Genomic DNA, 143,015 nt, shown 5'->3' with positions numbered 1-143,015 from the left:
AGCTGACAGCAGGCTTTTAGTGACTCATTTGAATAGATGCCCATCAATTTGCTGAAATCTATTTCTATTCAAATGAAAAGAAAGAGGTGTTAATTAACAGGAACTGTGGTCACATTTTCAGTAATTGTGTTCAAGGCAGTTTCTCCCAAGTGGATGCTCGCTGTGGGAACTGGATGAACTTGGGGAGCAATCGGGGTGGTAACATGATAGGAGAAGAGGCCACGCATCCAGATTCTGACCCTATAAATGTATCTGGTAAAACCGTACAAGTGCCTGGTGGGATTGCTGGTAGTCATTTGACCCCATCCACCCCTCCCATCTGAGATCGGGGGCATTTCCCTGCCTGTGTGGCTCTGGGTTACAATCAGAGGGTGAGACACGAGTGAGGTTTGGAAGGGGAAGTGCAGCAGGGTCCCCCCACTCTGGGGGGCGGGAACTGCTGTTGGGACGGGCACGGCTTACAGATCTTTCCCCGGGCGCCAACGTGGTGGGCACAGCAGCCCTGCAGGAGTTCCCGTGGGTGGAGGGGGCGGAATTCCAGTCCTTTACTGGACACTACTCCTGGTGCTTAGGCTGATGCTTTTACTGTCAGCTTCTCTGACCTTTGCTGGCAGCATCCTTGACGTGCCTCTTCCTGCAGTCAGGAAGCCCCCGATGATGGTGTTGCAATTGCCTTGAAGCCAGAACGCAGAGTGGAGACTTTTCCTCATCAAACCCAGACAGGTCAGGTCCTCTGGCTAATCTCTTCCCAAATCCACCCCTACACACACACACACACACACACACACACACACACATCTATACATCCAAATCAGAAAGGAAACAGCCTGCTGGGCGATTGATTGGGGTAATGTTGTATCTCTAGATCAATTTGGGAGAATAGACACTTGAACAATACTGACCCTTCCAATCCATGAGCACACTCTATCTCTTTTTGGAAAGTAGACTCTGTAGCAATTATTAGTTAAAAGGCAGGTGAGGGCTATGGTGTGTCCGTTCTACAGTACTACCCTGTTTCTGTTACAATGCCAGCAAGTCTCAGAACAAATGCTACAACCCGACCAATAACTGTCAAGTAGCATACAAACATCCTAATCTGGTCTCTGAGTCTCTCCTTGTAATCCGTTAAGCATACACACTGCAGCCTTCTCTGCTGGTTAATTCCTGATTTCCGGCGAAATGCCCTTGTGATGGCACATAGCTGATACTTCACTTACTGTAGGTTTCCTTTTAAGGCTCTGGGCTTCAACCCCTGGCCTCCTGTAGCTTTTCTTTGATCCTGTTTAAAAAATGTTTCCTGCAGTCCCATTGTTTCCTGCAGGGCTATGTTTGATCTGCTGTGTATGGTTGTATCTTCTTACTAACGCAGCATCAAAATGTTTCTACCAGCAGGGGCCTGCCGGGCAACTTCCCTCCGAAAATACTGCCTTATTGTTTTTGCTATAAGTGATAGATCTGTCTGCAGCCACCGGACTCAATTCATTGGGGCTGCATTTTGTCCAAGCTGAGCATTTCAAAGAAAAGGAAATGGTAAATTAATTAATACTTGTAACAGTCAAATTAATGATAATAGCACTGTTTGTAAGACAATAAGTCCAGTCACTTTGAAAAAGCTCTTACTGATTGACTACTTATGTTTTTAAAAACTTCCAACAGTCAGATATTAAAATGCAAAGAAATTTGTTTACTCTTGTACTGGAGATCTATAATTTAGTCACCAACAGGTAATTAAGCAGTGTGGTCGCATGATTATAATGTGTGTCAATTTGCTTGGCTAATCACTAAGCCTTCCTACAATCCTAATACACTTTTTAAAATAAATTTATTTATTTTATTTATTTATTTTTGGCTGCGTTGGGTCTTCGTTGCTGCGTGCTGGCTTTCTCTAGTTGCGGCGAGCGGGGGCTACTCTTCGTCGCGGTGCGCAGGCTTCTCACTGCGGTGGCTCCTCTTGTTGCGGAGCACGGGCTCTAGGCGCACAGGCTTCAGTAGTTGCGGCACACGGGCTCAGTGGTTGGGGCGCACGGGCTTAGTTGCTCCGCGGCATGTGGGATCTTCCCCAACCAGAGTTCGGGCCCGTGTCCCCTGCATTGGCAGGCGGATTCTTAACCACTGTGCCACCAGGGAAGTCCAATACTAATGCATTTTTAAGGGCAAAGCGACTCATCTTAAAACTGATTGCTAAGTGTAACTTTTCAGTGACTTCTTAATAACACCTGTGTAGGGGAACAGACTATGCCACTCCAAAATAGGCCATTTTGGCATATTGGTTATTTTTTTAATTAAAGTTACTTAAGAAACAGCTGGTATAAGAAGAACACTCTGACCCACTTTGTCCCCCTGAAAACAGAAAATAAATCTCCCGTGTGAAGATGCTCTCCCTGTGCAAGAAGGTAGAAAGACATTCTTTTTTTTTTTTTTCTGCGGTACACGGGCCCCTCACTGTTGCAGCCTCTCCCGTTGTGGAGCACAGGCTCTGGTCGCGCAGGTTCAACGGCCATGGCTCACAGGCCCAGCCGCCCCGCGGCACGTGGGATCTTCCTGAACCGGGGCACGAACCCGTGTCCCTTGCATCGGCAGGCGGACTCTCAACCACTGCACCACCAGGGAAGCCCGAAAGACATTCTTATCGCCAGAGATGAGGCTTTTAGGGCTGAGAAGGCTGTGCAGACTAGACCTTGTTACTCCTCCTTAATTACTACACCAACCCCAAATCCCTTTTGTCTGGTCAGTTCTTCACAGATGTATTGTTTCTTTGTCTGAAGGTATCAAAGCTACCCGCTTTGGTCACTTCTTTGAATCTCTTATTTTTTATGAGCTCCTGTATGTACAAAATTAAATTTGTTTTTCTCCTGTTAATCTGTCTTAAGTCAATTTAGTTATTAGACCAGCCAAAGAACCAAGAACGGAAGAGGGCAAAGTTTTCCTTCCCTCCACCTGTAATTAGGGGGCCATGTTCTTCATCTTTCAAGCCTTTGGTAGTGAAGCAGGTGTTTTCATTTGAAAGGCGTCCAGCTTTCCCTGGAAAGGGTGTCAGAGCAACTGCTTCCGGGTGCGTGTGCAGAGAGCTGCAGGGAAGGGCGAATCTTGTGGATCTGGTGGCATCTTGAGTTTCTCCTGATGTGCTGGGTCAGCTCACACGGAGCGACAGTGTTCTTGGTGACGTTTGACAACAGCCAACTCTTGGGACGTCTAGTTCTTGACCCTTCAGAGAGGTTGATAAAGGACAGTGCTTCTCTATTAGGAGACACCCAGCAACGTCTGGAGACATGGTTGCCCGGCAGACCCAGGAGGGGGTCTTCTGGCATCTGTGAGGAGACACCACAGATGCCGCTAAATATTCTCAGAGCCCAGGATGCCCCCCATCCCCATCCCCTCCACAGCATTTCTGGTCCTGATGGTGGCAGCTGAGTGTGATGCAGGGCTTTCTGCTTCCTTGGAGGCTTCATGGGCCTCTCGGGTCAAGGCTACCCAGCCTCCCAGAAGCCAGGTTCTGGCAACACAGCAGCTGGTGTGTGGAAAGGTCCGTTCCGACCCGCCTCTGCTTCGCTCCTCCACGCGGCCGCACCTGGAGACCCTTACTGAGCTGTGTTCCAGTCTCAGGAAAACCAACTGTTTATCAGGTCAGGAAGCTAAACGCTTTAGGCTTTTTTGCTTCTAATTTATTCGGAGAGGGCAAAGATTTATATATTTTAAGCTGATTAAAGTGAAGGAAGTATTTCCTTTGGGATTTCTAAAAAACTTCCTGTCCTCTTTTTCTTCTTTTTTATAAAAATTTCTCATGCATTTCAGTGTCTGCCGTTCTCCACTGTGTTGTAGATAAAAGAAAGGAGTCTGGATAGTGGGAAATCTTTTTCCCCTGTAGAGAAATCCTTCACCAGGATAATCCTCCAAAGGAAGTAACAGCCATTTAAAATGGGTTTGGGGGGACTTCCCTGGTGGTCCAGTGGCTAAGGCTCCACCTGCCAATGCAGGGAACACGGGTTCGAGCCCTGGTCCAGGAAGATCCCATATGCTGCGGAACAACGAAGCCCATGAGCCACAACTACTGAGCCCACGTGCCACGACTACTGAAGCCTGCGTGCCTAGATCCCGTGCTCCGCAACAAGAGAAACCACTGCAATGAGAAGCCTGCGCACTGCAACGAAGAGTAGCCCCCGCTCGCCGCAGCTAGAGAAAGCCCGCATGCAGCAACAAAGACCCAATGCAGCCAAAAATAAAATAAATAAATAAATTTATTAAAATAATAATAATAAAATGGGTTTGGGGACTGAACAAACTGAAGGCATAGAGAAACCCTGCCCTGTGTAATGAGTCTGAGCTCCTCATTTTGCAAAGCCTCTTCTTGCTCGAGGAAGAAGCGAAGATGGTCAGGACCACGGCTGGGAAGGAGCCCCTCGTGGCTGGGCCGTGGGACTTGAGCTGGGTTTCTCACTGACTTTGAATAGCTTGGCTTGGCTATTCACCTTTCCCTCTGGTACCTTCAAAACCCTGCCTCAGAGACATGAAAATCGATAAGAAGACATTAGCAAAGCACTTTGGACCCCTTGAAGGCAGTCTCAGAGATGGAAGCTGTACCATTATCCGCATCAAGGTCAGCACAGCCATAAATCAGAGGGACGCACTGAGCAGAGAGCTCTGTGATGGCCTCATCTTTTTCAGAGCTACTCACTATTAGCAGCTAATATGGGTCCATATGGAGAGCTTGTCACGTAGCTCATATTACCAGCCTAATGGTTTGTCTGGATTCCTCTTTTTGCAGCTCTAACAGAAAAGACGGGCAAATAAATTTTTGAAAGGCCTGGCATAAGCCCCCAGTAAACGCCAAGCACATTTTCAGTTTGATACACTTTGCTCAATGTTCAGGATTAGTTTCATTGGTAACATCTTAGCACAGATGTCACTGGTTTGTAAAAACTGGAGAGTACAAAGGTAGATAGAAACCTGGAATAGTAGAGCTTGCCTCAGAAATCTTTTAACATCTCATCTTATTTGACTCAATGTATTAGTTATTAAGAATTATAAAACACGTTCTTTTATATAGAAGGGATCAAAATGGACTACAAGATTCAAAACATATGTTAAACCTAAAAAAGACAAGGAAAGTACACAGAGATAAGAGGAGAAAACAGAGAAGTGCTGCTCCCATGGAGGAGGGTTAGAGCGAGAGATACATTCGTTTGTTTGGAATCCAGTGAGTGTGTTGCGGGGAGTCTCCTTGGATAAAAACGATTTCGTATGGAAGGAAAAGATACTTGCACATGCTCCCAAAGGACACTGGGGCTTTGGTCAAAAACAGCAGCAGCGGGCTTCCCAGGTGGCGCAGTGGTTGAGAGTCCACCTGCCAATGCAGGGGACACGGGTTCGTGCCCCAGTCCGGGAAGATCCCACATGTCGCGGAGCGGCTGGGCCCGTGAGCCCTGGCCGCTGAGCCTGCATGTCCGTAGCCTGTGCTCCGCAACGGGAGAGGCCACAACAGTGAGAGGCCCGCGTACCACAAAACAAACAAACAAACAAAAACAGCAAGAAAATTTAGCTGGAAATTATTTAAGGTCACAGAACACGGTTTGGAGGATTAAGCATCCACATGGGTTTGCAAATTTGCTGTTCCACATCCCGAGCCAGAGGTGGACCTGTTTAATATTGTCAGGCAGGAGAAAAAGGGTAATAGAAAAAACACTGAAGTTTGGTTGATTTCAGAGCCTCACTTGTCCTAAAAAAATTAAACCTTGTCTAGTGAGTTCAAGAAAGATTTAAGAATACACACTGCATCGTGTTTAAACAATCTGAGTGAAAGAAAGAGAAAAGTGTCCTGGGGGTGGGTAGAGGGAGGGGAGGAAAGTGGGGAGGTGACACCTGCAGAGGGGAGGGGCCCTCAGAATGGGTCTTGAACTCGTGTGGGTCACAGACCCTCTGACAGCCTGATGGAAGGTTTCTCAGAAAAATGATACGTGATTTTGCATATAGTCTCTGAAACACATCCTCATTCACAAGCTGCAGATGATCAACCCCTGGGTTTGGTGGGAAGTACCTACCAGCATCAGGAGACCAGTGTTTGTGGACAATCCTTTGGAATCCTTACAACTTTTAAAACTTTGTGGTGAAATGTACACAACATAAAATCCATCATTTGAAGCATTCTTAGATGTAAAGTTCAGTGGGTCTGTAAACATCTCTTCCTGTCCCCACGTTCAATTCTTTTGTAGATATACCCAGAAGTGGACTTATTAGATCATATGGTAACTGTTTAATTTTTCGAGGAATCACCACACATGTTTTCCACATCAGTTGTACTACTTTACATTTTAATATAACATGGGGTTGTAATAGGGAAGAACATTTTGTATTCTCTTACAAGTTAATCACTAAAGGGATGTTGCCTATAAGCTTAAATTGCACACAATGGCCCATCTCAGACCCCTGCCTCCCAGGTAATGAGCTTTCAGCTAAAATACCTGTGTTTAGCTCCCAGGAAACCTCCTGAGCAGGCCCACCTGTGAGTGACTGCAGGAGGGAGAAATTAACACCTCCCCTCCGGAGCCTGAGGGGAACCAGGAAGTGCTTGGCTTTAGTCCCGCCCCCTTTAGTATAAAAGGAGCCTGAATTCTGACTCAGGCAAGACGGTTCTTTGGGGGCACGAGTCCACCATCTTCTGGGTTTGGGGGCTCTCTGAAGGAAGTCGTTATTCTTTGCCCAGCAGCTCGTCTCTTGATTTTTGGCCTGTCCTGGGGCGAGCAGTATGAGCTTGAGTAACAGAGTTCCATTAAAAGTTTTGTTTGGGGGCTTCCCTGGTGGCGCAGTGGTTGAGAGTCCGCCTGCCGATGCAGGGGACAAGGGTTCGTGCCCCGGTCCAGAAAGATCCCACATGTCGCGGAGTGGCTGGGCCTGTGAGCCATGGCCGCTGAGCCTGCACATCCGGAGCCTGTGCTCCGCAACGGGAGAGGCCACAACAGTGAGAGGCCCGCGTACCGCAAAAACAAAACAAAACATAACAAAAAACAGCAGCAGCAAAGTAACTGCTAACAAGCTGGAACCTGGCCTGGTGGATCAGGCGAGGGCAGACGCAGGTCTAGCTGGCTTGTGCCGGGGCCAAGGGTCCCAGAGATGCCTCCGCAGGCTGCTTCAGGAGCAGGGCTTTGCACAAGAGAAGTCAGGAGAGCCGAGAAAGTCCGGGGAAATTACTGTCTTCCTCATGAAATTGTGGTTATTCAGACACAACTATAATTTGAAATGATACATGCACCCCTATGTTCATAGCAGCACTCTTTACAGTAGCCAGGACATGGAAGCAACATAAATGTCCATCAATAGGCGAATGGATAATGAAGATGTGGTACATATATACAATGAAATATTACTCAGCCATAAAAAAGAATGAAATAATGCCATTTGCAGCAACATGGATGGACCTAGAAATGATCATACTAAGTGAAGTAAGTCAGAAAGAGAAAGACAAATATCATATAATATCACTTATATGTGGGATCTAAAAAAATGATACAAATGAACGAAACAGAAACAGACTCACAGACACAGAGGACAGACTTGTGGTTGCCAAGGGGGATGGGATTGGGAGTTTGTGGTTAGCAAATGCAAACTATTATTATACAGATGGCTAAACAACAGAGAACTATATTCAATATCCTGTGATAAACTATAATGGAAAAGAATATGAAAAAGAATATATATACATATGTAAAAATGAATCATTTTGCTGTACAGCAGAAATTAACACAACATTATAAATCAACTATACTTCAATAAAATTAAAAAAAAGAAACTGTGGGTATTTAGCAGATGGTCAAGAAAGGGGCATGGGCCAATTACCAGTGAATCAACAGAGTGTTGTGATCCTAGGCAGAGTCAGCGTGAAGTTTCCTTCAAGACCAGAAGTTAGGGCTTCCCTAGTGATGCAGCGGTTAAGAATCCACCTGCCAATGCAGGGGACACGGGTTCAAGCCCTGGTCTAGGAAGATCCCACATGCCGCGGAGCAACTAAGCCCGTGCACCACAACTACTGGGCCTGCGCTCTAGATCTCAGCCACAACTACTGAGCCCATGTGTCGCAACTATGGAAGCCCGCGTGCTTAGAGCCTGTGCTCCGCAACAAGAGAGGCCACCACAATGAGAAGCCCGCTTGCTGCAACTAGAGAAAGCCCGCACGCGGCAATGACGATCTAACCCCGCCAAAAAAAAAAAAAGAAGACTGGGAGTTAGATACTTAGAGAAGTGTTATCATCGTTGGACTTAATTCTCCTGTTTCTTTTTTCCTTTTTTTTTTTTTTTCTGTCAGGGAAGTTATTGTATGTCAGGTCTCTGATCATTTGCCACTAAATTAAGCATTTCTTACTTTTACAGACAAAATGACTTGAAAGTTAATGTAAGTTGAACTCAGTCACCCAGCAGGGTCCTAGCTATGGCCTCCAGTGCATGAAGGCTGGTGCGTGAATTCTGAGTTTGTCACGTAAACTTTATACTTAAATGACAGCTTGGCCGGGAATAAAATGATTGGCTTACATGTGTCAGACAATAAAAAAGCATAGGAGGATTTCATGTTTTACCTTGTATCCAAAAAACACAGTATAGTTCAATCGAGTCCTAGTAGACTTTATAAGTCAAAGGATTTCCAATCTCACAGTTCTTCACATGGAAACAAGGATGGGCAGTCTCTATAATGAATTAAATGAACTGTTGAATTAGACATTTTTTATCTCTGTTCCATAACAATCTTTTTTTGGTTGATATACAGATCAACCAAGAGAATTATCACAAGGAGAGAATAGAAAAATTACGTTGTTATTCGACCCAGAAATTCCAATCCTGCTTTCCTACCCTGGAGAAATGTTCACACATATGCTAACAGAACTATATGGAAGAATGTTTATTTCAACAATGTTTACAAGAGCTTAAAATGTGGAAACGACCCAAGTTGCCATCAGCAGGAGAATAAATAACTGTGGTTCATTCATCTTGTGTGATGCTACACATCCATGAAAATAATGAGCCACAGCGAGACAGAAGAAGCGTGACTAAATCCCAATTATATGCTGAAATAAGATGAAATGTTGCAGAAGAAGGCATGAAGTATATTATTCATGCCAAAGCCTGAAAACATGCAGGGGAATACTCTACATTGTATATGGACACATAGAAAAGTACTGAGGAGTAAGGATGTGCAGTTATAAACACTGGATTCTAGAGAGCGGCCAGTGGAGCTCAGAGGGGCCGGGGAAGGAGCGCAACGCAGCTCAGAGGAGCGCAAGGCGGTGGGATCCAGAGCCCATTGTCTTTGTGCCGTTTTGTTTCATAATCTCAGGCTGGATGTCTATTCTATCGGTCCTCCAAGTCTGTATGTCTTGCGGAATCGAGATACTTACTATTAACTAGATAAAACTATATTGTTGAGTAAAACGTAACGTCTGATGATTGAAGTAGACCTCAGTATTTTCACTAAATCCCAAGGCAGCTCAGCGGTTCACAGGACCTGCTTCACACCCAGTCGTTTCCCCACCTCCTCCCCATGCTTCTCCAGTGCCTTCTACTCCCTTCCTTTCTCCTCCCCAGCCCATGGTGATCTGAAGGTTTACATGTACATCCTGTCCTGTCTGTCTGTCTATCCATCTATCATCTCTCCATCCATCAATCCATCCATCCATCCATCCATCCCCTCTACCTGTCTACATGTCTGTCTATATTGAGTGTTAAAAATTCAACTAAGTGTTAATGATCTTATTGGCTTTATTCAGCGGTTCATGAATTGGGCAGCGTCCCATCTGCAGATAGAGAGGAGCCTCGAGCAGCTGGACAGATGAAGGACTTTCATCGTCAGAAGGGAGCAGGGACAAGGAAGTGACGCTGGACAGAGCGGGTTGGTTATTACAGGGTCCCTTTCCTGTAGGGGAAGGACGGCAGGAGTCTTACCAGGCAGCTGACCAGTACTGGTCAGGCGGTTCCTGACCCACAGGGTTAAGATTCCATTTCTGGGAGGGTGGAAACTGTAATGAGGTCTCAGTTTGGTGATGTGGGTCTTAGCTAAGTGACTCCATTTATGAGGAATGCTGATTAATTCTGCTGATTTCAGGTTGTCTTAAATCCCTCTCATTGTTGGAACTGGTTCTGAAATGCTGTACACACTGAACTTGGGAAAATCTCCCCAGACCAGGGTGGGAGGGAAGCATGACCCCAGGAGACCCCTGAGGGGCTCGGCGCCAGTCGCCCCAGCTGCGCAGCAATTTCTGAGCAGGAGAAGCTGTCAGACGCTCCTGTGATCTTCTCTGGTTGCCGAGCAAGTCACTGCCTTATATTTTATGCTGATTTTCTTGGAAGAGCTCAGCCACCGTGCCCAGTTCCAGCCTCACTCATCGCTGCCACCCCCATGACTGCCTGGAACTATTCATCCATCTGACATCAGCCACCTGATGCTTGGAGTGGGATAGAGTCAGACGTGGGGAAATGGGAGGAGATGAAATCCTGCAGTGTGTGTGTTTCTAAGAGTTGCCCAGAGGGTAGCAGCTAAATGTTTAATCCTGTAGTCTCTTTAAGGCATTATTAAAGGCACTTATCTGGGGGTGTGGGTTGTTATTCTGCTGCTATTTTGAGAAGAGTGAACAAAATATTGTATTTAGCTTTTCCCTGTATTTGAACACATGACGTGATCGGGGTGATTCAGTGACTGGGCAGTTTAGGACACTTTGCAGACTTTGCAGATGGAATTAGCAGGTTAGGATGTTACTGTTGCCAGATCCAAAGCAAGAAATGGGGCTTCCCTGGTGGCACAGTGGTTAAGAATCCACCTGCCAATGCAGGGGACACGGGTGTGAGCCCTGGTCCGGGAAGATCCCACATGCCGTGGAGCAACTAAGCCCGTGCACCACAACTACTGAGCCCGTGAACCACAACTACTGAAGCCCACGCGCTTAGAGCCCGTGCTCCACGACAAGAGAAGCCACCGCAGTGAGAAGCCCGCGGACTGCAACGAAGACCCAACGCAGCCAAAACTTAATTAATTAATTAATACATTAATTTTAAAAAATTAAAATTAAAAAAAATTTTAAATCCTTAAAAGAAAAATCTACTCTGTTAGCAACTTCCAGGTATAAAATATAGTATCGTTAACCGTAGTCACTAATGAGCTCATTTTAACTTAATCACCCCTTAGAGGCCTTATAACCAACTACAGTCACATTCTGAGGTGGGGGGCTAGGGCTTCCACATCGGAGTGTGACGGGGTACACAATCCGGTCCATAGCACTGTCAGTGAGCGTGTTCTCTATGCTCCTCGTGCAAACAGAAGCGGCAGCTGCCGTGCCCAGGGCAGAGGCTCGATGGACCAGCCGTGCTGGCACAGAGCGACTGCAGCAGCTGGAGTCCCATCACGGGCGCACGGCTGGCTGGTCACGTCGCCTTCACGGCTGGTTTGACAGCTGTGTCCCTTCAGCACCGACCGTGGGGGTCCCCTTGTGAGCCAGGCAGTCCGAGGGTTACAAATTGTTGTCTGTGTGTCTGATCCACAGAGCTCAGGGGGTCTAGACATCGGGCAGAGACTCCTGCCACTTGTTGCTGTCCTGAGAAGCCCCTGGGCCTGCACCAGGGCGCCGGGCACTGGGCCCCGTAATCTTCTCCGCAGCCCCTTGTGGATCTGTCACTGAAGCTCGGGGACGTGCAGTACGCTGCCCGAGGCCAGGCTGCTCCAAAGAGCAGGTCAGGATTGGACCCCAGGCTTTCTGTGTCCAAGTCCACACTTTCCTCTTAGAGCCTGGTACCATCGGGGAGAGGGCCTCCCAGGGACAGAAAGGACCAAGGGGACCCTGCTTGTGGGGTTGGATTTGGGGCACTTAGCACTCCCCACCGAGAGGGAAGGGCCGGGAGAGCTCCCCAGCCCGTCTGCCCAGCGGCTCCGATTCCTTCTTCCTTCCTCGGCCTCTGCCCTTTGATGACCTCCTCTTCTTTACCCGGTGGGCCTGGAACTCACTCTGGGGTGGGGACCAGTGTGGGGAGCGGCCTGTCCACCGTCCTTCTGGGCCCTGGGCCGCCTGGCTGAGGTGGGGAGACCACAGAGGGGACTGGTCGGGAGTCTGCAGTGCTCCGAATTCCCGGCCCTCGGTTGATGAACACACACATGATGTCAATTACGCCACAGAAAAGCTGGAAGAAAAGGAAAGTCCTACCTGTCAACTGGGGATGTTCTCTCAGAAACTGTTGGGGGGGCTTCCCTGGTGGCGCAGTGGTTGAGAACCTGCCTGCTAATGCAGGGGACACGGGTTCGAGCCCTGGTCTGGGAGGATCCCACATGCCGCGGAGCAACTAGGCCCGTGAGCCGCAACTACTGAGCCTGCGCGTCTGGAGCCTGTGCTCTGCAACAAGAGAGGCTGCCATAGTGAGAGGCCCGCGCACCGCGATGAAGAGTGGCCCCCGCTTGCCACAACTAGAGAAAGCCCTCGCACAGAAACGAAGACCCAACACAGCAAAAATAAATAAATTAATTAATAAAACTCCTACCCCCAACATCTTCTTTAAAAAAAAAAAAAAAAGAAACTTGGGGTTTTGACATACAGACTGTCACAGTAAATACAGCATGAGGCCAGCGTGGGTTATGGCAGAACCAGTAAGCTGAGGAGCTGCAAGGGACACCTGAGCAATCAAGTAAAAATAATTATAGAGACTAACAGGAAGCCCAGAATTGCTGAGTTTTGTCCTCTTTTGTATTCTGCAAGTCCCGGGGTGGGGGGTGGGGGTCACAGTAGGCGCTTCATGAAGAATAATGCGATCCATCCCTAGGAAGGCAGAATCTCCCCTCCCCACTGTAAACTGTCGCCCCCTCACCTCAGGTCGAAATTCTTCCTGAGTTTTCTATACAAGAGAAAGATAAGAACACCCCAAATTTTGACTTCCAGAGGAATGATGAAATCAATTCTTTTCTCATACTTCAAAGATGATATATACTTCGTATCCAAAAAATTTTCCCAGCATTAGTAAGATTGGAGGTTTGCAGTAAGATCTGTTAATATCTCATCAGCAGCATCACCAGCAGGATCCTCAGATCATCAGCAAAGCATCACTACAGTTTTGAGGCTCCCATTAAAATGTTTAGAAGGGAGCCACACCTCTGAGTTGAGTTTATACAATCTTCCGAGTAATCTCGCCACGACAATGCACACAAACCTTAGACAAAACTCGGGCCAAAGGGAAGCCGAGTTAGACATAATTTAATATTTTGTCTAGACATAATTTGATTGTGTAGGATGCAGGAACCAGGCACAAAGTGCAGGAAATGGAAACTTACAAACAACCTTGTAATACACGATTCTGATTCATTCTCAAAACAAAAACAAGTCACTAATGAAACTCCTTGACTTCAGAAGACCTGAGCAGTAATGTGAGTCTGATCCAAATCTACAGAAATTGTACCAAGATGTAGCTATATTTTCTCCTGGGCTAAATCATCTTATAGGACAACTAAGGGGGAAAAGTATTTCTTTAATTTAAAATCATATAGGCCACCCCCCCCCCTCCCTAAACAGTCTGGTGGTTTTCCTGTATATTTTGGGCAGTTAGTCTTTGGAATTTCTAACAAAATGTGTCCGGTTAAAATAGATGTGGCCTCATGTCATTGTCTTCTTTCACTCTTTTTACTCCTGAGTCGGTTGATTGATCGGTTGGTTGGTAAATTCTAAGCAAATCTTCAAAAGTGAATGAAAGCTCTGTGAAGCATTCTTTCAACAGACATTTAATCACACAATACTTTTCCTTAAGCAGTTTTCAGTTAATTATGTAGTGATAGAGAAAAAAATACATATATAAGGATGAAGGTACTCTTAGAAAAAGAGAGAATTAACTGCTTAGATGTATGATGATATAAAGAGATTAATGTTAAAATTTTAAGTGTTATAATAATATTGTAGTGATTTTTAAAGATCTTTATCTTTTAAAGATGCAGTCTGAAATATTTATAAATGAAATGCTACCATGTCTAAAATATGCTCTGAAATTAAGGGTGGAAAGGGTGGGTGGGATAAAAATGAAAGCAGATCAGCCATGACTTGATAATTGCTGAAGCTGATGATGAACTTTTGCATATGTTAGAAATTTGCAATAACAAAAAGCATTTTTGAAAAACTTTCAGGACAATCCAAAAATGAAATTGAAAAAAAAAAAAACTTTCATTTACAATAGCATCAAAGAGAATAACAGAAAGAATACGTAGAAATAAATTTTTAAAAAGAAGTACAAACTTATATGCTAAAAACTATGAGACAAATTAGGTAATGTTATCTAAATAATTGAGGAAAGATCCCCTGTTCTTGGATCCAAAGACTTGTTAAGATGGCAATATTCCTCAAACTGATTTACAGATTAAATGCAAGTCCTATCAGAATCTTGGCTGACTTCTTGTAGAATTGATAAACTGATTCTAAAATTCTTATGGAATGGCAGTGGATCCAGAATAGCCAAAATAATCTTTTTTTTTTTTTTTTTTTTTTTTTTTTGCGGTATGCGGGCCTCTCACTGTTGTGGCCTCTCCCACCGCGGAGCACAGGCTCCGGATGCACAGGCTCAGTGACAATGGCTCACGGGCCCAGCCGCTCCGCGGCACGTGGGATCCCCCCAGAATGGGGCACGAACCCGCATCCCCTGCATCGGCAGGCGGACTCCCAGCCACTGTGCCACCAGGCAAGCCCCCAAAATAATCTTTTAAAAGAAGAACAAAGTAGGAGGACTTACACTGCTCAATTTCAACACTTACTACAAAGCAAAGTGTTACCAACCTGGGTCCTTGACCCTTTAATCAACAGAAATTGAGGCCAGATGAATAATGCAGGCAAGGCTTTACTGGGACTCGTTCCGCAGCACCAGGGAGAGAAAACAAGTAACGGGTGCCCTTACTTGCTCCCTGAGGGGGGTGGTGAGCTAGTTCCTTAATTGGGTTGAGGGTGGGAGGAGGATGGTGGTCATAGACACAGAGCAACTAGATATCAAAATGAGAAACCCATAGAAAACATTTACAGCTAAACTAGGGGACAAGGTATCCCTGTGTGCCCCAAAATACAAACAGGTAGGAACAAGCCATCAGCATCATGGAACATGCCCGTGCTTGCAGCATCTGTGTAGGAGAACAGAGAGGGAAGCTGACAGAGCATGCAAACAGTTCCTCCTGGGAGATGATGGATGCCTCCTGACTGGAATTGTTTCAAAGGTTTTGATTTAAAGGTCTAAAATTATTTGCAATTTTTTTAAAGCAGAGATCCTAGGGAAAGAAGAGCCAGCGTACATTCCAGCTCTGCATAGCTTTGTATCACATTCAAAAGTGCCTCCGGGGAATTCCCTGGCGATCCAGTGGTTAGGACTCCGTGCTTTCACTACCCAGGGCCCGGGTTCAATCCCTGGTTGGGGAACTGGGATCCCACAAGCCACGCGGCGCAGCGAAAAAAAAAAAGGTTTAAAGTGCCTCCTTCTTCCCCTTGTCCTTTCAGTCATACTATGTCCTGTAATTTTTTTTAAAATTCCAAGTCAAAACTCATCTCTTGAAGAATCCTTTTACGATCGGTCCTTCCAGGTTTTAATCCCTTCTCCTGGATGACTCAGGATGACCCCCTCCGGTTCTCAAATGCCTGATTTCCATGAATTCATTTCCCCTTGTTGAGGTTTTGTGCTTTTTCTAGCTCAGCCTGTCCAAGGAGCTGAGGTTTTCCTGGAGAGGAGGCTGTTTTCTCTGCATCATCCCTCGGTGAGCAGGAAAGATTAAGTAGGACTCAGCAGGAAGGTGATTCTGATGCCAGTTCCTGCACGATCGTGGGCAAGTGGGGACCATTCCTCCGCCATTTCAAACAGTCCGCCAACAGATGTGCCACCTCTGCTCATCAAAGTGCTCTATCTTGCTTTAAAACACTGAGGCAATCACTAAAGAAAATGGCAGCATTGTTTCTACCTAATCCTGAGGAAAGTATTGCCCTATGCACAGTAAATTTCCCAACAGCTTTTCTTTTTTAAAAACTGTTTTTAATGTAAAAAGCAAAATTGGGCTTCCCTGGTGGCGCAGTGGTTGAGAGTCCGCCTGCCGATGCAAGGGACATGGGTTCATGCCCCGGTCCGGGAGGATCCCACATGCCGCGGAGTGGCTGGGCCCGTGAGCCATGGCTGCTGAGCCTGCGCGTCCGGAGCCTGTGCTCCGCAACGGGAGAGGCCACGGCAGTGAGAGGCCCATGTACCGCAAAAAAAAATTAAAAAATAAAAAATAAAAAGCAAAATTGTGTCTAGGTGAGCCGGAAGTGACGTCCTGAAGCACGTTTTCAGCAGCCCACTCCAAACATAATTGGTATTTGGCTAAAGGAAAGAAGAGAGGCAGATATTATGTAAATCCACTTGGCCAAGCATAGTTTACAAGGCTGTCCCCCCCCAATAAAGGGTGATATATGATACTAATTTGCAATTTAGATACTGATTAAGCGACTAGGCAATGCACCATCTTTTCCAACATCTTTTCCAAACAGCTCCAGAAATCTTCCTTCCATTTCAAATAGGTTTAGCTTCTCCTCCTGGGAAAGGAAGAACCAAAGACGAGCTATTAACGTTTTTTTTTGTTTTTGTTTTTTTTTCCAAGGCTTTTGAGTTTTCACTCTTAAAATCATCTGGTATCACTATGTAACCGTGTAGTTAGAGTGATTAAAAATTAATTGGACTTCTAATAATGAACAGATTTATAGTAGATAAGGTGCCTATTTAAAACGCAAGGCGTCTGCCTCTCAGTTGCCTGATAATAACCATTGTCAAAAGCAGACTTTGTGAATCGTGATGTTGTACATCTGACAGCTACTTTTTTCTTTGCTGATGGGAAGTTAATTACTCAACACACCCCAGAGAAATCACCCTCTTTAAAGGCTAATGCAAACTTCACAAAATAACAAATTGAAAACGTAATTTGCCTGTATCACCCACTTCCCCGGAGTCAGTTGGTCGATAAGTATTCACTGGGCATTCACACTCCAGCTGGCACGCACGTTAACAACTGGAATTCATTACCTGCTCATCAGAAATCTGGCCCTAGCAGAGAGACGACGTTACCGGTCAGATATACGAATCACAGTTTATGCTTCCGTGAAGCAAAAGGATGCAGAGGGAGAGCCTTAAGGAGTAACGGAAGGCAGCTTCTTTCTCTCTCCTCCACTGCTCACCAACAATAGCTCAACGCACAGGTCCTTGTATTTTCTCCTTGCAGATCCTTCAAGTTCTACAGAAGCCTGGAATTAAGCACTTCAGAAATCACTAGTCCCAGCAGGGTGATCTACTTCTCAACCTGGTCTTAGCTGATTGCCAGTGAAACCCTCTGTTCAGATGATCCGGGGCACGTCAGCCAGGTGGACCAGGGAGGTGCGGACCAGAAAAGCTGTCACATTGTAACAGGGAAGAACAAATCTGACCTCATGTTGGCTCTGTTTCTTTTACTTTAACGCTTTGTATTCTATTGCTTTTGCTACAAGTTAAGAACCTTTGCCTGTAGCCTGAAATATACAGCATAGCCCATTCTCAAGGCTCTGACTTTAAAAAGCTACAACACTTTTCCATTCATAGAGAGATAAAAAGTTGCAGAACAGAGAATGACATTTGTCCCGCTGGAGGTTTACAGGAACATCGTGACCTGACCTACATGGACAGCTGCAAGAACAAAGGATTCCAACACCAAGAAGTCTGCAACAGCCAGCCACACCCCTCCCCTTTTGATATAAAAGAAGCCTGAATTCTAACTCAGAGAAGATGGTTCTTTGGGACACTAGTCCACCATCTTCTCAGTCCACTGGCTTTCTGAATAAAGTCATCATTCAATGCCCCGATAGCTTGTTTCTCTATGTATCAGCCTGTTGTGTGGTGAGCAGGATGAGGTTGGACTCAGTAACAAGCTGAGATCTACCATAACCTTCAAGGTCCTTGGCCCCTTTGTCTGCCTCAGCCCACACTCTCCAGGGACCCTGCTCGCCCATGAAAGCCAACCTCAGACACCAGCAGGGAACGAGGCAAGTTCCCCAGAACTCGCTCCTACATCCCCGGACACACGCTCACAGTCTGGCCCTCTCCAGCCCCTCCTGGCCCTGTCACCAGCTTCCCCACTTATCCCCTGTGGCTGGGACCGTCCCCTGGATCCTTGTCTGGCTTGGCAGGGTGGTCCCAGCTGTGCTCTGGGGCTCTCAGCCCTGCCCAATCCCTAGGGTTTTTGGTACTCCTGTTGTCTTGAGTGAACAGACCGCTTCACAGCCCACGCTGACTCCCAGGAAACCCAGTCCCAGCCCCAGCTCCGTGTTCCTTCAGTAATGGACTTGTAGGCATGGGGGAGGGGGGGCTGCACCCCCTGAGTGTGTTCTCAGTGTTGTTGCCTCCTCAGCAAGTTCCAAAGGTAAAACGGTGATTGTCCACTCCCTTGTGCACCAGTTAAGGCCACGGTGAGAAGAGACTGGAGGAAGACCATGAGTGCCAGTCGGGTCCTTGTGCGGTCAGATGGAGAGGGGCACACAGGGTCAGGGTTCCCCCAGGCCCCCAGCCTCGTGCCCCTGACCTCAGATCCAGGCCAGGTCTCTGCTTGGAGGGAAGGCCCTGCAGGGAACAGGCCCTGGGAACGAGAAGGCAGAAATCAAGAGGCCAAAACCCTCTTCTTTGCTTTGTGTTCTTGTTTTTCCCTCCGGTTCTTTCCCTGGAGGTCTGCCATGCAGGGGGAGGCACATCTCACAGGCCCCTGGCTTCACGCTGGTTTTGCAAGTCCCAATTCCTCCCCTCCTGATTTGCCAACAGTAACTAAGCATCGCCCACAGGGTCAAAGACCACGGCTCCGGGGGCAGCCACTGTGATGCCCATCTGCAAAAGCAGGAGTTGGTGTTCCTTCTTCTCTTCTTCAAAGACCAGGGTGTACGTGGGTCTGAGGAAGCAAGATTTCTATTCAAAACAAAGAAACATTTATTGCCACTGGCTAAGCACCAGGTCCTGTGCTCAACTCTTTTCATATTTACCCAGTATCTTTTGTTTATCCTGTAGGCAACTTGAGTATAGAAACTTTTAGGAATGTAAATGTAGATTTGATCAAATGTCTACTCGTAATAGTTAACTTATTTAGCTGTAATACGTGTTATAAAACACATTCAGTAATACATAAATTTAGAGATAATTTTTCCAGCCTTTCATTACTTCAGTTCTATCCAAACTCTTCATGTGGTATTCGACATACCTGCCTCTATCACCACCAGAGTCAATTCTGAGCCTCTAAAACAATTTTCCAGAGCTCATAACTTTCAGTTCTTGACTAAACTGAGATCTGGAAGTTTCTGAACAGTATATACACTGCCAGTGGAAAAATCAGCCCCCTTCACAAATATCCGTTCTCATCATTAACTAAGATAGTTGCTTGTTTTTTCGTTCATCCTTTACATGATCTCTGTAATTTGAATAATTACGCTATTCCTTTCTTAACTGATCTGTAAAAAGCCTGTGTGCAGTGACGTTTAGTAGCTGCAAGGGCAGGTCTTGCCTTCACACTAATATCAGTCTGCTGGGGGTCTCTTCTTTTTTCTTTAAATAAATGATTCCTCAGGTGACCTCTACAAGCATCCCAAACTAGGATACTTTCAGGCCCTTTCAAGCTTAAATAGTGTTCAAAATAAACTGAGATTGCATCCCATTTGATGAATCTTTGTACTGCCTTAAATATAAGGTGACTCCTGAGGAGTGAGCTTTAGGGAGGAAAAACTTTTGCCTTATATTGGGGAATATATGATATATTTTCTTGTTTGAGCATCACAAAGACACAATGAAAGGTTATAGAAGTTAACAATTTTATATCAGCATACCCTCCTCACCGCTAGGGATTCGATGGTTGTATTGAAAACAAATGACTTGGGATAACATCTTATATAATTGAGCATTTTAATACACCAGGCACTTTTCTAAGTGTTTTACATGTACAAACTCATTTAACCTATAAAACAACTCCATGCGGCAGGTATGATGATTGATCCCATTTAAAGTAAGAGGAAACTGAGGAACCAGGTAATTTGTCCAAAGTCCTTGATCTGAACCCAAGGAGTTGTCTGATTCCCTATCTTTTACTTATAAAAGGTCAGGAGGCTTCCCTGGTGGCACAGTGGTTAAGAATCTGCCTGCCAATACAGGGGACACAGGTTCGAGCCCTGGCTCGGGAAGATCCCACATGCTGCGGAGCAACTAAGCCCATGTGCCACAACTACTGAGCCTGCACTCTAGAGCCCTTGAGCCACAACTACTAAGCCCATGCGCCACAACTACTGAAGCACATGCACCTACAGCCTGTGCTCTGCAACAAGAGAATCCACTTTAATGAGAGGCCTGCGCACCGCAACGAAGAGTAGCCCGTGCTCGCCACAACTAAAAAGAAAGCCCACGTGCAGCAACGAAGACCCAACACAGCCAAAAATAAATAAATCAATAAATGGCCAGACAGCTGCATGAGAACATATATTGTATTCCTTCTAAAAAAAGTCTAGAATCCCAATGGTTGATTACATATTAGAGCTGCCTGGGCCGACCCCAGAGCAACTCAATTTAAATCTCTGGGAGGAGGGGTATTGTTTTAGAAATGCCTCAGGAGATGTGCTGCAAGTTGAAAACCTACATGGATGGTTCTCAAAAATCTAAATAAAACTCTGAATAACTCATTATGACCATCGTCATCATCATCAGTTTCCCTTTCAATTGAAGCAAGTATCAAATTATGGACCAAGCAATGGGGAAGCCATCAAAATAAAATAGAGACACCAGAAGGCAATCACACAGAGCTGGAGGTATTGTCTTTAGGAAGAAAAGGTACAGCCTCTTCTGTGCAATAATATAATCCGGTGTCTCTAGGTTTATAATGTGTATAAGTCCCCTCCTTATAATACGCATTGGCATTTTATTTTTGAATTGTGGGGTCATTTTAACCCATACAAATGACGGTGCTTCTTATCTGCATTGATTCTACCACCCAACAAATTTGCTGAATGCCTGTGGTGACCAAGGCACCAAGGAAAACAGAAAACAAGGAAGATGTGTCCCCGCCCTCAAGAATCTGTCTATTAGTAGAAAAAATATGTGAACTTAATCATTACAATTGAGTTTCTATATATAAACACCATAAGAGATCTAGACATAAAATGTTAAGAAAATGCAAAGCATAGAGGGATGATTTCTAACCAGGGGATCATGAAAACTCTCATAAAAGAAGTAGAATTTGAGCTGGGCATTGTAGATAATGATGGATTTCAAAGGGCAAAGAAAAGAGCAGAGTATTAACTCAGAGCATCGTGTCAGTCAACTCTGAGAGGACCGAGAGAACAGTGGTTCCATTTGATTGGCGTTGGGTTAATGAGAGAAGTAGGAGGGAGAAAAGCAGATAAAGTGCACAGGGGTTGGGGGCCTGGTCTCTTTGCTCTCATATCCATTGCTAGCCATTCCCCTGCTCCGTTCAGTACCACACAGGGCACTGTGCATGCAGCCTGCATCTCCCAGCTCCAGGCCAGCTGGCCTCCAGCTGGGTTTGCCAGGAGACACAGCAGGAAGAGAGGCCGGGTGTGTGCATCCCTTTCTCAGCTCCAGCAGCAGTTGTTTCTCCCATGGCCCCAGCTTCCGCTGGACAGGAAAGTAGTGCCTCACAACATCTGCCAGAGACCCTGGATTCTGGGTTCTGGTAACAGGGGCTCCGGCAACAGGGGCTCCTGACTTTGTCCTTTAGACAAGGAGGGTGTCTTAGTAAGCTGGGGATGCTATAACAAAGTACCAGCGACTGGGTGCTTATAAACAACAGACATTTATCTATCTCTCCCAGTTCTGGAGCTGGAAGTCCAAGATCAGGGAGCCAGCACTCTTGGGTTCTGGTGAGGACCTTCTTCCAGGCTGCAGGTTGCATCTACTTGCTGCATCCTCCAAAGGCAGAAAAAGAGAACTGGTTGTTTCAGCCTCTTATAAGGGCACTAATCCCATTCATGAGGGCTCCACCCTCATGACTTAATTACTTACCAAAGGCCTCACCTCCTAATACCATCACACTGGGGATTTAGGCTTCAACATATGAATTTTACAGGGACACAAGCATTCAGCCCATGCAGGGGGGTGGGGAGCGATTTTTCACCCTTGCCAATCACTGGGGTGCCTCACCATCCCAGTCATCACCAGAATTATAAACTTTCTGTATTATCTTCCCCAGAATTTGCTGGATCTAAAATATTTTGATAATATATGTCAATTATTTCTCAATAAAACTGGAAAAAATCCCTCCCCCCCAACTTTTTTGAGTAGTTTCTGTTTTTCTGGTTGCACCCTGATTGAATCAAGTTATTATTTAGTGAGGGAAAAAAACCCCAGGAGGCCTTTAAGAACAAGAGGAATGGAACAGACTTGGGTTTTGAGGTAAGACTGTCAGTAGAGACCTAATGCTGAACCCAAAACCTCTTCCCACCTTCTTGTCTGACTTCTCTGTAGCATCTGGTGCTGCTGACCAGTTTCCATCTTCCTACTCACTCTGCTCTTGGTTCCAGCAATTCCACTCTCTGCTTTCTCTACTCTTCCTTTCCAGAGCCCTGTCTTTAGTCCTTCTTTATTCTCACTCCAGTCTGTCTCCCTGGGCAAAGTAATATGCATCCATATCTTTGCCATCATTAAATTCAGCTGAACACCAAACCTGTGTTTTCATCTCTGGCAGCTCTTCTGAGCTCCAGATTCTAACTCTTATCACCCACTGGACACCTTCCACTGGGTGCATGTCTCAAACTCAATATGTCCAAAATCAAATTTTTCCCTTCTTCCCACAGAACCTGTTTTTCCTTCTTTTCCAGCTAGTCTTGGTGTCAGTCTGTAAGTAGCAAACTCAGTATTTGTATGTTGGGAATGTCTTCATTCGTCCCTCTGAATGACAGCCAGCTAGGTATAGAAGTCAAGGTTGACTATTATTTTTCCTTAGTACTTTGAAATTGTCCCATTTTCTTTTGACTTCTATTTTTTGTAGTTGAGATGTTTACTCTTAACCTAATTGTTATTCTATTAAACTTGCTATGTCTTTTACCTTTTGTAGCATCTAGAAGTTTCTCTTTGCAATTGATGTTTCACAGGTTCTTTAGTAGGTGTGTCTTAGTATGGATTTTTTTTTGTTTTGTTTACATGTGTACTCATTATTTTTTTCTATTCTGAAGAATTATGAGACATGATTTCTTTAAACACTACTTCCACCCATTTCTCTCTCTTCTCTCTGGAAGGTCTGATAAACACTGCTAAAAGTGTAATTTGAGTTCAAATATATATATGCACTGCAAATTCACAAGAGAACAGAGATATCATTTCTCATTTCTTATTTTAACTTTTGACAGCATGAGAAGTGTACAAAGCAGCTTGATGTTATGTGTGGTTTAAACATTATTGGTTATTGGAATGGCTTTACCATGGTTTGTTTGGCATGTAAGTGTTGTTTTGCCTTCTAATTTTAGGATGAATTCATTAATAAACATAATCAGGTCTACAGCAGAAGTTAATTTTCTGCTGATATTCAATGTTTGATAATAGGGATTAAGTGTAGGTTGTTTTGTTCAGAAATTCAATCTCAGCCCTGAGCTCAAAACATCGCAGTAGAACTTTACCCCTGACAAGCCACTGAACTGCTGTTCAGGAGGGCCATTCAGGATATTCAGCTTCTATTTCAGACAAAAATTCATGAAACTGATCATGCTTAAGCTCAATAGAGTGATTGAAGTCCTCTGTTGACACCATTGCTTCAATAGCACATATATGTTCACAAATTTTCCACCAAGTACCTACTAATGAAAAATACAGTGAGTAACCATAGGCTTTAAACACTTTACATTTTCACAGGCTTTTTAAATTTGTCTAACTAAGCTGTTTTTCTGCTCCACACATTTATACCACCATCACATGTAACACATCTTAACAGATTCCCGTTTGGGTTATACTGAGTCAGTGTTTTCTCAACTTCTTTCGAAATATTCTCACCCCCGGCTCTTCCACACAGATGATTCACAGAGCCGATTCTTCATTTACCCCCAAACTCACCATTGATTTTCCTAATAAACGACAGCTGAGTCGTACCAGTAACATCTGTTGATTCCTCAAGAGCAAAAGAAAACCACGTGAAATCATTTGTCTTTTTGACAAATCGACTACTGATGTTACTTCCAACGTCCCCAGCTCTGTGAGGAATCATTTCTCACCAACAGGTGAATAGCTTTAAATATGTTTATTTCCTCTGGACACATATCTTTAGTTGCTTCAATAAAATATGATTTAATTAACATCCTTGGTAAATAGTTGTCCTTGCTTAGCTAACCAATGAGCTAATAGGAAACGTACTTGGCAGCCTTATCGCATATTTGTGCAGAAATTCTGATCGATGAGACATTTTGTTTTACATGTTCTAATTCTTCTGCCCCTTGCTTTCCTGTGGATTGGGAATATTGATTTTTTTAACCCTTTCAGATGTGAAACCGTCCTCCACTTGGAGGCCACACAAAAGCAGATCAGCAGGCTGCTGCTGGTTGAGCCTGTCTTGTAATCCTGGAACTGCTGGGACCACATGAACCACCTTCAGGGGGAGTTCTGTTCAGCACAAGAGAGAATTAGAACGTGTGTGTGTGTGTGCGCACACGCGTGCGTGCGTATCAGAGACAGTTAGTGAGGCCCCAGTTCTATTGTCCTCCCTTTGATTTTGTGAACCGTTCCAGCATCCTTCTCTTGGGGGCAGACTGGGTTGATTTTCATCATTTGCAACATAACTTTCCTAACAATAAACTGCATTGATCAATTGCCAGCATCCTCAGATGGCGTGAAAACCTCTGTTTCTCAAATGCTGAGAGAGGCATGTCTTTAGTGACACCGCCCTGAGGGCTCCCTAATCTGATGGGGTGGCCAGAGTCTACATCACGTTTCTCTTGGCAACGGACTTTTTTTGGGCACCGACGACTAAGTCACAACCCGTACTTTTGTGACAGTCCTTATAAAGTGACATAACACATTTTAAAATCAGAACTCCCCTTTTCTTCACTAGTGAAGGCAACTGTCAGCAGACCTTCACATAACATTTTCTGTATGATATTCCTGTCTCTGAAAATGCTAAAAATTGAGAGACAATTATCAGAAAAGTTCAGAGTTAACAAATCCAGATGTGAAGGAATGTATTGAAATCAACCAATAATGTTAATGGCTAGTTATGGATACTCTCAATATAGCATCAATATAAAAGTTTTGAAAAAGCACACGTTTTGCCAGTGCCTATTTATTGGTGCAACAGCTATTCTGAGATAAAACAGGCACTGTTCTATTTTACATATATTATCCCGAATCCTGACAGCAACCCTGAAATGTGTGTGTTATTCAACCCATTGTACAGATGGAGGCTCAAGGAGGTGAAGTAATACATCCAGAGTCTCATCAGTGGTGAGGCCAGAACTGGAACCTGGGGTCATCTGACCTCCAGTCCTAAATACAGTATAAGGCCCTTCCCGCCACGCCTGCAGTGTGGCTATGGCCGTCCTTGGCCTGGGGGTGCCGAGGTCTCTGCTTTATAAAACACGCTTACATGCTGGGTCACATCTCCCTCCTCAGCAAGAGGACACAGGAGTAGGCAGATCATAAAAATCCTGGGTGTTACCGCTGTCATCGTGTAGTCACACTTCACACTTGTGACTTACTGTATTTTGGGACATAAGTCACAATAATGTGCCTGTCTCTTATTTTCAAAAAAAAAAAAGATGCTGTGGTAAGGATGGCAGGGGGAACCTCCATGAAAGGGACCACAATTTAATCAGACACACAGACGTTTACACTCTGTGAAGCTTCATAAACGTTATTAAGCCAATTAAATCAAACTTCTAAGAAGCAACCCACACAAATTGTGTACGGGGTGCTGTAGTCTTATGGTCTGTTATACAAGGCCCTTGTTTCTTTATAGCTATAACATTGCTTTCATTTCTTTTTTTTATTTTTTATTTTTTTTTATTTTTTGCTTTATAACAAATTTAATCAGTTATACATATACATATGTTCCCATATCCCCTCCCTTTTGCGTCTCCCTATCCCACCCCTCCAGGCGGTCACAAAGCACCGAGCTGATCTCCCTGTGCTATGCGGCTGCTTCCCACTAGCTATCTACCTTACGTTTGGTAGTGTATATATGTCCATGCCGCTCTCTCACTTTGTCACAGCTTACCCTTCCCCTTCCCCATATCCTCCAGTCCATTCTCTAGTAGGTCTGTGTCTTTATTCCTGTCTTACCCCTATGTTCTTCATGACATAGTTATAACATTGCTTTCATTTCTGCAAATCAAAAATAAATGACCACCTCCACTTGATAAAATAATTCAGAAAAATTTCCCTTGGGAGATTTTGACAGACACCTTTGAAAAGACTTTGGTGGATATTTTAGTGTTACTTTATTACTTTTTTCCCCCAATATTCAGCAGCTTTATTGAGGTATAATTGACATACAATAAACTGCATATATTTAAATAAGACAATGTGAGAGATATATACACATACACATGAAATCATCACCACAGTTAAAATAAGGAACATATCTGTGGCCCCCAAAACTTTTCTCTGATCACTCCCTTCTGCCCACCACGAAATGTCTCATACCCGCTCCTCCACAACCAAGGACCTGCCAGGTAACCTCACAGATAAATCTCAAAAGAACTATGCTAAATAAAGCCAGACAGAGCAGGGAATATACCATATGATATCATTTTATATAAAATTCTAGGAAATGCATGTGAGTGACTTTATTACTTCTTAGTGTAAGCATACATTCAATGAAGCAGGAGAGAATACCACATCAGAAGATTAACATTTCTGTTCCGTAGTTACAAGTTGAAGAAGTTCGACCACTTATCACTGTAGAGTTAGGATGGAAAGTAGGAGTGATCCTCTTTTTTTATGGTAAAATATAACACGAAATTTACCATTTTAAGCATTTTAAAGTAGATCATTCAGTGGCATTAAGTACATTTGCATTGTTAAACAACTATCACCACCATCCATCTCTAGAACTTTCCATCTTCCTTAATGACCCTGTCCCTCCTAATGATAATTCGTCTATTCTAGGTTCCTCATATAAATGGAATCCTACAGTCTTTGTCCTTTGGTGTCTGGCTTATTTCACTCAGCATAATGTCCTCAAGGCTCATCCATGCTGTAGCCTTTGTCAGAACTTCCTTCCTTCCTTTTTTTTTTTTTTTTTTTTTTTTTGCGGTACGCGGGCCTCTCACTGTTGTGGCCTCTCCCGTTGCGGAGCACAGACTCCAGACGCGCAGTCTCAGCGGCCATGGCTCCTGGGCCCAGCCGCTCTGCGGCATGTGGGATCTTCCTGGACCGGGGCACGAACCCGTGTCCCCTGCATCGGCAGGCGGACTCTCAACCACTGTGCCACCAGGGAAGCCCTAGAACTTCCTTCCTTTTTATGGCTGAATAATATTCCATCGTATGGAGAGATCACATTGTGTTTACCCACTCAGGTAGTGTTATTTTAATTTTGTTTGGAAATTCACCCAGGGATATCTCTTTTGAATGTTGTTTTCTCTAACAAAGATCTCCCTTAAGCACATCAAGCCTTCATTCGGGACCAGTCTCTTCTGGGATGTGAAGGAAGAAAGAAAGGCATTGGCTTTCCTGAGCTGCTGTGTCCTCATGCTTCACCTTGAACCTGTATGTTACACCAGGCTCACTATCTTTAAAATGAATAAACTGACGTCTACTTGCTCTGAATCTTCTGCCTGTCTTCCTCCCTACTTCATGTTTTATTCTGCTAAAATGCCTTAGCTTTGCCCCATTAACATTTGAAAATTCCCCCATCCTGGCCTTGAGTTCTGCACATGACCTCCTGATGGAGATTTGCTAGCATCCCAAGATCTCTGCTTTCCCCTTATGTTGGTAATTTAAAAGCAATCATAAGGCCATATCTGAGGAGGACAGTAAAGTAACCGATCGTTTCCATGTTGCCCTTCAAAATGATCACCTTCTCAAACGTCCGTGGACTTCTCTTCACACCTACTTTGCCAGTAACATCGCTCTGCAGTCATGGCATGCTTTCGCAGCTGTACCACCTCTGCGCCTCACTTCAGTCACATCCCAACTTCCCTGCCACTGCCTGGACTTGGGGTCCTGCCAACAAAGTGGAAGTGGAAGATGTGAGATGTAGACCATTTTATGTAAGTTTTTTCATGCATCAGCTGCATGCCTGCTTGCAGAGCCTTAGTAGGCAATAATTGGTTATGCACCAGAAAACCCAGTTAGAGCAAGTCAGTTGTTATAACTCCATGGCTCCAGATGCCTACAGAGAAGCTGTTTTCTTGCTGCCTTCTCCCCTACCTTCTCACTGCATCACTATATCCAACACCTTTGTCCTGGCCATGTACGCCATGTACAGTTGTGCAGGTTGTGCGCTGATTAAAGGCACAATATCACAGAGAACATAAATTTATATAACTACTCTGATAACCTCCTTATAGATGGAAGTCAGGGGTATTAAGGAAGGGGAGCCTTTTTCTGCTTCCAACTGAAAGGCCATGTGGCCTAACTCTACTTCTGAAGACCCCTTGCATGTGCATACTTGCATGCACACACATGTATGCACACAGAATGTTCTTCTCTCCTGACTGCTCTTTGTGCCTAAAAAATGTCATTTTAAGCCTCCTTCTGCACGACTTAAAGTATCATAAGGTCTGAAAAGCACGGCTTAGTAGTGGTTATGCCTAATCCACAATTAACCGATTGCTTCGCTGTTGCTGGTCCAACAGTGCTCTGAGCAGAGCCCAGGTTGGTTCTGAGGCCCTACTGTTACCAGAACCTCCTCCAGCGCCTTGTCTAGCTCCTGGTTCTTTTGGTCTGGGACACAGGACCGGCCTGAGACGAGACAAGAAATGAGCTGCCTGCAGGCTACGTTATGGAGGCTTTTCCTCCAATAGCAGGGTTTCATACTTGAAATTCAGCACAAAATTCCTGAACTGGAAGGAACTTGCAGATAGAACCAGGACAACCGAGAGTCACAGGTCTCCCAGGCCCCGTCCCCCCCAAGAACCATGCAGGTATCACCAACATCACAGCACTTTTCCTTCTGTGTCTGGATGCAGGAGCCCTTCCAAACTCAGAGCTCCAGACATCTGCTACATTCCTGCCTGATTGGTGTGCATCTGAAACCTCTGTGCCAGCTTGAACCCTTGTCCAGGGTCTCATTAAAACACAAACACCTGGGAGGAAAAATACCTTCAGTCTCATTGAGCAACACCTCAGGAGGACCTGTCACCTGGCATGTGACTCCAGAGTCCTACAGATGAATCCTTTCCCCTTTGCTGTCTACAATCAACTAGAACTTCGATTGTTCTACTTCTGAAATAATCCTCAAATGTGTCTGCACTCCCTTTCCACCAGGGTTGCTAGCATTTTCCTGTTCCTACCCACCTGGACTGCTGTACCGGACTTCTATGCCAGGTGCCTCTCCTGTGACTGTTCTCACTCCGGACACCACTGCCAGGAAGCCTGCCTGGACTATGGGGACTGCTGCCTGGGGGTGGACAGTCACTCCCACTGTCTAAGAGTCCAGATGCTTATTCTGATCAGGCTTAAGAAGATATTTTAAGGGTGACACCAGAGTGTTTCTTAGAGAGGGAACTATTTGCTCAGAAAGACACTTTTATTAGCAGGTTTACATGAGGACGATGGGGCCGCTAGCTAGGAGGGGAAATAAACTGCACAGCATAGAAATAAACAGGAATTCCAGGGTTGAGGTGGAGCAGGGGCTGGGGAGGTGCGAGAGCAGAGGACACAGGAGAGGAAAGGGGTGTGTGTGTGTGTGTGTGTGCGTGCACGCCGGGGTGGGGAGGGACGGACGCCTGCATGGATGGCCAGCAACTAGGAGGTCACAGAACTCCTGCATGTGTACCGTGTACTGAAACCGGACAATTACTTAAATGGATGTTGGATGGTGCGACCAGGTTTCTCGCTGCTGGAGTATGAGTCACAGCTCAGCAAGACCAACATGGCAATGAGCACAGCTGGAGACATCAGGGTGGACTCCTGTTTAGACACAGATCACTACCTGTAGTAACATGTGTCTATGCACAGGGTCGTGTACACACACGTCTCCACTCTGTCGGCTGCAAAGGCCCAGACACAGCAACACCCAGGCTATGAGCACACGGAGCCCCAGATCTCGGTGTCTAGACTGCTCTCCAGCAGAAGGAACCAGGGCTCCTTGGAGAAACAGGGTCTCTAGGGCTGAGGTAGGAAACACACCACATGAGCCTGGAGTAGGAAATGCTCAAAAAAAAAAATCCACAACTACAATGATGAGGATACATCAGTGGGGGCACTGGAGTTCCCAGTGCTCAAGCTGGAATAATTTGAGCAAGAGAATTAAGTAGTGCGGCATTATACCTCAAAGTATAAAATCAATATCCATGAGTCCATACTGATACCAATGTGTAAGTGACGAAATAACTGGGGGAGAAGAGACAAATCTCCCCTCATGAAGAATTCCAAGTGATTTATAGACACCACAGCCTCAAGGAGATGGAGCAGAACGCCCCATTCCTTACTGAGGGCTGTGCTCTGTGACTTCCTCCCAAGGAGGACAGACGGAAAGGGGAAAAAAGAGGAACACCTGATAGACTCGACCTCAGCCAGGAGATCAAGGTCAATGTCAACAGCCACAGGTCATGCTGACAGTATGAAGCCTTGATAGGAAGTGACATAAATCCTATTCGAATGCAAGATGCTAATAATAGGGGGAAATGGGTGGGGCTCTATAGGAACTCTCTGGACTATCTTCTCAATTTTTCTGCAAATCTAAAACTTCTTAAAAATAAAGTGGTTTTTTTTTTTTTTTTGGCTGCGCCACAGGGTATGCAGGATCCTTGTTCCCCAACCAGGGATCGAACCCACGCCCCCTGCAGTGAAAGCACGGAATCTAAACCACTGGACTGCCAGGGAAGTCCCAAAATAAACTGCTTTTTCAAAATAGACTCAGAAATGGGAATGTAGCGATGCGATTTTGAGTTATTTTCATTGCTGGAATGTTAAACCCTCCCGTGTCCCAAGCCAGAGATAAGGTCTAATGCAGTGGTCCCCAACCTTTTTGGCACCGGGGACCGTCTTCGTGAAAGACAGTTTTTCCAAGGACACGGGGCGGGGGATGGCTTCGGGATGATTCAATTGCATCACATTTTTTGTGCACTTTATTTCTATTATTATTACATCATCTCCACCTCAGATCATCAGGCATTAGATCCCGGGGGTTGAGGACCCCTGGTCTAATGCACTATCTCATCCTGGTGTGACAGTGGACTGGGAAACAAAGCAATAGGGCCGTGAGGCCCACCTCCTGAGACCCATGGGAGTCACACCCTCTAGAATGGGACTCCAGTGCAGGCACTACGGCCGGGGACCCAGCAGGAGCACAGCGGTGACCTGCAGCAGCGCCGGCAGCAGCTTCATGACGGGCAGCTCAGGGGCTAACCTGAGACCAGTCCCTCTTTCTCAGATTGCTTAGAGGAAGATGTGTTGGCCCAGGTCTAGTCAGGAAAACTACTCTGAGTCTTTCAAACAGACGGCATTCAGTATGGGAGTTTGGGCTCAGGGCTGTCACAGGGTTGAGAAGAGCACAGAGGAGGGATTCTGGAGAAGCAGGAAGAACGGGTGATGCCCAGCGGTCAGAAGCTGGGGATGCCCCTGGTGGTCAGCTTGTGGGCAGCCCAGAAAAGAGGCTTGATTCCGGGGGGCAGATCTTTGAAAAGATGCCTCCTCACCTTGGGCTGCTGGGGCCTGGAATCCCCCCACCCTCACTAGCAAATGGCCAGTGCTAGCAACTTCCAGCAACCACTAGCCGTGGCCATGCTGGACCAGCTAGAAGCAGAAGCTGTCTCTTCTTCCGGCTCATCTTCCACCAGGGCTGACTATTGCGGGTCCTGCCAGGGAGCTGGAAGATGCAGTGTGGACCACCTCCTGCCCCCGTAACCCCCCTCCAGCCCCAGCAGATAAAACAGAGACCAGAGGGTGAGATAGTAACCCCTGACAAGGGCAGGCACGGCTGACTCTAGGTTTGTACTAACCCTCAAGGCCTTTCAGAATCTTTCCTTTCCAACATTACCTACACCTTCTCTTCTCCCCAGGCTTCTCCAGCCAAACAGGATCCCCGCTGTGCCCTGGAATCCTCTCCCTCCCCAGCACCTCTGCCCACTGTGTGTGTACCTTACTCCTGCTTTGAAATTCAGCTCACATAGGGCCTGCTCTGCAGAGCCTTCTGCTTGCTGTTCTCACCTGGAAGGGGAGGTGTACTGGTAAACAAACAAAACAAAACAAGCCCTGATCTGTAGCAATTGCTCATTCCCATGGGATAAACACCCCCAGAGGGAGAGTGAACAACTTTGTGAGCCTGTAGCTGTATCAGCCAAACGACGGGGCACACCACGCTCCCTGGGAGCGATGCCTCTCTCCTGTGAAATGCCTTAGCGACCCATCTGACCTGCACCCCTGCCCCGGCACCGCTTTCTACCACGACATATGGTTGCTTCTGTGGGCCTTTGCTCTCCTCCCAGGGGAAGGCACAGGTTGAAGCGCTCCCACTCCCACACTCTCAGCTGCTTGGACACTGACAACTTTCAGAGCTTGTTTCCTGTCTATTAAACATGGCAGCATCAGCAACCCTGTATCTTGGGGCTGTTACAGAATTCGGTGATATAACACGTGAAAGTATCTCCCACAACAGTCCCTGGCTCGTGTTAGAAGTTTAATAGATGCCAGGTTTTTGTTTTGGCTGCATTGGGTCTTCTTTGCAGCGAGCTGGGACGCGGGCTTCTCACTGCGGTGGCTTCTCCTGTTGCGGAGCACGGGCTCTAGGAGCATGGGCTTCAGTAGTTGTGGTATGCGGGCTCAGTAGTTGTGGCGCACGGGCTCAGTAGTTGTGGCGCACAGGCTTAGTTGCTCTGTAGCATGTGGGATCTTCCCGGACCAGGGCTTGAACCCTGTCCCCTGCATTGGCAAGCAGATTCTTAACGACTGCGCCACCAGGGAAAGTCCCTAGACTGCAGTTTTCTATCTGTCTTAGGCTTTTAACACTCTAGGACAGGAGCCCTATTATGATTCATTTTTTAATCATCCCAAGTGTCAAGAACACTGCCTTGTAACTAACTAGTCATGGTTGAAAATATTCTTGTTAACATATCCATTGAAAAAATGGAGTAGCTGATAGCAAGGGTGAGGCAGGGAGGGGACGTGAGCCCAGAACCTACTGGGGCAGAGGGTGTGGGCAGCAGGAGAGGGAAGGGAAGCACCAGGAAGTGACCTGCCTAAGCCCACGGGTTTCCCTGTTGAGCCTGCGGTGTCTCCATGGCACCTCCCTCCCCTCAGGTCTTCCCTCTGCGCACACTTGCTGTTGATTAATCCCCGATTCTGGCTTTGGTTGAGCTGGAAATCAGTCTTGGGCTACACACCCACAGCCTCCTGGGTGGTAATAAGACAGCAGTGGCTACTCTAACTGCTGCTGCTGATGGTATTTCCATATACTGAATCCTTCGGGGTTGGAGACATTGGCAGCAGTGTCTGGTGGCTGAAAAAAAACGCTCAGGTAGGACTGCTGGGTTTAGGGAGTTCTGTACAGAGATAGCATGTATTTCACAATTTCTGGGCTGCTTGAACTAATAAATACCTACCAAGAAAATTTCACCTACAACCCAACATGCTTGGAACCCACATACAGCTTCTATCAGATTTTGCCTTAGGGCAGGTGTCAAAATCTTTTCTCACATCTCTGCTCGTCACCTTTTATCTAAAAATCATGAAATTCCTACTGTACAGCACAGGGAACTATACTCAATACCCTGTAATAACCTATATGGGAAAAGAATCTGAAAAAGAATAGATACATGAATACCTACAAGTAAATCACTTTGCCATACTCCTGAGACTAACACAACATTGTGAATCAACTGTGCTCCAGTATAAACTAAAAAATTTTTAAAAATTAAAGTGATCATGGTAAATAAGAATAAATGAAATCAAAATCAAAATCATGGGGGAATCTCCTGGAGGTCCAGTGGTTAGGACTCCTTGGTTTCACTGCACAGGACCCGGGTTCCATCCCTGGTTGGGCAACTAAGATCCCACAAGCCTTGTGGTGTGGCCACAAAATAAATAAATAAAATTAAAAAATAAAAATCATGGAATCATAGGAGCCTAGGAGCTCAGGGCACTCCCTGCTCTAGACACTTCTTTGCAGAAATCATAGATTTAACCCAAACTCAAGATGTTAATGATGAGGAAACTAAGACTCTCAGACAAAAAGCGATTTGTCCCAGGCTGGTGTGCTCTGGCAGTCTATCCAGGTGTCTCTGCCTCCAAAGGAAGTGTCACCTGGCATTCTCCTTGGATACTGCAGAGGTGGGGCTGGGGTTTGGGGAGGGTGGAGGGCTGGGTGTCCTGACAGGTGGCCAGTCCAGGTGTGGGCACCGTCCTCAGGGAGGGGCTTAACAAGTTTCCTCCAACTCAATGACTCTCCACGGCTAATGGGCAGACCTGGGATTGGGAAGGTTGTATTAGAATCAGAGTCACAGCATTTGTGCTGAGTGGTTCAAAAGATGCAACCAATTACTGCCTTATTGCTAGTTGTGGTGTTTTTCTTGGAGGTTCACAACAAAGCTGAAGAAGGGTATTCGATTAAGTTTAGCAAAAGAACCTGGCATTCCCAGAGGTGAGAGGCGCTGCCGGCCGCTCTGATTCTCCTGGGCGGCTGCTTCCCACTAGCTACCTATTTTATATTTGGTAGTGTATATATGTCCATGCCACTCGCACACTTCGTCCCAGCTTACACTTCCCCCTCCCCGTATCCTCAAGTCCATGCTCTACGTCTGCATCTTTATTCGTGTCCTGTCCCTAGGTTCTTCAGAACCTTTTTTTAAGATTCCATATATATGTGTCAGCATACGGTATTTGTTTTTCTCTTTCTGACTTACTTCACTCTGTATGACAGACTCTAGGTCCATCCACCTCGCTACAAATAACTCAATTTCGTTTCTTTTTATGGCTGAGTAATATTCCACTGTATATATGTGCCACATCTTTATCCATTCATCTGTCGATGGAAACTTAGGTCGCGTCCATGTCCTGGCTATTGTAAATAGTGCTGCAATGTGGTACATGACTCTTTTTGAATTATAGTATATGATATGCTCAGGGTATATGCCCAGTAGTGGGATTGCTGGGTCGTATGGTAGCTCTACTTTTAGTTTTTTAAGGAACCTCCATACTGTTCTCCATAGTGGCTGTATCAATTTACATTCCCACCGACAGTGCGAGAGGGTTCCCTTTTCTCCACACCCTCTCCAGCATTTATTGTTTGTAGATTTTTTGTTGATGGCCATTCTGACCGGTGTGAGGTGATACCTCACTGTAGTTTTGATTTGCATTTCTCTAATGATTAGTGATGCTGAGCATCCTTTCATGTGTTTGTTGGCAATCTGCATGTCTTCTTTGGAGAAATGTCTGTTTAGGTCTTCTGCCCATTTTTGGATTGGGTTGTTTGATTTTTTGATATTGAGCTGCATGTAAACTCCTTATCTTTAAAAGAAAGATGTTCCAGCCGATCAGAAGGAAAAAGGCAAGGGGTCTGGACTTCATCGATATTTAGGGGACTAATCGTTGTCGCTGCCACTATTCCAGCTACAGAAGCCGAGAGAACAGTCAGCTTTCAGAGGGAAGCGGTAAAGAACTCCACAAACACCTGCCCATCCCCGAGTCCGCCCCGAGCGCTCGGATAGGGGTCGGAAGCACACCGCCCACGGCGGCCCAAGACTAGCGCTTGGGACCGCGCACGCGCACGCGCCGCCCGCCGGGGCCGCCGCACTGCGCCTGCGGGGCGGGGCGTGGCGGGCGCGGCGCATGCGCGCGGGCCCCGCCGGCAGGAAGCGGGCGCGGGGCGGGGCCTTCGGGCCGCCCCCGCCTCAGCCGCTCAAGAAGCCCAGCGGCCGCAGCGCGCGGCCCGGGATGCTGAGCCAGGCGCTCCTGCGCCTCGCGTCCGCCGTCAGCCGCAGGAGGATGAAGCTGCTGCTGGGCATCGCGCTGCTCGCCTACGTGGCCTGTGAGTGCGCCGGCTATTTCTTCCCGCCCGCGGCCTGCTCTCTCCTTCCCTCCCTCCCGCTCTGCGCGCGCGGCCGCCGGCCGGACAGGAGGCGCGGACCCTTGGCCCGGCTGCCCCGCCGCACGCGGGGCTGCGGGCAGCGGTTCCCGAGCGTGCCGCGTCGCCGGGCTGGACTAGGGGGTGCGAATGCTGTCGCCTGGCAGAGCCCCCGCGCTTGCTGCCTGCTCTTAGGAAAATTACTCCGCGTTTGGCTGCAGGGGAGCCCAGTGTCGCTGGACCCCGCCGGCCCGCGGCCGAGCTCAGGGTTCCGACGCCCGGGGGTCCCCTCGCCCGGGATCTTGGCGCCCAGGTTCCTGGACGCCCGGGGGTGCCCCCGCCCAGGTGTCCGCGCCCGGGGTCCTGGCGCCTAGGTGTTCGGATGCCCAGGGGTCTCTGCGCCCAGTATCGGAGGGTGCGGGTGCCGGTCGGCCCAGCACGGAGGCGCAGCCCCGGGGATCCCGGCGCCGCTCCAGCTTGTGTGGTTCTCCCGTCATCACTCAACCGCGGCTGCCGGACCTAGGGCAGGAGGGGCACTTTTCAGGCAGAGGGTAGACCCTGTGGTTTCTTCGAGGCAGAAGCTGTCCCTTTAAAAAAAAAAATATTCGATGGGAATGTATTTTCATTGCTGTTATTAATACTTCCCTAAGTACCAAAATTGGACCAAGTGAGCTTGTTTGAATCCTAGCCACGAGAGTGATAACACGCTGAAACGAAACACCTGCTCACCGGTTGAGTTACCAGATCTGACTCCCGAGGTGAGGGAGGCTCGGCAAAGTGATTTCAGTTGAGCTCTAGGAAGATGCGGGTGATTGAGACCCAGCCTGTCTGCTGCAGCCCAGCTGGGGGCAGTTAGTTGGGAGTAGTCTTCAAAGGAGGAAGAGCTAGTCTGAAGCTTTTCAGTCTTCAGTGAGACAGCCGAGAACCCAGGGGAAAGACCGCTTGAAGTTGTATAACTGTCGTTAGGACAATAATTATCATATCTAAATTGTCTGTGAGCTTCCCCATAGGTGCGTGAGGCTGTTTCATTGTGTCCTGTAACTATCTCAACAATCCTAGGAAATAGGTACTATCGTTATTCCCATTCTAGAGGTGAGTCTGTTAAGGCCAAGAGAAATCAGGCAGATTTACTGATGACCACACAGATGATAACCTATGGAGACCAAGACCAGAGCCCGGCAAGGCCGGGGAGCTGGGGCTAGAACCCAGGGCTGCAGCAAACTCCCTGTCGATTTTGGGTCTTCTGAAGGTAGGGGGTTGTGGAGTGCCATTCACAATTCTGTAGACCAGGAAATCCTACTGAGCCCTTACCTTTGTCTGTTCAGCCCTTACTGCTGCTTGTCCCTGTGCTTAGTCCCAGGGGACCCCAAGGAGTGCAAAACACCTGGGCAGTGTTTCTCAAACTGCTCTGTGTGTCAGAATCACCTGGAGGGTTTTCAGAACACAGGTTGCCGCCTCCCTCCTCAAGTTTCTGATTCAGTAGGTCTGGGGTGTGGCCCAGCCATTTGCATTTCTAACAGCTTCACCTCAGATACTGTTGGTGTGGTCTGGGGACCCCACTTTAGAACCTGTGGCCTAAGCAAGTGAGTTGAGTTGGCCACAAATTAGATGCCCAAATGAGGGTTAAATTATGAACAGGTAGGAAGGAAGGGAGGGAATGCACGGGAGCTTGTGCTGGGAAGTGAAGTGTGTGTAGGAGTGACTAGGCAGGCGGAGGAGGGGTTGGTTCCCAGGGAGCAGCATGTGCAGAGGTCCTGTGGCAGCCAAGAGCAGGGCATGTCCTTTGAATGTGGAGAACTGCGGTGTGGCTGGAGTATGGACACGAAGCAGCTACGAGGCTGCCCTGGCAGGCGGGTTGGAGCAGGCAGGCCTGGCGGAGGCCTCGTGCCAGCTCCCAACGCGGGTGAATTTAGCTGTGAGGTTTTAGACTAGGGTGGAGACAGTGCTGGTAACAAGCAGGGTTGCTAAGTCCCCGGGCACTTTGCAGGGAAAAGCATGACATTGTGGCTCCCGACTGACAGCGTCCGAGGACATTGAAGGTGTCCGTGAGCCATGATGCCTGTGACGTCTAGTCTCTGCTCTCCTTGTTAATTATCTTTCCCTTTTGTTTGAGAAAACGCCCCTGCTCCCAGATGACACACAGCCCCTTCTGGAAATGCTCTTGTGCCCATGCGGGCCCAGCTTCCTTGCTGGCATATAATTCTTCAGTCCAGGCCCAGGGGCTGAGCATGGGCCAGCTTGCACTGCACTGAGGTTCTTCTCCATGCATGTGTTTTCTTCTCGGTAACGGGGATTTCAGCCCTTGTAGCACTTAGATCAGTGCTGTTAGCTTCTTGGAAGAGCTCAGAGGTCTGAAAGTCATGCCAACCTGCTAGGTAGATCCCTAGGCAGAGACTCAGCTGGAATTACCTTTAGTGTTTTTGACAGGGCTAGAGTTAAAAAAGTCACATAGCCTTTGCCGGGTTTGTTGGTGTCCCCAGGCACTGTTTTCCTCTACCCGGAGGCAAGCACTTCACTTCTTTGAGCTGATGATTTTGGTGTTTGTCCTTGTGCCATAGAATTCTAGATACTACCTAGTGGCTTTCTTCTTTAGAAGACTGTTTTTTCTCCTTGCTTCCCCCCCACCAACCCACGCATCTGGTGTGATTTTAAGTAGCTCAGCACTTAGTGTTTACACGCATGACTAAATGTTGTTCACCTGAGCCTGTGAACTCACCTTTTCTTTTTCCCGGAGCTAATGACTCCACTCTCCAGGCCCTATACTTGTTAGACTGCAAGCTTTGTCGCTCATGTCTTTCTCCCCCAAGACGCTGAGCAGCCTCCCGAGCTCCCTGAGGAGGGGCCTTCGGACCTTGTGCCCCTGGCCTCAGCCCCGCAGCCCCGTTGGCCTGGAGATCCTGTCCCCAGATGGCCACCGCCTCATTTCAGCTGGAGGTCAGGGAGGAGCACTGGCAGGCGTTGGCCGCGTCTTCTCTGTCTTCACATTTAATTGACAGGTGGGTGGTGAGGCTCCATCCCTTCTGGGTCCTGGTGCCGAGGCTCAAGCCAGCTCCCGTCTCTCTGTGACTTGGTTTCTCCCGGGAGATGCCAGGCCCTGCCCTTCTCCTGCCCCTGGCGCCATCCTCCACGGCACACCTCGGCTCGGCCCCTCCGCACTCGGGTGTGCCCCGAGTGTGCATTTGTGGACGTGCGGTTGATAACTGGCCTCCTTCAGGACCACTGTTCTCAGCATGTGAAGTCCCCCTTCCAGAGTGAGGCCTCCGTGCCGCGGGGGGTCAGGGGCACCTGCGTGCGTGCCCGCCCGCCCAGGGATGCGCACCCGGCCGGTGACGTGTGCCCACGTGCCGGGTGCTTCCAAGCCTGGCCGCCCAGGAGCCTCTCTCTGCGGTTCTGGGAACCTTCCGAACTGTCCTTTGGAGCATCACCCTGCGGGTGTGCGGTGGCCTGGTCTAGTCCTCTTCCTTTCTTCTCTTCTGTCATTTTAGACTTTTGTCCTACTTTTTGGAAACTTTGTCATCTAACTCTTTTAGTGATTGAGAACATTTATGTTTGCTACCATTTTTTGTTTATGAGCGTTCTCTTTCTCCCTGAATTTAAAGAACCAAAGAGCGTGGTCTTTGTCAGGGTCTCCTCTGCACGGTGGTCGTTTGCTCACTTTTCTTCCCCTGGAGGGTCTCTTCCCCCGGTGGCTTCCTTTTTCCTTGGAGGCTTTCCCGGGATGCTGGGCCGTCTGCTCTGTTTGCACGATCGATCTTGGGCGGGTGGGGGCCCCACGGCTGCCCCATGGACCCTCAGCTGCCTCACTGGTTGGTGGAGTGCTCAGCACCCTCCGGGCAGCAGTGCCGGCTCTCCCGGGCATCCCAGGGAGCCGGGGCGGGGCTGAGTGGTACCCTGATCGTCCCCCAGCTGACGGGGCCCCGTGCCGCAGACCCTCTGCCCTCCCCTCTGCAGAGATGGACCGGGCGGGGCTGGAGCCGGCAGGGTGCCCCAGGTCCGTGTGCAGCAGGCAGGGCCCTTCTCCAGCCTCGTCCACGCGACCCGCCCCCGGCTCCCCATTCTCTTGGTTCCCCTGCCCTCTTCCTTCTTCTTCACCTCCCAGAAGCGCTTGTCCCCATCCCCGTGCACCTTGGGTTTATACCCAAAACAACAGAACAGAGGCGAAGCTTGCTTTCTGACATTTCAGAGGCACTCCTTCAGGTCTGGAAAACCCGAGTTGTGACAGTAACAGCGCTCACGTAGGTTTGGGTGTGTCCTGGGTTTTGTTGGGAGGACACCGTATTTGTGGTGCTTTCCTGCCCTGTCCCTGTTATTCCACCAAAAAGACACTAAATCACCCCTGAAAACCACGTGCAAGCATGTTTTACGTGTGTTAGCTCTGCACGTGTGATAACAGACATCAAGCTTCTCTGAGCTGGGACTTCTGAGAGAGTAGTTTTGCCCTTGGTCTGATTAGCCCTGCGTAATTGGCGATCGCTAAGTCACTCAGCAGACAGGTGCAGGTGATGGCAGTGGACTCCTGGGGGAGAAAAGGGGAAAACAGGCGAACTTGTGTAAGTGGTGCTTCCGGATTCCTCTGAGCCCGGGGGTCACTATGCTTGTTACCGCAGGTTCCCAGGGTCCCCCCAGACCCAGAAATAGGAGGCTAGAATCACCCCCCACCTTCTTGGTGGCCGGGAGGGGCAACCTGGAAATTGTTTTGACCCTCGATATCTACTGTAAGAATTTCCACACCTAATGTCTATTGTATTGAAAAAATAATTCAGCCAGCACCTAAATAACCCTCGGCCTACATATGCCAGTTCTTTTTTTTCCCCACATTTGCTCATTCTTTTCATTTTTACATATACTCCTTTGTTGAAATATTTGAAAGTTGTAGACATAGTAATACTTCATGTTTAAATACTTCAACATGTGTCTCCTAAGATCTGCATTTTCTGTGTAATCTGATCACCATTATCATAGTCTAAAAATTAACAAATAGTATCATCTGATATGCAGTCCATATTTGAATTCTCTCCGCCTGCCCCCGTGGTACCATAAATGTCCTTATAGCCTTTTCTGTTTTTTGTTTGTTTTTTAATCTAGGATCCCGTCAGGGTTTACACTTCGCTGTTATGCCTCTAACTCTTGTTTTTTCATGACATTTACCTTTTAAAAGCACAGGCTGGTTGTCCTTTAGAAACGTCCAACCTTCTGGACTTACCTGATTGTTTCCTCAGGATTAAACTCAGGTAAATATTTTTTTGATAACGCTGGTCCATTTGCATTACATCAGGCTTGTCCACTATCAGTGCTGAGTTTGATGCCGGGAGGGGCTGGCTGCCGGCCACTTGATTTCCAGGATCCGTTTTCCCAGGACCCAGCCAGGCGTTCTCTGAGACTTACAAGCCAGCGCGCTCAGCATCCATTGCCACTCCTCGCCTGGATCAGTTTTATATTGGGGATCCCCAAAACGGCAACTTTCTAATTCTGTAAATCCTCCTCTGTTTATTAACTGGCGTTCTTCTGGACAGAGAGACCGAGGCCTGCCCCTCTCTCCTCTTCCTTCCCTTCCTCCCTCCTTCCCTCTCTCTCCCTCCCTCCTTCCCTCTCTCTCCCTCCCTCCTTCCCTCTCTCTCCCTCCCTCCCTCCCTCTCTCTCTCCCCCCTCCCTCCCTCTCTCTCTCCCCCACACTCCCTCCCCCTCCCCCTCCTCCCTCCCCCCTCTCTCTCCCCCTCCTCCCTCCCCCTCCTCCCTCCCCCTCCTCCCTCTCTCCCTCCCTCTCTCCCTCCCTCTCTCCCTCCCTCTCTCCCTCCCTCTCTCCCTCCCTCTCTCCCTCCCCCCTCCTCCCCCCTCTCCTCCCCCTCTCCTCCCCCTCTCCTCCCCCTCTCCTCCCCCTCTCCTCCCCCTCTCCTCCCCCTCTCCTCCCCCCTCTTCCCCCCTCTTCCCCCCTCCTCCCCCCTCCTCCCCCCTCCTCCCCCCTCCTCCCCCCTCCTCCCCCCTCCTCCCCCCTCCTCCCCCTCTCCTCCCCCTCTCCTCCCCCTCTCCTCCCCCTCTCCTCCCCCTCTCCTCCCCCTCTCCTCCCCCCTCTCTCCCCCTCTCTCCCCCTCTCTCCCCTCTCTCCCCTCTCTCCCCTCTCTCCCTCTCTCCCTCTCTCCCTCTCTCCCTCCCTCCCCCTCCCTCCCCCTCCCTCCCCCTCCCTCCCCCTCTCCCTCCCTCTCTCCCTCCCTCTCTCCCTCTCCCTCCCCCTCCCCCCCTTAGCTTTCTGGGGACTGCTGTAATAAATTGCTAGGAACTAGGCGGCTTTAAAACAAGGGAAATTGATTCTCCCACGATTCTGGGGGCCAGAGTCAGAAATCGAGGTGTCGGCAGGGCCGCGGTGGTCCCCTGAAGACACCTTCAGGCTGCGGGTGCTTCATTCCCGGTGCTGGTCCCGTGGCCCCTCCCCTGCTGTCTGTCAGGTCCCTCCGTCCCTTATAAGGTCACTGGTCACGGGTTCGAGGGCTCAGCTGGATAATCTAAGGTGGTCTTTTGGTCTCAAGATCCTTAATTACACCTGCTAAGACCCTTTTTCCAAGTAAGGTTAGATTCCCAGGTTCTCGGAATTAGGATGTGAACATATTTTGAGGACCACCATCAATTTATACCCCCCTTTTTTTTTTTTGAAGTCACTATGGACTAGAGGTTCTCTCTATCTTTGAGCACTTCCTTGATCTCCAGATGCTCCAGGCTCATCTTGTGTTTTCTGTGCCCCAAACCTGGAATCAGCCATTTCTCCAAGGAGCCCTGCTTCCTTTCAGTGGAGAGTGTGGATTAGAACTCAGGGTCTGAGCACTCACCGAGGTGTCCTTGCTTCCAGCTCTTGCCGTGGACAGAGCCAGGACAGGTACGGATTTTTTCCAGTTGTGAGTTTATGCCGATGCCCCCAGTTTAAATCGGAATGGGGTTCTTCCTCCCCTGCCCACTTCCCATATTGCCATTTCCTCCCTCCCACTACGAAAATCTTGTTCCTGACATCAGGAACAACTCATTTGCTCTGTACTACCAGCCACACCAGTTTCAGAATCATTGCCTCCTTACCAGTACCAACGACAAGCTTAAGAAAATTCAGAATTTCTCTGTAGTCCTTAGAATCTATCTCACTCAGGGTGTACAGTTATTGTGTTCAAAAGCTCCATGAAACGTGTTTTTCTATGCCTGATACAAGTCAGGTTTATTTTTTTTTTCTGTTTGTGCTCCGTTTATTTTAGGATTTCTTTTTTCTTTCTGATTGTTAAAGTGTGTAAGCCATTTCCGTGTGCAGACGTGTCTTGCTGCAATCGCTGGCCTCCACCCTCTTCCCACTGTTGTTAGTCCATTTTATGCATCTTTGGTTTCTTTTTGCAAATCCAGGCATTAGGCTGTGTGTATACAGACACCTGCTACTCATTGTTACCAGAAGGTGGTGAATCACATAGACCGTTTTGCCCTCTTTTCCTTTCCTTCACAGTATTTCTTGGAAGGCTCTGCTATCAGCGTGTGGAGCTCACCTTTGCTCTGTGTATCTCTCCTGTGTGTGTGCCCTGCATTCTCCGTGACCAGGCTCCTGAGCAAAGCATTTTCCTTGTTGCAGATACTCTGCTCTTGGAAATACTGCTGCAGTGAGTAAGCTTGTGCGTGTGGTCCCCCGAGTCATGCCCCAGAACAGCTGTCTTCCCCACACCCCCATCAGAGCTTGTGGACAACTCACCAGGCAGAAGTGGTCTCTCCTGCTTCAGTGTGCATCCTCTTCATAGGAGTGATGTCACACATCTTTTCAAGTGTTAAAGGATGCTAATGTATCTTTTTTTGAGAACTGTTCAGCTTTTGCCCATTTTTCTGTTGACTTTTTGGTCATCTTTCCCCTCATTTTTAAGAGCTCTTAACGCATCGGGGGTGTTAGCTGTCCTTTGTGAGGTAAGCTGCGGCTGTTTTCTCAGGCCTCGAGTGGTTCCGAGGAAGATATCTGTGGTCTTGGTCCCCGTTTCTGGCACAGAACTCCTAAAACCCTTGGGGTTTCCTGAGCCATAGGGGTGTCTTCTATTGTTCCTAAGATGCCCCTTTTGATCACCCCGAGTTTTTGCTTGTGGGTGACTCAGGGTGGGCCCTAGATTGGCCTGGGACGGGGCAGGTCACTGTCAGCCTCACCCCGCCACCTCCAGGAAGGGGGTTGGGGGCTGGAGATGGAGCTTTGTAAGAAGTCCTCAGCAGTGAGGTGTGGGCTCCTCGGTGGGTGGGGAGCTGGGAGGGCGGTGCCCGGAGAGGCCGTGGAGGCTCTGGTCCCTCCCTCCGAGAGTATCCGTTCGTCTGTTCCTGAGCTGCATCCTTCCTGATAAACCGGTCGTCGTAAGGAGACTGTCTCTCTCAGTCCTGTGAGCCTTTCTAGCAAATTATCAAACCCAAGGAGGGGGTTGTGGAGCCCTGACTTGCAACCAGTTGGTTGGTGAGAAGCACAGGTGGCCCCAGGCCTGGCAGTGGTGAAGTGCGCTGTCCTGTGGGCCTGAGCCCCTCACCTGCGGGGTCTGCGCTCAGGGCGGCTCGTTGGCGTCCAGGGGGCCGGAGCGCTGGTTGGTGGTGTGGAAACCCCACACGCTGGGGTCAGCTGTGCTCTGGGGGTGGAAACACATCTTAGGACGATTTTTCCGTTTGCCCACGTGGTTCTTAAGAACGTGGTCCAGGTGTTTGGCGGGAGGTGAGAGGCTTAGGCCGTGAGGGGCGCGGTGCCCTGGAGGCCCGGGGGTCAGCGGGTGGAGAGGTGCACGGGGTTGGACCCTGGAGCCCAGGGCGGAGGTGACAGGTGCAGGGACTGGGGGCCCTCGGGGCCAGGAGGCAGCGCTGGAGGTCTGCCCCGGTGGGAACCCTTCAGTGAGAGGAGCTGTTGTTGGAGGAGAGCCGTGCAGCTGAGGAGCCAGGATGTGATCCACCTGCCCCAGATGCTCAGACTCGGGGCCAAGAGCCGCCTGCGTTGCCCCCCACCCGGGCCTGTGGCTGGGTGTCGCCCGCAGCTCTGCACCCTCCCTGGGCTCCAGCCTGCCGGGCGTGGGCTGGCAGGTGTGAGCCTGGTGAGGCGGGGGGAGCCCTGCCGCAGGGACGGAGTCCTGCGGGGCGGGGGGCGGCCGGGGTGTCCCGTGGGGCTGGCTTTGAGGGGGCCACCCCGTGGAACCCTGCACGCTGGAACTTCCGTGTGTGCATACACGTCTCCCTTCATCGTCTTCCGTTTCCTGCCTTTGTCCGTGTGGGATGAACATAATAGAGTACGTGTAATACGCGTGGGTCACGATCACCGGAGTGGGCGATGGGAGTGGTGTGGAGACTTGGAATCGGAGCAGGGGCGGGATGGCGACGAGTCACCTGGAGAGAAGGCGGGAGTGCCGCGTGAGAGGGCAGACACGGAAGAGCAGCCGCGCGCGTCCTGCGCTGGCCGGAGCCTGACGAGGGGACCGGCACGGGGCCGGGGCCGTGGGCTCGAGGGACTCGCTGGGGCAGGAGCGCGAGGGTCTGCCGGCCACCTGGAGGGAGGGGCGCCCAGAGCTGTGCCCATCACAGCAGGAGAGGCGGCAGGGCTCTTGTGACATCGGTTTGGTTTTTATTTTAGTTTAATTTTTATTTTATATCGGAGTACAGTTGATTTACAGTATTGTGTTAGTTTCAGGTGTACAGCAAAGGGATTCAATTATACGTATATATATATCCTTTTCAGATTCTTTTCCATTGTAGGTTATTACAAGGTATCGAATATAGTCCCCTGTGCTATATGGTAGGTCCTTGTTGGTTACCGATTTTGTATACAGTAGTATGTATATGTTCATCCTAAACTCCTAATTTGTCCCTCCCCCCTTTCCCCCTTTGGTAATTAAGTTTATTTTGTGTGTCTGAGAGTCTTTTTCTGTTTTGTAAAGAAGTTGTTTAACGGTTGTCTTAGAACGCAGAGCCTTCGGAGGCCTTGAGCAGGGAGGGGAACAGAGGTGGGCTCTCAGCTTGCGGGGAGATCGGCCGGAGCACTTTTTAAACCCCGATGGCTCCCCATCCCCTGAGTTTCTGATTGGGGAGCCCTGTTGGGGCCTGAGAATCTGCATTTCCGACGGGCTTCCGGGGAAACGCTGTGTAGCTCTGGTCCAAATGAGCCTCTGCCCTGTCTACCTCGAGGGTCCCGGGGGCCAGGGGCTGTCCCCTCTCCAGGCTCCTCAAACAGTGGGGAGTCCTCGAGGTGACAATTGGGTTTGGGGTCTCTACTGCCTGACCGGCTCGGGGATCTCACTGGTCACCCTGCACTTTGCAAGTGTGGTGCTGCCCTACCTGGACGGACGTGACACTTCGGCTCCCCTGCAGACCTGAGGGAACTTATTTCAGACTTTCTCCCTGCGGACTGTGGAAATTGCAGTAATACCAGAGCCTAGAAAGGCCTTCCTCGTGTTTCTCAGACTGTCTTCTGTGTAAATACACCTGCATGAAGTTTTGAACGTGTGTCTAGTGTGAACAAGCAGAAATGGATTCTACTAAGTCTCTCATCTCAGTTAATAAGTGACATTTTTACACGTAAAGACTTTCTAACGGGACCGATGTTATTAACGCCCACAGTTTCTTGCGTTTTTAACCACTTTGGGGCAAAAATTATTCCCATGGAAATGTTGGTGCAGCTTTCTTAGGAGAGTCTCTGGGAAGGTGTGAGTCACTTAAAGGTGTTCTGTGCTGAATTTTGGGACCCGCCAGCTGGGACTCTGGAGGCTGCGGGGTGGGGAGCTGGAGGGCTTGTGCTGGGGCTCATCCCGGAGGCCGTCCTGGAGGAGGCGTCTCGGGAGGGAAGCAGGGCTGGCGCAGGGCCTCCTCACGGGGCCTGGGAAGGACGCCAGCCGCCAGCCTGCCGGGGCTCCCCAGACCGCCTCATCCGGGCAGCTTCCATTCTGTGTAACCGCTGGCATGAACGCAGGTCGGGCCGGTGGGGCAGGGTTCTGGGCCAGCTCTCCTCAGGTCGGGGGGCAGGAGGGCTCCCCATTCCGTGGCTGCTGTCCTTCGTGTGTGGTGCTGCCTGACCCTTAGCACCTGATGGTTTTAGGGAGACCTGGAGGCGGGGAACCTCCCTCCTCTGACAGCCCCCTGCCTTACCTGGAGAATTTTAAACAGAATCGTATCTTGTGATGTGAACCGTCTGATCGGTTTAGGATGCGTGTTCTTGTCTGCTTTGAAGGCCTTCAGTTGAGCCACCGCAGGGTCTATATCTGTTCCTCGGAGGCTGGAGTTGTCAGGGTTCGTGGGAGGTGAGCAGGGCTCCTCTTTCCTGGGCGCGTTTGATGCTGTGATCACACAAGGCAGGCAGCCTACATGGTAGGGATGGGGGCCCCTGGGACCTCAGCCACCCTTTCTGCCCAGGCGGGAGGAACTTTGCCCGGATCCTGGGTCGATGGGAGATTAAAGCACCTGTCGGTGCTCTGGTTCTGGTTGTTTCGCTGCGTGACCGACCACTTCAGGACTTGCTGGCACAGAGCAGCGGCTGTTTCACCACGCTCATGGGTCTGTGGGGTGGGAATTTGAAAAGCAGAGTCTGTTCTCTGGTGGAGTCTAGCCTGACGGTTGGGACTCACACAGCGGGGCTGGAGGGTCCCCTTCCCGGAGACTCGGCTGGCAAGTCTGCCCCTGAGGACAGCTCGGCCGGCGTGGTTGTTGGAGCCCCTGTGGGTGACCTGTCTGCCCTCGGGCGTTTGCGGTCCTGCTGGCTGGCCCTGGGCTGCAGGATCCGGTGTTTCAGCAACCGAGGCCCACATGCACGCTGGTTCTGACCGGCTGCCCAGACTGTGGGGAGGGCCAGGACCCCTCCTCTGATGGGATGTGTCACCTGTGGCACCAGGGAGGTTCTCGGTCTCTGAACATCACGCTGACGCTGCGGAGTGCAGCGGACGGGCTGGGCCTGGCCTCTGATGAGCCCCGTCTCAGGACCCGGGAGGAGCAAGGGCGGCCAGGGGAAGGCACCGCACTGCAGCGTCCTGGAACTTTCTCTGCAGACGGTGCGTGGTTCGGATGAGCCCAGGAGCCTGGGCGGCACGGGTTTCCATTGTGAATCCACCTCTGGATGAAGCATTTCTTACCTGCGCAGGTGGAGTATCTTCCTCGATCAGTGGGCTGCGTGGCCCTGAGGATTTCACGAGGTCTCGATGCTCAGTTTGGGTTTGATCACGTGTCCCACGGGCGTCTGGGGGGAATGAGCTTAGCAGCCCGGTTTGGGGAAAACAAGGCACCTGTCTCCGTGGGAGTGGGGATGAGCCCGGGCCCTAGACGGGCCATGCAGGCCTGGGAACGAGACCCCCGCATGGCCCTGTCACACGGCTGTGAGGTGACCTGACAGGTCACAGGTGCTCCTCTTGGCTCTGGTCTTCAGCTGTGACGTGGGAGTGACAGCGTGACCTTGGGCTTGGAAACGGTGAGCCCAGGAGGCCCCTGGAAGGGCCCTGGGGTCATTCCAGCGCCACCGAGTCCCTGCGCCACCTTGGCCTTGTCCCGAGACCCAGGCTGGGGCCGCCGGCCTCCTGCCCCAGGCCTCCGTTCCTGCCCCCCGTTAGACACCTCTCCCCGTCACTGTGGGATGGAGGGGGAGCCGAGAGTGCGCTTGTCCCAGCCGTTACCCCTCCCACAGCCGCCCCCGAGCTCTTAGCCTGTGACAGCACCCGTGTCACACCCGCCCTGACCTCCCGGCCTATCCTGACGCCCCGTCCTCTGCTTTCAGCTCACTTCTCCTCTGCCCGTCTGCCCCTCACACCCCTGCTTCCTCTGGTGCTGAAACCCTGCTGCCTTCCCCACACTGAGTGATGCTGGTCACCTGCTAACCAGGGGCCGGCTACCAAAGGGGAAGCAGTGGTGCCCGCATCCGGTTCATGGGCAGAATCCTCGGGGGAGCTTGTCAGGAACACAGCCCCGGAGGCCCACCCTGACCTGCAGCCTCGTCTTCCCTCCCCAGGGACCTCTGCTGCCGTTCTCCTCCCAGGGCATCCCTCTCCTTCTGAGCCCAGAAGGTGGCTCTGCTTCTGAAGATAAAAAGGACTAAGCAAATGATGTTTGTAAGAAAGGAAAAACATTCCCTGACCTCCGTTGGGCTGGTTTTGGTGCCTGGCCTGCCCGTGCTTGGTGTTTTGAGTGTGAATAAGGAAACTCCTGCTCTTGCAGGGAGACCCACCGTAAGCCGCCAATTAAAAAGAGGTGTGCCGTGGTCACCATGGCCACACAGGGGGCCACAGCATCCCCTGCAGCGGGGAGGTGGGGGCTGTCCCGTGAATGGAGTGCCCAGCCGAGGTGCCCGGAGACCCCTGTAAAGGCAGCTGAAGTGGTGAGGAGGTGCGGAGTTCTGTGGGAGCAGGGGGCTGCAAGGAGGTCCGATGGTGAGGAGGGGGGGTCACGAAGCCCTGGGGTGGGCGGGGAAGAGCAGCTGGGGAGGAGGGCGCGTGTCCAGGTGCCCGCGAAGGGGCATTTCCCGCCCACCGTCCGCATTATCCATTTGTAAAGGGCCGTGAAGCTCCTTCGGTGCGCGTCTTCCCCAGCAGATCCCAGGGCCGCCCACGCTTCCCGAGGGAGAGACAATAAAGCAGAGCCCTGGTGGGGTGGGGGGATGACTCGGGAGACTGTGTGTCTACTTCCCGGGAGGGCTGGCAGCCTTACCTGCTCTCAGGTGGTCTAGGTGACCACAGGAGGACCGAGAAATGTCTCCAAAATGGACGTTTTCAACAGATTCAAGAAGAGGTTAAGAAGGAGAAAACGGAATAAACTAATAACCGAGGGAGGATTTGGGAAGATGGTCAAAAGGCTGTCACCACTCGGAAAGCACCTTAGGGCTGGGTCATTCTCGCGTGCAGTTAGTTCCCTGGCACAGAGAGAGGGGGACGCTTCTGGGCTGTTTTGACGAGGAGCTAATCCTAAAGCCGGAATGAGACAAGGTACTCATTTCAGGTCCACAGTGAAGACAAGTGTCGCAGGGTCTGCACCTCCTGGTTCACGGACACCTGGCATCCCAGGTGAGCAGTGACCCAGATACAGACTGGGGACAGGGGGCATGCAGCTTAGCAGGGGCTCAAGAATGTTTTCCGTCCTTTTTACATAGCAAGGTAAGCACATAGATACAAGGAAAAACTAGTCACATCAGCACTTGAACTCAGTATTTTGGCGTCTTCAGATGGTCTTTTTTTTTCTGTGTAATTTTTAGTAGCAGATATATTTTCTTGTCTGGGGCTGTCACACCTGCCTTATCAGGTTGCAGCATGGTTTTGTTGCCGTATTTTTATTGAGATGTAATTGACATATAACGTTTTACTAGTTTCACGTGTACCTGTGATGATTCAGTGTGCGTGTGTATTGGGAAACGATCACCATAAGTTTACTTAACATCCGTCACCACACAGTTACAGATTTGTGTGCATGCGTGATGAGATCTTTGAAGACTCACTGTCTTAGCAGCTTCCTTCAAATACTCAGGACAGTGTTGTTGACTACAGTCACATGCTGTACACGACATCCCCAGGACTTAGTTTAACCGCACTTCACACCACCCATCCCTCACCTCCCACCTCCCACGTCTGGCAACCGCTGATCTGTTCTCTGTACCTGTGAGCTTGGGTTTTTGTTGTTTGTTTTTAGATTCTGCATGTAAGTGAGATCCTACGGTATTTGTCTTTCTCTGACATTTCACTTGGTGTAATGCCTTGAGGATCCAGCAATGTTGCCACAAACGGCAGCATTTCCATCTTTTTACGGCTGAATCATATTCCATCGCGTATATGCACCATACCTTCTATACCCATTCATCCGTCAGTGGACACTCAGCTTGCTTCTGTATCCTGGCTATTGTGAATAGTGCCGCGGTGAACATAGAGGTACATGTATCCTTTGGAATTAGTGTTCTCATTGCCTTTGGATAAATACCCTGGAGTGGAATTGCTGGATCGTGGTAGTTCAGTTTTTAATTTTTTGAGGAACCTCTGTACCATTTTCTGTAACGGCTGCACCAGTTTACATTCCCACAGTGAGAGAACCAGGGTTCCCTTTCCTCTGCACCCTCACCAACACCTGTTATCGCTTATCTTTTTTGATAATTGTTAGTCATATTTAATGACTTTATGATTTTATCACGTGAATGGCTATATCATAATTTATGTAATAGTTCCCCAATTGTAATGTATTTTGGTTTATTCTTTTTTTCTTTAATTATAAATAAGGCTGTGACTTGTGAAGGCAGCTTTCTTGTGTGTATACTTATTTCCTGAGGATAATCCTCAAAAGTAAGATCACATGGTCCAAAGGCACAAACATTCTTTGTTTTGTAATGAGTAATGAATATAGTACAGCCTCATTTTAATTTCTCCCATTTCTTGCTTACTTGCCACTTTCTACTTATTTATTGCTCATCTTTTCGATCATAGTTTCTTCTTGTATTTGAAGAGGGCTGTGCTTTTATGGTTTCATCATGCCCCGTGTTCACAATGGGGATCTCTTGCGAGGAGCATGATTTTGGACACTGAGAACTCTGCAGTAAACGTTTATTAACCCCCTGCTGGGTATCGGCAGATGCAGTGAGAACATGCCTAGTGTCGCCCTTCACCTCAGGGCTTTCCCAAGCTCACAGAATTGCCAGCCCCAGACTCCAGGGTGTGTGTGTATTTGCTCCCTGCTTTCCCCAGAGTCTGGTAGCACCTGAGCGCTCCTGGCCTCGAGAGGTGCGCATCACTGGGGGCGTGGTCACGTGGGGGCCGTGTCGGGATGCGGACAGAGCCTTAGCGACACCGTTCTCTAAACGTGGGCGTCTCTCTGTGAGGTACCCTCTGGTCAGTAACTTCAAGTGCGTGTCGTGATCTACTGTGTCTGTAAAGTCACCCCTGGTAAAATCCACTGCGGCAGCCGGACTGGTTTAGACACGGTTACTCAGGTGTCTGCCGTCAAGGAGGTGGCCCAGCAGATGAGGCTGTGATGTAGGGGAGCTGGGTGAGGGCTGAGAGAGAGGACGGCCACAGGGTCAGGCCATCCTCTACTTCTCTGAGTCTCGGTCTCGTCAACATTGGACGGGAGAGGTTGGACTGAGGCCTGGGATCTCTTTTATTCTTTCAGTTCTTTGATTCCCATGACTGGCTCTTCCTCAAAGGCTGGGGACGTACTGCATATCAAAGCACATGTGCACCATGGCACTCCAGGCCCCAAAAGGTTATGCCAGAGTTAGGGGTATATAGGGTCATCTTTTCGCTTATGTTTAGTCGTACTTATTATTTTATTTATGTAGGTATGTATGTATGTATTCTTGGCCGCACCGTGCAGCATGCAGGGTCTTGGTGCCCCGACCAGGGATCGAACCTGCACCCCCTGCAGTGGAAGCACGGAGTCCTAACCGCTGGACCTCCAGGGAAGTCCCAGGACTTATTATTTTGAAAGTGTGCATTTTATTGTCTTCGTGAGCTACAGTTTTCATAGGCAACTTTAAGATATTGGTTAAAAATTAATATATTAGTTGGAGTCCTTGAATGTTATGAACTTAAATATTGACTTTTCCTTTTTCTTTCTCTTACAGCTATTTGGGGCAACTTGGTTAATATGAGGTAATTGTTTTTAATAACTCGGCTGTTATGTTTGGGTTGAAAGGATACATTTCATGGTTATACATATACACCATGATGTCATGGGCTGATTGAGGACGACGTAAAAGCGGAACTGAGCTTCTTGCTGTTCACACGTCCAGCTCGTCTTCTCTCCTGGGGTGCTCTGGAGGACGCAGCTGGTTATCACGCTGACCCCAGTCCAGCTCAGATGTGACGGTGAATCTCGAGGCAGCCGTGGCGGCTCCTTGGTGGTGCCCGCCTCAGGCCTCCCTGGCCTTGTAGACAGGAGAGGGTGGACCTGAGCTTTCAGGCTCCTGAAATGTAAATGGCATTTCTGGGCGGCTTGAGCAAAGCACTCAGGGGCACCTTTCCAAAGCCTCTTAGGGAAACCGAGGCTGCCCTCACCCCCAGGAGCAGACCAATGGATGCTTGAGACCACTGTCCGTCCCAGGGGAGGGAGGGCCCGGGGACCTTCTGGCCTGAGTGAGCATCGTTTGTGTTGCTCAGCAGAGCATGAGGGCCACTTGTAAAAGTCAAATCCTTGTGTCAGTATTCTTAAAAAAAAAAAAAAAAATCAGCGAAAGTAATAAGTATTACTGTATTCACTGTAAAAACAAAGTTGGTGCCCTGAGTACAGTTTTACATTTAAAGAAAAATCCCCTCCACTTTGTATTTCTTGGTGTGACAATCAAAGAGCAGCAGTCGCACCGTGGTGACAGCAGGTTTGGGAAGTCGGCGCAGCTGCGGGCAGCCGGGGAGGGTCGCTCTGCCCCCACAGGGCTCTTCACGTCCCGCGGGGTTTGCAGGGCGGCTGGGGCCGTGTTGACCCAGTTCCTCCCGCCGGGGCTGGTGTGTGTCTCCTGACAGAGGCCCCTGTGTGTGGCTGGAGGGCTGCTCAGGCCCCATTAAAGGAGCTCTGTCTTTGCACTTGGAAAAACTCCATTTTGCATTAAATCCCAGGAAAGCCCAGCAGAGAAACTTGTACTCCCTATAGACACGCTTCCTGCCTCTAATTTACAATCCCTTGTTGGGTGGAATGTGAAAGTGAGATGGTCTTAGTTGAACAGAAGCGCCCCGTAAGGTGGCGGTGAGCCTGGGGTACGGGGCTGAGGGCTACCTCCAGCCCCCTCCTCCCTCGCCATCCTGGGGGGTTGGTGCCCGGGACGGGTCCTCAGGGAGGGAGGGGGCAACATGCAGCCTTTGGCCTGTGTTGTGGTGATTTGTTCAGAAATACACCTGGGAGTCACAAAGTCTTTCAACTGGTCTCAGTTTTGTAGTTTTCTCCTCAACAGGTCCATCCAGGAAAATGGTGAACTCAAGATTGAAAGCAAGATTGAAGAGGTTAGTCTCTTTTCCAAACTTTGCCCCTCCTTTTCCTGCTCATTTGTCCACTTAGTTCCTTTGCTTGCGCTGGTATCTTTATTGTGGCCGCTTCATGCCGACCTGTGATTCTGAAACCATCTCGCAAGAAATCATTCCCTCATTTAAGAAGAGACTTTCTGTTTATTAGGCTGTGGCCGCACCTCTGTGTCAGCATTTGTCCATTTGTAAAGGTGCAGTCTGTTAAATTCTGCCCTACAGGCAAGATGGATTTATGCTCTTATGTGACTTTTCAGGGGAGCCTTTCCAGGCTTCCTTAGAGGAACGGCAGTGAGGACCTTCACCAGGGATGGGGGCAGGGGCCGCCCTCCACTCACCTGAGCAGGTGCCAACAGGAAACACGGCCTGACTCGTTTGCGAGGACCTGGGGACACACAGAGCAGGGCGGGCGCACAAGCGGACACACAGAGCAGGGTGGGCGCACGAACGGACACACAGAGCAGGGTGGGCGCACGAGCGGAGGGGAGGCTGCGGCCTGCCTCACTGAAAGCCGGCAACTCTAGCCCACTTCACACCTTCTGGTTAAAATAATTGCTCGTGTTTTAGTCCAGTGTCGGTGCAGACAGACTGTTGTAATATGGGCTGTGGGAGGGCTGGGGGCCGCTCACTGTGATTTGGAGGCACATACCGGTCATCCTGTGCAGCCCGGCCCTGGCCCGTGAATGCTGTGGACACACGGTGTGCGACGCAGGCGCTGTGTTGATGGCAGGCGACACACCGGGGGCAGCCCCCAGGGCTCCTCTCTCTCACCTGAAGAGAAGCGGGGGTGGTGATCACCTGTTTTCACGAGCCTGAACCACCTTTGATGTTGCCCGTGAGGTCGGGAAGGAAAAAGGTGAATTTCCTGAGAGCTTAGGCATCTCTGGAGTGAGAGATTCCAACACGCGGTTCAGTATCTCGATTCTAGGATTGTGAGTCACGGGGTCTTAACCTCAAGCTGGAGGTGAATCGTAGAAAGAATTAAAATCTGTTTCACATCACGTCCTGTCCGTCTGGAACATCAGAATGGGTGCATGTGGCGGAGGACTGGGTTTCTGCTTGAAAACTGATACTGGTTATTTTTGTTTTAGATTGTTGAACCACTAAGAGAGAAAATCAGAGATTTGGAAAAAAGGTATGTGTACCTTTTCTTTTGTGTCTAAGAAAATACTTATATCTTACTGACCTTAGAAGGTCAATATCTAATGTCAGTTCATCTCAGCTGAGTAATTAACTCTGTAATTTCAAAGATACAGGGCACTTTCAAGACAGGGACTTTTCCATGAGAACGTCAATTTTTACTCTAAAATTCGGATGCATTGTTTTTAAATCTTTTTTTCCTTTGCTCATTAAAAACTATTTCTGATGGAAGCTATGGGCTCTCTCCAGAAAAAAAATTTATTTAAATGATTTTTTTAACATCTTTATTGGAGTATAATTGCTTTACAATGTTGTGTTAGTTTATGCTGTATAACAGAGTGAATTAGCTATATGCATACGTATATCCCCGTATCCCCTCTCTCTTGTGTCTCCCTCCCACCCTCCCTATCCCACCCCTCTAGGTGGTCACAAAGCACCGAGCTGATCTCCCTGTGCTACGCGGCTGCTTCCCACTAGCTATCTACCTTACGTTTGGTAGTGTATCTATGTCCATGCCACTCTCTCACTTCGTCCCAGCTTACCCTTCCTCCTCCCCGTGTCAACTCCATTCTCTACATCTGCGTGTTTATTCCTGTCCTGCCCCTAGGTTCTTTAGAACCTTTTTTTAAAGATTCTATGTATATGTGTTAGCATACGGTATTTGTTTTTCTCTTTCTGCCTTACTTCACTCTGTATGACAGACTCTAGGTCCATCCAACTCACTACAAATAACTCAAATTCATTTCTTTTTATGGCTGAGTAATATTCCATTGTATATATGTGACACATCTTCTTTATCCGTTCATCTGTCGATGGACCCTTAGGTTGCTTCCATGTCCTGGCTATTGTAGGTAGAGCTGCAGTGAACATTTTGGTACATGACTCTTTTTGAATTATGGTTTTCTCAGGGTATATGCCCAGTAGTGGGATTGCTGGGTCCGTAAGGTAGTTCTACTTTTAGTTTTTTAAGGAACCTCCATACTGTTCTCCATAGTGGCCGTATCAGTTTACATTCTCATCAACAGTGCAGGAGGGTTCCCTTTTCTCCACACTCTCTCCAGCATTTATTGTTTGTAGATTTTTTGATGATGGCCATTCTGACCGGTGTGAGGTGATACCACACTGTAGTTTTGATTTGCATTTCTCTAATGATTAGTGATGTTGAGCATCCTTTCATGTGTTTGTTGGCAATCTGTATATCTTTGGAGAAATGTCTATATAGGTCTTTTGCCCATTTTTGGATTGGGTTTTTTTGTTTGTTTGTTTGTTTTGCGGTACACGGGCCTCTCACTGTTGTGGCCTCTCCCATTGCGGAGCACAGGCTCCAGACACGCAGGCTTCACAGCCATGGCTCACGGGCCCAGCCGCTCCGCGGCATGTGGGATCTTCCTGGACTGGGACATGAACCCGTGTCCCCTGCATCGGCAGGTGGACTCTCAACCACTGCGCCACCAGGGAAGCCCGGGTTGTTTGTTTTTTTGATATTGAGCTGCATGAGCTGCTTGTGTATTTTTGAGATTGATCCTTTGTCAGTTACTTCGTTTGCAAATATTTTCTCCCATTCTGAGGGTTGTCTTTTCATCTTGTTTGTAGTTTCCTTTGCTGTGCAAAAGCATTTTTTGCGGTACGCGGGCCTCTCACTGTTGTGGCCTCTCCCGTTGCAGAGCACAGGCTCTGGACGCGCAGGCTCAGCGGCCGTGGCTCACGGGTCTAGCCGCTCCACAGCATGTGGGATCTTCCCGGACCGGGGCACGAACCCGTGTTCCCTGCATTGGCGGGAGGACTCTCAACCACTGCACCACCAGGGAAGCCCCTGTGCAAAAGCTTTTAAGTTTCATTAGGTCTCATTTGTTTATTGTTTTTATTTACATTACTATAGGAAGTGGAACAAAAAAGATCTTGGTGTTATTTATGTCATAGAGTGTTCTGCCTATGTTTTCCTCTAAGAGTTTTATAGTGTCTGGCTTTACATTTAGGTCTTTAATCCATTTTGAGTTTATTTTTGTGTATGGCATTAGGAATTGTTCTAATTTCATTCTTTTGCATGTAGCTGTCCAGTTTTCCCAGCACCACTTGTTGAAGTGGCTGTCTTTTCTCCGTTGTATACTCTTGCCTCCTTTATCAAAGATAAGGTGACCATATGTGCATGGATTTATCTCTGGGCTTTCTGTCCTGTTCCATTGTTCTATATTTCTGTTTTAGTGCCAGTACCATACTGTCTTGATTACTGTAGCTTTGTACTATAGTCTGAAATCTGGGAGCCTGATTCCTCCAGCTCCATTTTTCTTTCTCAGGATTGCTTTGGCTATTCAGGGTCTTTTGTATTTCCATACAAATTGTGAAATTTTTTGTTCTAGTTCTGTGAAAAATGCCAGTGGTAGTTTGATAAGGATTGCACTGAATCTGTAGACTGCTTTGGGTAGTATAGTCATTTTCACAATGTTGATTCTTCCAATCCAAGAACGTGGTATATCTCTCCATCTGTTTGTATCATCTTTCATTTCTTTCATCAGTGTCTTATAGTTTTCTGCATACAAGTCTTTTTTCTCCTTAGGTAGGTTTATTCCTAGATATTTTATTCTTTTTGTTGCAGTGGTAAATGAGAGTGTTTCCTTCATTTCTCGTTCAGATTTTTCATCATTAGTGTATAGGAATGCAAGAGATTTCTGTGCATTAATTTTGTATCCTGCTACTTTACCAAATTCATTGATTAGCTCTAGTACTTTTCTGTTAGCATCTTCAGGATTCTCTGTGTATAGTATCATGTCATCTGCAAACAGTGACAGTTTTACTTCTTTTCCGATTTGTATTCCTTTTATTTCTTTTTCTTCTCTGATTGCTGTGGCTAAAACTTCCAAAACCATGTTGAATAATAGTGATGAGAGTGGATAGCCTTGCATTGTTCCTGATCTTAGAGGAAATGGTTTCAGTTTTTCACCATTGAGGACAATGTTGGCTGTGGGTTTGTCATATATGGCCTTTATTATGTTGAGGTAAGTTCCCTCTATGCCCACTTTCTGGAGAGTTTTATCATAAATGAGTGTTGAATTTTGTCAAGCTTTTTCTGCATCTGTTGAGATGATCATATGGTTTTTATCCTTCAATTTGTTAATATGGTAGAACACATAGATTTGCGTATATTAAAGAATCCTTGCATTCCTGGGGTAAACCCCACTTTATCATGGGGTATGATCCTTTTAATGTGCTGTTAGATTCTGTTTGCTAGTATTTTGTTGAGGATTTTTGCATCTATGTTCATCAGTGATATTGGCCTGTAGTTTTCTTTCTTTGTGACAACTTTGTCTGGTTTTGGTATCACGGTGATGGTGGCCTTGTAGAATGAGTTTGGAAGTGTTCCTCCCTCTGCTATATTTTGGAAGAGTTTGAGAAGGATAGGTGTTAGCTTTTCTCTAAATGTTTGATAGAATTCGCCCGTGAAGCCATCTGGTCCTGGACTTTTGTTTGTTGGCAGATTTTTAATCACAGTTTCTGTGTTTCAGTGCTGTGATTGGTTTGTTTATATTTTGTATTGCTTCCTGGTTCAGTCTCAGGAGGTTGTGCTTTTCTAAGAATTTGTCCATTTCTTCCAGGTTGTCCATTTTATCAACATATAGTTGCTTGTAGTAATCTCTCATGATCCTTTTGTATTTGTGCAGTGTCAGTTGTTACTTCTTTTTCATTCCTAGTTCTGTTGATTTGAGTCTTCTCCCTTTTTTTCTTGATGAGTCTGGCTAATGGTTTATCAATTTTGTTTATCTTCTCAACAAACCAGCTTTTAGTTTTATTGATCTCTGCTGTTGTTTCCCTCATTTCTTTTTCATTTATTTCTGATCTGATCTTTATGATTTCTTTCCTTCTGCTAACTTTGGGGTTTTTTTGTTCTTCTTTCTCTAATTGCTTTAAGTGTAAGGTTAGGTTGTTTATTTGAGATTTTTCTTGTTTCTTGAGGTAGGATTGTTTGCTATAAACTTCCCTCTCAGAACTGCTTTTGCTGCATCCCATAGGTTTTGCATCATCATATTCTCATTGTCATTTGTTTCTAGGTATTTTTTGATTTCCTCCTCAGTGATCGCTTTGGTTATTTAGTATCGTAGTGTTTAGCCTCCATGTGTTTGTATCTTTTACAGTTTTTTTCCTGTAATTGATATTTAGTCTCATAGCATTGTGGTCAGAAAAGATACTTGATACGATTTCAGTTTTCTAAAATTTACCAGGGCTTGATTTGTGACCCAAGATATGGTCTGTCCTGGGGAATGTTTCATGAGCACTTGAGAAGAAAGTGTATTCTGTTGTTTTTGGATGGAATGTCCTATAAATATCAATTAATTGAAGCTTGTGTTTCCTTATTTATTTTCATTTTGGCTGTTCTGTCCATTGGTGAAAGTGGGGTGTTCAAGTCTCCTACTATGATTGTGTTACTGTTGCTTTCCCCTTTTATGGCTGTTAATATTTGCCTTATGTATTGAGGTGCTCCTGTGTTGGGTGCATAAATATTTACAATTATTATATCTTCTTGGATTGATTCCTTGAACATTATGTAGTGTCCTTCTTTGTCTCTTATAATAGTCTTTATTTTAAAGTCTATTTTGTCTGAGTATTGCTACTCCAGCTTTCGATTTCCATTTGCATGGAATATCTTTTTTCATCCCCTCACTTTCAGTCTGTATGTGTCCCTAGGTCTGAAGTGGGTCTCTTGTAAGCAACATATATATGGGTCTTATTTTTGTATCCATTTAGCCAGTCTATGTCTTTAGGTTGGAGCATTTAATCCATTTACATTAAAGGTAATTATTGATATGTATGTTCCTATTACCATTTTCTTAATTGTTTTGGTTTTGTTTTTGTAGGTCTTTTACTGCTCTTTTGTTTCCTGTGTAGAGAAGTTCCTTTAGCATTTGTTGTAAAGCTGGTTTGGTGGTGCTGAAGTCTCTTAACTTTTCCTTGTCTGTAAAGGTTTTAATTTCTCCTTCAAATCTGAATGGCATCCTTGCTGGGTAGAGTAATCTTCGTTGTAGGTTTTTCTCTTTCATCACTTTAAATATGTCCTGCCACTCCCTTCTGGCTTGCAGAGTTTCTGCTGAAAGATCAACTGTTAACCTTATGAGGATTCCCTTGTGTGTTATTTGTTGCTTTTCCCTTGCTGCTTTTAATATTTTTTCTTTGTGTTTAACTATTGATAGTTTGATTAATATGTGTTTTGGTGTATTTCTCTTTGGGTTTATCCTGTATGGACTCTCTGCGCTTCCTGGACTTGATTGGCTATTTCCTTTCCCATGTTAGGGAAGTTTTCAACTATAATCTCTTCAGATATTTTCTCAGACCCTTTCCTTTTCTCTTCTTCTTCTGGGACCCCGTAATTCAAATGTTGGTGCGTTTAATATTGTCCTAGAGGTCTCTGAGACTGTCCTCAAGTCTTTTCATTCTTTTGTCTTTATTCTGCTCTACGGTAGTTATTTCCAGTATTTTATCTTCCAGCTCACTTATCCATTCTCTGTCTCAGTTATTCTGCTATTGATTCCTTCTAGAGTATTTTTTTTTTTTTTTTTTTTTTTTTTTTTTTCTTGCGGTATGCGGGCCTCTCACTGTTGTGGCCTCTCCCGTTGCGGAGCACAGGCTCCGGACGCGCAGGCCCAGCGGCCATGGCTCACGGGCCCAGCCGCTCCGCGGCATATGGGATCCTCCCAGACCGGGGCACGAACCCGCATCCCCTGCATCGGCAGGCGGACTCTCAACCACTGCGCCACCAGGGAGGCCCTAGAGTATTTTTAATTTCAGTTATTGTGTTGTTCATCCCTGTTCGTTTGCTCTTTAGTTCTTCTAGATCCTTGTAATATGTTTCTTGTATTTTCCTCATTCTGTTTCTGAGATTTGGGGATCATCTTTACTGTCATTACTCTGAATTCTTTTTCAGGAAGGTTGCCTATTTCGTCTTCATTTATTTGGTCTTGTAGGTTTTTACCTTGCTCCTTCGTCTGTGACATATTTTTTGTCATTTCTTTTTTTTTTTTTTTTTTTTTTTTGATGGGTGGGGTTGTATTCCTGTCTTAGTGGTTGTTTGGCCCGAGGTGTCCAGCACTGGAGTTTGCAGGCAGTTGGATAGAGCTGGGTCTTGGTGCTGAGATGAGATCCTCTGGGAGGCCTCAAACTCCAGTTGATACTCCCGGGGGTCTGAGGTTCTCTGTTAGTGCAGCGGTTTGGACTCGGAGCTCCCACCACAGGAGCTTGGGCCCAGCCTCTGGCCTGGGAACTGAGATCCCGCAAGCTAGTCGCTGGGGGTTCCTCCTGCCCCCTTAGGTGTCTGTGGTCCCCCACCGGTGCCTGGTAGGTGCCCTAGTTGTGTGGAGACACAAAGTTAATTGATGTTTTTCAGGAGTCTTCCTGAAGCCCGACCCCAGATCCTATGGGAAAGCCTTTCCTCTAAGGCCCTCTGTCAGTTTGATTTCTGCAACCTGTGATGATTCAGACAAATGTCCACATCAGTGTCATTGGTCCCCCCGCCAATAAAATTCCCAAATAGTCTGAATGTTGGTAGAAGGAAGGATCTAGGGGTGTTGCAACCTTCCTTTCCCAAGCCCTGCGGATTTCTCAGTTCCTGCAAATTCGTGGCACACAGTTTGAGGCCACGTCTGCCCTCTTTTGGCTCCAGCAGGTGGTCAGATGGTTTCTAGCACCTGTTGACCAGTCTCAGAGGATTCCAAAGTAGGAATGCCATATGTTGGGCCTGGAACCCAGGACCACATGGAAGCACCATGGGACGTAAGGGATGGGGAGCCTGTGATCATCCCATTCAGTCATTCGTTTGCTTTTGTCCCCCTACTGACAGTACATCGGGAAGCTTCCAGAACTGAGTCCAGGTGAAGTGGCTGGGAGGGAAGAACGGTATTAGATCGTGGACACTCTTACTTGAATCGATTTCCAAAGGAAGGTCCTGGGTCCTGCTCATGCTTTGTCTTGGCTCCATCTCTGTCTTGGCCTCGGGCACGGGGACCTCTCCCTTGAGTGTGTGTAGCAAACTCCCAAGTGTCTGGAGTAACGGTTGGGTCTTAAGAGCTTTAAAAAAGAAAAATGAAGACATTCATTCATTAAAGTTGGTATATATTTTTTTCCCCTGGGACGTGTTTGGACGATGTGCTTAGCCTTGTGTGAGCCTGTTATCAAGTCTAGAATAAGAAGGAAGAAATGGAGAGCAATTTTGTTTGATCTCGGTGTTTTCATTAAATGATCAAGGAGAAAGGAGGATGGAGAAAACTCATCAAACTCGATGTGTTCGTTCGCTCTCTTCCTGCCCTCAGCTGATAGTCCTGTGCAGTCAGCAAGCTATCAGTTCTTAACTGGAGCAAACGTTGTTCCTTGTTTTTTTAACTGATTCCATCAAGAATAGAAGGCGGTTATTTGTGCTTTAATCTCTCTTGCCACTATTCGGTGCTGAAATGACACTGCCTGTAACATTTCATTGGATGGGAACCAGAAATCCTGCCTTTGATAGGACTGCTGTAATTTGAGGAATGTTAAATTGAAGCTTTTTAAAAAATAAATTGTTTACAGTAAGAAGTAATCCACCACAAGTTTTACCTTGGCTGAAAAAGAAAGAAAAAATCTGCCCACCAGTGATCATTTTCTTTAGAGAATAGCATTAACTTTCTTATGAAAAGAAAGTGAATCATTTCGGTAACTTTTCTAAGGCAGTGGCTTTACACACAGGATCTCTTGAATTATGAGAATTATACAGTTCCCTTTGGTACTTCTGTGATGTTCTTGTTCCTTTTAACTCGGGAAGAGAAGCACACGTATGACTGTAATCTTAAATAGTTTTCTGGTAACTCATTCCTGTGAAACCGTGAGAGTTCCCTGTAAGCTGGGCACCGAGGGTGTGTGCTCGCCCCTCGGGGCTGCTTTGCTGTGACTCAGCCTGAAAGGGTCCTGTCCCTCCAGTGGGTGAGCCAGTCAGGCGACAGCTGGGCCCTGGTTACTGGGTGAGTCAGAAGGTCAGGTGCGGACGCGACCTTGTGGAAGTTGGAGGAGCTCAGTCTAGTTTCATTCCTCCTGACTTTGTGAGATAGGAATGTTTACATAGCCATTCTGACCCCGGCAGCATAAGAATGTCACCGGGAGGAAATATGTGATCACGTATACGTCACTTGGGGGCAGAGGGGCCCCAAGAAATAAGGACACAGTTGACAGGTCAGCAGCAATTTACACAGGGAGGCACAGGGGTCAGTGCCGTCCTAGCAGCCTGGGTCGTGGAGTGCCGTGTTTTGTTTTGTTTTTAGAGAGTACTGACACCTGGGCCCCACTCCCTGCAATGATGCTCTTATTGGCCTAGCATGCAGACTGGGCTTTGGGAGTTTGCACATCTCCCCAAGTCATTCTAATGTACAGGCAAGTTTGATTTCTTTTCTTTCTTTCTTTCTTTCTTTCTTTTTAATTTTTTTATTGAAGTCTAGTGGATTGACGGTGTTGTGACTCTGTGGTCTTTGGGTCCTCCTAACCTCACGCTGCAGTTCGTAATAGTTGGATCGCATGCTGTTTCATTCCATCTCCACATCTTTAAACATTCTTTGAATAGATAGCAGGTAATAATGCTAATTGAAATTCTGAGTAAAAGTACCTAGGCTCTCCTAACAAAGAGGAGGGTTAGAGTGTGGAATGGGATCACTAGTGACCATGGGGTCCATCTGGGGGGTAAGGAAAGGCCCGTTACTGAGTTCACGCTTCCTTCTGCCTGCTTGCCGCGTCTCCCTCAGAACTGCAGGCTTCAGGTGGGCGGCCTCCCTACCCTGCCCCATGGCTGCTGTGTCCCCAGCGCAGGGCGTGGCCTGGAACAGGTGCTCCGGAAAAGGTGCCTGAACACACAAATACGTGGGTGAGCGACACCTGGGTAGGATTTTAAAGGGGCCCTGGCCTTAAAGAAGCCCACACCTCGCCCTTGCCCTGTCCACCCAGCTTGGGGCTCGGGGCTGAGCCAGCCCCCCCTCGCACGGCCAGCTGGGTCACCTGGCTGTCACCACAGCCTGGGGGTGCACACCCAGGAGGAACCTGGTTCCCACCTAGAGCTTTGTGCCCTGAGTCCTCAAAGTGAGGAACGAGGGCCGTGAGATCATTTTTTAAACGTTCAGTAACATGATCACCCACGTGGAATCTGAAACTTGGTTGTTACACGTCGAAGAGAAACAGGGCACGAAAGCAGCCAGCGTTGCGTTTCTTAAATCAAGGGCTTATTAACACACACTGTTTGAAGTGGTTTTCTTAGTCATCCTGCACCAGTGACTGTGTGTCAGGCAGCTGTGTCTGCTTCAGTTTTATTTCTTTTAAGTATATTTCCTATAAGAAAACCATTTGCTTTTCCTGCCTGGTGTAAATAGCGTATCTGGTTTCATGTTAAGCTTTCATGCAAGGCACTGTTCCAAGCTCACCACTTGGATGAAAATCGGTTTCAGTGGACAAATTGGTCACCTCTTCCTGGATGCACGAGTCTTGTCCTGTGTTCCCTCCGCCCACTTCATTCCCAGGGTGCGGCCCTGGCCCCCCCCTCCCCGTGACTCTCTCTAAAACCCTTGAGCCTGGAGGGGATGAACTCTCGGTGGGTGGGTGAGGGAAGGGAGGCGTCAGGACGGCCTGGAGGAGAAGCGGGCTGGTGGGCAGCGCGGGGAGGGTGGGATGGAGCTGAGTCACCTGGGCCCGTGGATGCTGGGAGCTCAGACTGAGGCTGGAGCAGGGGTGTCGGGCCCTCGGAGAATGGGGTACCGGGCAGGTGGGAGGCTGCCCCGGCCAGTGCTTGCTTTGTCATCCTCCCTGGCGCCGCTTCATCAAGCGCTTGCTGTGGTGGCCGGGTTCCAGGACAGCTTGCGGGCAGCCCTCTGGCTCGAGGGAGCAAGAAGCCCGAGGTGCCCAGAGCGCCTGGGGGTCTTGCCCCAGGGGTGTGGACAGGGTCACAGAAATGACACGGGAAGGCTGGCATTCTCACCATCCCCTGGGCGTCTCCCAGCTGCCTGCCTGTGTTGGGCGTCTGCATGGCGAACTTGACCTTTTGAGAGTTTGGAAGCTCCTACGGTGGGGCGGGGATCACGTGCACTGCCAACCCGCCCAGCTCTGTTGTCAGCGAGCTTCACTCCTTCAGGAGACGAGAAGCACCTGCTTCAAGGTCTTCTGTCTGAGGACCTGTCCTGCTCCGTTCAGTTCAGCCACTGTAAGGAGGTGCATTCCACGTCCCGGCTGCGGCGTGCAGCGGATGATGACAGGGCCCCTGCCCAGCACATCTGCAGTTAAAATAATAACTTTAGGGCTTCCCTGGTGGCGCAGTGGTTGGGAGTCCACCTGCCGATGCCGGGGACGCAGGTTCGTGCCCCGGTCCGGGAGGATCCCGCGTGCCGCGGAGCGGCTGGGCCCGTGAGCCATGGCCGCTGAGCCTGTGCGTCCGGAGCCTGTGCTCCGCAGCGGGAGAGGCCACAACAGTGAGAGGCCCGCGTACTGCAAGAAAAAAAAAAAACAAAACAAACTTTAGAGCTGCTCTCTCCACATTTTTTAAAAAGCCCTTTTGTTTCTGACCGAATCACTTTAAGAGTGGATATTTCAAGTCTCTATTTATCAACTCTCTTTTGAAACTTTATATGTCTTTTATGCTGCCCCAGTCCTGGAACATCCATGTGGGTTGGGGACTGGTGGCACCTTGATGGGGTCAAGAGGCATTGAAAGATAAGGTGAGACCCCAGACAGGGGTTCAGACGGACCATGGTGGGCGGAAAGGGCTGATCCCCAGTCGCTGTGTCCAGGGCCCCCAGCTGGGTAGGGGAGGCTGGAGTTGTGAAACTGCCCAAACAGGGGAAGAGTCTTACTTAACACCTTCTCTTCCTCTTGGGGGTACAGTCGGCAGGGTCGGGTCTGTGACTCCACACAGCCGATTTCTTCCTCCCAGGCCTGGGCATGGCATCTCGAGAACGCCACTCCCTCCCGTGTTTTGTGTTCAGCTCTGGCTGCCGGTGGCTGGTACTTCCTGACGTTTTCCCTGTCCAGGGATAGCATCACATGTCACACCTGTTTGACTGTAAACAAGGACCAGGTTGATCTTGAACTCAAGATTAACCAGTGCTTGCTTGGTTGCCGCAACCCTCTTTTGGAGAAGAGAGGGGAGCGGATAGTAGCAGTTCTCAAATCCGGCATTTGTATTGGTGGCAAGTAGAGAAAATACTCACATGAGATGTTTGACTCTTTGTTTTATAATCTCTTTATGTTATACAGCTTCACCCAGAAATACCCGCCTGTAAAATTTTTATCAGAAAAGGACCGTAAAAGAATTTTGGTAAGTTTACACATCTGATTCATATTTGTAATCAAGAAATTTGCTTTTTAAATGGAAGTGTAATTCACAACCCATAAAAGTCACCGGTACAGTGTATACAGTTCAGCGTATACAGTTGTTTATGGTTTGTTCACAGAGTCCTGCACCAGCTCCACATCCTAATTCCAGAACATTTTATCACCCAAAGAAACCCCATAGCCATCAGCAGTCATTTCCCATCGCATCCCCCTGCGTCCCCAGCTCCTGGCAACCACGGGAACAACTTTCCATCTCTATGGATTTGCCTGTTTGGGGCATTTCAAACGATACAACGTGTGGTCTTTCTCTTAAACTTCAATGTTTCCAAGGTTCGTCTGTGCTGTAGACGAATCCGGGCTTCATTCCTTTTTAGAGCTGAATAATATTCCACTGTGTGGTCATACCACACTTTGGTTATCCAGTCGTCAGTTGATGGGCATTTGGGGTTGGTTGTTTCTCCTTTGAGGTTATTGTGAATTAATGCTGTTGTGAACATACGGCTGGGTACAAGGTTCTATGGGCCTAGGTTTCCTCTCCTTTGGGGTATATGTACACCTAGGAGAGGAATTACCAGGTTGTATGGTGACCCTGTGTGTAACTTTCTGAGGAAATGTGAAACTTTCCAGAGCAGTGGTTTTTAAACCCTTTGCTGGTTCACACACCACCTTGATAAATACACCGGGGGCTTCCTTGGCTAGTGGTCTGCTTGTTAAACGCGAGTACAAATTCACCGGTGAAAGGACCCCATGTGCGTGCCATGCAGCAGAGTGTGTCCAGAGAGATCGGCGCCTTTGCATTTTGTAAAAGTGCCAGCTTTGTTGAGATATAATTCATGTACTGTGCAACTCACCCCCTAAAGTGTACAATTCAGTCGTTTTTAGTACATTCACAGGGTTGTGCAGCCATCATCGATTTCAGAACATTTCATCCCAAAAGAAACCCTGAGCCTGTGAGCAGTCACTCCCCATTTCCGCAGCCCCTCCACCCCTAGGCAACCACGAGTTTACTTTCTGTCTGTGGACATTAGCCAATTCTGGGTATTCATACAGGTGGAATAATGCACTGTTTGGCCTTTTGTGACTAGCTGGCATGTTTTTAAGATTTATTCATGTTGCAGCATTTATCTGTACTTCATATCTTTTTATTACCAAATAATATTCCATTGTATGGATAGGACACATTTTATTTATCCATTTATCCTATGAGTCATGTGGCAGCTCTTTAAACTTTGGAGAAACTGCCAGACTGTTTGCCACGTCGGCTGCACCATTTCACATCCCATGAAACGCAGCAGTGTATGAGGAGTCCGATTCTCCACGTCCTTGTCAACGCTTGTCATGATAGGTCTTTGTTTGTAGCCCTGCTCGTAGGTGTGAAGTGCTCTCTCACTGTGGTTTTGATTTGAATTTCCTGATGGCTGACGATGTTGAGCATCTTTTCATTGGCTTATTGGCCATTTCTGTATCTTCCATGGAGAAATGTCAACTCGGACACTTAGCCCATTTTAAAATTGGGTTCTTTTTCTTTTCATTATTGAGTTCTTTATCCTAGATCTAAGTTTCTTATCAGATACTTGATTTGCAAGTATTTTTTTCCCATTCTGTGGGTTGTCTTTTTGCCTTCTTGATGGTACTCTTTGAAGTTTTAAATATCGATGAAGCTTATTTTTTCTTTTGTTCCTTGTGCTTTGGTGTCACATTTAAGAAGTCATAGCCTAGGGTCTTCCCTGGTGGTGCAGTGGTTAAGAATTCACCTGCCAATGCAGAGAACATGGGTTCGAGCCCTGGTCCAGGAAGAACCCACATGCCGTGGAGCACCTAAGCCTGTGCGCCACAGCTACTGAAGCCCGTGCACCTAGAGCCCGCGAGCCACAACTACTGAGGCCACATGCCACAACTGCTGAAGCCCACGCACCTAGAGCCCGTGCTCCGCAACAAGAGAAGCCACCACTACGAGAAGCCCGTGCACCACAACTGCTGAGCCTGTGCTCTAGAGTCCGTGAGCCACAACTACTGAGCCCACGTGCCACAGCTCCTGAAGCCCACGCACCTAGAGCCTGTGCCCTGCAACAAGAGAAGCCACCGCAATGAGAAGTCCACGCACCACAACAAAGAGTAGCCCCTGCTCACCGCAACTAGAGAAAGCATGTGGGCAGCAATGAAGACCCAAAGCAGCCATAAATAAATAAATAAATAAATAAATTTATTTTAAAAAAAAAGAAGAAGATGTCACTGCCTAATCCAAGGTCACAAAGATTTGCCATGTTTTTTTCTAAGAGTTTTACAGCTTTAGTATCTTACATCTAGGTCTCTGATCCATTTTGTGTTCATTTTTATACGTGGATTTAGATAAGGGTCTCTCGTCCTTTTGCATGTGGCTGCCTAGTGGTCCAGCACTGTTGGCTGACAAGACTAATCATGGCCTCTTGAATTGTCTTGCCACCCGTGTCAAAAATGAACTGACCATAAATGTGAATGTTTATTTCTGGACTCTCAATTCTGTCTGTTCATCTATATGCCTATCCTTGTGCCAGTACCCCAGTGCGTTGATTACTGTAGCTTTGCAGTAAGTTTTGAAACTGGGAATTGTGGGTCCTCCACCTTTGTTCTTCAAGATCATTTTGACTGTTCTGGACCCATTACAGTTCCTTGTGAATTTTAAGACCAGCCTGTCAGTTTCTCCAAAGAAGCCAGCTGAGATTCTTACAGAGACACATGGAATCTGTAGGTCAGTTTGGGCAGTATTGCCATCTTAACAGTATTGTCTTCCGGTTCTTGAACATGGAGTGTCTTTCCATTTATTTAGGTCTTCAGTAGTTTCTTTTAACTTTTTTTTTGGTAGTTTTTAGAATACAAATTTTGTACTGTCTTTGTTAAATTTATTCTAAGTGTCTTATCCTTTTTGATGCTAGTATAAATTGAATTGTTTTGCCAGTTTCATTTTTATATTGCATATTCTCTTGGTAAATAGAAACAATTGATTTTTGTCTTAATGTCCTGCAACCTTGCTCAACTCGTTGGTGAGTTCTAATAGTTTTAAGTGGATTCCTTAGGGTTTTCATGCAGGTCATGGTATTTGTAATTATAGGTGGTTTAGCTTTTGCCTTTTCAATATGGATGCTTTGTATTTCACCTTCTTGCCTAATTGTCTTGGCTGGACGCTCTAGTACAGTGTTGAATAGAAGTGGGCGGAGCAGACGTCCTTGTCTTGTTCCTGATCTCAGGGGAAAGGTTTCAGCCTTTCACCATCAAGGGCCCTGTTAGCTGTGGGTTTTCAGAGATGCCTTTCATCAGGTGGAGGAAGTTCCCTTCTCTTCCTAGTTTTTCATTTTGCAACCAACCTTGCATACCTGTGATAAATCCCAGCTGATTACCGTGTATAATCCTTTTTTATATATTGCTGGATTTGATTTGCTAATATTTTGTTGAGGATTTTTATGTCTATGTTTATAAGAGATATTGGTCTTGAATTTACCTTTCTTATGAGGTCTTCTGGTTTTTGTATCAGAGTAATAATGGCCTTGTAGGATAAATGGGGCAGTGTTTTTTCCTCTTCTACTCTTTGGGAAGACTTTGAAGATCTGGCATTACAGTTGACCCTTGAACAACATGGGTTTGAACGGTGCCAGTGCACTTATATGTGGATTTTTTTCAGTAAAGACACACTACAGGGACTTTCCTGGTGGCGCAGTGGTTAAGAGTCCACCTGCCAATGCAGGGGACATGGGTTCGAGCCCTGGTCTGGGAAGATCCCACATGCCATGGAGCAACTAAGCCCGTGCACCGCAACTACTGAGCCTGCACTCTAGAGCCCACGAGACACAACTACTGAGCCCACGTGCCACAATTTCTGAAGCCCACACACCTGGAGCCCGTGTTCCACAACAAGAGAAGCCACCGCAATGAGAAGCCTGCGCATCGCAATGAAGAGTAGCCCCCGCTTGCCACAACTAGAGAAAGCCAACACGCAGCAATGAAGACCCACTGCAACCAAGAAAAATAAATAAATAAATACATAAATTTATTTAAAAAAAAAGACACAGTGCAGTCCATACTACACAATCTGGTTGGTTGAATCTGCAGATGTGGAACCACAAATGTGGAGGACTGACTGTAAAGTTATCTTGGATTTCCCACCGTGTGATTGTTTGGCACCCCTGACCCCTGAGTTGTTTGAAAGTCAACTGTAAGTCTTCTTTAAATGTTTGGTGAAGTTCACCAGAGAAGGCATCTGCACTTAGGCTTAATTCAATCTCTTGTTACAAACCTATGCAGTTTTCTGTTTCTTCCTGAGTTAGTTTTGGTAGTTTGTATCTTTCTAGGAATTTCACTGCTTTGGCTGCATACCCTAAGTTTTGGGAATGCTGTTTCTTCATTGTCATTCATTTCAAAGTATTTTCTAATTTCCCTTATAATTTATTCTTTGATCCATTAGTTACTTGGGAGTGTGTTATTTAATTTCTACATACTTGTGAATTTCTCAGATGTCTTTGTTATTGATATCTAATTTCATTCCTTTGTAGTCAGAGAACATACCTTGTATGATCTGAATCCTTTTAAATTTGTTGAGGCTTGTTTTATGGCCTAGGATATAGTCTCTCCTGGAGAATATTTCATGTGCTCTTAAAAGGACTGTGTATTATGCTGCTGTTGAGTGGAGTGTTCCATAGGTATCTGTTTGGTCCAGGTGGCTTATCATGCTTTACAAGTATTTTATTCCCTTGTTAACCTGCTGCATAGTTCTGTCCAGTATCGAGGATGAGGTATTGTTGTTTGCCGTTTTTGTTGTTGAATTCTGTTTCCCCTTCTGATTGTTTCAACTTCACTTCATGTATTTTGGGTCTCTGTTGTAGGTGCATAAATGTTTGTAACTGTTATATCCACTTGATGGATCGACCCTTTTATCCTTATAAAATGCCCCCTCTTTATCTGTGAACATTTTTTGTTTTAAAGTTTATTTTGTCTGATAGCATTGTAGCCACTCTGTCTTTATTATTGTTGTTTCTATGCTGTGTTTTATATTTTCACATTCAGCGCGTTATATCTTTGAGTCGACAGTGTCCTTGTTAGACAGTGTGTGGTTGGATCTTATTTTTTCTACTGTTCTGCCTTTTGAGTAATTGTTTAATCCATTCATATTTAATATTATTTTCGACATAGTTGATTTTTATTTTTGCCACTTCATTTTGTTTTCTGTTTGCCTCACATCTTTGTTCCTCTGTTCTCCATTACTGTTTTCTTTTGCATTAAGTGAATCTTCTCTTGTATAACATTGGAATTCCTTTAAAGTTTTTTTTTTTTTACTGTATTTCAAAATTTTATTTTGTTCCTGGTTGCTCTAGTGCTCACCACATACGCCCTAACTCATGACTCTGCTCCAGGTTTATACTGTGGTCCAGTGAGGCGTAGAAATGCCCCCCACGTTAGTTCTGTGTATTATTTCTATCCGTGTTACAAACCCAACACACTGTTATGATTATTACTTTATACAAGTTTATATCTTTTAAATAAGCTGAGTGAATAAAGCAGAGAAAGGATATATTTATGGAATTTGTTACATTAACCTTTTTATAACATTTTTATCAACCTTCATTTGTTCCTGGGGGTTTGAGTTAACTTTGGTGTCATTTCCTTACTGCAAACAACTTAGCTCTCACCTACCTTCTTTGCACTATTGTTAAATATATTTCTGTATTCTATAAGGATAAATAATATAATTATATATATTATTTTGTTCAAGTGGCTTTTTCTTTTTTGTTGTGGTAAAATATATATAACATAAAATTTATTATTTTAATCATTGTTAAGTGTATAGTTCTTTGGCTTTAAGTGTGTCCACATTGTTGTGCTAAGTAGTTTGGTCTTTAAATTTAAAGCAATTAAGAGGAAAAGGAAAAACATGCAGTTATATTGCCTTCTATAGTTACTCAATTACTTTATTCTCCCCCCACCCCCCAGTATCATCTGCCTTCTGCCTGAAGAATTAAGTATTTCTTGTATGGCAGGTCTGATAGCAATGAATTCTCTCACTTCTTACCTCTCTCTGTTTTTTATCTCTGTAAGTTACCTTTGGGGTCTGTAAGATTCTTGGCTGTAGTTTCTCTCTACTGCTTTCTCCATCATTTGTTATGAAACGTCAGCTGTGAGTCACACTGGGGTTCCCTGCACTTCAGGGGTCATTCTGTTTTTCTCTTGTTCAGTTTCCTGCAGCTGCTGTAATAATTCCACCAACCCCGTAGCTCAGAACAACAGGAGCTCCCAGTTCTGGATGCTGGAAGTGTAAATCCAAGTTGTCGGCAGGGCTGTGCTCTGTCTGGAGGCTCTGGCGGGAGTCGTTCCCAGCCTTTCTCTGCACTCTGGTGCGGCCAGTAGTCCCTGAAGCCCTACCTTGTGGGGCATCACCCCAGCCTTTGCCTCCATCACCAAGCGCTTCTCTCCCCATGTCTCACGCTGGACTCACGGTCCACCCTGATCCACTCTGACCTCACCTGAACTAATTGCCCCTGCAATAGCCCCGTTTCCAAATAAGATCACGTTCTGAGGTTCCCAGAAGGACATACATTTTGCAGGACAGTATTCCACCCAGTGCACCTGCTTTCAGACTTCATCTTTGTCTCTGGTTTTAATCATTTTTAGTGTGACGTGTCTGTGTGCATCTACCTGTGTTTACATTTTCCTACATGGAGTTAGTGGAGCTTCTTGAAGTGTAGATTACTGTGTTTCGTCAGTTTTTGGGGAGTTTCAGCCATTATTTCCTTGAGCATTTTTCTGTTCCTCTTTCTTCCTTTTTCCCATTACATGCATGTTGGGGTGGTTATTGGCGTCTCATGTATGTCAGAGGCTCTATTCACCCTCCCTTATTTTCTCTCTCTTTTTTTAAAAATTATTTATTTATTTTTGGCTGCATTGGGTCTTCTTTGCTGCATGCGGGCTTTCTCTAGCTGTGGCGAGCGGGGGCTACTCTTCGTTGAAGTGCGTGGCTTGTGCATGCCACGCACAGTGAGAGGTCACTGTGGTGGCTCCTCTTGTGGCGCACAGGCCCTAGGCGCACAGGCTCAGTAGTTGTGGCGCACGGGCTTAGTTGCTCCACAGCATGTGGGATCTTCCCGGACCGGAGCTCAAACCCGTGTCCCCTGCATTGGCAGGCGGATTCTTAACCACTGTGCCACCAGGGAAGCCCTTTCTCTCTGTTCTTCACGGTGCATAAGCCCCCTTTGGTCCAGCGTCAAGTTGGCCGATTTGTGCTTCTGCCAGGTCCAGAAGATTGTCAAATCTCTCTGGTCTGCTTTTCTTTTTGGTTTCTGTGCTTGTCAGCATAGAATTTCCATCTGTTTCTGTCTTACAACTTTTCTCTTTTTTGTCTCTCTTTAATTCCTTAATCTGGTTTCCTCCACTTCTTTGAGTATATATATTTGTGGTGGCTGCTTTGGAGACTGTCGAATCTGTCACCTGGGTCCCACAGGCAGTTTTGTTGCCTGGTTGCTTTTCTGTGCATGAGTCACATGCAACTGTTGCTTTGCACATCTCCACATTTTTGGTAGAAAACTAGACATTTTGGGTAGTTCATTGCAGCAGCTCTGGATCCTGATCCCCCACTTCCCCGAGGCCTGTTTTATTTTGGTTTGCTTCTTTATTTGTTCGGTGGCCTGGCTGGTCTACTTTGGTGACGTCTGTTTCCCCTGGAGTGTGAAGGTCTGGTGGCCGCTCCTCAGAGGCTGCAGCCTCGGGAGTGGACCCGGTCACCTGGATGACGGTGGTTCCAGCAGGGCCCTTGTCATGGTCTCCTTCCCCGATGGCTCTGTTGAGCTGTGTGCCTTGTGTGGTAGGCTCTGATAACTGGCCGGTGGGGTGATCTCTCCTTTCATCAGAGCTTTACATTATAAATTGCTCCTCAGTTTAACCTAATTAAATTCTGGCCCCTTTGCAGAGGGAGATTTGAGCCCAGTCTTGGAGGTTTGTTCTGACCCGGGAAGGCTTTTGGGTCTCTCCCCGGTTCCGTCTTCTAAACCAGCTGTTATCATAGAGCTGCCAGCCTCCTCCTTACTGCTTGCCACCTTGATCCCCCTTATGCTTGAACTTCCCCACTGTCTCTTCCAAGTAAAGTCAGTTCCTTTAGGGAGATGAGTGGCGCCTGATCAGTTACAGACTTCCATGCCTGGGGCGGAGCTTCTGCTCTGAGTTGGGGGTGGGAGCTGGTTGGGGGAAGGGAGCGCTCGACCAGCAGGCTCGGGGGTCAGGAGTCCAGGCCAAAGGGGACGAGAAATGTGAAATGCGGGGGCCCTGCCCTTCCTGGGGAGATGCTACATCTTTCACTGGGAGCCCCTATTTTTGGCCACACCTGACACTCTCACCGGCTCTGCCCTGGGAGGAGGGTGGGAGGACAGAGTGAGCTGGGGCTCAGGTGTCCAGACTCTCACGGTTCTTATTAAATTTTGGCAGATTTTCATGGATAAATGTTTCCGTATCTGCTGTATGCCCTTAGGACAAAATCCAGAGACTTAAATATTGGCTTTTGAATTAATTTTCTCCTGTTGTGGTTGTCTTGTTTCACCAGGTCTGTGGAGCTCCTGGTATATCTGTGACCTTGGCATATCAGTGGTTAGGACACAGGGGTGTCTGTTCTTGGCCGTCATCTCCAGTGTAGGATCGTGCATCCCAAACACCAGAATAACACTTGTGAATCAGTGTTAAACTGTTTCCCCCACAAAATCTCCCTTCTAGAAGTTACAGGAAGTCTCTTGCCCTTTTGGGTGGCTACTAAACCTCACCCTGGGTAGACTCTAAAGCCAGTTGTGCACCCATCTTTTGGGTTATTTCCATCACATCAAAAATGTATAAGTATTTAGGCATGAATTGAGAAATATATCAGTGAAGAGAAAAGCTGATTTTCCTAATCTCCCTGCGGCCACACGTCAGAGTGATCAGAAAATCTGAGGCTCTGCGCAAATGTACAAACCCTACACGGCCTTGCTAGGGTTCTTGTCATTTCCACGTGGGATGGTTTTCCTGTGATGCTGGGCACTGTCGAATTTTTTTCACTTCACGCATAACCACAATCCATGAGCCTAGTGTTTTTGACTCATCTACCGCCTCATAGGTTAAATCACATCTCCGAGTCATTTGGTGCCCAAGGCTGGCATATGGTTGCTGAAACTTAAAGCCTTTTCAGTAATTGTTGACGCCTTCGCACAAAGAAGAGTTTTGTTCTGAAAGACATCCTTTTTCTTTTTCTTTTTGCTGATGGATGGGGCAGCATGAGATTGCGTGCTGCCCTGAGCTGGACCCGCTAGCTGCCTGCTGGCCCCAACAAGAACAAGCAGCACACGGGGCAGAGGTCACGGACTGCAGAGCCAAGCAAAGCTGTGCATGGCCTGATCTGTTCCGTGTACGAGGCCTGTGTCTACTCTTCCCACCGTCCGCTCCCTGTTACTCAAAGGCCTGCGTTCAGCGGTCATTTTCCTGAGGAGGCTGCCTGAGTGCTAAGCTTCTGCCCGTTTTGTTTCTTTTTGAAATGCTTTCCTAAAGGGGTGAAATAGATTAGGAGAAACATTTTATTTTATTTTGGTTTTCTTTTTTTAATTTTAAAAAATTTATTTGCTTATCTTTTCATTTTTGGCTGTGTTGGGTCTTCATTGCTGTGCGCAGGCTTTCTCTAGTTGCAGCGAGCGGGGGCTACTCTTCATTGCGGTGCGTGGGCTTCTCGTTGCGGTGGCTTCTCTTGTGCAGAGCTCGGGCTCTAGGCGCGCAGGCTTCAGTAGTTGTGGCATGCGGGCTCAGTAGTTGTGGCTCATGGACTCTAGAGCGCAGGCTCAGTAGTTGTGGTACACGGGCTTAGTTGCTCCGCAGCATGTGGGATCTTCCCAGACCAAGGCTCGAACCCGTGTCCCCTGCATAGGCAGGCGGATTCTTAACCACTGTGCCGCCAGGGAAGCCCGAGAAACATTTTATAACCACCCGGCTAGGTTACATAAATCTTAAGTATTTTAGATAGAAAGGAATTATTTAAGAAAAAAAAATTTTTTTAATCTTTTAAGAAAGGCTAAGGTGCTTCCAGCAATTCTGTCACCACTGAGATTAATGAAGTGTTGGCAGCTATTGTGTATGATTTAATGCCCTGCATTTCTGCTGGCTCCCAGGCCTCACCAGTTATAGATGCAGAGATAAAGTTAGCAAGCTACTGAACATCTTATTTTAGGAAACATTTGCATATAGATAATAGGGTTACATTAAGAGGGGTTAAATTTCTTCTGAAAAGATGTATTTTTTTGCAGAAATATTCATATAACATCCACAATTTGAGACATACAAAATAAAATTTGTAAGAAAAAAAAGATGTAATTTTTCTGATTTAAAAACTGTGGGAAAATGCAATAAAACAAAGGTAAGATAAAATGAAATCTTGCCCCGTGAGGTAAACACTAGTGGTGAGCCAGATTGGAAACCCAGTTATTTTTCCAGAAAATTATTTTTTCAAATCATCATTCAGGCGTACAGGTAACGTGTAGGAGCGCTAAGATAAAACACACACCAGACAAGTCGACAGGTGGTGGAGAGAATATGAAATTAGGACAGCTGGGCTGATTGCGTCATTCCGGTGATCTGGGGATCTTGGCCCAAAACTCCACCCCCCCAGATGTCAGTTCGCATCCCTAAAGCAAAGGGGTTTAGAAAATGGGCCTCCTGATAAAGAATGGATGCAGCTGATAGGAAACTGTCGGGCATCAGGGCTTCTCAGCCGTGCACGTTCTAAGTGTCTGTATTTGTGTTTTCCTCCGAGCACATACATCTCTGGTGGTGGTGGACGGATGGCTCTTCTTGGGCTGGTCTTACCCGCCCCCTCCCCCAATCTGCCTTTTCTCCCCCAGGCTGCTCCGCTCCTGCCTGCGATAAACATGGGAATTACACATCAGATTTTATGTGAACAGGGGACTTCATGGCAGGTTAAATGTTTTAAAACCATAGACCTAGAGGTTAAGGTGTTTTTTCTTTAGGTTAAAAGGAGTGGGTGGGGCTTCCCTGGTGGCGCAGTGGTTGAGAGCCCGCCTGCCGATGCAGGGGACACGGGGTCGTGCCCCGGTCCGGGAAGATCCCACATGCCGCGGAGCGGCTGGGCCCGTGAGCCATGGCCACTGAGCCTGCGCGTCCGGAGCCTGTGCTCCGCAACAGGAGAGGCCACAACAGTGAGAGGCCCGTGTACCACAAAAAAAAAAAAAAAGGAGTGGATGTTTTTTCTACTGTTTTTCAGTTTGGAACAGGCGGGTGACGGGAGTGTGAAGTTTGAAGGAGCAGCAGGCAGAGGGGAGGGGAGAGCAGGACAGGCAGAGAATAGAGTTTCCCATCCCACGTCTGTCTTCTGGGTTTATTCTTTTCGCTCCTGTCCTCCAAAAACAAAATACGCTTTATCCAGCCCCCTCCGCTGACACTGTTTAATTTGAATCACGTCTTTTTATTAGTTTAATTTTTTTCCAGTCATAATTGCCTTTACACATTGGGTGGGTTTAAGTTTTAGAAGCACATCAGTGGTGATCTCCTTCCCCTCGTGGGGCCCTCAGAGCTGCCTTACTTCTGTTTGGCTGGGTCGCTGACACTAGGTAACCAAAGAGTGGAACTTAATCATTTAGGGCCTTGGTCTGCACACAGTGTCTACAGCTTATTAATTTGTTCTTATAAACAGTTTGGAAGATACTAGTTCTTCATGAGGCTTTTTTTCTTTTTTTTTTTTTCTGTTTTACTCATCATTTCCCATTTTATTTTAGTTTAAAAAAATTTTTTTTAGTTTTATTTTTTAACATCTTTATTGGAGTATAATTGCTTTACAATGGTGTGTTAGTTTCTGCTGTATAACAAAGTGAATCAGCTACACATATACATATATCCCCATATCTCCTCCCTCTTGCATCTCCCTCCCACCCCTTCATGAGGTTTTTGAGTCCAGTTTCAGTATCACATCCTTTTTTTTTTGGTAGTTCACTGAACAGATGCATGTTGCTGATCATTTTTTTTTAAAGTGATGCTAAAAGTATTAGAACCACGTAAGTGATGCTCAATATCCCATCCACTGTAAAACAAGGACCTTTTAATAACATCAGATTTTGAAACTCGTAACTACTGTTTTCCTGTGTTATCTAGTGGCGGCGGTTTAGATTTGCAGGATGCTTAGAAGTTTCGGAAGGTGCGACTCCCTGCTCTGGAGTGAGAAGAGACGCGCTTTGAAACCTTCCTGGTCCCCTTCCCGCCCCATCCTGTGTTCAGTGGAGGCCGCGCCAGGACCCCTCACTCGCACGGGTGCTCACTGCACGCTCCCCTGCTGTCTGCACGCAGGTCACCGGAGGCGCGGGCTTCGTGGGTTCCCACCTCACAGACAAGCTCATGATGGACGGGCACGAGGTGACCGTGGTGGACAACTTCTTCACGGGCAGGAAGAGGAACGTGGAGCACTGGATCGGCCATGAGAACTTCGAGCTCATCAACCACGACGTGGTGGAGCCTCTGTACATCGAAGGTGAGCGAGGACTGCCCCGTGCCGGTTGGTGCCAGGTGGGTGGGCAGGCGGGCAGGCTCGACGGGGCGGCAGCCCCGGGACGCCGGCTGCCTTGGCCATGCTGAGTCCCTGTCTTGTTTTGGAAATGGTCTCACCGCGTCCCAGGCACCACCCTGGCCCCTGTGATGGAGAACAGCCGGGACGGGGGTGTCTGGATTTGCTGTCACGTGGCAGCCCCGCATTCGAGCCTCGTGGGCTGTTGAGGGGGCTCGATCAGGGCCCCCCGGTCCTGGTGGCCTCACAGTCTGATGCCTGCCGGCTGGGGGAGTCACTTCTAGTCTCCAGGGAGCTGGCTGATGGAGGATGCTGGGCTCATAGTGAAACACCCCGTGTCAGAGTTCAGAGCCCTCGGGTAACTCTGCCACCCTAAAGGAATTAGGTTTGGGGGGCGCTGGTGGGTTGTATGGTGGCCCCCAGAAGATGTGCACCTCACGTGCATCCTCACTTGCTCTGGCTGCAGCCCTGAGGGTGGGAGGCTGCACCCACCTGCACTTGGTGCGTGCAGCCTGGAGCCAGGCGGCTGCCCAGCTGTGGGGCTGGTGAGGCTGTACACACACCGCAGGGGTAGCTGGCTCTGCTTTTCCCACAGCCGCCACATCATGGGCCTCCTCCCCATCCATAAAAGGAACCTTGCAGAGCTCGTGTACTGACTGAGCAGTGCTCTTGTACCGGTACGCTGCAGTTTCTGTAAATTTCCCCTTATTTAAAGGTCTCCAGTGCTTCATTATAAATATCTTCGAGTTTTACATCCTTGGTAAAGAGTCCAAACGTGAATTGTGCTAAACCCTAGGAAGTCTCCTTCGTTGTTTGGTGGTGTCTCTTTCACTAATACTTAGTAGCCTTGAACGTTACCTTAAAAAACGACTCAGAAAAGTAGTTTGTTAATTTGGTAGAAAACCCATGGTTTGGTGTACATGTTTTTGGTTACTAAAAAGGTTAGACTTTCTAACGTGTTAATTCCCAGAGGAAATCCAAATAGTTCTTCATCATGAGGATGTAACTCCTTTGGTGCCTGTTTAGTAAACCGCCGCCCCCTTCTGGCTTTTGCTTTTTAGGTCGACAACCAAATTGAGCAGCAGTGGTAACTCAGTTGTGTGCTTTGAGCTCTGACACCACAGCTGTTCTAGGCCGCTTCTGGCGCTGGACTCCACGGAGAGGGCGTGCGCGCACGCACACACACACACACTCACTCACACTCACTCACACTCTGCATGGACTCTCCCTGCCCCTCACCCCCCCGCCCCCTGGAGTGCACGGGCTTCTTCCAAGTGCCAGATTGCTCCCGCCCGTCCCGGCCTCCTCCTCACTCTCCCGCGATGCCCGCCGGACTCTGAGCTCCTCGCGTGGAAGGGCCGTGGTTCGGGGGCAGCTGTGCTTTTCAAATGTGGTGATCCCTCCTACCCACTGAGGTCCCGGTCACAGCTGAACTTAGCTCGATGGCATGAATTATTCACTCCCCGCCCCCCCCGCTTTGCGTGGTGAGAGTGTGTAACAAAGTACAAACACTCGGTGTTTACTCTCTGTGGGTACCTTTTTCCTAATAGAAGCAGCCTTAGTTGATCTGATATTTACAGCACAGCAGGAATGTCTTTCTGCTTTGGCAAGTGTTTTGCGGGATTGTGTTGGTCTATTTGTTTCCCGGGCTGACAGGTGTGGGTTTTAACGTGGCAGCAGTGGCGTCACCTGACCTGGCAGCATCCCAGCGGAGCTTCACTAAGTTCTCCTTAGCACACGCTTCCTCCTCTTGTTGTTTCCAAAGTGTAGCCATCATGGTTTATTCTCTTTCCGTATTTCCAGTGGGAAAGTGACTGTTGTCTGGGCTCAGGATGTGGTGGTCGATGTGGAAGATTAGCTGTGAGCGCGGTAACTCACGTCGGGGCTGAGGTGGCACCGTGACCCCAGGGGCCCCCTCGTGTAATTAATTATGAAACGATCAGACAGGAAGCATTGTTGTCACGGGGCTTACAGTGGAGGCCTCTGTGTTGTCTGGGTTAGATGTTTGGGGGAGAAAATCGTTGCTTTGGAAGGAATCATAAGTAATTATTGAAATAACTTAATCGGATTTCCTGTTGCTTTAAAAGAACTCTGGATTTTACCCACCACAGCGTTTAAGTTTCAGATGTTGAACCCACCCTGTGAACTGGCTCTGGAAGGGGTACATTTACCTGTTCTTCCCACCCACCCATTCAGGACACCGGGAGGTTTCTGAGAAGCTGGGGTCGGGTAGAGGGTGTGTGTAGTCTGTGGGGTGGACGCCAGGCCATCGGGACGGTGGTGATCGCTGAGCTGTGGCCCAGGACTGCTCCATGGACGCAGGCAGGCGTCTGTCTGGGGAGGGGGCCCCGGGGAAGCACAGGACAGCGGGCAGTGACCGGGCTCTCAGAGCAGAAGGGAGCAGGGAGCACCGCGTAGGGGGGAGGAGCCGTCTTCGTCTTCGCAGGTGGCTGGATGGACTTCAGGTCTCTGTTCTGACCTGTCGGGACCCCGGAACAGTCTCTCCCGTCCTCACAACAGGGAAGATGAGCAAGCTGATGACCCGCGGCCCTTCTCGGCTCCACCAGGGAGCGGAGGTCACGGGGCAAACTGCCACCTGGGAGCTGGAGATGGTGGTGGACACAGAACCCTGACTGGGGCGGAAGCAGCTGCGGGCGGGTGGGAGCTGCCCACGGGCAGGGACAGCGTGGACGGGCCATGAGTCCGGGCCCCGGTTCTGGCGGTTGGGGGCCCCGTAGTGAGCTTCACCTCCAGGAGCCCCACGAGGTTCTCCGTGACGATCTGCTTTCCAGCTGGGGGAGGGGAAGTGAGCCTTCCTGAAATCTGCCCAGAGCACCCTGTTTTCCCCCAAAGGCCTCTCAGGGGGACTTCCCCCAGGGCCTGCCTGACAAAGAGGAGACGCGGGCCTGGGACCTGGGGGCTCCCCGGCCTTCAGTGGAGACCCCGAGGGTGACAAGAAGCAGAGGAAGCACAGGCCCAGGCCCAGTTAAGGAGGGGTCTCTAAAACCCGGGGACAGCTGGGGACATCAAGCAGGGGCACGGGGTGGAGGTACAGCCTCTGACCCCGAGGGCTGCAGAGCACCAAGTGCAGCCTGCGTCCAGCCAGTGAGCTCAAACCTCGTGCCGGAGGCCAGTTATCTCCCAGCCCTGATGCAGCATGTGTGCCTTTCAGCGAAGAACTGCAGGCGTGTTCCAGGGCATGAACACAGTCTGCAGAGGCGGAGCAAACATCAGACCCGGACAGATGTGGCAGAGACTTGGAGTTACCACGAGGGCCGTTTCAGTAACTATGGTCAACGTGCAAAGGATGCTGGTGGGAAAAGCAGACTCTGCAGAGATAGGTGGTTAATGGAAGCTGAGAGGTGGAAACTCTCAGAATCAAAGGGAAATGCCCGAAATAGAAAGCATTGTGCAAGAAATGAAGAGGGCCTTCGATGGGCTCGTCTCAGCCGAGGAGAAGGACAGGGAGCTTGAAAGTGTGTCAGTGAAAACTTCTCAAAGTCAAGAACAAAGAGAAAAAAGAGTAAAAATCCAGAGCGGAATATCCAAGAACTGGAGGCAGATTACAGAAGGTGTAACGAACGTACACACAGGGAGATTCCCAGAGGAGAAGAAAGGAGGGAACGGGAGAAACGTGTGACATAAGGATGGCTGAGAATCTAACAAAGTTAGTGACACGGACTACGCCAGGGGCCAAGGGAGCTTGGAGAACACCAGGCAGGATATGCCCCCAAAATCTACGCATTCAACTTGTAGAAAATTACTGATGAAGAGAAAACCTTGAAAGAAGCTGAGACGGGTGCAGGTCACACCTCACCCATAGAAGAACAAGGATGAGGATCATGCAGACTTATCTTCAGGAACCGTGCAAAGAAGAGTGGAGGGAGATATTTAAATAATTGAAAGAAAAACCCCACCAACCTAGAATTCAGCATCCTGTGAATTTATCCTTCGAGTGTGAAGGAGAAATAAAGACTTTGAGGAATCTGTCCCCTGTAGACATGCTTTGCAGGAAGTGTTCCAAGAAGTCCTTTAGAGAAGGAAAATGATGCAGATGTGAAACTCGGATCTGCATAGAGGGAGAAGGAATTTTAGAGGAGGAATAAGTGATGGTAAAATGAAAACTTCTGTTTTTCTTTTTCTTAATCTAACAGGTAACAGTTTGTTCAGGATAATAATAGCAGCTCTCGGGTGATTACTGCTCATGATAAATGAAAGAATGACAGCAGTGTCACCAGAGACAGAGGAGGAGTTGGGAATACTCTGTTATATGAGGCACCTCATTGCCTGTAGGTCAGTCGTATATGGTAAATTATAGGGCAACCGCTAAAGGGATTTTTAAAAAGGTATAATTAATATGCCAACAGATGAGAGAAAATGGGATCATCTGCAGTGCTCAGATAAAATGAGAGAAGACAGAGGAGGAGTGGAAGACAAGAACAAGGAAATGAGTAGAAAATAGCTGGAAATATAGTAGATATTAATCCAAGTCTATTGATAATCACTTTAAACATGAATGCTCTAAATACACCAGTTGAAAAACAGATCGTCATAGAGGTTAAAAAACAGCAAGACCCAACTCTCCATTTTCTGCAGGAAACCCACACTGTATATAAAGACAGATAGATTAAAGGGATGGAGAGAGGTGAAGCATGCCGACACGAACCGGAAGAAAGCTGAGGTCGCTGTCTTCACTTCAGACCAGCTAGACCACAGAGCAAGGCAAGTTACCACGGTAAAGCCAGCGCATCCTGACGTAGGGTCAGTTCTCCAGGAGGACGTCACGGTCCTCCCTGTATATGCACTTCACAGAGCTCAGAACTGATGGAATGAACGGAGGAGGGGATGAACCACCGTCATAGCTGGGGACTTCGACACGCCCGTCAGAATGGACAGGTCCAGCAGGCAGAAGATCAGTGAGGACATGGTTTCTCACAACAACGTTGATCAACAGCATGTGGTAGACGTGTACAGACTAGTTCATCCAACAGAACACATTCTTCTCAAGCTACATGGAGCATCTACCAAGACTGACCACATTCTGGCCCAGAAAGTACACCTACACCTTGACAACCTTTTAAGTTTATTACTAGAGTAGAAAACAATTGAATAGAAATTATATAAATGTACTTCCAGATCACAATGGAATTAAACTAGAAATCAATAACAGAAAGATAGATGGAAAACCACAAAGTATTTGGAGATTAAACAACATACTTCTAAATAACACGAGTCAAAGAAGAAATCTCAAGAGAAATTTAAAAATATTGTGAACTAAATGGAAGAACTGGGTTTCGTGTTTATGTATTTGATAAAGAATAACATGGAAGAGAATCTTAATTTTTTTCTCTCTTTTCAAAAGACGATTGTTTCCTGATGATAAAAGTAATACATGCATGCTACAGAAAATTTGGAAAAGGATAAAAAAGAAGAGAATTTTAGAGGAGGAATACCCAACATCCAATCATTTCTTTAAATGTGATCTTTTTTAGATTAAACATATGCTTAATAGGCAGTATAATTATATGGTTCAATTTTTTTTTTTAATTAAAAAGATATTCCGTAAAAAGTCTTTCTCTTGCCTCCATCTCCAGTCTTCCCAGGTCCCAACTCACCTTCAGGAAACTGCTCTTAGCATTTCTTCGTTCATCTGCAGTTTCTTTTTTTTTTTTTGCGGTACACGGGCCTCTCACTGTTGTGGCCTCTCCCATTGCGGAGCACAGGTTCCAGACGCGCAGGCTCAGCGGCCATGGCTCACGGGCCCAGCCACTCCACGGCATGTGGGATCTTCCCGGACCGGGGCACGAACCCGTGTCCCCTGCATCGGCAGGCGGACTCTCAACCACTGCACCACCAGGGAAGCCTCATCTGCAGTTTCTTTATGTGACCCAGTTACCATATCTAGGTATTCATAATTCTCCCCTGTGGGTAGAGAAAGTAGCATTTTCTATATTGCTCTGAATCTTGTTGATTTTCTGCTTTTTGTATCCCGGTGATCCTTCTGTATCAGAATTCACAGGGGGGCCAGCATGCTGCGGCCACCCCACCCCGGACCCATCCTCCCCAACATAAAAAGTACATGCCCAGACCTGCCAGGATGCTGCTTTGAACCTATTTAAGGAAATTATGTGAAAAAGGAGAACACGCGTTTGCTTTACTGTTCAGTCTCTCATTAATTTGAGCTCTTTCAGGCTCCTTTCTCAGGGTTCCTCTTTTCCCAGCTGTGGTTCCTGCACTCAGCCTTGTAAATGGGACGGGGCCTCCGGAGGGTCACTGGGCAGCCGACGGCCAGCACGAACGGCCGTGCCGTTCTTCCTCCCCCAGCTGGGACGCTTGAGCGTCACGCTCATGTTCGGTGCAGTTTGTGCTGTGCAGTTGGCAGGCTTTGAGGGCTTTTCTCCTGGGCCGCGAGGGCTCACCCTGCTGCTCTGTTGTTAACGTTTCTTCGTATTTTCTGAGCACCTCTTGTGGCTGATCCTTTACGCTTGTTCTGAAGTTGCCCCGCTCTCCTCGTCGTAATTCCTTCCAGAAGACTCTGTCAGGGACTGGCGCTGTGTCCTCCTGGGACGGGCACTGGAGCTGCTGTCCTTACTGTTGGCAGGCAGGACAGCCTCGTAGGAAAGAGGCGCTGTTTCAATCAATGTAAGGAATGGTCTTACAGGGCGTGTCTTAGTCCTTCCAGCTGCGGTGGGTGGGGACAGCCGCTGGGCTAAGCTGTCAGATGATGGAAAACACGACAGACCAGATGGAACGGCCTTCGGATGAAATAAGCCCCCAGTGTGCAGTCCGTTTCGACACTGGCCGACCCCACTGAGCGCTGCTCCCACGTCAGCCCCGCCGTGCAGGGGATGTTTCCAGTTGCAGGTTTCCTGGGTCTGCCTGGGAATCTACATTTGCACATGCTCTAGGCTGCCGTCCTGCAGAGAGCGGGGCCATATGTGGATAAATCGCGAGGAAGGACGTGTGTGGAGCCCTCGCTGAGGCAGGAGGAGGGATTGGGAACCCGAGGTCCAGGCCGCCAGCGGTGACCACGTGAGGTCCTGGCCACACGCCCTGACGCCGGGCTCGCACTGGCGTGGATGAGGATGAGGATGCACGCGAGGATGCTCGTGTTTGAACTTCGCTCTCTGAAGTTGCCCTTTTTCCTCTGTCTTTGATGCCGTTTCCTTTTTTTCCCCACTGTATATGTTGTCGCCTCAAGTGTGAAACCAGTGGTGAAGCATTTGTGCCAGGAGGTCACAGCCCATATGCCTTGATTGACGCCGTCTGCAGCCCTGCTGGGGGTCTGTGAACCGGGAGGGGTGCTGAGCAGGCTCCACGCCGTGGTCCTCGCTCTGCAGGCCCATCTGGAGCCCAGCGCAGCCCCACTTGCTCGGGCAGCGGTGGGGAGTGATGAGGTGTCCCTGGGCTGCTGGGACTCCCTGCAGCCCCTGGGCCTTTTAGCAGGTGGGTGGGAACTGATCCAGCCTCTTACCTACAGAGCTGTCAGCTGGAAAAGTTAGCTGTCAGCTGAGGTTGATGGGATTCTGTGAGAACTATCTTGTTAATTTACAATTTGCATAGAACTTCTGGGGGGTTTTTTTGCTGTTTTTTTTTTGTTTTTGTTTTTGTTTTTTAATCTGTGTGTCAACTCCGAAAAACTTCTGGGGGTCAGAAAGCAGTCACAGGATTTTCCTCTTAATAAGGTCGACCCCTTCAGTGAATTCCCATATCGACAGACTGTAAACCATTTTAAAAGGTTTTGTGTTTTTTTAGTTTCTTGAAAAAGGATTATTCTCTGAACAGCATGGGTTCCATTTTTAAATCAACCCAGTAGTTTTAAAACGTGGTTTTACAAAATACATAAATATACGCGTGTAAGTAAAGGTCCAGAGTCTCCCCGCCTGGAGCGTCTGCGGCAGGATGCCAGGGGTCCGGGCACCTTTCATTCAGAAGCTTCCCTGGGGGGCTCTGATTGCAGAGAGAGGACTGAGGAGAATCCTCTGCAGGCTGGCAGGGTGGGGGGTAGAAAGTGAGGGGAACACATGCAACCAAAACTATTCATTTCCACCTCCGCTTTGGTAAAGGCACTGATCCTCTTTTTGGGTTTGCTTTCACTGCTCCTAAGCCTCTTTTTCTGTTTTTACCTTTGTCACCATGTTTAAGTGCACTAACCAGCAGTGTGAAGTATGTTGTTGTGAACTAGAGCTCCAGAACTTTTTCATCCTGCAAAACTGAAACCCTGTACCCACCAAACAGTAAGCTCCTCCCCCAGCCCCCAGCAAATTGTTGGTACTTGCTGTCTCTGTGAATCTGACTGCTCTAGGGACCTGTGTGCGTAATAGAATCATAGAGCATTTGTCTTTTTGTGACTGGCTTATTTCACCTGGAGTAATGTCCTTAAAGTTCATCTGTCTTGTAACGTGTCAGACTTTTCTTCCACTTTAAGACTGAATAATATTCCCCTGTTTGGATTTGCCTCATTTTGTTTATTGGTCCATCTGCCTGTGAACACTTGGGCGGCTTCCATGTCCTGGCTATTGTGAATGATGCTGTCGTGAACATGGGTGTGCAAATATCTCTTTGAGACTCTGCTTTTTAATTCCTTTGGCTATATATCCAGAAGCGAAATGTCTTATATGTTAATTCTATTTTTAATATTTTGAGGAAATGTCATACTGTCTTCCACAGTGGCTGCAGCATTTACATTCCCACCGGCAGTGCACAAGGGTTCCAATTTCTCCACATCCTTGACAACAACGTTTGTTACTTTCTGTTCCTTTTTTGTTTTTTTGAAGTAGTCATCTGATGGGTGTGAGGTAATACCCATTGTGGTTTTGATTTGCATGTTTCTGATAAGTGACATTGGGCATTTTTTCATACACTTGTTGGCCATTTGTATATCATCTTTGGAGAACCGTATATTCAGTGCTTTGCCATTTTTTAATTTGGTTATTTTTCATTTGTAGGAGTTCTTTATATATTCTGGATATTAGCTCATCACATATGTGATTTGCAAGTGTTTTCTCCCATTCTGTAGGTTGCCTTTTTGCTTTGGTGATCGTGCCCTTTGATCTTGCCAGAAAAGTTAAGTTTGATGTAGTCTCATTTGTCTATTTTTGTGTTTGTTGCCTTTGCTTTTGGTGTCACATCCAAGAAATCTTGGCCAAATTCAGTGTCATGCAGCTTTCCAGCTATGTTTTCTTCTAGGAGTTTTATTACTTTAGATCTTATACTTAGGTACTTAATCCATTTTGAGTTGATTTTTGTGTGTGGTGTAAGATAAGGGTCCAGTCTTATTCTTTTGCATGTGGATATCTAATTTTCCCAACACCATTTGCTAAAGAGACTGTCCTTTCTCCATTGAGTGGTTCAGCACCCTTGTCAGAGATTGTGTGATCATACACAGAAGGGTTTGTTTGTGGGCTGTCTATTCTGTTCCATTGATCTTTATGTCTTGATGCCAGTAACACACTGTTTTGTTACTGTAGCTTTGTAATATGTTTTGAAATCAGGAAATGGGAGTCCTCCAACTTTTGTTTTTCAAAATTGTTTTGATTATTTGGACTCTTGAGATTCCATATGAATTATTTTCTGTTTCTGCAAAAAAATGCTGTTGAGATTTTGATGGAGATGATGTTGCAGAGTATTGTTTTTAAAATAAGAAGACTTAAAAAAATAAAAATCCCATCAGGAGTTTGCTGGAAAGCTCTTAGCAAAGCAAGAAGCCACGTCAATAAACACCGAGAAGATAGGACCTGCAGCCTTGCGCACGTAGTTCTTGCCTCCTGTGGTGTATGGTCCCGGTATAGGAAAAACCGTAGTTACCAGGTTATACCATGAGTCTGTCTTCACCTAGAGCCCCTTCCCAAAGACGCCGTGTGCACAGAACCATCCGGGTCCTGGTGGCTCACGTGTCCTCCGTCCCCAGATGCCCTGGGGCTTGAAAGACCGTGATCGTTGGGGTGAGTTGAGTGGAGACCAAGCCCCCGCCTAGAATACTAGGCTCTCCTGGTCTGAGGATGAGAAAGCATCGTCCGCTGCTCACCCTGGGGTGGATGTGTCGGGAAACAGCCCTGGGTCCCGGATGGCACTGCACTGATGCCCACGCCGCCCCGGGGGTGACAGAAGACTTTCAGGGGGACAAGTGGTGTGTGATGTGGGGAGATTGGGCAATGTTTGGTCGGGGGCTGGTCTCTGAGAACGTCATATTGCAGAATTCATCATGGGGACCTTTTTTTTCAAGTTTGCCTGTTCCACCCATCATCTCTGAAACCTGGCTCCTGATGTGCCCTGACCTCAAAGGACAGCAGTGGTCCTGGCTGGGAAGAGGGTTGGGGGGCAAGGGGACAAGGGGTGGAGGGGCAGGGTCCCTGCAGGCACTCATGTCAGGGCCGAGCCATGTGGGAGGGAGGGTCCCACTGGCAGTGGTGTCTCGGACCCCGTCCCCTGGCTGGCCTCGGCGGGGGTGGTTTTTCTTGACTGTAGCGCAGTGGGTGGCATCACAGACACTGTGTCTGCAGGGATGGCTCCCCCAGGGGACACGGCCCTGCCGGCCTCTGCTGTGGGGCAGGGGTCGCCTGACCCTGGGGAGTGAGGGTCGCAGGTGGTGACATTAAAGTGGTCACGTGTGCACCAGGGGAGTTGTGCGGAATCCAGACATTTCGCCGTTAGTGGCCTTAAAAACCACCCTCCGACCGTCACCTCTGGGTCTGTTGTTTATACGCAGGATAAATAAAAACAGAGCAAAAGGCTCTCTTCTCCCACACTTTTGTGCACTTCGTGTCAGCTTTGTTTTATAAATTTAAAATGTTTATTTTAATATTCATGCTTAACTCTGTCTGAAGAAGCAGTCTGCCTTCTGATTTGAATGCTTTATCTGGGACAGATCTTCTCAGAAAGCAGTCAGCTTGGTAATCAGACCGTTTCTGATTAGAGGAGAACAGGCCACGTCAGGGACCAGCATGTTTTTGTTCCAGATTAATGAGACTTTCTATTTTTGTTTAAAGTTCTTCCTATCGCACATGTAAACTAGTTTGTAAGAAGAAGGAAACGTGACAACTAGAATTTCAGCAGAAGACACGTACACCTGTATTACACGATCTGATTCTTAGGAGTTCAGTTGTTCAGTGTTTTCCGCGGACGTAACAGGCGTGGTTTTGCCCCCCACAGTGGACCAGATCTACCACCTGGCCTCTCCAGCCTCACCACCCAACTACATGTACAACCCCATCAAGACGCTGAAGACCAACACCATCGGGACTCTCAACATGCTGGGTGAGTTGGCCTCCCTTGGCCTCCCTTATTTTGCAGCTGCTGTCGGGGTGTCTTGGTCCAGCGTCGGTCACTGACTGTTCCAGTTTGATCTTGGTCTCCGTCCGTGCCCTTGGTGTGACTTGATTTGCCATCAGAACTTGTCATGGGGGTCGATAGTGACATCCCCCGGCTCCCGAGCGGTCGCCCTCCCCTCCTGTGCTTTCCGGGACTCGTGGCATGTGTGCCTCGGCGGCTCTGATCCGAGATGGGGCGGGTGGACTGAGCCCACGCGGTTTGGGTGCTGCCCCTGGGAGGATGGGGAGCGCACCTCTCATGGGTTGGTGGAAACTGAGCTCTTGGCTCTGGACCGACTGCAGGACTCACCCTGGAAGTGGGAGATGAGAGCGTGAGCACCGTCCCAGGTGGCCACACGTGCGAGTCCACAGACAGCTGGCCTGAGAGCCAGAGTCTGGGCCGTGTACACGTGGATGATTGAAATCAGGCGCTTCAGTTCCCACAGGTTTAGAAAACCAGGGGTTTTGGTTAGGTGCAAAGTGGAAGAGAGGAACCACTTCTTTAAATGTCAAGTAAAAAGTGGATTTAATAAAGGAACATTTAAGACAGGTTCCGTAAATGGGTTTGGGAAATAGCACTGCATTTTAGTTTGAGCGAAGCTGGGAGACAGGTGTGAAGAGCTGTGGGGATGGGAGCTCAGTCTCTTACGCTAAGCCCTCGGGGGAGCAGGCTGTGCAGGAAGTGAAGGGTGATTCCTCTGATCCAGAGAGGGCGTCGGCCTGCAGATGGAACAGAGCCCGATTCTGCTCACAGGTGCGCCTGGTGGAGATGCCCCGTTCTTGGCACTGCAAGCGCCTGCCCCCTCTCTCCAGCCGCCCAGCCCCTCCTCCACACAGAGCTAGAGGCAGTGCGGGAACAGCCTCATGTGCACGGAGTTGTTTAGAAAGACGACTTGCCTCCCACCCGTCCCGTCCACTCGGGGCGCTCCGATGAGGATTACACTCAGGGGCTTGGTGACCGTGGGGGACGGACAGGTTCCCAGAACAGGCGCCCTCAAGTGCCCTTAGAGCTCCGGGGCAGGGAGGCTCGGGCTGGGGCTGGAACCACGAGTGAAGGGGGTGTGGGGAAGGGTCTTCCAGGGGCGACATGGACAAAGGCTGCAGGGGGACAGTGGCCAGGCTGGAAGGAGACCCAGTGGGACTCGGTTTTCTGAGATGGGTGCAGTTTCACTAGCTCTTCCGCACTTGGGGCAGGTGCTCTGAGCCTGGGGGGCCCTCCCTCTGCGGCGTCACCCCCTGCCAGCCCTGAGCGTGGCTGTGTCTTGGTGAAAACTTGTCGTTTCAGTGCAAACACCGGCCTCGCCCAAGGAGGGGGCCTCGTGGTGAGGGGTGTTCTGTGACTGTATCCCTGTCAGTATCCTGGCTGTGATGATGTGCTGGTCTTACACATTGTTACCGTTGGGGAAACCAGGCAAAGGGCATCTGTCTGGATTACTTGTAACAACTGCATTTGAATCTACGCTTTTCTCACATTGGAAGTTTAATTTAAAAAAAAAAAGATCTCAGGATCCTTTGTGACTCCCCCCGCCTCTGTGCAGCAGTGGGTCTGGCGGGGTCCGCCTGGCCGGCATCTCTGGTGTGGGAACACGGGAGCTGGGCCTGCAGTGCCGGGAGCCTGTGATTCCACTTCAGCTGCAGCCCTCTTGCCGTTGTCTTCCTCAAGCTCGTCGTGGCGTCTGCACCTCTGCCAGCGCCGTTCTCTGTTCTTGCTGTGCATCCTCAGGGCTCCGCCAGGTGCTCCTATACGCTCAGGCTGGGACCCTTCTGTCTCGCCCCCCGACACCCCTGGGATGCCCGCAGCTGGCATGCGCCCTGAGCCTCTCCCTCCGGTGCACCTGACGGCCCAAGTTGGCCCTCTGCCCTGAGCAGTGCCTGGCGAGTGGCACGGCCAGGCCTTCATCCCGTGGCGTTTGTGCACAGAGGCTCCGTGGGGGAGTCGTTTGGGAAGCAGGGGGTGGAGTGCAGGCAGTGGGTTTCTCTGGGGCAGGGCCTGCTGTGTTGGGACTGTGAGAGCATCTGGAGGACTTACCTGAGCACCGCAGGTGACGATGCTCTAGTCCGTTCTACATGGAGGGGGGTGACCCCGGGAAGGGTTCAGAGCAGGACGAGGATGTGGCCAGTTGCTCTGGAGAAGATGCTCTGGAAGCCGGACCTCAAAGGAGGGAGGGTGCGGGACGGAGGTGCCCGGACAGGAGATGGGCTCGGGGGCAGTCGGAGATGCCTGGGGCGTGTGGGGAGTGGGGGCGGGAGGCCGACCATTGAGGGGGACAGTGGGGGGGGCTGAGGTTCGAGGGGTCTTGCCTTCTCCCTGCGGGGGTGGGGCGGAGTTACCTGATGAAATACCGGGTGGTACGTTCGGGCGAAGGAATCTTTATGAAACTACTCAAGTCATGACTTAACAATAAACCCACAGACTCTGCATCTGGCCCTGCTTATAGTTACGAGTGTCCAGCTAAATACTGTGCTTCTGGAGGTTCATTCGTGCTTTCCTTACTATTTTAATTTTTGGTTCCAAAGTAGATGCAATAAGAGTGGGTAACTGAAGATGCATGGATGATCAGATACAGTTAATACTCAAAAAATGCTTAAATTGGCTACAGAAATGAGCGTGTGCACATGTGTTTTCCTTGTTCCCTGAAGGTGACGGTGTCCTGGTGTGTGTCTCTCTGCAGGGCTGGCAAAGCGAGTCGGAGCCCGTCTGCTCCTGGCCTCCACCTCGGAGGTGTACGGAGGTGAGTGGGTGTCGCTCCGGCCCCCTGGATGGTTGCATCCCATCTCAGGCGGAGAAGGGACCAGTGAGTCTGGACTCCATTTCCAGGAAGGCCCGGCTGGCTCTTGCTCTCCAGCAGATGGCAGCAAGGAGCTCCCTCCTCCGGCTGGGGCGAGCCTTTCTCTCCTGCTGAAGGACCACCCCCTGAGGATGGTGTCCTATCACTTTGCCCGAGAGCATCCGCCACGTACCAACCCACAAAAGTGTCTTTGCTCCACAGGTGCCCCAGAAGTCAGATCCTTGGGGACTTTGCCAGTTTAGCTGGAGCATTTGCTCCAGTGAGAGCAGGGTCCCCCAACCCCGCCAGGAGCTCAGGGGTCGGCTTTAGAGCCTGCTCGGTGGGGAGATGTGGGCTGGTTGCCTCACCTGTAGGAGGATGGGTTCTGGAAGAGTCTTAAGTAGGTGGAGCCAGAAAACCCAGGCGCCTGCTTTGCCCTCCACAGGCCTTGAGGCAGTGAGCGTCCGGAGAGGGCTGAGGACCACCTGTCCACTCACGGGGCTTCCTGCTCAGCCCCGCCAGCTGGGCGCAGGGTTCTGGAGAACTGCTTAGTGGACGCAGCAGAAGCCAGATGCTAATGCGATGCGATTTTCTCCTTGCGTTACTGTCGCGGAAAGGAAGTGAGAAAGCAACATGGGAAGAGATGCCTTTTAAAAAATAAATAAATAAGGGAACCAGATGGAAAAAACCCATAGAGGCAGCAATTCTACTGATGCAGTTCTGCTTTTTGCCACCCCTGTGGGAAAGCAAAGCACCCACCGCCCCCTCTCACCTGCTCCCCCTTGGCCCTGGGAGCGGGGCAGGCAGGGGGACCTTTATTCCCCGTCCCTCTGCTCCCCACTTCCAGCCTCTGCAGAGGCCCAGCGGGTCCCTGAGTGGCACCGGGTGGCCCATTGTGTTACATGTCCCAGCAGCATCAGTGCTGACGCTGTCGGGGCCGCATCCTTGTCACCGTCTCAGAGCGCTGGCGGCACCCGTCCAGGCCCCTGACGTCTTTCCCATGCCCCCCCACCCCCCCAACTCAGCATTGCATCTCTGACGGCAGCTCGCGGTCTTCAGGGCTTGTGAGTGACGTCGGGGTAACTCACGGAGGCCCCGCCAGCCCCGGTCTGCAGGCACCCACCTCCCGTGGGTTCCGTGCCTGGTCTGCCGGCCTCCCCAATGCTGAACGGGGGACACAGAGTCCAGACGAGGTGTCCCTCTGCGCCCGCGCTTCTGCCGTAGCAAGGTGGTCTTGTGTGTCGTGAACCTCGGGCTTGTCCGCCCGGACAGTACCAGTCGAGGGGTGGTGCCTGTGCCCACCCTTCTCTTTCTGGTCCTTTGCCACGTTCAGGGTCTCCCTCTGGGAGTCCAGCTTGCCCAGCCCTCGGCAGAAATCCCCGAAGAGGTTTTGCGTCATCAGCACATCCATGTGAAGTCCCATCGCTGGTTTTCTTCTCTCGGGGCCTGTTTGCCTCTGAGCTGTTCTGCTTCTCAGGGAACTTGAAGCACAGCGGCAGCTGCAGAGGTCTGGGTCCTGTCCTGTCCCAGCTCACGCCCCGTTATGCCCACGAGCTTCAGCTCTGACATAAGCAGAAAGGAATTGTAACGTGGGGCTGGTGAACCTTATCCAGGTTTCTTGGCAAAGATTTATGCATTTTATAGCAGAGTTGTGTAAAATTCCTGCTGTACTGGATAAATCAGGTATTAATTGATTCCAAAAATGCACTTGTGTTAAAAAAAAGAATTTGTAACTAGGGACTTCCCTGGTGGTGCATGCAGTGGTTAGGAATCTGCCTGCCAATGCAGGGGACGGGGGTTCCAGCCCTGGTCCGGGAAGATACCACACGCTGCAGAGCATCTAAGTCCGTGAGCCACAACTACTGAGCTCATGTGCCACAACTACTGAAGTCCGTGTGCCTAGAGCCCGTGCTCTGCAACAAGAGAAGCCACTGCAATGAGAAGCCCGCGCACTGCAATGAAGAGTAGCCCCCACTCGCTGCAACTAGAGAAAGCCTGCACGCAGCAACAAAGACCCAACGCCAAAAATTTAAAAAAAGTCAAGATAATATTTTTAAAAATAATAATTTGTGACTAGGTTTCTTTAAATAGTCCATTCCTCTGGTACATCTTAAAGTGTGATTGGTTTACACACCAAAAAAACAGGCGTTGGGAAGTACACAATGCGTGCTAGGGAAAGAGCTCTTTGCATTGCATGCTTGTGCTTAGAGGACCAGGGCCGACCAGGTCCTCAGGTGTGTCACTGAGGCTGTCAGGTGGTTCTGGTGACAGCACAGGTGAAAGCCATTCTGTTCCAGAGAGAGGCTCTTAAAATGTTTTCAATAAATCCATGCTTTATAAAATTCTATATTTTATAAATGTGAAACTGGACCCTATGTCTTTTCACATAGATGTTTAATTTAGTCTGTATAGTAATCTAAAAGTTAAGAACAGTTTACGGGAGGGGGGAGAATTAAAATCGAGAGACTTTGCTCTTTTAATTAATTTTTTTTCCTGTAAAAACTCATCACTGATACGAGCGGTCAGGATAGCGTGTCCCGCTGGACTAGAGGTGGACCGAGGGGCGCTGAAGGTGCTCCTCTGATAGGTATCTCTCCAGGTGAGATGTTCACCTTGGTCTTTCCCAAGCTCCCTTTTGCACCATCAGTATCCCCTGTTCGTAAAGTGTATGAACGTGAACAAAGGGAGACTCTGAAAGCACTTCCTTATTGTTCCCCACCCCCCGCAGACCCTGAAGTCCACCCTCAAACCGAGGAATACTGGGGCCACGTGAATCCCATAGGACCTCGAGCCTGCTACGACGAAGGCAAGCGTGTCGCCGAGACCATGTGCTACGCCTACATGAAGCAGGTATCCAACCCAGCTCTGGAGCTGGCGGTGTAGACCAGGACTGTGCTGGAATAAAGCACCGTGACTGACCCTGCCCGGGGGTGGGTGTTTCCCCAGTTTCCCACTGTCATAAATTAATGGTGCCATCAGCAGCTTTCCCCATGTGTCTCCTTTTTTGAAAAATGATTTCCAGGGCTGAAGCCTTAGGTTTGGAATACCCTTGAGTGACTGGGACCAGCCTTATGCCTGCTCACCCACCAGCAGTTAATAAGTTCCTCTGTTTTCCCGAAGCCTCCGAATCGGTGGAATTTTTTTTTTTTTTTTTTTTTTTTTTTACTTTTACCTTTCTTTCTGTTTTCTAATGGGTATAATTCATTTTGGCTTTAATATAGGTCTCTTCAGGGATGGTTATTTATACTTACTCTGATTCCCTGCTTCCTTAATCATGGCTGTGCTGGGGCTTGCCTGTGGATCTTTCCAAGTTACAGATTTGCTCACCTCCACGCTGGAGCAGGTAGAGCCTACAGCCGAGAGGCGGGGGTCTGGGTTCCCACCTGGCTCCCCACTGTCTACTCTGGAGACGTGACCCATTGGTCACAGGGCCTTGTCCTGCCTGCCTGAGGGCTGTGCAGGGGCCAGTCAGACGTCCAGATGGGGCCCAGCCAGGCCATCCATTGTGCTTGACCAGCTCTGGGACCCTCACAGACACGCCCTTGGAGAGACGTGTAGGTGAATAACCGTGGACGGGGCTGGTTCCAGGACAGGCTGCTGACAGGCGTGGTGGCCACACCCTGGGACCCAGAGACGAGCAAGTGTCCATCCTGGAGCAGCCTTCTCAGGCCGAGGGTTCCTCCTGCCGGCCAGCTCGGAGGTCAGCTGGCCACGGACTTTGTGTGATGGGAGACCCTGCCTGGGTACCCAGTGCTGAGAGCTCGTGGCTGGGCTGGGGGCACTGAGCACCTTGTTTGTTTTTTGGAGGGCAGTTGGCAGAGACTTTTTTCTCTTATATTTTTAATGAAATACCAATATTGACGACCCACAAAATAATCTTGTGCTGAGGTGCAGGTATTGATATTTAGGTTTTTCTGCCTTATTTCTTGGCCAGGAGTAGGACTGATTGTTTTCTAAGCCACTTTGGGCAGTTGGCTTGTAGTATCCATTTATTTTAATCAGTTTTAGAAAGGACAAACTATATCATTTTGGAGCCCAGAATATCTTGACCCAAAAGTTGAATAAGATGGTCTCCCAGGTACACAGAACAGCCTCTGTATACATTGGTGCCTAAGAAAACTAACTGGAGTGTGTGAGGGGACATAAATCAATAGGGTTCTCGGCTGTTTTGCTTTCAGTCTGTGGGTGTATTAGTGAGTTTTTGTGTAGGTAAAGCTGACGGGCAAGTAGGACATTTTTTATTGAATTTTTAGTTCTTATTAAGTGATGAGTAGTGTAACTTACTAACAAGTATTCATATTCCCTTAAGGTATGAGCTCATGATAACTGTGGTGTTTAGTAACAGCGTAGCCAACATTTATTGAGCACTGACTAGATGCCAGGACCCAGGGTGTGGGTTCCACTGCGCATGTGCTGACCCGGGATCTGTAAGTGCCGTCCAACTCGTGAGCGCAGGATCACAGCTCCCTCCACACCTGGGGACCGTCAGCGTGTGCATTTCTGCTCACACAGGTCTCGGGAGAGGCACGCATAGATGGTGCTCCCCGTAATGTATCCTCTAGGAGCCCCGTGTGCGGCCGGCCGGCAGTGGCCGTCGGGAGGGTGGCGCCCGCTGCAGAATGCCTCCGCTGCAGGGGCCGTCTGCCTGGGCTTCCCACCAGGGGCCCCAGCAGATGATGTCACCTGTGTGCAAAAGTCACCTGGTGGTTAGGGTGACAGTGGGCTTCTCCCTGGGGACAGTGCACAGACTGCTCCCCGTCACAGTGTCAGGTCCGAGGGTTGCTTTCGGACACAGGCTCAGCACCTTTTGTGAAGCTCGGGTCTAGGCCAGCAGCTCCGTGTAACCTGTGCATTCTGCTCAGCACACCTGCCCCAGGACTCCCGTCTGCCCAGGTGAGCAGTGCTGTCCGGGCATCTGGAAATGCACCGTGGAAGGCCTGCCCCTGTGGCCTTGGAGGCAGGTGTGGGTCCCGCTCTCCCCACAGTCCCTCACCCACTCCTGCCGTCTGGCCCTTAGGTCTGGGAGTGACCATGCCTCTGGCCCTGTGGCTGGCGGAGTCCTGTCTGGTTCTGGTGGCTGCAAGGCCAATGGGCTGATGCAGGACAGCAGGGCTGGGTGCCTGGGCCTGGGTGGAGGTCCCTGTGGTCTCGCCCGGTTCTGAGTGGCCTTGAAGAAGGCCCAGCGTGCGCTTCAAACCTCGCATGCCTTGTTATTCACGTTACACGTACTGTGTCCCCTTCTAGGGAGAGCTGTGGGTCCAAGACTGTGACCACAGCTGGGTCTAAACAGTGTACCTGTGCTCGCTGTCCCTCGTTTGTCCGAGTCATGCTGAGGGGAGGGAACCGTGGGCATCTTCTCTGTCTGTCCACAGGGCAGACACCACACAGTTGAGGGGTGTTGGGATTCTCGTACTGCAGGTTGCTTTGCCAGGATAGAAAATAAGAAAACACAGAGAAGCAAAAAGGAAAAAATACTACCACCCATGGTCCCATTCAGAGATAAACGGAAGGGAAAAATAGGGCAGTTCTTTCACTTGGGATTTTACATTAGCTGTGGCAGGGGGTGAGTCAGAGCCCCTCCTGCCACACTGGGCTGGCCCCTGTGGGCACAGCCCGGTCTGGGGCAGATCAGACCATCTTTGGAGTTCAAACAGCAGAGCGACTGATTTTCAGTATTCCAGCTCTCCTGCTTCAAAACTTTGGGTGTTACTTTTTGCTATCTGGAGGCAAATGAAAAAATAATGGCCAGTAAAATGACGAACCAGGTGGAATAGAATGCCTTTGGCATATTTTTAGTTAATTATTTTAATAATTTAATTTTTTTAATACATAAAGGCATGTCCCCTCTTAAGCATAAATCATCATTTTATTGAAAAGACCATATATGGTATGTGGATGTATCTTTCTCTGAATAAATCTAATATATAAGGATTGAGAATATAAACAAGATAAATCCAGGGATGAATCCACATTTTATAAAAGATTTTAAAGGATTCTCTTCTGGGTTTGTTGTAGTGAATTAAATATCCTAAAATGTATTCAAAATAGAATTTGATTTCCCAGGAAAATCTATCGCAGGTACGTTTCAGGGCACGTTTCTTACATAAAGAGGGGCTCCCTGGAGTCTTCTTCCAGGGGCTGGATTGAGCTGGCAGTTGGGATCAAAGGGCATCGCATCTTTCAGGAACACTTGAACTTGTCAGAGAAGTTACATTGGGCTCGTCCGAGCCCTTGGACGTGGTGGTTTCGTAAACGTGCAGACTTGTCCAGAAGGCTGCGGTCAGCGCTTGTGTGCTTTGGAGCTCATGGCCCCGCCTGCGTCTGACCCTCAGGGGTCTGAGCCCCACCCACGGGGCTGGGTCTGCGAAACAGGCCGCCATTCCTAAAAACACAGACCGCAGAGCAGAAAGAAAGGAAGCTCAGAAACCCTCTAGTCCAGGGCCTTGAGGGTATGGTTTTGTTTTATTTTCTGGCATTAGAATACTTAAATGCCTGGTATGCATATTATACCTTAGTTAACAAAAAAGTGTTCAGCAACCAGCGAAAGGATGGTTGTCCAATGAGCGGGGTTCACCCCAAGGGGCTAATTAAGCCCGTGGCCTGGAACCCCAGTGCAGGCCTGTTTCTGGTGCCCACTCCCCACTGGCCGTGCGCTGAGCCTGGGCGTGGCCTGGGCCTAGTGACCACTCTGGTCTGAATGTTAAGGGTCTGGCGGGACCGTTGAGGGCAGTTGCCAGGCAGGCATCCCGCTGTCCCCAAACCTGTGTGGCCTCCCTCTGCCACCACCGAGCGTGAACGGGAACTTTTCTGCACCTTCGGGCATCTTGCTCAGCAGCTGAGCTCTTCCTTCTGTAATGGCCTCGGTCTCGTCCCCAGGCGGGGAGTGGACCCCACGAAGGTATGTTTATGCGAAGCCGGGGGGGATCGTGTGGTTCGGCCTTCGGGGCTGTGTGACCCCCTTACTTTAGGGATGGCATGTCCTTCTCCTGGGGGCCTGCCATCTCTGAGGGCTTCCCGCTCTCTGGGTGTCCTGCTCCCTGCAGGCGAACGTGTGCTGGGCGCCTCCCTGAGGGTAGGCCTGGCACAGCGGAGAGGGTGTGAACGAGCTTGAGAGCCGGGGCTCCTGGGAAGCACGTGTCAGCGCACCTGGTAGTTGGGAGGAGCTGCCCGTCCCCTGAGGCCCCGGACCCAGGTGGACAGGTCACACAGCCAGTTCCCTCTGTGCTGCAGTTCATGTGTGCAGAGCCCAGCGTTCCTGGGGGGGCGGGGAGGGAGCAAAGCACAGCCCCCCAAGTGCCCTGCCAGCACATGGCCTGACCGCTGTGAATGTGCTGAGCTTTTCATCTCTTCTTGGAATAAAGCCACCTTCACCCACTTGGGATTTTCTCATCTTAACAAGTAAATGCAGGCGGAACTTGGGAGTTGTTTTCTAGTGAGAGCAGCATCTCTGCCCCTCCCTGCCCCACCCCCCCGTTTTTGAAATGCTACCTGGTCAGTTCAGTAGAGAACAGGGTTGGTTTATTCCTAGACCTGGAATTATAGCTCACATCTTAGGCCTAGGAGTCTGAATGCCCATGGGAAGGCTTGATGGCATATTGCTGGGGCTTGGCAGAAATGTGGCAGCTCCGGTTTCTGAAAGCTGACTGTGCGCTGGATCCACACCTGCCAGCCACTGCACGTTGGCACACATGGAGACCTAGATGAGGCCGCTGGGGGCGGAGGTGGCTGGCAGCTCCAGCCACTGGGAGGCCTGGTGGGGCACTAGGGATGCCGCAGCCCACAGCCGTTCACTCGCCGTACTTATGGTGGAGAAATTTTGTGCTAAATCAGCCCCATCGGCTACGGGTCCCTCAGGTTCCCAGCCTGTACCGGCTGTGATACGTAGAGTCAGGAAAGAACTGTACCGACTAGCAGGACCCCGGCAGCAGCTAAGCTGTCATCACCGGGCCTGTGCTGAGGCTGACTTGCATGCGAGCCCCGCCCTCTCCCACTTTCCCGGTGAGGAGAGACAGACGGCGCGGCCTGGCCACTGAGCCCCGGGGCTCACAGCCCACCCCCCAGCCCTCTGACACCCGGAAATGCGCGCCTGTTGTCTGATGGGTGATGGATTGCTGTAAGAGTCCGCTGATTCAGAGTGTGATAGAAACATTTAACTTCTTATCACTGACAAAGCAGTCTGTGAAATTGATAATTAAGATAATTTGCAGAAGGCTTTTGGGGTTTAAAAAAATATACTTTCCTTGACTACATGTTTGAAAATATGCTTTCCCCAATTACAAAAGTAAGAGATGTTTATTGTAATAAAAATGGAAACATTAAAAGTACAAGTGGGAAAGTCTGGGAAGGTCTGGAACACCCGTTTTTGTAAACAATGTACGTTGGCATCATCCCAGGCTGTTTAGCTATATATAGCCTGTATCAGGTGCCAGATTGTCTTTGGTTTTTCACTGAACGGATGAGTTTTCCAGCAGAACAGATTGGGGATGTGTAGTAGGTACAGTGTAGCCCTTCCGGAACGCTCACCTGCCCCTCCTTTCCCAGGACAAAGTGCTCTCTTGTTTTTCTTCAAATCAGCCATTAAACATTCACTAACATTTAAATCTCTGTTGAGTGATAAATTTATACAAAATATTATGTGAAAGAGATGATGAAAGAGATGCATAGCACGGTCCCAGTTAAGAAAGTAGATATTTACTTACTGGGGAAAAAATGTATGCCCATCATTAACCCCTTGCACTGTTTTAACTGTCTCTCAGGTTTCTGCAGCACGTTTCATGCCGGGGGCCTGAAGGTGGTGGGAATCGGGGCTCATGTGAGTTTGGTGTAACTTGCAGCCTCCAGATTTGTTTACAGAGAACAGAGCATCTCATCAGGACGGAGAAGCGCCTGCGTCTGGAAGGAAGAGCAGAGGTACATGTGGGGCGCCAGGGCCGCAGGGCTCACCCTCCTCTGTGTTGCAGGAAGGCGTGGAGGTGCGCGTGGCCAGGATCTTCAACACTTTCGGACCCCGAATGCACATGAACGACGGCCGGGTGGTCAGCAACTTCATCCTGCAGGCGCTGCAGGGGGAGCCGCTCACGGTGGGTGGCCGGCGGGCGCGGGGTTGGGGGGGGCCTGCCCTGAAGTCGGAAGTCCCCACTGCCCTGGGAGGGAGGGCGGTGCATGGAGGGGACACACGGGAGCCGTGACCCTGGACGGGGCTCATGTCACCCTGCTCCCCAAGCTGCAGACACCCTGGTGCCTCGGGCTCAGGGCCTGCCTGCAAAGGCCTCTCCCGCCGTGCTCTTGGCCCATGACTGTGCCCAGGGCGTCTCTGTCCACAGGGCGCCTCAGGGTGCCCCTGGGTGAGGCCCCGGGCCTGGTGGAGGGCCTGGCACGGCCGGACCCTGGCGTTGTCAGGGCTGAGGTCAGGCTACGCCCCTGGTGGTTGAAGGCTCCCGTGCAGTCCGCGGTTCCGGGACCCTCCGTGTGGTCTTCCCCCCAGGTGTACGGATCCGGGTCGCAGACAAGGGCCTTCCAGTACGTCAGGTAAGACCCCCAGGCGGGCGAGGGCCGTCCAGCCCCATCTGGGTCACTTGTTCGTTTTGCTGTTTTCATTCCGGTGAAGCAGCTGGGTTGACAGTTAGTTCTGCTCTTCCCGCGGGCGCCCCCCCTCCCGCTTCTCTGCCAATAGTGGTCGGATGTGCTGGTCTCCTGCTGCCACCTAGTGTCTTGTCGGCCAACCTGCCGGCCCCGAGGGTCACCCAGGGCCTCCAGTTCAGGCCACTGAGGTGACAGCCTCAGGTACACAGCACACCTGCAGATGCCGTAATCAGTCCCTTTAGACGCGCCTTCTGGGGTGGACGGGGTTGTCATCATTGAGAGGTCAAGTGGCCTAATGCTGACAAATCTGGTGCCCAAACCAAATGCAGATAAAAATACTTTAAGAACTTTGTTGAATAGTCTCGCACGGTCATATTTACTGTTTTCTTGGTAGTCCTCCTCAGTCTAGTTTTTTGTCGGCTAGTTCAGTTGGTGGCAAGTTTTAAAGTGCGGTTTGGGTTCTGAGAGAAGAGTTATTATCTGAGCAGTTACATCTACCAAAGTATTTCCCACGTGGCACAGTGGTGAATTCTGCATAGGTTTGTGGTGTCCTAAATCATTGGGAAATCTAGTTGTATGTTTTGGGACCGTATATTTGCACTTTTCAGTACAAATACCCTGGAGTGCCTGTCCATCAGAAAATGCTGTCCCTGGTGCCTGCAGGATGCTGTCAGGCGAAGTGGTGGCAGGTCCTGGGGGGCTCCCACCCCACCTCGGCCCGAGCAACCACACCGATTTTTGCCTGGTTTAAAAGAAAAAAAAAAATTAAACACAACCACTGTAGATTTTTTTTTTCCTATAAGTGTTTGTGAATTTTCACATTTAGTCCAAAAGAAAGCTGAGTAAGTGTCTTATAAGGAACAGTGGTTTTTCTCTCCCCATCGGTTAGTATCTTGCCCAGCAGGGCAAAAGCCTGGGACCATCATGTCACTGGCCCACTTTGTTGCCCAAATAGTCTAAGAAGGGATTCAGCCAGGAGCTAGCCAGCCTGTTCTCATGTCAGAGCACTTCACCCGGGAGCCGTGCGCTGCAAGGAAGCGATTGCGGCCCGTGTCTGTGTGGGGACCGTGCTCCTGGGATCCTGCGCTCGGGTACCATCTTTTCATCGTGACACGTGTCCACCCGCCTGCCCTCACCCGGCCCCCATCTGTGCACTTTCTCGAGGTGGGGGGGGTCTTGATGTCTTAGTCACGTTGAATCTCCTCCAACAGCCTCATCAAGGCCCCCAGACTCCTCCAGCTGTACCACCTCGTGGAGTATTCGAGAGACTGTGCAGTGAAAGGGGCATCAGTTACAACCCGTTCTTACTATTTCAAAGGCATCAGATACAAAATTCATTTAAAGTAGCCTCTCAGGTGCTTGTTTTATGCTGGTGATTAAAATCCTTTAGGCATCGAGCGATGCACAGGCTGCATTCCATCCCTGACAGGACGTGCCTCGCTGGCCGGCCTGCGCGGTCCACGCGCCCCATCACTGACCCAGATGCCAGGGTGCACCCTGGAAGGGACCTCAGTGGTGTCAATAGAAGTGGTGTTGGGGGCCCTTCAGGCAAATCCTCTCTTCGTGAGGCCGTGCTGTCTGCTGGTCTCACATCTCGAGTTAGTGGGCTCTGACGTGCTGAGGCTCCCCGACTTCACCAGACTCAGGGAAGGAGTTTTCCCGGCTTTTGCTCTCCATTGTTCAATGACGTGCTGAGGCTCCCCGACTTCACCAGACTCGGGGAAGGAGTTTTCCCAGCTTTCACTCTCCATTGTTCAAGGCTTGGCCCAGAGAGTTAACTTACCAATGCTGGGCTGTTTTAAACAAGCTATTTTGTAGAAACTGAGGCTCTTTTACTTCACAGTTAAAAATGCACAATGTTCAGATCTGTACTTACTGAACTAAATTACCCGTCTCCAAAATCCACAGTTGCCCTGTGGCAGCGTTGCACCGTTTCTGGGTGACCGTTGCGGTCTCTGGGTGGCATGTGTGCTGACATCCTGGCATGACCGTGCTTAGTGCTCTCATGGCCAGGGTACGTCCTCACCCCATCACGGAGGCATGCTTTGTTGTCTTAAAAAGTCACTTTGTCAAAATGACACTTTTAAAGAGCTTCAGGTTAAATGGATGTGATCTGTGCAGTTTTGGCATTAAAAGTTGCCAGTTTTTTGCATAAAAGATGCATGCCCCTCCCCCTCAGGATGATTACATAAGTGTCCATCACCTTCCAGCTTAATATGGACCCCCCACATTAAAAATGTTTGTGGATGCTACTGAATGGCACATTTTAACGTCTTTTCCAAATATGCAGAGATGTGTGCTGTCAGAGGACGTGTTGGGATGTGGTCGTTAACAGCCATAGTGATGAAGGGACTTTTTGCCAGTTTCTAGAAGCGAGGAATCATCTGAAGTCAGCGGTTCTTTGCATCTGTGCTTGATCCGTGAGAGCAGAACGGACTTTAGGCGTGTTCCTATAAAATGCCCATTGGTTGAAAGCAAAAACCCAGAAAATCATTTGTTTGCTAAATACCGCTCCCCCCCAGATTGTTTCTCAGTGAAAAGGAAAGCAAAACCTGAGGTTTTCTTTTGGAAGTTTAGCACAGTAACCTGCTCCTTGCTGGTTACTGCGGAGGAGGGGAGAGGGTTCCAGGCGGCCGCATTTGCATCCCCGGAGCAGAAAGAACCCTCCCGGCCTCGTGAGACACAGCTGGTGAAAGTGACTTAGTAAAGTGCTCGTGTAGCAGCCAGGTGTCATTTTTACAAAGTCACTTTTTTTTGACAGAACCACCCTTTAACGCTTCTGAAAATAAGAACCAAACCTTGGTAAGCAGAAGTTTGCCTCTTGACCATCACCCTCACGGCCCGCTCACTCGCCATCTGTCTGCAACACCCAGACGCCCTCGCCCGTCCCATCCGGGTGTGGGGGTTCCTGGAGGGAGGTGAGGGGCTGGAGGTCCAGGGAGCTGGTTTCAACACTCAGGGCTGTCTGGCTTTCCCTGTGATTTGCCAGTATGAGACTTACATACTGGAGTTCTTCCATTGCAGGAGACCGTATTTTTTTAAAAACCATCTGCTTTTCCATATGGGCCAGCTACCTGGGTTCCCGTTAAACATGGACTTTGCTCAGAAACTTGCATACACGCCATCTTTTTTTGGATGTGTGCCTACTTTATTTTCATTTTCTAATTGCCGAAGGATTTCAGAAATATACAAAGTAGGGAACTCAGCCCATCACTCAGCTTCCATCCTGCTCAGCCATCTGCCTACACGCTCCCACAGAAGGCAGATCCCAGACGCCACGTCATTCCATCTGTGCCCTCTTATGTGCAGGGTTTTATTTTGACGTCCAGGCTCCCACGGAGGTTTTGGTTTCCTTCCGGGAGGTGGCCGGCTTGTGTCCGCTGCTCGGCACCTGCGGGCCTCGGCGGGCACCTGAGCAGCCTCCCCTCTCTTCCAGCGACCTGGTGAATGGCCTCGTGGCACTCATGAACAGCAACGTCAGCAGCCCTGTCAACCTGGTGAGTCCCTCCCTCCACTCACTTCCTCCCCAGCGGGCCGGTTCCTGCTTGGCTCTTTCGCCGGCAGCACACTCAGGGCACGTGCCTGTCTGTTGCTTGCCCAGTACTAGAGGGAGATACACGGAATAGAACAAAACAGGAGTCCACAAAGAAGTAAGATGTGGGACACGTGGCTGAGCTACATGATAAACTAACCCTGCTCCATCCACCGGAAGGGCCAGGTCTAGAAATTCGTGAAGCCTTTGGTGGTTGTAGGTGACGTTCTGTGGGTCCCCTGTCCATCACTGAATGTGCAGTTGGTCTCGGTAAGGCTTGCTTTCTGGGGCTGTAGACGACGGAGTGGCGAGGACAGTTTCCCTCACTGTCACGTCTGTGAGCGCCCAGACCCCCTTCGTGCCGCTTCCTCCCTCACTTCCTGCAGCCCAGATGCTCCCGGGAGGGATCGGAGCTGGCTTTGCCTGACCTCTGGTCCAGCCTCGCTCACTCTTGGTGCTAGAGGATGTGTTTCTTTGCAGAGCAGTTTGTCCTGTCTTTGGCCAGTTCTCCCTGGCAGAACGTTTTTCCTTCTGTTGAGAGGTAAAACCTCGTCCTGTGTGTGCCCGCCCGCTGTCCTGCCTTCTCCGTGGGGATGCCCCCAGAGCTGGTCTATGCCCCTGTGATGTGACAGCTTCCCCAGGACTTCCCCAGGCTCCTCTCCAGCTCTTCCAGGGATCAGGTTGGGCTACAGCCCTCTGACCCTTTCGGTCACTGTCTCCTGAATGGTTTCATTCCATCCCGTTTAAAATGTGAGGTGTCCAGTGTAGACTGCCTGTCATTCTAGACGGTCCACATCTGCCAATGGTAGCTGACCTGAGGCCGCCCCCCACACTCTGCTCATTGGGGGAGCCCCTCCCCTCTCACCACCTCGGTCTCCTTGGCCACCTCCCCTCCCTAGGAGGGGCTAAGCTCACAGGTGTGGACGTGCCTGCTAATTTCTTGAAAGCACTTCACTCGCAAACCGTTCCTTGTACTTTTCTTCATGACCAGCAGTCTGAAGCACGCTCCGGAACGTTCATTTTTCACTTCTCGCCCTTCCAAGTGCACGTCTTAAGCTGCGTCATTCTTGCCCCTCTGCACGGGGCCGTGCAGGAGTGTCCAGCTCCTGTAGAAACCTGTCTTGTTTCAGGGGCGTGTCTGCCAGTAGCCCCGGGGTGCTCATAATTAGGCCTAGGGTCCCTACTTGCCTCTTTTACCTTGGTCTCAGACGAAACCAGGAGATTGGGGACGAAGAGTGTTGGGACGTACAGTTGCCAGACTTCATGGTGCTCTCTCAAGGGACGAGCAGGCTCGGGGAGGGGAGGGGCCGTGGCTTCTGGAAGGTACCGTGGCAGGAAGAGGAGGGGGGCGTTCAGAGGCCCCCCAAAGTAAGCCCGCCATAGAGCCACATCCTGTCTCTCACACGGGCTGCCCAGGGCCCCCCTGCGAGCACGTTTCGTGTCTGTTGGGACTCCTGTCAAGGCTCACGCGTCTTCATTACCGAGGGGGCGAGCACGGCGCCCCCAGGAGGAAAGCAAGAATGTCCTGGGAGAGCTGAGCTCGCAGAGCCAGGCTTTCCTGCGGAGCGACACTGAGCCTACAGTACCTGGAAACCATCCCATACCTGGGCCAGGGGACACAGCACCCTGATGCGCTGCTACACAGGCGGGCGTCTGGGACGGCGTGCATGTGGTGCGGGAGGGCGTGGCGTCGCTGTTGCGTTTACATCTCTAACCAGGGACCTTTCTTCCTTAGGGGAACCCAGAAGAACATACGATCCTGGAATTCGCTCAGCTAATTAAAAATCTTGTTGGTAAGTAGGACAGAGGCCTTCCTGCGTGTGACCAGCCGCGCTTACCCTGTCGGTTAATAACGCCTCGCCTGGACGGTGGGTAATTAATACATGCTAATTGAATTGGATGAAAAGCAGAACTTGATCAGGAGTGCCTCACCGTTTTGTGATTCTAAGTGACGGAAAGATGAAGGGGTGCGGGGAGGGGCCCAGCTTTGTTCACCCTTGTGACAGAAGGTCTGTGTGGAGCAGAAATGGTACGTCTGTGCTCGAGACGTGATTGTGGTCGGCAGTTCTGCCCAGGTGACCACTGTCTGGTTCCGGACGCCAGCTGGGCCAAGCACAGGATTTCAGGGAGCAGGAGAGCGACACCAGGGCTTGTGTGATTCTGGTGGAATCTGGTGGTGAGTTTTAGGTTCCATGTGCGGTTCTGGCCAACCTGGCCACGGGGAGTTGCAGTCGGTGTGGACACTGGGCATAGCCCGCAAGAGGGCATGCTCTTAAGCCATGAGAAGTCTGTGCGTTTTCAGCCAGCCATGGGCTGCTGGTGTCTACAAGCTGTGCCCTTGGTCACAGGGTCAGGTTCCTGGGGCTCGGGTTGGGGGGTGTCTGCTTCCCAGGGTTGATCAAGAAATCAGAGTCCAGACACAACCAGATTGGAGTGGGGTTGGCTAGACCAGGCGAGCATGATGTGGGCCTGTCTAGACCCTACGCTTAGCAGGCTGGATTCTCTGCAGTTGTCCTTCCTGGCACTGTCCAGCCTGGACAGTCGGACAGAACGGGATGGTCCTCCTGGGATGAAAACCACAGCACAGGCACTTGTTAGAAATGCAGAATCACACCCCCTGCCCATGTCTCCTGGATCAGAATCTGCGTTTTGCCAGACTCCTCAGGTGGTCGTGCTCATGTTGAAGTTGAGAAGTTTGTCTGAAGCCTGGGTGGATGGTTGTGCAACACATCAACCCAGACCACTGGCTTCAGACAGCAGCTGTTTTATTCGCTCCAGATTCTGTGACCAGGGCTAGGGGCTCCCTCTGCAGGCCTGGTCACTGGGCTGGCTTCATTCTTTTGGTCCTAGGAAGCCGGACCGGCCAGGCTTCTGTCCTTCTGCTTGAGGTCTGTCCAGCAGGGTGGCTGGACATCTTTTGTTGGCTCAGGGTGGCTCCAGCAGGGCGTAGGTGGCAGGCCCTTGTAAGGTGTCAGCCTGGGCTGGCTGACGGTCACTCCCCAGCACTCTGCCTGTTAGACGGGCTGAACGGAGCCTGGCTGCAGGTGAGGGGCTCCCACAGGGCGTGAACACCTGTGGGGGGGCTTGTCGTGGCAGCAGGGTCACAGCCCCCCTGGCAGCAATGGGCACAAGGCTGTGTTGCTGAGGGGGATGGTGTGCATGGGGCCTGCCCTCTCCTTCCCCTCAGGGTGGCTCAGGCTGGTGTCCTGCCCTTGCCAAGTGCTGTGCAGCCAGCAGCACAGTCCCGGGGGTGTGTGTGGGAGGTGACTTGGGACACAGCACTCCCTCTGCACCTGTATACCTGCGCTAGTGGGCCTTGACTTTGATGTATGTGGTGAGTCACATCCCAGTGGTTCCTGATTCTCTTCTTACCTTTTTTTTTTTTTTTATCAACAACACAGGCAGTGGGAGTGAAATTCAGTTTCTCTCCGAAGCCCAGGATGACCCCCAGAAAAGGAAACCAGACATCAAGAAAGCAAAGCTGATGCTGGGGTGGGAGCCCGTGGTAAGTGGGGGGGCAGGTCCCGGGGGGGCCCCACTGCCCTGTGGAGGCCTCCCACCCCCCCACCTTGTCTGTTCCTTGGGGGTGCTGCCACGTGGGGTGGCCCCAGCAGTGTCCTCTCCAGGCCCACACAGGGCTTGTAGCCTGTGTCCCTTATTCTCTGTTACAGGGAATGGCTTGGTCCCAGGTAGCCCTGCTCGGCCTCCATCTACTTAGCCAGGGTGTCATGGATGTGCAGGGCTGGCCATGATGCCTGTGATGTGGGCGAGCTCATCCACCCCAGTTCCCACGCAGGTGGAGCAGGGTGGGAGTGTGAGAGGCTGAAGGGGGGAAACGGTGGGCCTCCCCTCCTTTCTGTTGCCCTTGGAGTCCATCAGGCTAGTTGGTGTGGCCTCACTGGGGATGCCTGTCCCCCAGGCTGATGGTCCCCCAGGCTGATGGTCCCCGCCCCCAGGGCTGGGCGTGGCTGCTGCATTCCTTTTCTCCAGGTTTCAGTTTAGAGATCATGTCAGCTGATTCGGTTTCTGTTTCCTGTTTGCTGCAGGGCAGCTCTAAATTATGAGGCTTCCCAGGTCATGGGTCCCTTGTAGGTCTCCAGGGGTGAAAGTACAGAGAGTAAGTGTCACCCAGAGAATCAGCCATGTGGATTGGATACAGATGCTTCCAAGCATCCTCCTCCATGGAGACTTCTGAGAGAAGGGCGCACGTGGGCATTATTTTAAGGGTGCCTTTTGTGACTGATTCAAACTGGAACAGACTCCTAACCTGCACAGACTCCTAACCTGCACAAGGAAGTGTGGGTCTCTGGGGCTGCAGCTTCTTCAAGTGCAGTCTGTCAGGGTGCACAGGCGCAGACAGCCTCGGGGGACCCGGCTGTGCCCCTCATTCTCGCTCTCTCTTGAAATAGGTCCCACTGGAGGAAGGGTTAAACAAAGCAATTCACTACTTCCGGAAAGAACTCGAGTACCAGGCAAATAATCAGTACATCCCCAAACCAAAGCCCGCAAGAATAAAAAAAGGACGGACACGCCATAACTGAAAACCTCGCCTTTTGGGACAGGAGATGCCCTGTTTCACACTTGACAAGATGTATTTTTCTTTTTTTTAAAGAAAGACTTAAACAGGTATCATGAAGAACAAACTGGAATTCATTCTGAAGCTTGCTTTAAGAAATGGATGTGCCTAAAACTCCCCTAAAAAAACTGCAGATTTTGCCTTGCACTTTTTAAATCTGTCTTTTTATGTAAAATAGCATTGATGCATCTCTGTGTATTTTCAAATTTTTTACCTTGCCGTGAGAGCCTATGTCGTGACTGTCATCGACAGTTTTATTTACTGGTTTCTTTGTGAAGCTGAAAAGGAACATTAAATGGGGTGATTAAATGCCGATTTATTTATAAAGTGGGTACTTATAAATGAGACGTTATACTATGCACAGAGGAGAAAAAGCAGACCAGCAGTATTGTCAGGTAGGTAGGTGGCATACCACATTAATTCTCAGGCAGATAAAAAAATTCTGTTTGAGAGCTTTATGTTTCTTCTAATTCAGAATTTTTCCAAGGTCTAGTTTTTAGTTGCAGACTTGACTTTGAAATGTTTCTGTTATCACAATCCAGGATATTTGAAATCAATCACTACTGTGTTGTGCTGCATATGGTGGGGGTGGGAAGTTAACATATTCTTGGTTAACAGTGGTTAAATATGCTATTTTAATAAAATATTGAAACTCAGTTTTAAAGGTTGGCTTTCTGCTTTGCATGGTGCATCATCGGATGGCTAAGAAAAATATTGGAGAATTTAATTTTAAAGAAAATTCGGTAACTATCCAGGTTGGTATAATATGTAACTTGATGAGTGGATAGTGGAAACATTTCTGTGCTGCTGGGGCTGAATCTGTGCAAACAGTGTTCACTGCAGTGTGGAGAGATTTTCAGGTCTCACCCAGGGTTAGAATCATTGTGTGTCCTCCCCTGGAAGCACAGATCAGGTGGAGAAAAGGAAGTGTCATTAGTGACCTGTGGAGTAGAAACTGAGAGCTTTCATTTTCACTAAGAATTCTTTCAAGGTTTAGTGGTAGGGCTTACTGGTAGGGTTTTTAAATTCCTTTTATAACAAATGGAAGAACACATAGGAAGTTAAAGCTACACATTTTCGAGTCAGTTGGCTCCATGTGGTAGTGACAAATGCTGCAAGGACACCAAGGGGATAAAAGCATCAAATGGGGCACTGTGCTCGTTTCCATACTAACCAGGGTAAAAACTAAGCTTGCCTGTCTGTCCTTCTAAATCTCCTAGGGATATCTATTTTTTTAATTGGACATGTTTTTCCAATCAGAATCTGTGGGGTCAGACCAAGGAAGCTGTGGTTTTGTTTTATTTGTTGTGCTAAGGTCCCCAAAAGATTCTGGAACTGAAGGTCGATGCTAGAGTGGGCATGGTGTGAGAAGGAGAGGACTCAGGATGCCTTCTTATATTTAGTTGTCATTATTTGGGCCTGAACTAAGTGACACCATTTACTGAGAGGGGGTGAGGGGGTGAACGGAAACTTGTTTGGGAACCACTAACAGTGATGGCCAGGCACTGAGGAAAGAGCGTAGGCATGGAGGGAGTTTGGTGGAGCTCAGCTGTGCAGTACAGGTAGGGAGAGCCCCAAAGCCCCAGGCTCCAGAATTCTCTTACCTCGTTACATGCTATATCTGGAATATAGGAATATCTAGAATTCCTCTGAGATTCTCTCCTTCGACTTTCTTCCCCCCAGTTTTCATAAAATATACTCATGGAACAAGGAAGAGAGGGGAGAGCTGAAAAAAGTATTCCTAGGAAAAGGGCTGACAGTTTCCTGAATTTGGCAAAGCAACATAAAGGTTCAGATTCAAAATGCTGAGTGAACCCCAAATGAGATAAAACCAAAGAAATCCACACCAAGACGTCATAGTTAAACTCAAAACTAAAGCTGTAAGAAAAGAATCTCAGAAGTAGCCAGAGGGAAATGACACATGATCTCCAGGTTCAAAACAATCAGAATGGCAGGCAGCAAGTTCCTCAGAAACCAGGGCCCCAGAAGTACATGGCACATTTTTCATGGGCTGAAAGAACTGTCAATCCAGAATTCTATATCCCACAAAAATATCCTTCAGAAATGGAGGGGAAATCAAGACATTCTCATATGAAGTAAAACTGAAAAGTTTTCACCAGCAGACCTACCTTAGAAGTATGACTAAAGTAAAATTCTCTAAACAAAAAGGAAACACTAAAATATGGAAACTTGGGACATCAGAAAGGAAAAAAGAACAAGGAAAGAGCAAAAATATGGGTAAATATAATGGGTTTTCTTTCTCCTCTCAAAGTTTTCTAAATCATATTTGATGGTTGATGCAAAAATTATGTTTTATGAGTTTTAATGTATATAAATGAAGTAAAATAACTATATTATAGATATGGGAGAGTAAAAGAAAGTAATGTTTCCAAACTGGTAAAACTTGACACCAGTAGATTTTGAGAAGTTATGTGTATATATACTGTAATACCTGGAACATCCACTAAAAATCTGTACAAATGCCCAAATAGAATTCTAAAAAAAAAAAAAAAAAAAAAAAAAATTTAATTTAAACTACGTGAAGGGAGGAAAAAATAGAAACAAAAGACAAGCAGAAAACAAAAAGTAAAATGGCACATTTAAGGCTTAACATAATACATTAAATGGAGGCACCAGGAAGCCTGCAGAAGCCTCTTAGACAGCCTCCTCCACCATGGGGCAGACAGCAGAAGCAAGAACTACAACGCTACAACCTGCAGAACAGAAACCACAATCACAGAAAATTAGACAAGATGAGATGGCAGAGAAATATATCCCAGATGAAGGAACAAGATAAAACCCCAGAAGAACAACTAGATGAAGTGGCCATCTACCTGAAAAAGAAGTCAAAGAAATGATAGTAAAGATGATCCAAGATCTCGGAAAAAAGAATGGAGGCACAGATTAAGAAGACAGAAGAAATGTATGACAAAGACCTAGAAGAACTAAAAAACAGACGAACAGTACAATAACTGAAATGAAAAATACACTAGAAGGAATCAATAGCAAATAACTGAGGCAGAAGAATGGATAAGTGACCTGGAAGACAGAATGGTGGAAATCAGTGCTGCAGAACAGAATTAAGAAAAAAGAATGAAAAAGAGGACAGTTTAAGACACCTCTGGGACATTAGATATACCAACATTTGCATTTAGGGGTCCCAGGAGAAGAGAGAGAGGACCTGAGAAAATATTTGAAGCGATAATAGCTGAAAAATTCTCTTAACATGGGAAAGGAAACAGTCATCAAAGTCCAGGAAGCACAGAGAGTCCCAGGCAGGATAAGCCCAAGGAGGAAAACACATTGAGACACATAGTAATCAAATTGACAAAAATTAAAGACAAAGTAAAAATATTAAAAGCAACAAGTAACATACAAGGGAATTCCTATAAGGTTATCAGTTATCAGCTGATTTCTCAGCAGAAACGCTGCATGCCAGAAAGGAGTGGCATGATGTATTTAAAGTGATGAAAGGGAAGAACCTAAACCAAGAATACTCGACCCAGCAAGGCTCTCATTCAGATTAAACAGAGAAAGCGAAAGATTTACAGACAAGCCAAAGCTAAGAGAATTCAGGACCACCAGACCAGCTTCGCAACAAATACTAAAGGAAGTTCTTTAGGCACAAAAGAAAAGGACACAACTAGAAACAAGAAAACTATGAATGGAAAAGTTCACTGGTAAAGGCAAACATACAGTACAGGTAGGAAATCATCCACACACAAATATATCAAAACTAGCAATCATGACAAGAGGAGACCACAAATACAGGATATTGGAAATGCATCTGAAATTAAAAGACCAGCAACTTAAAAACAATCCTGTTTATCTACAGACTGCAATATCAAAACTTCATGGTAACTGCAAACCCAAAATCTATAATAGATGATACACACACACAAAAAATCCAAACACGACACTAAAGTTGGTCATCAAATCACAAGAGAACAAAAGGGAAGAAAAAACACCTCCAAAGACAAAACAATTAACAAAATGGTAATAAGAACATATATATTGATAATCACCTTAAAAGTAAACAGATTAAATGCTCCAACCAAAAGAAATAGATTGGCTGAATGGATACAAAAACAAGACCATATATATGCTGCCTACAAGAGACCCACTTCAGATCTAGGGACATACAGACTGAGAGTGAGGGGATGGAAAAGCATTCCATGCAAATGGAAATCAAAAGAAACCTGGAGTAGCAATACTCATATCAGATAAAATAGACTTTAAAACAATGTTACCAGAGACAAGGAAGCACACTACATAATGATCAAGGGATCAATCCAAGAAGAAGACATAACTGTAAATACATATGCACACAGCACAGGAGCACCTTAATATATAAGGCAAATGCTAACAGCCATAAAAGGAGAAATTGACAGTAACACAATAACAGTGGGGGACTTTAACACCCCACTTTCATCAATGGACAGATCATCCAGACAGAAAATAAGGAAACATAGGCCTTAAATGACACATTAGACCAGATGTACTTAATTGATGTTTATAGAACTTCCATCTGAAAGCAGAATACACTTTCTTCTCAAGTGCACACAGAACATTCTCCAGGATTGATCACATGCTGGACCACAAAACGAGCCTCAGTAAATTTAAGAAAATTGAAATCATATCAAGCATCTTTTCCGACCACAACACTATGAGATTAGAAATCTACTACAAGAAAAAAACTAAAAAACACAAACACATGGAGGCTAAACAATGTTACTAAACTACCAATGGATCACTGAAGAAATCAAAGAGGAAATCAAGAAATACCTAGAGACAAATGACAATGAAAACACGATGATCCAAAACCTGAGACACAGCAAATGCAGTTCTAAGAGGGAAGTTTATAGCAATACAGTCTTACCTCAGGAAAGAAGAAAAATCTTAACCTAACCTTACACCTAAAGCACCTAGAGAAAGAGGAAAAAATAAAACCTAAAGTTAGTAGAAGGAAAGAAATCATAAAGATCGGACTAGAAATAAATGACATAGAGACTAAGAAAACAACAGAAAAGATCAATGAAACTAAAAAGCTGGTTCTTTGAGAAGATAAAATTGATAAACCTTTAGCCAGGCTCATCAAGAAAAAGAGGGAGAGGGCTCAAATCAATAAAATTAGAAATGAAAAGGGAGAAGTTACAATGGATACCACAGAAATACAAAGGATCATAAGAGACTGCCAATAAAATGGACAACCTAGAAGAAATGGAAATCCTAGAAGAAACGGACAAATTCTTAGAAAGGTACAATCTCCGAAGACTGAATCAGGAAGAAATAGAAAATATGAACAGACCAATCACAAGTACTGAAATGGAAACTGATTAAAAAAACTCCAAACAAAAGTCCATGACCAGATGGCTTCACAGCCAAATTCTATCAAACATTTAGAGAAGAATTAACACGTATCCTTCAGAAACTCTTCCAAAAATTGTAGAGGAAGGAACACTCCCAAACTCATTCTATGAGGCCACCATCACCCTGATACCAAAACCAAAGATACCACAAAAAGAGAAAATTACAGGTGAATATCACTGACGAACATAGATGCAGAAAACACTCAACAAAATACTAGCAAACGGAATCCAACAACACATTAAAAGGATCATACACCATGATCAAGTGGGATTTATCCCAAGGCTGCAGGATTTTTCAGTATCCACAACTCAGGGTGATGATACACCACAACAAATTGAAGAATAAAAACCATCTGATCATCTCAATAGACGCAGAAAAAGCTCTCGACAAGTTTCAACACCCATTGATGATAATAACTCTCCAGAAAGTGGGCTTAGAGGGAACCTACCTCAACATAATAAAGGCCATATATGACAGACCCACAGCACACATCATAGTCAACAGTGAAAAGCTGAAAGCATTTCCTCTAAGGTCAGGAACAAGACAAGGATGTCCACTCTCGCCACTTTTCCTCAATATAGTTTTGGAAGTCCTAGCCATGGCAATCAGAGAAGAAAAAGAAAGAAAGGGAATCCAAATTGGAAAAGAAGAAGTAAATCTGTCACTGTTTGCAGATGACATGATACTATACATAGAAAATCCGAAAGGTGCAACCAGAAAACTACTAGAGTTCATCAATGAATTCAGTAAAGTTGCAGATACAAAATTAATACACAGAAATCTGTTGCATTTCTATACACTTAAAACAAGACCAGGAGAAATTAAGGAAACAATCCCACTTACCATGGCATCCAAGTGAATGAAATACCTAAGAATAAACCTACCTAAGGAGGAAATAGACCTGTATTCTGAAAACTGTGAGATGCTGATGAAAGAAATCAAAGACGAAATAAATAGATGGAAAGGTATACTATGTTCTTGGATTGGAAGAGTCAATATTGTCAATATTGTCAAAATGACTATACTATCCAAGGAAATCTACAGATTCAGTGCAATCTCTATCAAATTACCAATGGCATTTTTCACAGAACCAGAACGAAAAAATTTTAGCTTGTATTGAGACACAAAAGACCCTGAATAGCCAAAGCAATCTTAAGAAAAACGGAGCTGGAGGAATCAGGCTCCCTGACTTCTGACTATACTACCAAGCTACAGTAATCAAGACAGTATGGTACTGGCACAAAACCAGAAATACAGATCAATGGAACAGGATAGAAATCCCAGAGATAAACCCATGCACATATGGTCACCTAATCTATGACAAAGGAGGCAAGAGCATACAATGGAGAAAAGACAGCCTCTTCAATAAATGGTGCTGGGAAAACTGGACAGCTACATGTAAAAGAATGAAATTACAACATTCTCTAACACCATATACAAAAATAAGCTCAAAATAGATTAAAGACCTAAATGTAAGACTGGATACTTTATAGAGGACATAAGTAGAGTATCTTTTTGGATCCACCTCCTAGAGTAATGAAAACAAAAACAAACAAATGGGACCAAATTAAACTTAAAAGCTTTTGCACAGCAAAGGAAACCATAAACAAAAAAAACAACCTACAGAATGTGAGAAATATTTGCAAATATCATTTGCAAATGATGTAACCAACAATGGATTAATTTCCAAAATATTGATATATCAACAGCTCATACAGCTCAATTGCAAAAATAATAATAACCCAATTAAAAAATGGGCAGAAGTTCTAAATAGACATTACTCCAAAGAAACCAAAGGATGTCCAACAAGCACATGAAAAAATGCTCAACATCACTAATTATCAGAGGATGCAAATCAAAACTACAATGAGGTGTCACCTCACTCCAGACAGAAGGGCCATCATCAAAAAGTCTACAAATAATGAATGCTGGAGAGGGTGTGGAGAAAAGGGAACTCTTCTACACTGCTGGTGGAAATGTAAACTGGTGCAGCCACTATGGAGAACAGTATGGAGGTTCCTTAAAAAACCTAAAAATAGAACTACCATATGACTCAGCAATCCCACTCCTGCACATATATCTGGAAACGATAAAAACTTTAATTCATAAAGATACATGCACCTCAGTGTCCACTGCAGTACTCTTTACAACAGCCAAGACGTGGAAACAACCTAAATGTCAATCAACAGATGAATGGATAAAGAAGATGTGGTACATATATACAACAAAATAGTATTCAGCCATAAAAAAGAATGAAATAATGCCATTTGCAGCAACATGGATAGACCTGAGACATTATCATACTAAGTGAAGTAAGACAGAGAAAGACAAATACCATGATATCACTTAAATGTGGAATCTGAAAAAATGATACAAAGGAACTTATTTACAAAACAGAAACAGACTCACAGACATAGAAAACAAATCTATGGTTACCAAAAGGGAAAGAATGGGGAGGGATAAATTAGTGGTAACAGGTACACACAAATATATATTAAATAGATAACTAACAAGGACCTACTGTATAGCCCAGGAAACTATACAAAATATTCTGTAATAAACTATAAGGGAAAAGAATCTGAAAAAGGATAGAGATACATGTGTATAACTGAATCACTTTGCTGTACACCTGAAGGTAACACAACATTATAAATCAACTAGACTTCAATTTTAAAAAAGAGGAGGAGGAGGAAGAAGAGATCAGTGTCTGGACCACTCCATCCTCCCATGCCCAATTTAAGAGTTAAGGCTCTTGAGGGAACTCTACTCAGTGCTAGGTGGTGACCAAAATAGGAAGGAAATCCAAAAAAGAGGAGATACATGTATATGTATAGCTGATTCACTTTGCTGTACATCAGAAAATAACACAATATTGTAAAGCAAATACACTCCAATAAAAATTAATAAAGCTCTTGGTCAGCATCTTCCAATGGAAACTTCCATCCCTTATTGAAGCTTTATATGAAAATGGTTGGTTTCAAATCCTGGAAATTAATTCTGATCCATTGAGGAAGACAGTATTTCTTGACTTAAAGGGGATGCATGGAGGACCAGGTGGTGTGATTCGAAAAGCACTTGGCCCAAGGCCTCTGAACAAGCTTGGAGAATATTCCACCTAATGGGAGCTCAAATACTCACCTGGCCATGGGGAGCTCCTGCCAGAAGGAAGCTAGCTGTCAGTGCAGTGTCAGGAGGAAACAGTAGTTTGCTATTTCCAGGAGCACTACAGGCTCATGAAACTGCAGGCCCATGAGGCATACATTGGAGGGGGAGGTGAATCCTCACGTGGTGGGGGGTAAGGGGGCAGGGAGGAGGTGACCCTGTCATAGTGGAGGTCAGGGGGTCAGAAGGAGGAGGTGGACCCTGTCATAGGGGAGGGCAGGGAGGCAGGGAGGAGGTGGACCCTGTCATAGAGGGTGTCAGGGGAGGAGGGATTAGGTAGACCCTGTCATAGAGGGGGTCATAGAGGGGGGCAGGGGGGCAGGGATTAGGTGGACCTTGTCATAGAGTGGGTCGGGAGGCAGGTAGGAGGTGGACCCTGTCATAGGGGTGGTCAGGGGTGCAGGGATTAGGTGGACCTTGTCATAGAGGGGTCAGGGGGGCAGGGACTGGTGGACCCTGTCATTGAGGGGGGAAGGGATTAGGTGGACCCTGTCATACCGGGGGTCAGGGGGTCATGGAGGAGGTGTTCCCTGTCATGGGGTCAGGGGGGCAGGGTGGAGGTGGACTCTGTCATAGGGGAGTTCAGAGGTGGACCATGACATAGGTGGTCACAGGGGCAGTGATTAGGTGGACCCTGTCATAGAGGGGATCAGAGGAGGGCAGGCAGGAAGTGGACCCTTTCATAAAGGGGGTCAGGGATTATGTGGACCCTATCATAGAGGTGGTGATGGGGGCAGGGTGGAGGTAGACCCTGTCATAGAGGGGGTCATACAGGAAGGGAGGAGGTGGACCCTGTCATAAGGGAGGTCAGAGGGGAAGGGATTAGGTGGAACCTGTCATAGAGGGGGACGGGGGCAGGGATTAGATGGACCCTGTCATAGAGTGGGTCAGGGGGCAGGTAGGAGGTGGACTCTGTCATAGAGGAGGTCAGGGGGGGAGGGATTAGGGGGACCCTATAATAGAGGGAGTCAGGGGGACTGGGATTAGGTGGACCATGTCATAGAGGGGGTCAGGGAGGCAGGGATTAGGTAGACCCTATCATCGAGGGGGGCAGGGGGGCAGGGATTAGTTGGACCCTGTCATAGAGTGGGTCAGGGGAGAAGGGAGGAGGAGGACCCTGTCATAGGAGAGGTCAGGGGGGCAGGGATTAGGGGTACGCTGTCACAGAGGGGGCCAGGATTCCAGGGAGGAGGTGGACCCTGTCATAGGGGAGGTCAGGGGTGCAGGGATTACGTGGACATTCTCATAGTGGGGTCAGGAGGACAGAGATTAGGTGGACCCTGTCATAGAGGGGGTCAGATGGGCAGGGAGGAGGTGGACCCTGTCATAGGGGTGGTCGGGGGGGGAAGGGATTAGGTGGACCCTGTCATAGAGGGGGTCAGGAGGGCAGGGAGGAGGTGGACCCTGTCACAGGGGGGTCAGGGGGGCAGGGAGGAGGTGGACCCTGTCATAGAGGGGGGCAGGGGGCATGGATTAGTTGGACCCTGTCATAGAGTGGGACAGTATGGCAGAGAGGAGTTGGACCCTCTCATAGGGGAGGTCAGGGGGGCAGGGATTTGGGGGACCCTGTCATAGAGGGGGTCAGGGAGGAGGTGGACCCTGTCATAGGTGAGGTCAGAGGGGCAGGGATTAGGTGGACCCTGTCATAGAGGGGGTCAGGGGGAAGGGATTAGGTGGACCATGTCATAGACGGGGTCGTGGGGGCAGGGATTAGTGGGCCATATCATTGAAGGGGGCAAGGGGGCAGAGATTAGGTGGACCATGTCATACGGGAGGTCAGGGGGGCAGGGAGGAGGTGGACCCTGTCATAGGGCATGGGAGGGGGGCAGTGTGGAGGTGGACCGTGTCACAGAGGAAGTCAAGGGGGCAGGGAGGAGGTGGACGCTGTCATAGAAGAGGTCAAGGGGGCAGGATGGAGGTGGACCCTGTCATACAGGCTGTCAGAGAGGGGGTCAGCGGGGCAGGGATTAGGTGGACCCTGTCATAGAGGGCGGCAGGGGGGCATGGATTTGTTGGACCCTGTCATAGCATGAGTCAGGGGAGCAGGGAGGAGGTGGACCCTGTCATAGGGGTGGTCGTGGGGGGCAGGGATAAGGGTGACCCTGTCATAGAGGGGGCTAGGGGAGAAGGGAGGAAGTGGACCTTGTCATAGAGGAGTCGGGGGACAGGGATTAGGTGGACCCTGTCATAGAGGGGGTCAGGGGGGCAGGGATTAGGTGAACCCTGTCACAGGGTGGGTGAGGGGGGCAGGGAGGAGGTGGACCCTGTCATAGGGGAGTTCAAGGGGGGAAGGGATTACGTGGACCGTGAAATAGAGGGCGGCAGGGGGCCAGCGATTAGGTGGACCATGTCACACGGGAGGTCAGGGGGGCAGGGAGAGGTGGACCCTGTCATAGAGCATGTGAGGGGGGCAGGGAGGAGGTGGACCCTGTCACAGAGGAAGTCAGGGGGGCAGGGAGGAGGTGGACGCTGTCATAGAGGAGGTCACAGGGGCAGGGAGGAAGTGGACCCCGTCATAGGGGAGGTCAGGGGGGCAGGGATTAGGGGGACCCTATAATAGAGGAGGTCAGGGGGGCTGGGATTAGGTGGACCCTGTCATAGAGGGGGTCAGGTGGGCAGGGATTAGGCAGAAACTGTCATAGAGGGGGTAAGGGGGGCCGGGAACAGGAGGAGCATGTCATACGGGAGGTCAGGGGGGCAGGGAGGAGGTGGACCCTGTCATAGGGGAGGTCGATGTGGAAGAGATTAGGTGGATTCTGTCATATAGGGGGTCATGGGGGCAGGGATTAGGTGGACCCTGTCATAGGGGAGGTCAAGGGGGCAGGGAGGAGGTGGACCCTGTCATAGAGGGTGGCAGGGGGGAGATGGACCCTGTCATAGGGGAGGCCAGGGTGGCAGGGATTAGGTGGACCTTGTCATAGAGGGGTCAGAGGGGCAGGGATTATGGGGACCCTGTCATAAAGGGGGTCAGGGGGGCAGGGATTAGGTGAACCCGGTCATAGACGGTGTCAGGGGGGCAGGGAGGAGTTGGACCCTGTCATAGGGGAGGTCAGGGGTGGCAGGGAGGAGGTGGACCCTGTCATAGAGGGGGTCTGGGGGGCAGGGAGGAGGTGGACCCTGTCATAGGGGAAGTCAGGGGGCCAGGGAGTAGGTGGACCTTTTCATAGGGGAGGTCAGGGGGGCAGGGAGGACGTGAAACTTGTCACTCTGGGCGTGTCAGGCCAGTAGGGAAGATTTTGAGGACCCTGTCACGGGGGGTTTTAGGGGGGCAGGGAGGAGGTGGACTCTTCCATGGAGGGGAGGAGAGATAAAGGGGTGCTGGAAGGACCGCCTAATCTGAGCTATAGTTTGTGTTCTGTTCGTAACTCTCGTTGTCTTGGAGGTGACATTCTACCCCTCTGTCCATTGTCCTCACATGTAAACGTGAGACTAGGTCACCTGTTTCTTTCCGGGTGCAGTCAGGCTCCACCCAGCACACCTTCTAGAGCGGTTGCCCCGACAGGCTCTGTGTGAGGCTCTGAGGACTTCCTGGCACAGACAGTGGTGATTTGCATCCTGGGTTCACTGTCCAGCTGGAGAAACGTCTGTCACACAATCACCTGTGTGATTGATAATTTTCCCAAAGAAGGAGCCTTGGAAGAGGCACCCTGACAGGGTGCCCTGGAAGAGCTGGGGCGGAAAAGTGACAACACTGAGCTCTGAAGGAGGTCTGGGAATTAAGAGACAGAACTTTCCAGAAGGAGGGAGGGGAACGGCAGGCTGAAGGGGTTGGGAGGCTGGGGCCTCTGGAATCTGAGCCAGGGGAGTGGGGGAGGGAGGCGGCTGGCCAGAGAGGCAGGGGCCAGACCTCCTAGGACTCATGCATTTTCACCTTAACCTCAGAATAACTGGAAGTTTTCACCCTGGATATATTACAGGAATTGCACTGGGAAGCCCTTCACATAGGGAGTTTCATGAATGGGGGAAAATATTGCATTATTTGTTTTTAATAACCCTTAACTCAACTTTAGCCTTTTCTTCAATTATAAATGTCGACAAGAAACCGCAGTAGTGTCAGGTCTTCCCTGGGACTTTGTCACCAAGTATACCTGTCACAGATCTCGTTATTTGTACCATGACGAGCACATTTATTACCATGTCACAGATTTGTCTTTTAAAGTGTTGATACCTTTTTCAATATAGCTGCTTTCATTTGTAATCTTGTGTATTTTATGTATCAAAAAGCATTATTCTTAGAAGAGATTTCCTAAACACACAAAACTGGTGAAGACCATATGATTTTAAATCAGTGATCAAATGGGAGCCTCTAGTAGTCGTGGGGGCAGATTAGATAGATAACCTGAGTCATCAATGCTCCAGTGGGAGCAGATGAACTGCTGAACATGAGTTTTAAAAATCTGTTTAAAATGCATCCCTTAGATGACACAAAAGCAAGGAATCTGCAGAATCCCAAAATGAAGCAAGAATTGCCTGGAGGATTCTGCAGAATCCTGTAGAGCCTGTGCTTCTCTGACGGCTGCCCGGCACTCAGAAGAGGAGACAAAGCCAGGGTCAGATGCCCCCTTTCAGACTGAGCCCCCAAAAGGCTCCACCTTGATGAGGGTAAGTGACGAATTAACCCATCACAGTGAAAAGGGCAGTTAGGATGCTTTGGGTGGGAGTGGATGGATGGGTGGGGGCACCAGGAGAACAGGGACCCTGAGGGGTCCCTGTTTGGTAGACGCCCACCCCCAGCCCTGGCCCCTGAACCTTAGGCCACTAGCAACAAGAGATCCAAGTGCTGGCTAGAAGAATCCAACTTAACTCAGGCTTAACGTTGCGTGCAACAACGAAGACCCAACACAGCCAAAAATAAAAATAAATAAATTTTAAAACCCAAGAAACAGCTCCAAAGAAAATGAGTACATCATGGTTAGAAATCACATGACATCAAGGAGATGAGACACCATGAGTGACAAGCAATGGGTGGCAGCTAGAAATAGAGCCACAAAGACTTCAGATGGTGGAAATAAAGTTTAATACCTTTAAGGAAATGAAAGGGAAACTTGAAAATCTGAACAGATAATAAGACATAACTAAGCACATTTGAAAAAGGGAAAATAGTGAAATTTATACACCTGAATAAAGTTCAAGAAATAATAGGACGGGGAAGAAGTAACACTCAAAGAAATAGAATTTTGCAAATTTGCTGAAAGACACCAACCCTCAGATTAAGAAGCCCAAAGAACCCCAAGCAGTATAAATATATAGACACAGATATAAGTAACAAAGGTGGGTCTGTTATAAAAGACAGTTGGAGAGGACGGTGTCCCTTCCCCACAAGAAAGACAGGTTATAGTGAAAGCCTTCACATCAACAGTGGAAACCACAAGGCTATATGACAGTATCTTCAAAGTGCTGATGAACTCAACCAAGAATTCTACACCGAGTAAAACAAGGGAAAGTGAAACTTGGGAGTTTACCATCAAAGGACCCTCACTAAATGGATCCTGGAGGATGGAATTAAAGCCAAAGGAAAATGAGCTCAGAGTGTGGTCTGAGTCTGAAGGAGAAATAGTGAACCAAGGGGCTTTGTGACATCTAATCAAACCAGCAACTATAAATGAAACAATGGTAATTTATGGGGAAATAAAGCAGACTAGATTTAAAATGCCAAGTTATTGTAGCTTATAAATTGGGAGGGGAGGTTGCAGAATAAAGTATTTTGGGGTCCTTGTATTGTCCAGGAGAAGACTATGGCTATTGATTACTGGTAACTTGTTAAATATGGATTAAATGGGCAAACACTAATAGAACAGACCCAGTGTAACCTTCAAAGGAAGTGAAAGGAAAAGAATAAGTGAAGGAGAACAAACAGTCCAAATGAAGGCAAGAGAAGAAGAAAAGGGGGAGAGGAACACGTAAAATGGGACAAGTCAAAATTCAAAATGTGACGTTAAGAGATAAAACCAAATCACAAGGGACTTCCCTAGAGGTCCAGTGGTTGAGACTTCGCCTTCCAATGCAGGGGGTGCAGGTTCAATCCCTGGCCAGGAAACTAAGATTCCCGCATGCCGCATGGCCAAAAAACCAAAACATAAAACATAAGCAATACTGTAGAAAATTCAAAAAACACTTAAAAAATGGTCCACAACAACAAAAAAATCTTTTTTTAAAAAAGAAACCAAATCATAAATCACAATACATGTAAGTGCACTAAATTCTCCTGTTCAGACCTTAAGAGTTATACCCTATTTTAAAAACAAAACAAATTTCAGCTATGTACTCTTTGCAAAAAACACACCTAAAGCACGCAGAAAGATAAAAGGCCCAACTATGGAAAAGGCAGACCAGGCAATTAGTAACCAACAGGAAGCAAAATATAGTCATATTAATAACAAAGGAGAATTCAGGCAAAAAGCATCATTAGAAATAAGGAAATTTGCTGCATAACAATAAGTGATTCCATTCACTGGGAAAATGTATCGATTCTAGATGTGTGTCCCATGTGAATCTGTGTATAGCCTCGTGTGAAGCCAGACTGACAGAATTAAAGGAAAAACTTGTCAAATCCATTGTCATAGTGGATTTTAACACACTTATCAGTAATCGGTAGATCAAATGAACCAAGAAAATTAGTAAGAAAATAGAATATGTGAACAGTGTCACAGTCGGGCTTGAGCTAATGCACTTGACTGCATCTGATGTCTGGAAAAGACACATTTCTTCAGGCACACATGAACACGTGCTGGTTTGGCACATGCTCAGATGTAAAGCTGGCCTCGGTATATTTCAAAGAATTATGATCAGACTACATTGTTTTAAAACCGCAATGCAATTAAGTTAGAAAACAAAGCCAATAAGATAATTAGAAAAATTCATTCACTTGGAAATTTAATAACACTTGTAATCGACTCATGGGTCAAAGGAGAAATTATAATCGAAATTAGACAAATTCATCATCTAACTTTTCACATCAAACTCACGGGACACAATTCTTGAAAGGAAACTTAGAATAGTAAAAAACTGCCTTTGAAAAAAATAAAGCTCAAAATTGAGCTAAGGTCTAACAGAAATCAAAGACCCACAGATGCAGAAGGAAGGAAATTAAGAGAACAGAAATTTATGAAATAGAGAAGCACATCAACAAGGCAAAAACTACATGTTTGAAAAGACAAGATTCATTTTGTTTAAAGGCACAAATGAAATGGAGTGAAAAAAAACATAACCACAGATGTTACAGAGAAAAAAAGATAAGATACTAAGACCAACTCTCAACACACTTCAAATTTTCATATAATCGATGACTATTGAGAAAGACAGAATTTAGCGAAACAGATTCAAGGAGAGAAACGAAGCCAGAATAATCCTTTACCTGTAAAAGAAGTGCATTCAATGGTTAAAAATTTTACCATGAAGAAAACACCACATGCAAATGGATTTATCAGAATGCTCCCAAATATTCAGGAAACTGATAATTCCATTCTTACATGAAGAAATACTAAACAATTCATTTTAAGAAGCCAGCATAAACTGGACACCCAAACTGACCAAAACGGAACGGGAAAGAAAACTACAGCCGAATCTTCCTCATATAAACGGATGCAAAAATTCTGAACAACTATTATCCAACCAGATCCAACAATGAAAAAAAAAATCATGATGAAGTTAGTTTTTATTCCAGGAATGAGACTAATATTAAAATGTATTACTAGAATTACTGTTAATTACCACACTTAAAAGGTAATTAACAGACAAACAAACTAGAATTCAGTATCCATATATGACATTTAAATTTTTTCGTAGCATATTTTTAAAAGAATAGTAATTTCCTTAACTTGACAAAAGACATCGACCAAAAACATCCAGCAAACATACTTTATGGAGAAGCACGGCAACATTTAAGATGAGGAAGAGAGTGAAGACGTCCTTTCCATCACGCCCACCCTGCCTCCCCCTAAACACTGCACTGGGGTTTGCAACAGACCCAGAGTAGTTAAGAAAAAGAAACAAAAGCTTGTGGGTTTTTTTTACGGTACGCGGGCCTCTCACTGTTGTGGCCTCTCCCGTTGCGGGGCACAGGCTCCAGACGCGCAGCCTCAGCGGCCATGGCTCACAGGCCCAGCTGCTCCGCGGCATGTGTGATCTTCCAGGACCAGGGCACGAACCCTTGTCCCCTGCATCGGCAGGCGGACTCTCAACCACTGTGCCACCAGGGAAGCCCCCAAACAAAACTTTTAATGGGACTCTGTTACTCAAGCTCATACTGCTCGCCACAGGACAGGCCAATAATCAAGAGACGAGTTGCTGGGCAAAGAATAACGACTTCCTTCAGAGAGCCCCCAAACCCAGAAGTTGGTGGACTCGTGCCCCCAAAGAACCGTCTTGCCTGAGTCAGAATTCAAAGGAGGTGGGACTAAAGCCAAGCACTTCCTGGTTCCCCCCAGGAACCGGAGGGGAGGTGTTAATTTCTCCCTCCTGCAGTCATTCGCAGGTGGGCCTGCTCAGGGGGTTTCCTGGGAGCTAAACACAGGTATTTTAGCTGAATGCTCATTACCTGGGAGGCAGGGGTCCCAGAGGTGGGCCGTTATGGAGAATTTAAGCTTATAGGCAGCATCGCTTTAGTGATTAACTGGTAACAGGATACAGAGGTTCTGCCCCATTACCATAACCCACTGTCAACGTCCAGTCCACAATCTTGGGGGAAAAGGGACAAAGACTGCCCTGGCTATATCCTACTGAACGGGGGCGATGAATATTCTTTAGAATCTTTAGTTGGTGGTAAACATTCCCCATTTTCGGAGACAAATTCAAGATAAAACACGAACAGCGCATACAGGTGCTAGCCTTCAGAGAAGCAAACGAACCAGTTCACAAATCGGGTAAAAGTCCGACAACTCTTTCCTCTCTCCAACAGGGTACACCCCACTCCAATACGGAACACACTGGCTTATTCCAGAGAAAAAGCCCCAAACGGAGAGGAATCAATTTCCCGGCTGTACACACCGGAGCCACTTACCCTACCGTACGGAGGCCGTCGGCTCCCAAACGTGGATTCCTTCCTTCCACTGCCAAGCGCTGGGGCGGCCGGTGCTGCTTCAGAGAACTCTGAAAGGCAGACCCTCAGGACATGGGGTCCCGGCAGCTGCTCGGGTCTTACCCCAGAATTCCCCAACCAGGGCTGGCAGGCCACGAGCAGCAAGGCTCCTGGGTGGCTTCTTCAAAATTTGTTACCAAGTCCAAGCTTGTACTGCTCGCCACACGACAGGCTAATAAATTGAGAGGCGAGCTGCTGGGGCAAAGAAGAGTGACTTTATCTGGGAAGGCAGCAGAGCAAGATGACGGGCTGGACGCCCAAAGAACCGTCTTGCTGAGTCAGCATTCACGCTCCTTTTACACTAAAAGGGGAGGGCGTAAAACCAAGCACTTCCCGTCAGCCTCCGGAGGGGAGGTGTTAATTTCTCCCTCGTGCAGTCACTCACAGGTGGGCCTGCTCAGGAGGTTTCCTGGGAGCTAAACACAGGTATTTTAGCTGAATGCTCATTTACTTTAATCTCTCGGAGGCAGGGGTCCAAGATGGGCCGTTGTGTGCAATTTAAGCTTATAGGCAACATCCCTTTAGTGATTAACTTGTAAGAGAATACAAAATGTTCTTCCCTATTACAACCCCATGTTATATTAAAATGTAAAGTAGTACAACTGATGTGGAAAACGTGTGGTGATTCCTCGAAAAATTAAACAGTTACCATATGATCTAATAAGTCCACTTCTGGGTATATCTACAAAAGAATTGAACGTGGGGACAGGAAGAGATGTTTACTGACCCACTGAACTATACATCTAAACATGCTTAAAATGATGGATTTTATATTGTGTACATTTCACCACAAAGTTTTAAAAGTTGTAAGGATTCCAAAGGATTGTCCACAAACACTGGTCTCCTGATGCTGGTAGGTACTTCCCACCAAACCCAGGGGTTGATCATCTGCAGCTTGTGAATGAGGATGTGTTTCAGAGACTATATGCAAAATCACGTATCATTTTTCTGAGAAACCTTCCATCAGGCTGTCAGAGGGTCTGTGACCCACACGAGTTCAAGACCCATTCTGAGGGCCCCTCCCCTCTGCAGGTGTCACCTCCCCACTTTCCTCCCCTCCCTCTACCCACCCCCAGGACACTTTTCTCTTTCATTCACTCAGATTGTTTAAACACGATTCAGTGTGTATTCTTAAATCTTTCTTGAACTCACTAGACAAGGTTTAATTTTTTTAGGACAAGTGAGGCTCTGAAATCAACCAAACTTCAGTGTTTTTTCTATTACCCTTTTTCTCCTGCCTGACAATATTAAACAGGTCCACCTCTGGCTCGGGATGTGGGACAGCAAATTTGCAAACCCACGTGGATGCTTAATCCTCCAAACCGTGTTCTGTGACCTTAAATAATTTCCAGCTAAATTATCTTGCTGTTTTTTTGTTTGTTTGTTTTGCGGTATGCGGGCCTCTCACTGTTGTGGCCTCTCCCATTGCGGATCACAGGCTCCGGACGCGCAGGCTCAGCGGCCATGGCTCACGGGCCCAGCTGCTCCGCGGCATGTGGGATCTTCCTGGACCGGGGCACGAACCCTTGTCCCCTGCATCGGCAGGCAGACTTTCAACCACTGCGCCACCAGGGAAGCTTCTTGCTGGTTTTTTTTCTTTTTTTAATTTGGCATTTAGTGTGGACTGAATTCTAATACATTGAAGACCCCTGCTCGGTCCCATGGCCTGGGGTGGTGGGAATTCTTGGAGGGGTAAAACTTCAGATATCAGAGGGGAGGTGCCTCTCAGAAGTGGCTTCAACCTCAGAAACACACAGGGAAGGAAAACTCTCGCCAGCTCAAGTTTCATCCAAATGAACTCTGAGACTTTTTAACAAAATGCTTTTATTTCTATTTTTAAAAGAAATGCATTGTTAGGTACTTGCATGAAATCTCGAAAGGCATTTACATTCTTTGCTTTAACTCTTCCTTTGTGGCCACAGAAAGCGGGTAGGAAAGATGAGCAGAGACCAGGCGCAGCAGACACAGCCCGGGCATCGTGCGGAGCCCGCGGCCCCGAGCCCGCCTGAGTGATGGTCAGTAGTCGTCGTAGTTGACGCTGGCTCCGTGCCTGAAGCTGTGGGGGCTCTGGGGACCGATCGCAGCGTCCTCGTCGTAGTGACGCTGCTGGTAATCGTAGTAGTCGTGCCCGTTCCGACCTCTGTTTAGCCAATAGGTGATGTCATCCTCAAATTTCTGGAGGAAAAGAGGATGAGAGGGGATGAACTTAAGGACGCCATTTCCCAGAGCACATCTTACTGACGCTGTTTCTCCGGGACTTTTATTCAACGATGAACAACCCCTCCTAAGAATAACTCCTGCCACAAGGACCTACTGTACAGCACAGGGAGGAATTATATTCCATATCTTGTAATAACTTATAATGGAAAAAATCTGAAAAATAATCTATGTATACTGAATCACTTTGCTGTACACCTGAAACTAACACAACACTGTAAATCAACGCTACTTCAATAGAAAACAATAAATAATCGTTTTTTAAAAAGAATAACTTCTGGCTACAGCATCCCTGGGCCAGAGGTCAATACTAACAAGATGGAGAACACGGCTGAAAACTTCTTCCCCCAAAGGAGTACACAGCCTTCCCCTTGAACACGTTTGTCTGTGAGTTCTAAATATACCCCAGACTTCAACATTTTTCTCTTTTTCAGTAAAGAAAATGGACATCTGCCCAATACAGTAACAGCTGGGCCTGTCCCCAGGCGCTGGGCATCTGATGTGGCAGACGCTGACCCCCTCCCCATCCCACCTTGGCTGTTGCACAGGCTGCGGGCTTCATAAACGTGGTGCATGAAACCACATTGCAGCCTCGGGGCGGGGAATTTGGACACGTCTGGTGGTGACACTCTCACGCCTGTTGTGTTGCTCAGACAGGCCTGGATGCAGTGATTCAGGCCACGAACGCTTACTACGTGGGCACGATTCAACCCTCATCCCTGTCTACGCACTTGGCCTGGGGCTCCAGCCTCCTCTGACCCTCCCCCAGTCCCTGCCTTGAAAAGGAAACAGCTTGCTTGTCTCACAATACTGCAGTTTTTCCCATAGTGAAGTAGTCTCGTTCCTTGGTTTTTCTCATTTTATAATCTTGTTTGAGGTTCTGGCTTATCTTTTTTTTTCCAAAAATTTTTAAAAATATTTTATGAATACAGAAATAATGCAGACACATTTAACAAATGTGTATGTGAGAGGGAGACAAAGACAAAGGGAGATATTTCCATTGCCAAAGGCAACCACTACTGACATTTGGATGCATTTCCTTCTGGTCTCTTCTATGCATCATATTTAGTTATTATACTCTTACTGGATCCCCAGTTTTATTCTGGTTTTGTCACCAGTCATTATTTTAGCCATTTCCCCATGTCAAACACTTAACACCCATTTTCTTGAACTGTAAATACAGATAATCAAGGAAATGCAAATTACTAAAATATGATATAGCATTTTCATCTATCAAAGAAGTAAATTTATTTGCTTTAAAATTTTTTCAGTGGCAATACCCGATGTTGGTGAAGATCTGAGAATAGTGGGGCTCTCACGCACGACTTATGGGAAGATGAAATTTGCTGGTACTTAACGACCCTGACGTGTGATTCTATCTTTTGGCCCAGGAACTCCACTGGACAAAGTGATACTAAGTAAGGAGAAAACTACACACAAAGATGCAAATAACAGTACCTGCCTTTTGGGGTGTTGTGAATGTTAGGTAATTCATATACGTATGAGACCCGTGCCTGGCACAGTTTGGCTATAAGTGCTTAGTGATTTGCACAGCAAGAAAATTATGTTTGCCGAGCAAAAAGATAATTAGGGAACGACTGGTATATCCAATGGTTAGGACTGGGAAGGAAATTATACAGCTACAGGATTGCATGCTATGCAGCCATTAAAAATGATGTTTCTGGGGCTTCCCTGGTGGCGCAGTCATTGAGAGTCCACCTGCCGATGCAGGGGGCGTGGGTTCGTGCCCCGGTCAGGGAAGATCCCACATGCCACGGAGCGGCTGGGCCCATGAGCCATGGTCGCTGAGCCTGTGCGTCCAGAGCCTGTGCTCCGCAGCGGGAGAGGACACAACGGTGAGAGGCCCGCGTACCGCAAAAAAAAAAAAAAAAAAAAAAAGGATGTTTCTGAAGAGTTTAATTTTGTTCACCTCTTGCAGTATTTTGTATACACCCTCCATTCACAATATGAGCCATGAGCCCGTCTGGAAAAACCCTTCCAGCTGCCCCCGTGGGAGACGCCACCCTCCGTCCACTCCCTGGCTGGGGCGGTGAGCTGTGCTCTCCATATCAGGACTCACTCAGCACAGCCCCGTCCATCACCCTGCAGACTTGCTCCGGGGCAGCAGAATCGCACACCTTAACTCCACCACTGGCTGACCTGTACCTGGTCCTTGGCTGGGAGTCGGTGATGATAAGCAGTCTTTTTCCTTAATTTGGTGAATATGTCCACTCATGCTACCTTCCTGCAAATGCATTGACAAATTTTCCCAAAAACATCTGCAAAGATCCGTCTCTCTTTAAAAGTCGCTTTGCATCTCTTTCCATTATCCTCATGGGTCTTTGCATCGATCTTGCTGTTTCTGACAGTTTTTTGAGGCAAAGTTGAAAATGTTTCGGGAGGTGGTGAGTTATTTTTAAGGACACCCAGGCAAAACTGACCAGACACATTAAAAGAGTCCCTAAGAAAACCAGATTCTCGATGAATTTAAGTCCCAGCCACTTTGGGTGGGGACGTCTCTGGAACTCTGCTTCCACAACCTGATGGGAGAGATTCCCATTTGGGCATAGTGGGATGGAAAATTCCAGCTAATACCCTTACGCCTGACAATCATGTGGTCCAATGCCTGTCAGCTCTTGACACAGAATGGGGGCTCTGGGCTTCCCTGGTGGCGCAGTGGTTGAGAATCTGTCTGCCAATGCAGGGGACATGGGTTCGGGCCCTGGTCTGGGAAGATCCCACGTGCCGCGGAGCAGCTGGGCCCGTGAGCCACAACTACTCAGCCTGTGCGTCTGGAGCCTGTGCTCCGCAACAGGAGAGGCCGCGATAGTGAGAGGCCCGCGCACCGCAATGAAGAGTGGCCCCCGCTTGCCACAACTGGAGAAAGCCCTCGCACAGAAACGAAGACCCAACACAGCCAAAATAAATAAATTAATTAGTAAACTCCTACCCCCAACATTTAAAAAACAAAAAAAGAATGGGGGCTCTGACTTCAGGGCAAATAACAGAACTTAATTCTCTGGGCCCGTTTCCCCAAAGCAGGCCTCTCCGCCCCCATCCTGCCCGGCAGGAAGCCAGGCTGCAGCCAGAACACCCACCGCTTCGTCGAAGCCCAAGTACAGGAAGTGCTGGTACCACTGCTGCACCTCGGGCCGCGTGCGGTCCCACAGCTGCCGCCTGAATCGCCCCAGGCTGCTCAGGAACTCCTTGGCCCTGCTCTCCTGGACGGTCACCGGGGTCGTAGGGGGGGCAGGGGCTGAAACGAGGGGTTCCCCACCCCCAAGTACAGAGAATGAGTTCTTTCCTCATTGGGGTGAATTGCTCTTCTCCATCCCCCTCCCCGTCCCCACCTGGCAGGAGGTGGCCTTAACTGGCACATCCTTCCTGCAGGGCGCGGGTACTGTGCGGGCTCCCGCCGTCTGTCCCGGGCTCCGGGGTAGCGAGCCCTCCTGTCCAGGCACAGCCAGGTAACAGGCCCGGGGCGGGAACCGAACTCAGCTCCTCCTCTGCAGCCCCTCACCAGGCCCAGACCCCAGGCCCCAGGGCCTGGGCAGGGGCTGGTGCTCCCCCTGGGCTCTGCCGTGGGGAAACCATCTGGTGTCCAGTGCCGCTGGGTGCGTGTGCCTTGTCCGCACAAACACGAGCGTGCTGGAATTGCTTAGGGGGCCAGGGGAGGAAGAGCTGGAGCAAGGGTCTGAGCAGGCCGGCCAGCGAGTCCAGCGGTACAGCAAGTCCTCAAGTCAGGCTGCAGTGTGACCATGAATGCTTCGACTGTCTCTTGATGGGGGTGACCCTCGCTTTCCCACGGCTTCCCCAGATGCCTTTCCATCGTGGGCTCAGCTGCAGAAAAGGCCTCGCTTCGGCAGATGTGCTCGGGGAAGTGCTGTGCCGCTGGGCCGGCCCTGCTGTCCGGCTCTGAGCCTCTGTGCCCTCATCTGCAACACAGGACTGATGGGCCTGCTTCCCGTTACGGAGGCTGCACAGGAAAAGGAAGTCAAATGCCCTTGTGTCCCTTGGTCACGTGGATAAATATCAGCACATTTGTGTTTTCACCTCCTGTGCATTTCCCTCAGGGCCTGTTACACTGTTCTGTACACAGTAGGTGCTCAATATGTGTTTCTTGGCTTGAGCTGAACAAAAGCTGAGGATGTACACGGAGGAGTCATGATCATCTCGGCCGTTTGCTCTCCAGTCCCCCTTAGACAGGTGGCCCAGCCAAGGCCCCTGTCACCCCTGGTGTCCCCGGGAGATGGCTGTCCAGCACAGAGAGGGGCCATCTGAGGGGCCTGGGAGGTCGGGGGTGGACCGGGGTCTTGGGAGCAGCTGGAAGAGCTGGGGAAGATGCTGGCAGCTCCCCCAGGAGCCCCTCCCCTGAGAGGGGCCGTGTGTGCTCAACGTGTGTGTGTGGGGGGGTGTCGCTGCGGGGCCACCTGGGAAGCAGGTGCATAAGCGCTGGCGCCCCCCATTGGGGAGCAGACTTCAGCCTCCTGGAGCCCCCATTAATCCAGGGGAAAGAATAAGTAGTTAAAAGTTCACCTCAGAAATGTAGTCTTGGGAGGAGATATGGGGATGTATGTATATGCAGAGCTGATTCACTTTGTTATATAGCAGAAACACACCATTGTAAAGCAATTATATTCCAATAAAGATGTGAAAAAAAAATGTAGTCTTCATTCTAAGAGATAGATAACTTGCTAATTTCCAGGTGAAGACAAAAGTTCTGCGGGAAATGGCTTTCACAAGCCCACACAATGATCAAACTGATTATAGGGGGCCCAGAACTCACCTGTGTGGCTCCCCGACAGATCTGTTTCTACGAAGTTTTGCTGCGTTACCATATCTATCTGAGGCCTGTTCTTCACAACAGGTGTCAGTAACAAAATGTTCTTTCTGTTTAACCCTCCCCCAAGAGCTAGCTGGATACGGAGGACACCCACAATACCACTCTGTGCTGCCCCAGAACTGAGGTTGTGTGTGCTCTCAATTCAGGTACGTGCTCTAAGGGGTATCACGATTCTAAAATAAACAGCCTTCAATTAACACTACAGCTCTGTTCCTTTCATCTCTGAGTCCACACTGACAGCTGTCAGAAAAGCATTAACTGGCAATAATATTTACCTGATGAAATACCGCACCACATCCCCACAGGACGAGCCCTTCAGATCTGCTAACCTTCTAAGGAGTAAACACTTCTGATTTTCCAAACACAAGCCTCAAGTGAGCACATCAACATCGCTGTTTCATTGCAACCTGGTTAAGAATGCAACCCTTATCTGTGTGGGCTATATTTACCTTCCCCTTTCTGAAGCATCAGCTTGAGTTTGTTTCCACTTATGCCACCTAAAGGAATGAAAATGGAAATCATTTCAGGGTTGCACTGCGCCCTTAAATTTCTCACATGCAAAAATCCGCATTGGAAAAAATCACTTCATACCCCTAGGTTGCTTTAGCAACTTGGTAGTATTACATTATTTAATGCTTGTTGCATTTCCTGTTGTGTAGAAAAAGCAATTCAGGCTGCCTGTGGCTCAAACTAGTGACAAGGACCATGGCCGAGCAGGGCACTTTGAGCTACTTGAGACCATCTGAGCTGTTCTCTAGGAAAAGTGACGTTGTCTTTTGAGCCCTTCTGTCATAATATTCGGGCAGCCACCTGTCATATGCACCTGCCTGCAGACTTAACTTTTCATGGTACAGTCGATCAACTAGTGTCCCCCCAAATTCATACCCACCCAGAACTTCCGAATGTGAACTTATCTGGAAACAGCATCTTTGCAGACGTAATGAGTTAAGGACCTCGAGGTGATATGATGCCGGGTTTAGGGTGGGCTCTAAATCCAGTGACCGGTGGTGTCCTTATAAGAGGAGGTGAGGCCACAGGGAAGGCAGCCGTGGGAAGACAGAGGCAGAAGTGGAGGTTCTCCTCCACAAGCCAAGGAATGGGGCTTCGTGCTCTAAAAGCTCAGCCCCGTTTTGTAACTTGCCCTGATTGTCTTAAAATCAGGCATTAGGGGCTTCCCTGGTGGCGCAGTGGTTGAGAGTCTGCCTGCTGATGCAGGGAACATGGGTTCGTGCCCTGGTCCGGGAAGATCCCACATGCCGCGGAGCGGCTGGGCCCGTGAGCCATGGCCGCTGAGCCTGCGCGTCCGGAGCCTGTGCTCCGCAACGGGAGAGGCCACAACAGTGGGAGGCCCGTGTACCGCAAAAAAAAAAAAAAAAATCAGGCATTATTTGAACCATTTATTGCTGTTTTTATTCAGATCTAAAAGTGTTTCTACACTCTACAAAACGATTTTCATTTGGTGTCCTAAGCATTCCAGCTCAATGATGGTAATATTTTAACTGATTCCTATCGCTGCATTCTCGGTATAAACGAAATAAAATACAAGTTCTAAAAAGGACTAGCTTAGAGCCGATGCCCACTTGTTGTATTCTGATGTGCTTCTTAAAATGGGAGGAACAAAGGGGGAGGTGATAAAGCACGTGCTGGGGAGTGATGGACTGGCCCCCCAAGTGGTCCTAGATTAGAACAGCCATCACCCTCCCCCCACCCCCCTCCCAGGGCTCCTGCTGCCCCCCTGCCCGCGCTGAACATCCAAAACGCCGAAGGGGGTCCTGCCTTTCCACCCCACCGTGCGGCTGCTTTGCGGTGGAAGATGCACCAGCTTCAGGGAGTCTGGGAAAGTCACCTCCCGCCTTCCAGCCTCAGCAACTTCGCCGTAGACCTGGGGTCATGACCCCTGCCTCTCAGAGCCCCGCGCCTCAACGGCGCCCCTTGCCGGCATGAGCCGGGAAGGACGGTAGGAGGGGAGGTAGCGCTGTCAGGGCAAAACCTCTGACTTCAGGTCGCCCTTCTGCGGTGGGGATGTGGGCTCCCCAGGGTTCTAAAGTCCACACCCCGAACCCGCCGCATTTACGGCGTGTGTGTGTGAATGCGCGCATTCTGTAGGGAACGGAGCCGGGATTTTCAACCCATTTACGGAGGGCTCCAAGAAGTCGAGAAAGTTAAGCCTTTCTCGCTTGAGAACTTTTCCCCAGCTGGGAGGTGAGGCCTGCTCGCAGCTCTGCAGACCTGGGACTTGGCCGAGCCAAAGCGCCGGGAAGGGAACGCCTGGTAGGCGCTCTGGGGATGGCCCTTCGCCTCCGCTCAGCCCTGGGCGCACCACCCGCCTACAGCGCCCACCGTGCCCGGCCCTTCGCGTTCAGCCCGAGGCTTCTCCGCCTCCTTTTCCAAGCTTGCCGCGCACATCCGAGACCCTGCACTTGACCCAAGCATGCCACTTCCCACCGCGCAAGGGCAGAGCCCAGGACCCCCTGTCAAACCTTGGCCCTTGTCCGGGCTCAGGATGGGCGCCTAGCCCCCACGCCCTCCCCAAGCCTCTCCCCGGCGCCCTGGCATCTCCCCCTTACCTGGGCCCACGCACAACAGCAGGAGCAGCGCCAGCGCTGGCATGACCAGGGCGGCGGGCCGCGCGGAGGAGGCGGCCATGGCTGCACAGAGTGCGCTGGAGGGAGATGCGGGCGCCTCGGCGGCCGCTGCGCGAGGAGGGTCAGGCGCGGGGGACTGCGCACGGGAAGACTGCGCACGGGAGGACCGCGCATAGGGGTACTGGGCGGGCGGTCCCTGCGTCCCTGCCGGGGCGGGACCCGCCGGGCGGGCGCTGTGCCTTCAGGTCCCGGGCCAAGCGTGCGTGCCAAGCCACCGCGCCCCTCTCTCCGGCCGCGGCTCCTCCAAGCCCACGGGGGGTCCGGGTGCGGGGGCCGCCAAGGACCGCAGGCGAGGGGCAAGCAAGGTCCAGCCGCCCCGGGACGGATCGCGGCATCCAGAGAGGGGAGGCCTCCGCCCGGGAAGGACTGAGGATGCCGTGCCGGATCCCCGCTCAGGCCGCCGGGTCTCGCGCCTACCTGCCCCCGCTCTGGTTCGCAGTCCCACTCCCCTCCGCGCCGTGCGCCCCGGCCTCCCCAGCCCGCTCCCTCCCGCGCAGGCCTTTGGAATGTCCTGGATTACAGATGCCTTTGGCAGTTCTGTGCTTCGTGCTGTTTTGAACGTCTCCACACTCTGGGTTCAGAGTTGCGTTCCAGGAAAATTTCTCACTCCAGACGACCCCGATAGACGAGGCTTTTAGTGACCAGGAGGCGGTGAGCCCATCTGGTATATTTCTCAGGACGTATTTCCCCCTCGTGCGCCCCGGATCCACGCACACTGAAGAGGCACCACCGTGAGGCCCGGCGAGAACCGAACGTGCCTTCCCCGGTCCCGGGCCTGTTCACACACGAGGACTCCTCGCAGGCAGGGCGGCTGCTGAGAACTAACCTCTCTAGGCCTGTCTACACCGCGGCCGCTTCCCTTTTTAAACCTTTGCACCCTGACCCAGCTCTCCGCGTGATGCGGTTGGCGCTCTGCAGCCAGAAAGGAGCCCGTTTACGTTGAGCCAGCAAAGGCCAAAGGACCAACGGGAAGGCGAGAAGGGGCTCTGAGAGAACCCCAAGCCTTGGGCTCACAGGCTTCCCGAGGCGCCAGAGAGAATCCGGAAGATAACCTCATACTTGCAATGCTGGCAGGGAACAGCTTATAAACCCCCGGGAGCGGGGCAGGATGAGAAAAAGCAAAGCAGTACCTGTCCTTCTGCCCAAGGACAGGACGTTTATCGCGAGGAGGAAGACCCGAGCAAAGGACTGGCTTAGAAGAGGCGTGGAAGATATTAACCGTAATCTCTCGCTTATCTTGTGGAGGTCTCCCGGCTCATCCAATCTCCAACAGCATTTGCTTCCCCTGTAACATTGAAATTCTCCTCTTAACCAGGGTCTGATCAGAACCCAGTCGTGTTGCCTGTAAGGACAGCAGCCATCTCCTTGAGTTTTCTTTTTCCCTCTGGTGGAAACAGGCCTTCATTTCACACCCTCCCACTGACAGTTACAATGCACTTGGCGATTTTATTTTTTGTTCATTCCAAGAGGGAAAAAGAAGTCTGCTTTAATCAGCTCATGCAGTTGTAGGATTTGAAGGTAAAGTAAATATTGAATCCTAATTTTTTATTAGCCTATATTAAAATAAAACCCTCAACTGCTGTTTTAATGTAGAATTGGTTAGAAAAATCAAGGATCCCACGGAAAATTATTTTACAAGAATTGTCAATAAGGTGAGAAGAACACATCCTGAGGACTAGGCCCTGCTTCCTCTCCACAGGGAGGGGATGGAGGTGAGGTCATTCACCAGCACCCTCGGAACTGCTCAAATGACATCCCTGGGGCCGGGGAGCAGCAGCCTGGGCCCCAGCAGGGCGATGGTGAAGTTGTCAGAACTGGATACTGATGCTGAGTCTTCTTCCTGAGCTAAGCTTACACTTCCAACCAAGAAGACAAAACTGGTGACCATTTGAGGTAAAGGACCCATTTGGTAATCACATAAGGCTTGGATGTCCACTTGTCTGTTTATACTCTTTACAAAACGAGAATGGTTTCCAGGAGATTTCACAGTTCCCGGGTAAGTGGAACATTACACACCCTAAATAATGGCTGAATTCTCCATCTCTGCCATTAATAGAGACAGTCCCTTTGTGTCAACTTTTTATTGAAATGTAACATAATATAGAAAAGTGCGGAGATCAAATATACAACATAATGATGGAGAGACCAGGTTACTAGCTCTCCGGGAGCCCCTGTGTCCCTCCCAGTCCCCCCCACCTCACCCCACATATCAGTTTAGTTTGAGGCAATTCTCTTTTAAAAACACTTCATTGGTATTTTATTTTCATTTCCTTAAAACGAAAAAAACTCAAAATACAAAGACTTTGGATTACCGGTAGGAAGATAGTAATGATAAAAAGAAGGATTAAAGGGGTCAGATTCATGACTATCCATTGAATCCAATTTAATTCAGTATCAATATCTGTTTCTCAAATGCTCAGTGGACATCCCTGTAGACAATCTCCCAGAGTGAAATGTCTTTGGCTCCCGTGTTCGTGTACCTTACACATTGTTAGTAATATTTATTGCCGTGAATAAAGGCTCACAGAGCATTGCGTCCACCTGTCCCAGTCTTTTGTCCGTTTCCATCCATGCCAGGTCTCTGGTTGCTTGGGTCCTACTCACTGGGGTTTCTCTCTGTCTCTCTCTCCTGCACAAACATGGGAGGGTTCACTTGTAGGGAGGGCGTGGGAGGGAAGGTGACTATGATGGGGCTCAGGGCCATTACTGCCGCTTCAGTGAGAGGTTCGAGGTGTGATGAAACCCCCCATGTTTATTCACAGGAAAACAGCCCTGGGTCAGTAGCAGGACCAACACCCTGCCTTCCTGGGGGCTGCCAAGTTCACGTGCCCGGCTGGAGATGCTGTGCCAGTTCCGACCTCCAGCTTCCCCTCCATTTGTTTACTTGTTCACCTGTATTTACTTATAAAAGGAGGCACTGTGAAAAGTCCTTTTCTTCCTATTTACTTAAATTCGCCATTCCCTTTCTCCCTCTACTAATGCTGGTCTAGTCCTTATTTCTTATTCCACCGTTTCTCAGACTCGGTCTAAAAATCCCAAGGTGCTTGTTCAGGCAGGTTCCTGGGCCACATTCCCTGGAATTGTGATCCACTTGATCTTGAGTGAAGCTCAGGGCTCTGCATTTTTGGGGGGATGCTGATGCAAGCAGTGTTCAGGGTGCTCCCCAGCTCTCCACCAAAACTCACCTGCTGCCCTCAGCTTCCACTCCACCGAGGTTGTCCACTGACACGCCTACATGTGGCCTGTCTGGCAGGAGGGGCCCGGGGTAGGTCCTGCAGGGAGGCTCAGGGCTCCCAGAGAGAGTATCCCAAGATCAGCTGTTCCAAAAGACAAGAGGAAGCTGCCAGCACCTTAAGGTCTTGGCCTGGAAGCTGACCTGAGTTAACGCCACCATATTCGTTTGATGGAAGCAGTCACAGAGCCCACCATCCAGGGGGCCTTCAGGGGGAGGGCCAAAGGTCCCATTTCTCAGTGGGGGGGATGTCAAAGGTTGTGTGGCTGTCTTTAATCCATTGCACTCAGCCACCTTTCAAGGTCAAGCTTAGATGCTGCCTGCTCCAGGAAGTCTTTCTTGCTTCCCACTTTGGGCCATGAGCATATTTTCCTCTGAATTCCTCTAAGCCTATGTTCCCCATGAAGGTGTCCCCATTCTACCTTATTTTCCTTTGAGCTCCTCAAATTGTTTGTTCCCTTTTTTATGACCCCATAAAACTGACACCCAATAAATATTGCCTGAATGAATAAATGTTGCCATCTAAAAGTGAATCTGTAGTTACACAGATCTTATATAAATGAGATCATTTCATACGTCTTTTTTAAGTTTGATATTAGAAAAGTACACGTTATAGCTAACTAAAACTCATACCAGCCCAAGAATAGTAATAAGGAAGGACCCCTGAGACCCTCCCCGAAGGCCAGCGTAGAAACTGCTGACATTGCAGGACTGGCAACTGCAGGGTTAATCTTCATGCTCAGCAGTGGGTCCTCAAAACCCCTTTCCTGTTTATTAAGCAAATTCCCACGTTGGAATTTTAATAACTTTTGCCATTTCAAATAACTAACTGAAGCCAAAGGCAGGGAAAGCAGGAGAGTTTCCGTTCAGCCTAAAAAAATAATGAGAGGCACAAAGTGCTTATTATGCACAGCTCTGCTCACGGAAGGCTCGGTGAGCAGGGCTCTGGGAGGAGCCAGGGACCCACAGACAAACGAGGCCTTAGTGATGTGACCCTGAAGGCAGACATGGCCCTTGGTGACGGGGTCCTGCAGGCAGACGTCGTCCTTAGAGCGTAGATCCCTAGCCCCGGGCACAGAGACGGCCAACGTCTTGAAGCAATGCTCTTCAGATCCCTAAGGGGCCTCTGGTGAAAAGAGATGATGCTGCTAAAACAGACTCGCACGTTAAATGGGGCCAGTTTCTAGTCTCTCCATACCTTAAAATTTCCAGCATTTTAACCAAAACTATCCTGAAAGCTGAGGAGACCCCAGAGGCGCAGAGTAGACTGCTGCGGTTGAAGGTAGCATAGCTGCCCGCAGTAGAACAAGCCCCTGTGAACTCTGCCTGAAGTCCTTTGCCCTGTGGGGCAGGGAGCACGCAGATTCTCAGCATAAAACCCAGAGCAGCGGCTCCACCACCTGGACGCAAAGGATGGTATAATAGTTGGGGCTGTGCTGCTCCAGGCGTGAGGGGTCCCAGCCTCGGGCACCAAGGCCAAGGCCAGAGGCCTGCTGTCAGTGCCAGGTCCTGGCTCCACGCTGGGTGGCCAGGAAGCGGGTGAGGCCTGCCGTCGCCTGGCACAGATGGGGCCACAGTACCGACAGGGCCACAAGCACCACCGTGATTCTTCCTTAATGAATGACTCAAAGTAGTCCTTTCAACTTTGACAG

At 48.6% G+C, this 143,015-nt stretch overlaps 2 protein-coding genes across 3 annotated transcripts; one reads left to right on the top strand and one right to left on the bottom strand.

Annotated features, from left to right (window-relative positions):
- Nucleotides 1-35,941: 35,941 nt before the first annotated feature.
- Nucleotides 35,942-111,474, top strand: UXS1 (UDP-glucuronate decarboxylase 1). Of its 2 annotated transcripts, none has more exons than XM_082643083.1 (15): nucleotides 35,942-36,112; nucleotides 52,677-52,704; nucleotides 53,997-54,045; nucleotides 55,155-55,198; nucleotides 66,439-66,499; nucleotides 78,838-79,018; nucleotides 90,203-90,307; nucleotides 93,033-93,092; nucleotides 95,857-95,978; nucleotides 102,089-102,208; nucleotides 102,613-102,656; nucleotides 106,147-106,207; nucleotides 107,978-108,035; nucleotides 109,644-109,747; nucleotides 110,652-111,474. In XM_082643083.1, the coding sequence occupies exons 1-15, from the start codon at nucleotides 36,019-36,021 to the stop codon at nucleotides 110,781-110,783; spliced, it is 1,263 nt and encodes a 420-aa protein (XP_082499209.1). In that variant the 5' UTR covers nucleotides 35,942-36,018; the 3' UTR covers nucleotides 110,784-111,474. The 2 variants fall into 2 exon arrangements, with proteins under 2 accessions (XP_082499209.1, XP_082499208.1); XM_082643082.1 differs by having other exon boundaries at nucleotides 53,982-54,045.
- An 18,578-nt stretch (nucleotides 111,475-130,052) lies between these two features.
- ECRG4 (ECRG4 augurin precursor) lies at nucleotides 130,053-138,132 on the bottom strand (the record flags this gene model as incomplete). The annotated part of the gene is made up of 4 exons (XM_082642514.1): nucleotides 130,053-130,601; nucleotides 133,742-133,899; nucleotides 135,936-135,983; nucleotides 138,054-138,132. 4 exons carry the CDS (start codon nucleotides 138,130-138,132, stop codon nucleotides 130,443-130,445), a joined length of 444 nt encoding a protein of 147 aa, XP_082498640.1. The 3' UTR covers nucleotides 130,053-130,442.
- Nucleotides 138,133-143,015: the final 4,883 nt, after the last annotated feature.

This window comes from Mesoplodon mirus, assembly GCF_964341445.2.
Source record: "Mesoplodon mirus genome assembly, chromosome: 14".
NCBI lineage: Eukaryota > Metazoa > Chordata > Mammalia > Artiodactyla > Ziphiidae > Mesoplodon > Mesoplodon mirus.
This window is presented reverse-complemented; position numbering and strand designations above follow the sequence as displayed.

Excerpts from the sequence above, each read along its gene's own strand:
- UXS1 (XM_082643082.1), top strand. The coding sequence starts at position 36,019 with ATGCTGAGCCAGGCGCTCCTGCGCCTCGCGTCCGCCGTCAGCCGCAGG. Across the intron at positions 36,113-52,676 it reads GCTGCTCGCCTACGTGGCCT|CTATTTGGGGCAACTTGGTT; the intron begins GTGAGTGCGCCG and ends TTTCTCTTACAG. Across the intron at positions 106,208-107,977 it reads TCAGCAGCCCTGTCAACCTG|GGGAACCCAGAAGAACATAC; the intron begins GTGAGTCCCTCC and ends TTTCTTCCTTAG.